The following is a 144179-nucleotide window of genomic DNA, read 5'->3' on the forward strand; positions in this document are numbered from 1 at the left end:
TTAAACCTGGTTTAAGCGCACATGCTGCAGTTATTCATCAATCAGGGTTCAATTACTTAAACTCTGCATGATGTTGAGGTTATAATTTGGTAATAACATTTCGTTGGATGGGTTCTTATATATTTTTATATATAGGTGGTGTCAAAATGCCATAAACATTATTGTATTATAATGTAAACCGATCAGATGCAGCTCCCTGCACTTTTGACATACTTTTGTTTTTGTGGTATATATGTTTTGCTCTTAGACATACATTATTATATTGATTTGTACTGTGTGACAATAATTGAATTTTATTTTAGTTATGGTGCTTTGTTCGTGAAGTAAAATATTCATTTATTATACCTCAGTAATCATTTTCTTATAAAATTAGTACACAATATATTCACTATTTTTCAAATTGCAAACATTGAATTATTTGATCTTTAATATTTCCCAACTTTTTGCCCTCTATGAAACTATTTGACCGCAAGCGTCATAATATTTTGCGGGATAAAAAACTGCAGTTACGGGATAGGAGGATATCGATAATACCGCGCGAGGTAAGACGTCGCGTTGTACCTATTGTACCTAGGGTTGATGTCATTGCGGGACGTAGTCTTAACATTCGGACTATATGTGAAGTAACGTTAAACAGCATGGTCGTGTTTCATGTTTTTTTTTTTTTGTTGATATTACGATAGCTGATTTCGCCCCGATATTTATTGCCTGTTGCAACTTTTGGTATAATAAAACAGATATTCGTAGAATAGTAAGTTTAGTATCCCCTCGGATACAACTATTGACCTCGGCTCCGCCTCAGTGCAATAACTGCATCTCGAGGTACTATAAACTTACTATATAACTCATAGCCAGTCTATAAGTATAAATTATTTCATTTTAAAGTGAAAGATATATTTGTACATAGAAACGTTAAGAGATATATTACGAAAGATGAAATATAAATAGATAGTATTTTTTAATTATTAAAGAATTTTGTATTTGATCAATGGGAAATTTTAGAAACGTAAGTAACAAATTATTTCATTACCAGCGCTTTGACTATTGAGCTGAAGACATCCATAGGGACTATAACATATATTATCAGTTTGTTTTTGATCTATGAGTTTGACTGTCCCTCTGGTATCTTTCGTCCCTCTTTTATCCCTTTCATATCTTTTAAGTGAGTGACTTTACTTTACTGCTGGGAGTTTGAATTTCTTAGAGTTTAAAGTGAGGGATGTATGTGTACGTAGAAACATTGGGAGATATATTACAAAAGAAGACATATTAATATTTGTGAAAATAGCCTTGTCCTGTAAGAAAAAAAATAGCTTTTAACAACTTCAACTTGATTTTATTGACATCTGTAACTGAGAATTGAGAGTAAATGACACTTCGGAGCGATCAATAGCAAATTCTTTTCAAAGAAATGCCAAAAGTTTTGAAGAGATTGCAAAATCTTACCAAAAACACATATAATGACATGTGAAAGTTGAAAAAAATATTTCAAAAGATAATTTGAAGAAAGTATACCCTGTCATATAACCATATGTCATTCGGTTGTACGTTTTGTTCAGGGGAAATAAAACGATTTTGATGCTTTCTGTAGTGTATTAACTTACCTCAATATCTACTAAACCTAGACATGTAAAAATATAATAGAGAAACAAGTTTTTGAAAGAAAACAAAAGCAGAAACATCACGGCAGACAAACAATTGCAAAAAAAGGTAATGGGTATAGAAAATACGTCAAAACAGGAAACTTAATATATAAATAAATTAGAAATAGTTCAATATAGAAAAAAACGTCAAAATCAGGAATGATTAAACTAGTAAAACAGATAAACATTAGAGAAATGAATTGCAAAATACATTCAAAACAAAACACAAGAAAAATACATGATAGTGACAAAACCAAAACGAAGGGAACAAATTTAATACTACGGCTATAAACTGAAACATACATTGTACAAAGAAAATATGACAATGTTAAATTGAACACAGAATCCATTACACAAACGGTAAATATATCTCAAAACGAAAGACTACTCATATTTTAAAAGCTGCATTAAACAAACAGGTGTTCACATGAAAATGTCGGGACTTTTAATTATACACGATATGTTCTTGTTCGCGACAACCAATGGTTGCAATAACATGATTGACAATATAGGTTTGCTTTCCTTTCTTTAGCTCGCCCAATGCGATGAATCGTTTCAACTTTACCCTACGATTACACTATTCTCTGTACAATTTTTGTTTTGGATACCACTGTTACAAATCCCAAATGAATACAAAAAAACTTCCAGTTATCATCTCGGATGTTACCCGTCACATACTTTTCAGACGGATTAAAATTTGAAAAACTAAATAACTCTATAAATTACTCATGCTAAATAACACAACTTTGTAACGCACCTGTCCTACCTACATAACAATTTATAGTTATTCTCGCATATAAGGCTCTACACAGCATAGGTTTTAAGGGGTAATCACATTACATAAACTGACTGCTATATTTCGGAATTAGGTATTGACTTTTCAGTTAGAAAACCAACATATACTCCAACGACACTTCCAAAGAGGAAATCGAAAACAAGCATAGAAAATATCAACCAAAGATAAAGATCTGGATCATTCCTTACTCATGTTATTGTAATGGATACCAGAATTACATATAGAATAATGGCATTTTTTTAAACTGACTTTATCAGCAAAAATATCATTAATCTTTTATCGGCAATTTGTCTTAAATGTTGTTTTTTTTTCTGGTTGAGAATATGAAGTAAAATGAAAAATTCTTTGGTTGTATAAATGACGTCGCGTGCATTGTATTGATAACTGGACGCGGATGGACTTGAGCACGTGACGTTGCTGCACTGATACATCCTGCCATTGCCTTATATTTTCGAGTATCAAGTCCTGTCCTTGATCTTTGATATATAAGGCAGTAAGTTTAAAGGAAAAATATGAAAAATGAACAAATTGCCGATAAATAAGTGTTCCACATATCCTCTTTCGAAATTTTTATCGCTTAAATTTATAATTCAAAAATCACATTAAACAGGAAACAGAACCTTCAGCCATCGTTGAAGATCGCAATAATCTTTTTTTAAACAACACATCACAAATTTTGAAAGGGCAGATTAGGATAATTATTGTAATTGTCATTTTTTAAAGTTATACGTTTAAATTTCCCCGTAATTTAATTCGAGGCGGAGTAAGCAGTCATTCATTTCATATTAAACGATAATTTTGTTTAACACGGAATTAGGCGGTAAATTTTCTCTGTGATAGTAAGTATTTTGTTTGTAGTTTCGTATGAATTCATTTACTGAAAGTACTTTTTCAGAACGCCGTTGTAGTAGATCTGTTGAAGCACTTATTGGTTTCTAAGGTACTCATTTTTAAAATATCGACACACAATTAATTAGTTTAATGATGAACATTGTCTGTTTATTGTTGTTAAGTATACCTACACGATTTATCAATGAACTACATTCACAGACAAGACATAAGAATATAGTTAATATACTGTCTTTTTTCAGATGTGTCTACTTAATTTACAAATGAGAAATACCTTACAAAAGTTAGGAGAAAACTAAAAGAAAAAATAATTCCGATATAATTGTTTATTTTTTTTCTTTTTTATGGGTAATGTCCATTTGAACATTTCCTACAGTGTGTAGCTTTTCTAAGATTTCGATAAAGTATATATGTTGTAAAGTTTTGATGGTTAAGACTGTGTTCTGTGTGTAACTAGTTAATTTTAAAGTCCGGTAATTTGTAAATGCTTACAAACTTTTAACTACATTCTTTTATAGATACAACTGTTATGATTGAAAGTTGAACTTTACCTTTCATTAATTTCAAGCTATAGCAATTATTTTTCCTCATTCTGATTATGAACAAGGGGTTTTTATACATTTAAGGTATTCTGATAAATTGTTTTAGTTTTGAAAATAAATCATGATTTGTTATTTAAAATCAGCCTTTGAATTAGTTTACAGAAATCGCAAGGACTCTAAGATCTGTCATTAGTTTAATAGTCTTTTTGTTATTTTTGTGTTGTAAGTATTGTTTATGTTTGAACATTAAAAATGTCTATACCAAGTCAGGAATATGACAGTTTTTATCCATTATTTTGATGTGTATGAGCTTTTGATTTTGCCATTTGTCTAGGGACTTTTCGTTTAGAATATTTCATTGAAGTTCGTTTTTTTTTTGTTGTTATTTTACTTTTTAGGACATTAAAACGATATTGATGCTTTCTGAAGTTTTCAGTTTTACCTTAACAACTTTTAAACAACGGTGACATACACAATCTAAATCCAAAAGGAGGTGTGTATCATAGGAATATCAACAACACAAACGAATGTCAAAGAAAAATGAATAAGAAAGAAATATGAAAAACAAGGACAGCTCGAAAAATAATAAATCAAAAGTATAAATTGGAGAAAGAAACAAAAGAATTGAAATGACTTCACAAATACACGACTTATTCAAAACAGAAAAAATAAAAAAAAATATCTAAAAGTATAACTTAAATTATAAAAAAGATTAATGAAGAAGACAAATTAACCAGAGGAGACGATCAATAAAAGAGTATATGAAAATGTAAACATGGCATCCAATGATACCATTAAGAACAGTTTAAACAAAAAAGAAAAGATAGTTGAATAGTTGATACAGAACTCACAATAACCAAAGTTAACATGAATAAATATTTTTAGTTGATTTTTGTTTGGGTATTTTTTAGAACATTTGTTGTTCATGTAATTTAATTGTTGCCAGAACAGAAAGGACCGTGTAAATGTAAGTTATATCACATTCTCACAATAATCATCCCCAATTGCTATCATTGGCCGGAAACTAGTATTTAAATTATCACGACAGACACACTTGAAAGGTAATTTCAGATGATTAGTGTAATTTTTCTATTTGAACCTAAAACGTGTTAAATTTCCCACTAAATAGTATTTAAAGTGTATTAAGATAAAGTATGTTTCAAGATAAACGACTAATATATTTGACCTGGAAATCCTAGAAAAGTTTTCACCTTTTTGTGTACATTGCGGTATGCAATAAAACATATATTTACATATTGAAAGCGTTTTAGTTTACTTTAAAATATCAAAAGGTATTTTAGGACTCATAACTCAAATCATTACCACATATTGATAAATATATTCTATGACAGCATGCAAAACAATCTTTTATTTTAATAGATTGGTGTTACATAATGTTAAAACGTTAACTCTTTCTCTCATACACTGATATTTAAACCATTGTCATACTAGCAAAACATGGCTTAGACGATATGTCATTTCTTAATGACAGAATAAAGAAACATAGTATGTCCTATTCAACAATAATTTTATACAAGTTTAACTTTCTTAAGGGGTGTAGAATGCTACGCAATATCACAAATAACGTTAACATGTAGCGATGTATCAATATGAATTTGACTCAACATTATATAGCAAAGTGAACCAGTAATGTCATACTTATTTCTTAAATAAGTTTGGTATTAGGTCACATCTTGATTACCCATACTGTCACTCAGAATTTATTGTCTTTTCGTTTCCAGGACATGTTCCAAGTTTATATCTCACTATAGGTAATAGATTCTGTCCAAATCATGAGGCAACCAAAGATGTAATAATTCTAAGATGGCATGAATATCTTATGAAACAAATAGCTTGAGAATGGAAACTGAGTATATTACAAAACAACAACAACCCGACTAAAACGCGCCAAACAGCACAAGGCCATCAATGAGTCTTCAACACTGAAAATATTACGCACCCAGAGGTGTGCTTCAGCTGGTCCCATACCAATACTGTCAAATAGATCAGAAAATAGATGTTTGGTTGCCTCATATAAGTTTTATTATATACATGTACGTTCAATCAAAACGATAAAAGAAATGAATCTCTCCTTCGAAATCTAATGTACCTTATATTTTCTGATTATCTAAATGACAAAGTATGATGCGTTTATAGTATTTTTTACTGATTATATCTGTTTGTTTTGCTCACACATTGTTTTTTTTTATCATGAAATTCTATGTGACTGTCATAGAGCAAAGGTTAAGCTAACTTTGAAACAAAGGTTTGATCCAACATTTTCTACACTATGTCAAGGATATGACAGTTTTCTATTCGTTAATTGTGTTTGAACTTTTGAATTTGCCTCAAGGAATTTTCGTAATGAATTTTCCTAGGGGTTCGGTATTTTTGTTATATAACTTCATACCGATTAAAAGAAGTTGAAAAAAGATGGGGATGGTTAAAGAGACTCCAAAATAATAACATGACCAAAGAGACATTAAACTCATAAGTGAAAAATAAACTGACCATGTCATTGAAAAACACGAAAAAGGACTGAGAGACTAACAAAAGTATACAAAATACAATATAGAAAACGTTTAAACTAAGCAACCAAAATCCAACTTAAACGTAGCGGTAATATCAAGTGATCGGAAGGTAAGCAGATCCTGCTCCCACAAGCGCCACGCTTCGTTTTCTAATGTAAGTACATTTGCAATGATAAAATAACAAATATTTTACAATTTAAAACAATGCAATCGGATTAATAAAAGCATTTTCATTGAAATACATTTCTTTTGTAGAAAACACAAGTAATGATGGCTGGTTTGGTGTGTAATGTGTTCATGCTGAGTTGTACAGTTATCATGGTAACCCATGGTAAGATTAGTTTGCAAGAATAATGGGGAAATGAAAACTGGTAGCAGAGCATGACAGATGCTGCGCCAATGCGACGTTTAAAACATACAACAAGCAACTAAAGTAATAGTTATTCGATTATGTTTGCTACTTTGAATATATTTTTTACTTGATGGACTATACTTTTGTTGTTTATTTGCATAGAATTTATATTATGGATCTGTGTAGGTTTTTTTTCGTGTTATTAGTTTTTTTTTTAATAAAACACAGGAATAAACAATTTATTGCAATGATAAATTTAGAAAGCACTTTCTTGTAAACCTACAAACTCTGTAAGCCAATTACTGTAATAACATTTTGTGAACTAGTAATTTCGGGCATAAAACTTACTTTCACAATGTATTTGTAGTTGAGTAAATGAGATTTTTAAATAAAAAAAATCCAGATAACTTGAAAAAATCATCCTGAAAAAAACTACCAGTAAAACTGTGAATGCAGATTGGGAATGTGTCAAAGGGACAACAATCTGACCAAAGAGCAGAACACAGCCGAGGTCGACCAATGGGTCTACAACACAGCAAGTGTATAGACATACTATCGACTAATACTTCCTCTTTAGAACTAAGTTACAACTGTTTTGACCCGAAAATGTCACTGCTGTAAATCATGTAGGACGAAGTCTTGATATGTGTTTAATGCTGTTAATTGATCTTTAAAATCAAACACGCCTTGTTGTTAGGATTAATGCAATAATGTTGTTATATTGACTAATAAATACGTGCTTGTATATGTAGGTCAATCAATTAAAAAATACGCGGAGTTACAAATGGCAAAAGCATGTATTGGACAAGACGGATTATTATTTTGCTCCATAACTGGTGACCCGTTGCCTGATTTCGAATGGTTTAAGGATGGAGTCAAAATAGAACATGTTGGTCGCTTTTATATCGGACAAAGTCCTTTTGGACCATCCAGGTAATACTAACCGAACCACTTGAGTTAGTTTTCAAGAGACGGAAGATATCAAATGGACAATGCAAAATCATAAACGAAAAGAAAGACCGACAAATCCCCGACAATCTGACGAACAACTGAAACGTCTTCAAAACACTACAAACAATTAAAACTGAGCAACAATACCCTTACTTAAACCAGCAGTTATTACAGGTGCTTAGAAAGAGAAAGATACTATTTTGTTATGCAAATATAATTTATGACGTCTATTTTGTTTTCATTATGATTTGGTGTGCCGAAAACAAACATAAATTAGTAAGTGTTACACACATATGTTGTTAAATTATTAAACAGGGAATAGAAATCAACAGAACTATTATAATTTTATTTTATTTATACAACATTTGTCACTGATTTCATATCATGGATGGATACCTTATGTCCATTGTTTTTTTCTATTTCCGGTATATGCGTCATTTTAGGATGAAAAATCATATAATTGAACTGTGATTAACAAAATATTTCGTTGTTATGTATCCCTCATTAAATTTCAAAACTGCACAACGATACTACGATCAACTTTAAGTGTGAATATATAGGGTATCAGATATATTTACACGTAGATATTAAAAAAAAAGAATCTAGTGACTAAACATGCATAACATAATTTAAATAGGAAATGTAGCAACTTTTTAATTTGCTTTAGTCTATGTATTCTACTTGATGTGCTGTCTTTATCATTTGAAGGGTGATAATATCAAATTTGAAAAATTCTGACAGTGGAGTGTACCAATGTAAGGCTTCTAATTCGGCGGGGACAGAATCAACTAGTGGTATGCTCAGTTTCGCAACAGGTAATATTTTCTTAATGAAACGATTTTTATCCTGAAGCATTTTAAAAGTTTCGATATACTATCAAACTCAGACAGAAAACGATTGAAAATATTTCAATTTTATTATGATTTTATAGAATATACATGAGAAGAAATATTAAATACAACAATGAAATAAAAGACTTTCAAATTATAATTACATACTATGAAATTGTGTTATTCGATAAACAAGATTCACAAGATTAATTACAAACAAACAATAGAATCTGTGTTTCTGTATATATCTCCACCTGCCATTTATAAATTCACATTGGGGAATGGACATATTTAAATATTTTAATGAACAAAAGTTTCACGGTCATATAACAAATTTGTTAACTGATACGATATACGAACATTTATTCAAATAGAAAAATCTTGAAAAACAATTTTTCTCAAAACAATAATTATTTATCAGAATGTTAGCCCAATTGAAATCACTGCATATACTGTAACTTTTCTTTTACAGCACATTTTAAACGTATACCCCTAACCCCTGTTTCAGTTTGTAAATAATTTGAAAACAATACTTTGATTATTGCCAGCTTAACCTATGTGCATGCTTTCTGACATGTAATGTCTAGAACCTGTTTGAAACTGTTCTGAAAGCAAACTGAAAAAAATGTAAAGTTTAGTAGTAAATAATTCACACATTTAAGATTATATAAAGTATCCAATTCTGCATCTGTCTCCAGTCCACATCTTACTGCATGCTTGTTTATCAATTTATCTATTTATCAATAAAAGTTTACAGTTCTGGATCAAATGGTCAGTTTAGAAATCTTGTCACAAAAAATCATCTCTTATCATATGTCTAACATAATTAAGCTAATATATGAACTAGAAGTGGTTAACAGAGCAATATTCGCAAAAGTTGTATGTGTAAGGGTGTCTGATATATGAATTCAGTAAAAGTTTTATAGAACTGACAGCTTACATCTTTTTTTGTATAACATCCAAGCACTGTTAATGTTTTATATACAAGAAAAAGTAAAATCGCATAAATACTGAACACCGAGGAAAATTCAAAACGGAAAGTCCTAATCAAATGGCAAAATCAAAAGCTCAAACATTTCAAACGAACGGGCAAAAACTGTCATATTTCTGACTTGGTACAGACATTTTCTTAAGTAGAACATGGTGGATTTAAGACCTTTTAAATAATAAAATCAAAGCATTTACAATTTAAATTACCTGTTTTATGACCCAGGTGGTAGGCCATTTTCTCTGCTTTATGCCACTTAGGCTTCAAATTTTGGTAAATAATTCTGCTGTTTCTGTAAAAATGGAATATTTAGAACATATATTTGGAAAGAACACACTATATTTAGTTTTATTGAGGTATTTTTTTGTATTTCTCGCTTGTATTGATTATGCAGCGGTCACAAGAAAGCACATTCAGGTGTTACGGCTTACTTTTCGTTTGTCAACAGGACAAAAACACCCCAACAACAATATTTATCAAGGGTCTATGAGTTTCAGTGATTCAAAAGAGTAAATATGAGCACTTCTAAACAATTCAAATTACAAATATCCATACATTATGAATTTACTTTGCATCAAGGGCTTAAAGTAAACTATATAGATATAAGAAGATGTGGTATGAGTGCCAATGAGACAACCCTCCATCCAAGTCAAAATTTATAAAAGTAAACCATTATAGGTCAAAGTACGGTCTTCAACACGGAGCCTATGCCTACTGTAAACTGTAAATTTATGCTGCGTCATCATGGTTAAGGCCCAGGATTTTCTCAATCTTCGTGAAATATTTATAAAACTTGATATTAGAGTTAATTTCATTAAAATCTCTGAGATAAATCAGATTTCGATGAAATTCTACATATAATTCACCCAATATAGTTTCCAATTTCTGTTAATATAGACATTGCAATTTCCCATAGGAACTCATCTACGGATAAAACTGTGCCACTTTTACTATGAGGTTTCGTGAAAAATTATATCTTTAAATTGAAAGTTGATATGCACTACTTTTTTATTCTAAGGTAAAAAAAATAGGACTGTGCGGCATATTTTCAACATTTATATGACCCGAACTTCTAAGAGTTTAATCTTATACTTAAATCTGTACTATCCCTCCCCTCACTTTTGGTGACCCTCATAATTCAAAATTCACAGCAACTATGTGTATATATACTGGTAACATTCCCCAGTTATTTCTCTATGAGATGAACCATAGAGATCTTATCTGTGAACCAGAACGTAAAAAAAAACAACCTATCTATGAATTATATATATATCCCCAAAAGAGGCGTGGCTTGTCAAACAGCTGTATTTACAAATTTACAAACCTATATCTGTTTCTTAATTAGCAAAAGTCATGATCACCTAGGATTCCTGAAAATTCATGTTATTTGTAAATTATTTGTAAATCTACTATTGTGTACTTTCCCTCATCGAGACAAAAGTCCATAGTTAACAAAGGTACCAGGCTCATTATTTAATACGCCAGACGCGCGTTTCGTCTACATAAGACTCATCCATGTGATTCCCTCATTTTTTTTATTCACTTGGTTCGTATTTAAAAAGTAGATTTTCGGGATTGGAACTTAAGCTAGTGCAACTTCTTTAATTCATGAATTTTCTTTTCATTTCTGCAGATTGCTAATCTAGTGAAGTTGAAGAAAATAGATTTTCTTATGTGAATAAAGACAATACAAGTATTTTCAAAACTGCATATATTACTTGTTTATCTTGGATATTTCACAGATACACATAACAATCGAAATAAATCGAAAAAGCATTCAAAATGCGCAATTCAGGAGAAAAACAGAAACCATTACATTAAATAAAACTAACATATGTGTACGTGAAAAGACTATACTGTAGGATTTGTCCGTTGTTTCACTGGACAAATCTTATGTTTTCGTACATTTTACATATCAAGATTTAAGTCAGCAGCAGTTTCTTATTAAACATACTAAAAAGTAAAATAAATCTCTGAAGAAAGTTCAAAATTGATAGTCCTTTATCAAATGGCAAAACCAAAAGCTCAAACACACCGAACGAATGTAAAACAACAGAAATATTCATGACTTGATCGCAAAATAAAAGACAAATATTCTACACACCTTTCGATTTTATTCTCGGTTTTTATATATACTACACACATTTTGAGTTTATTCTCGGTTTTTGGAAACCGTAAATATATTATTAATAATTGACGTGCTTTATATGAAAAGGCTGTGAATGTGTCAAATAAAGATTTATGTGGTCAATCAGGCAAGACAACCATTATTAATTGTTTAGTACATTGTGACTTTGATGGTGAGTTGTCTCATTGTCACTCATACCACATATTCTTATTTATAAGACAAGGGCTATATACGTTATATATATATATACAGTGACTAAAATAGCAACAATCAACATTTAATTGATCTAAGCGTTGATAAGTTTGAAAATCTACTGATGCAGTTACTAAAGCCAATAATAGAAATACCTAACTTAAACACACTAATGAGTGATATGATTTTATATGTTAACGCAATATTTTGCTCAACAAATTCGCTCCATATAGATGTATTAAATGGAACAGATCAAAAACATAATTTAGAATTGGTGAGATCACATTAAGGAAACGATCATTAGCATTTTATGTTTCATACACTGGTAATAATGATTTTAGCTTAGAATTACTGTCCGAGTTCACTACGATTAATAACTAAATTATTATGAATATGATGAACGACATTTTAAATTTCTAATTACAGATGATAAGTTTAAACATGACATGTTAAATGTCATTTTCGGTAACAGCTTATAGAGTATTTTAAATTTGCTATGACATTATAATTTCGAGATACATGATCATTTATTTGACTGCATTAATCATTGTTCATAGATCGGATTAATCTGATAATCTTTGTATAGTCGACTTTATTTGTAGTATGCTTCGAGATGAATTGAATAAATAAAAAAATTGTAATTGTACGACAACTGTACGACAAAATGCTGATAACTTTTGAACGAAACCAAACGTCTTAAAAAAAACATAACAAAATATCAATTGAAAATACCCTTCGTACAATACTAGCCGATAACTACAGACATTTGCAAATATGGAATATGTAGCAATTAACCAATACGTAAAAAATCGAAATAATTTTAATTGATTTTATTGTATTTTTCATCAAATTGGTATCGACATTAGTACGACATGTGCAAAATGTTGAGAAGAATCTACTTACCCTTCATGCCACAGGAGAGGGTTCTTGATGTTCATCCTTTTGGTTTTCTGTGCTGAATTTTGTGCATAGCAATTTGTCTATTGTTCGTTTATAGTTTTATTTTACCACAACTTATTAGTTTGCGTGTCACTTTTGGCACATATTGTCGTTGCTTTGTAGTTTCGTAATGTATGTATATATTAAAGTATGCACTTTTTGATTCATGGAGTCTTTTGCTGCTTATACTACCGATTATAGAAAGCAAAGGTGTTTCGCAGCTATATACCAAGAGAAGAGTGTTTAATCTGATAACAAGTATTAACAAAGGGAGATGTATTTAGTTAAATAAAAAGACAAACAGCACTAATACATGGAAAAATTTCCAAACGACATAAAAGTCACGTTAACTATTTGTCCAAAATTACAAACATTGAAAATTTGGTAGCAAAATTATTAAACTTAAAAGATTTCCCGGTCTTTGGAATGCTTTCTGATTAGTAGTTAGTCGATCATGTCTTAGTTCCATACTTTAATAGCTTGACTAAATGATTGGTCTGACAATAACTTCAAACAATAACTAAGTCCAAAGCGCTTTTCTGGATTTTCTGTCATCGGGAACGACCATATCCAAAACATTTAAGGCCAAAGATGTATAACTCCCTTAAAACGCCAAAAACTATTTGACCAAAAGGACCTTACACAATAACAAAATCCTTCTAACGTCAAATTTTTCTGATGGAGTTGCAACCTTTTTTTAACTTTAAATTAGTTATCAACGATTTTTTTAATTACGGCTTACACAATATAGTATCAAGCTGATTCAATTATTTTGATTTCGGTCAATTAACAAGAGCACAACAATCCCTTATTTGTATCTTGTTTTTCGGTAAGTCCTTCTTTAGCTCACCTGGCACTCATCACTTGGCGTCCGTCGTCCGTCGTCCGTCGTTAACTTTTACAAAAATGTTCTCTTCTGAAACTACTGATCCCAAGCTAACCAAACTTGGCCACAATCATTATTGGGGAATCTAGTTTAAAAAATGTGTTCGATGACCCGGCCTACTAACCAAGATGGCTGCCATGGCTAAAAAAAAAAAATAGGTTTAAAATGCAGTTTTTGGCTTATATCTCTGAATTTCAACCAAAGCATTTAGAGCAAATCTGACATGGGGTAAATTTGTTCATCAGGTCAAGATCTATCTGCCGTAAAATTGTCAGACAAATCAGACTACATTTTTTTGGTGTACCTATTGTTAAGTTGCTGCCCCTGAATTAGTAATTTTAAGTAGTTTTTTGTTATTATCTTGAATATTATTATAGATTAAGATAAACTGTAAACAGCAATAATGTTCAGCAAAGTAAGATCTACAAATAAGTCAACATGACCAAAATTGTCAATTGACCCCTTAAGGAGTTGTTGCCCTTTAAAGTAATTTTTTAACAATTTTTGTAATCTTTAAAAAAAATCTTCTCCTCTGAAACTACTGGGCCAAATTTAACCAAACTTGGCCAAAATCATCATTAGGATATATAGTTTCAAAAATGTGTCCGATAAGCCCGCTTGCTAACGAAGATGGCAGCCATGGCTAAAAATAGAACATAGGGGTAAAATGCAGTTTTTGGCTTATATCTATGAAACTAAAGCATTTAGAGCAAATCTGACAATAGGTTAAAACGTTTAGTAGGTTAAGATCTATCTGCCCTGAAATTGTCAGACGAATCAGACAACCCGTTGATGGGTTGCATTCCCTGAATTGGTAATTTTAAGGAAATTTTGAAGTTTTTGGTTATTATCTTGAATATTATTATAGATAGAGATAAACTGTAAAGAGCAATAATGTTCAGCAAAGTAAGATCTACAAATTAGGCAACATCACAAACATTGTCAATTAACCCCTTAAGGAGTTGTTGCACTTTAAAGTAAATTTTTAACAATTTTTCGTAAATTTTACAAAAATCTTCTCCTCTGAAACTGATGAGACAAATTTAACCAAACTTATCCACAATCATCAATAGGGTATATAGATAAAAAAAATTGTGTCCAATGACCCCGCCTGCCAACCAAGATGGCCGCCATGGCTTAAATAGAACGTAGGGGTAAAATGCAGTGTTTGGCTTATATCTCTAAAACTAAAGCAAAAGTATAACAGTTGCATTATTTCATGCATCAATTGTAAACAAAAATATCAGGTGTGCGACACAGGCTCCTTGGAGCCTCTAGTTTCCTTCCCATTCATAAGCAACGCTTTAACTGAAAATTTGAACCCAAGGGGTAATTAGAATACGTACTTGAATGCATACGGAGAAATATAACCAGAATGGAAAATAAAACAATAGCAACCTCAATCTAAAGTCAATTTTGACTTGAAGAGTTGCTTCTCTATTCTAAATATTTTCTAATTGATAAATGGACAATTTAAGAACAAAAGAAACGTATGTAAGAAATCATTTTCTGACTATCGGGACGTTGAAACCACCGGAGACAGTCCATCTGCAATGGTTTCGATCAAGTGCAACTAAAATGAAAATAACGCCGTTTAATGTTTTTTGTTTTTTGTTTTTTGTTTTATTTTGTGTTGTAAAAACTTTCTCATAAACATTAACCCATGTACATTTACACGTAGGAGATGTGGTATAATAGCCAATGACACAATTAATCATAAATGGATGTTTTCTATTTATATGTAATTAAGGAGATTACTTATCTTGTTTTGACCTTTTTGACAGATTTTCGGATTCTTTTAGTTTTATCAATGTAGTACCAATACAAATTCTGGTTTATGACTAATAATGTGAATGTTAAAACATTTAAATTACAAAAACCTATTCTGATACAATATACACTAATGAAATTTGTTTACTTTCTTTCTACTACTAATATTTAACGTTTTAGTATTGTCTAAGTATTGTGTCATCGATTAAACTTATTTGTTCAGTGTATATATATATATATATATATATATATATATATATAGGAAGATGTGGTATGAGTGCCAACGAGACAACTCTCCATCCAAGTCACAATTTGTAAAAGTAGACCATTATAGGTCAAAGTACGGTCTTCAATAGAGAGCCTTTGCTCACACCAAACAGCAAGCTATAAAGGACCCAAAAATTACTAGTACTAGTGTAAAACCATTCAAACAGGTAAACCAACGGTATAATCTATATATAAAAACAAAAACAAAAAAACAACGAAAAACACGTATGAACCACATCAACAAACGACAACCACTGAACATGTATATGTTTACTTGTTTTGGTTTAAATGTCTTTTTGGTCAAGTTTAGCCATTTCAATTGATATTTAATAGTTTGTTTTTTGTGTTGTAATGTTACAATACTGTTTGAGGCTACGATGAAGGCTGGCGCCTGTTAAAAAGTTTGATTTGCCATTTTATATACCTGTCATAAGCCTGTTGTTCAGTTGTTATCGTTTGTTGATGTGGTTCATATGTGTTTCTCGTTTCTCGTTTTTTGTATAGATAAGTTGGTTTCTCTGTTTGAATTGTTTTACACTAGTCATTGCTGTGCTCTTTATAGGTTGGTATTTGATGTGAGCCAAGGCATCGTATTGAAAGCCGTACTTTGACCTATTTTTGTAAACTTTTCCACATTGTGACTTGAATGGAGAGTTGTCTCATTGGCACTCATACCACATCTTCTTATTTATACTAGTTCCATTGAAACTTTTGAAGCAGATACCGGCAGTTTTGGTTGAATTGATTGTAAGTGTGTTTTTGTTGTGTATAGTTATTTATACAACCAATAGTAAGAATAATTGTCTAATAAAGGGGATGTTATGGCATTTTGTAGCAAACACTCACGCCAATGTTACCTTTTAACAGAAAATTAAATAACTGAACAAGCTTTCAGCACATGAAGTTAACGTGATATTGTGTGGCCGTTATAATTTGTTTTTAAGTATATAAGACTATTTTCCTCACCATAAAACAGTAATCATATTATATAACCTCAAGTTGAAATTAAATCAAGGATTTGCCAAAAGGAGATAAGTCCTCACTGTTGAATGGATTTGTTTATTGACCACATCATAAATTATCACTCAGTTAATAACATGTATTACTATTAAACGTTATTTTTTTTCAAATAAAGAAGTACAGATACACGTGATGTTAATTTAAATTCTGGTAAAGTAAAGATAAACGAGACAGATGTCGAAAACAAGGAACATGTTTTATTTTATCTTATAGATTTATTGTTTTTAAGATTTTGCCTACCCTTTCATTATAAATACATTGTTGACTGCAAGGAAATTTGACGTCTGGTTTTGTCAATTGTCTCTTATATAAATGAGGATTTGTGGTATGACCGCCAACCAGAGACTGAACACGTGGATGTAAGCAAATTTGGCTCACAGTATGGCCTTCTCGAATGAGTTAGATGCGATTAAGGCCCAAACATAAAAATAAAGAAGAACAATACAAATCATGATTCAAGGTTTGATTTTTTACTTCGAAAAAGAAATAAAAAAATATGGTCAACAACACTTAATACAATTATTGAAGTACCAGGTCTTAGCGTAGGACAGGCTCATTTAAAATGTAGCGGGTTTGCATATGTTAGGAAGCACGCAACCTCCTCCCTAACCTGGGATAGTGGCAAAACAGAAACAAAAACCAGTCTTTACACATCATACCAGTAAAGAGATCAAAAACACAACTATTAACTGGGAACTGTTTAAATGGATTTAGGCCTATGTATCCCCATCATCTCCTAGAAATCACTTTAAAAGATGAAAACAATCAGGAAACACATTTTTATAGGATATTACCATGGAAAAATCAATATAATATACATAGTTTACACATTATTTTTGGATATTCCAATTATGTCATCATATGGTTATATTCAAGTTAATGAATTCAGAAAAAACTCAGATTTAGAAGAAACTGCAATGGCATGTACTAGACATCACTCATATTTGTTTTGTGGAGACCCATTGCCTTATATATCACAATGGAGTCAAATCAGAAAGTACCGGGCGTCTCGTCCTTTTTCTAAAAACGTTCATCGGAAGATACCAAGACTTTCTTGAGAAATATTTCGTATAAAATTCACAAATAATACACGATGGTCTTGAAGTATAGATTCTAGGTAATGACGTTGTTTATCATCTCAATAACGTGTAATAGTATTTTTTTATTTGTCTTTGTAAGTTATTACTTTTACTGTTTAGTCTATATTTTGTATTCATTTGACGTGCCTATTATGTCTGTTTTGTTTTGTTCACACATCGTTGTCAATATAACGAAATTATATGCGACTGTCATACACGTGAGAGGTTTAGCTAGCTATACAATCAGGTTTAATTCACCATTTTCTACATTAGAAAATGTCTGTACCAAGAGAGGAATATGACAGTTGTTATCCATCCGTTTGATGTGTTTTAGCTTTTGATTCTGTTATTTTGACAACGATGTGTGAACAAAACAAAACAGACATAATATTTGTTGAAATCGGAGGTAGCCTTTTTCAACAAATTGTCAGGGTTCCTATGGCAACTAACTCTGCACCTCTCCTTGCCAACTTTCTAATTTTCATATGAGTCGGAGTTCCTTCAGACACTTGTCAAAAAAAAAAGGAAAATCCAAGAAGCCAGATCATTTAATTTCACATTTAGAAAAATTGATGATGTTATTTCCATTAACAATCCGAGCATTTCTGATTGAGTTTCATTAATATATCGTCCAGAACTAGAAATTAAAGAAAAAAACATACACGGATTCTTCCGCCTAATTTTTAGATTTATACCTCTAATTTGACATTAGCGGCCATCTCAGTACCAGAATCTATGACAAACGAGACGATTTTAAATTCGAATAATCAATTTCCTCCACCTTAGCACCAATATACGAACTTCACCTGCATATGGGTTATACATATCCTAACTTGTACGTTATTCAAGAGCTTGCAGCTGCTACTCAGACTTTATAAAACTTCAGTGCCAGTGTCTGAGCAGAAAGTTGATGAACCAGGGTTATGTCAAAGAACGTCTCATCCTTCTTCCAACAAAAGTTCATCGGAAGAATCCAAGACCTACTCCTAAAATATTCCGTATCAACTTCACAAATATTGCATGATTGGCCGAAAGTATTAAAGATAGGTACCGAAATTGTTTATCATCTTAATTACGCGTTATAGTGTTCTTTTGTTTGTCTTTGTATATTATTAACCTTTACTGTTTAGTCAATTTTTTGGTAATATCCTTTTGGTGTGGCTCGGTATTTACAAATCCCGCCATTGTGAATATATTGTGCTATGGTCATTTTTTTGTATTCTTGTCATTCATTTTTGCTTATGTGCTTTTTCTATAATCCAATGTTTTATAAAGTTATATGATCATTTCTGGACTTTGCAGTCCGAGCGGTAAAACCCTTTCTAAACTGCTGCTTTCGTTTGCCCATCTTGGGTGTATAAATATGCAGCTACATCCAGTCGAAATGGGGACGTTAAAATCCGATGGCTCGTGTATAGTAAATGTCACGCTCTTTGCTCTTTGCATGCAGAAACGTTCTTATGTGGCCTGTGCTAAGGCAAAATGTCAAAAATGTCATTAATTTCCTATGGCGTTCAAATATTCCGCCCTTCATCCTGGTCAACATTCTAGGCCAGATCGTCTTATAATGATATTAATTGTTTATTTGATCCCGTCCTGAAAATGCCTGAAATATTAACCACCGAACGTTAACCATTCGACATTTAATTAATCAGTATCGACCTGATATAATAGCCTGAATTCAATTTAGGGAGATGTACCGGAACAGTTGCATACTTTTATAGAACAACTCTGTATGAACCAGGGAACAGACACCACAGACATGTGTAACTGAATATAATTAAATCGTCAAAATATTTCATTGTTCAGTTACCAAATAAAAATGTAACACTAAAAAATTCAGTTCATCATGCAGAATGAAGTTAGCTAAAGATTGCACATATTCAACATATTCAAAATTATCATAAAATAAGATTATCAGTTCAGCTAGTATACTTATTAATTGTAACAAAATTATTACATTCATTTCTAAAAATAATTGACTGCATTGTTTTCAATATTTAATGATGTGTATTCATTTTATTTTGATTATTGTTAATTTTGAATGCACGCCACCATAAAGATGCCAAGATACAGTAGCATACAACCAGGCTTGATCATTTAGATTTAACTGCCGGGTGATAGTCACTGCACCAGTAAAGTAGAAATTACCGCTATGTTCGCCAATGTATGTATTTGAAATATAATGTCCATTTAGGCTGATGTATTATTGCGCGACACTGTTTTGGGAAATCACAGAAGCTGATATTGTGTACAGTCCTTCCTGTTCTTATGTGAACTTTCCCGTAGTCTTATATGCCGACAGGTTGGTGATACCTACACTGTACTTTACATCATCGAATTTCATTATTGTATTACTTAATGTTCTAGCTGACGATGGATAAGCGGTCATAGCAACTGAAAACAATTACCAAAAATGAAAACAAGTCAATGCATTTTGAAATTTACAAAGTAGACAGTTTTTTTAGTCTTCTTAAATATATATTACTAGAGCACACCCGCGAAATCGCGGGCGTTTAGAGCGTGGTAGAAAGTATGTAAACTGTTGTAGGATGAATTTTTGTAAAAGATTTTATGACTGGAGAATTTCAGGAAAGGTATCAAAAGTCATAGGTACTTGGGGACAGGACAATTTTGTTTTAGTCCTTCCCTTTTTTTCTAAAGTCCGTTATTTTTTTTTTTTTCTGTTAATTTCAATTATTTTCGCGTTTTTCTGTATACTATGAACTTACATATACTATAACTAACGTGTATTTGCTATTTACTATCAATTCCAAGTTTATTATTAGTATCCACGGCGGTCACTTATATATTATATCAGAGACATATATACTAAATGTGTATTATATGTCTCTGATTATATAGACTCTATTTACTATCAATTCCAAGTTTAATACTATCCACGGCAGTCACTCTCTATATAATATATCATATCGTGGATAATAAACTTGGAATTGATAGTAAATAGCAAATACACTTTATTTATAGTATATGTAAATGTATGATCTATTATACAGAAAAATGAAAAAATAATTGTCCTGCACGGAAGTCTTGTCTATGACTTAAAAGTCCGTCCGATGACGGAAACAATATCCGGACGCCTTTATTTTCGTTTTCCTCCCAAAATAACCCAAACTGAATAATTATAAGCGAGGATGACAAATGCGACTATGCATGGTACCTATAGGACACAGAGGCATGATGATTAATTTATAGTGGAAGGAAGAGAAACGACACACAAAATGAGGTCTTCTCATTTAATAGTATAGATATGATTTTATTGTCCATACAGTGTGGCGTAAAATGAACAAAACAATAAGCATTTTGCAGAGTTCTTTACTTCCCTTTCCAATTGCTCGTATTGTGCTTCCATGAAAAATGAAATCGTTGTATTTTTATCTCTCGTTTCATTATAACGGAAAGATTTATTTAAAGAAAGGATTGAATTTTTATATGTATGTATTTAATAAAACGTTACTATAGAATAAGATCAAATCATTTTTTTTCCTTTAAACATTTAAATACAAAGTGCTAAAGTTCTGTATCAAAATTCGTTTTTTCTGTAAAATTCTAGAGCGATCAAAATATCCACAATTTCAGAATACTCCAATGTAAGATACCTTAAAAAGCTTGAATAAATCGAAACGGAAAGTGGAAGCTATCAATGATGTGGTTGCACAACATATTTAACTAGATGTTGGGAATTATTCTGTCAATTAATCAATATTAACCACATTCAACGTATTTGAAATAACAGTATTACTTAAAACATATTTTCTTATCGTGTTCCTTTGGTATTAAATGGATTAAGGACATTAGATGAATAACATAAGGATTCATTTGTTCTCACCTTTCTTTGCATTCTTTTTTATCTGTTTCTGCGTCACGGACAATGTCAAATTCTCCTGTTTCTCCATTGCTTCTAACTTATTGATAGTACTAGCTGTTGTCGAATTGTGATTCTGTTCAAGTCTCATACGTTTTTTACCAGTATGCTTTTTTAAATTCCTTATCTGGTTGCTTGTGTTCGTGTTTAATTCGCCTAATAATTGTTTCGAATCTATTGTCATGTTATAAAGGGCTAGAAAATCCTGACTTCGTGTACGTTCGTTTACAGAAAAGGAATGTGTTTAGCAGAAACTGTTTGAACAGCTTGTTGCAAAGTCTGAATTTCCTGTAACGGTTTTATGTTCCCAAGCTGTTTAAGGATAATAACATCGTTGCTCGTTTCACAGGTTTTGTTTTGTACTGTCAGAGTTGGCTATTTATCAAAGTGTAACCATTATTCAATGTTTGAATGTCTGTATACTTGCGTTCTAAATTCACATATTTGCGTTGAAGATCCAAAAACTTTTGTTCTAATGATTCATATGCGTGGCTAGGAACGCTTTCCTTTGTAAATTTTACGGACGCCTTCACGAGTTGGTTGACCGTTATGGAATAACCGTTTCACTTATGATATCGGATATGTTCCTTATATCGTAACTACAATACCCTTCCCTTTTCACGAATGTGACCTACCGAATTAGACTATTTACCGGATTTGAAATAACATAAGCAACACGACGGGTGCCACATGTGGAGCAGGATCTGCTTACCCTTCCGGAGAACCTGAGATCACCCCCAGTTTTTGGTGGGGGTCGTGTTGCTTAGTCTTTAGTTTTCTATGTTGTGTCATCTGTACTATTATTTGTCTGTTTGTCTTTTTATTTTTGGCCATGGCATTGTCAGTTTGTTTTCGATCTATGAGTTTCTGGTATCTTTCGTCCCTCTTTTGATTTTCACAGTTGATTAATTTCTGCTCGATAAATATCGAACTTATTTTTGCAGTTGTGAGGTTAGTACAGCAAACGACTTGTCGACGTAGCGACGTAACTGTTGCCATTTCAGATGTATCGCTTTTGTCACGTCAAAAAATTCTAAGCTGATAATATACTGATTCGAAGTTCCTAATTGACCACTGGTACTTTGTGACTTATCTAAGAGGAGTCCATGAACAGAGAGGAACACAAAAAAAACAGAGGAAAGAAATTAATCATCATACTGGTTTTGACAAAAAATGAAGTGAAATAAGAAATATCGTTTATTGCTTGAATGAAAAAGTCTATTTATCGAAACTGATCTTGTTTGCATTATTATCAATAATTATCATTATGATGATACATTAGGTAACTAGATTAAATGAACATTTGAATGATATAAATACAAACAAAATATTCAAAATTTAGGTGATATTTCATTATTTGTTGAGTTCAAAGCTCGAGCCCTGCCAGATTGTGTTACCTGTTAGAAATTGTAAAGGTTCAATTTAAAATAAGTTTAAATATAATATAGACATGTAAAGATCACCGAGCCTGGATCATCTTATACATTCTATATGATAGATAAAAGTACTCAGACTAATATATACAAGTAAAGGCTAGTCAAATCCAATTTAGCATACATTAACAACTCGAGTAATATTGTACAACTTCTAAATATTTGTTTAGATGTTAATAGCATATATCTGTTTTACATGTTTTAATCACTGTTTATATTATTTATCAACGACCTACATGTACTACAATGATACGCAGATTAGAAAAAAAACATAAATTGACCTGATAGATACTGCGAAGATAGTCTATAGATTTGTCTACCTTTCCGGATACTATACTAGTTATTAATTGCAATAATTGCATTATCATATTAAGTTATTATTATTGAGAGCACACACAAATCATAGCAAGTTGCTTTTTTTTTTAATAAAAGAAAATAACAGTTTATTGGGAATCAATTGTAATAGTTGGTATGCAGTTATAAAAGCTTTTGCATATTATCCTCCTCCTACGGACATTATTTGGCCCTGTGCCTTCAGTCATTGATTTGGAATATTTTGCATTTTTTTCTGGTTAAAGTATTATATTCTAATATCAGATTAGTTTCTTACTACCAAATTACACACAGGCGAGACATATCTCTGTGTCGATTGTTTGTTACTGTCAGTTACATTTCTGTGTGTATCTATGAGTGAAATTTAATATTTTTTTTACAGAAATGTCGTTTTCATTAATTATCTGTTTGCATTCTGACCTTAGGCTATGATGCCAATACATAATAATATCTCGTGATAAACGTTAAAATCTAAAATTAAGTTTTATTGTGACAACGCACATAACACGTAGTACTAAATGATTAAACTAAACATTACACCATGAAAGTATTGTATTGTGAACATTCCAAACAGCGTATATGGACCGTCTCAAAGACATATACATGTATATAACTGCGTGATCATTATACTTGACATTTTAATAAATAAACATTCACATCAAAATGCCTACACTTCCACATAAAATCGTACTGAAATGATACTGAGAAAATCAGGAGTGAAACATTATGGAAAAAAAATATTACCGTTACAGTACTGCAAAAAATCAGTACTGTAACAATACTTACAACTCCATACTATTACAGTACTGAAAAAAATCCGTACTGTTACAGTGCTGAAAACGTCAGCAGTATTGTTACAGTACTGCAAAAATCAGTTCTGTAACAGTACTGAAAAACTCCGTACTGTTACAGTAATGAAAAAATCATTACTGTTAGAGTAATGCAAGAATCAGTACTGTTACAATACTAAACAAATGTGTACTGAATATAAAAAAATAAGTCACTGTACAAATATAAGTACAAAATTCATCAGTTCTGAATTAAACGAAAGTACAACATTACAATTTTATCATGTAGCCGTTCAGTACTGATTTACAAGAGGGTAGAAAAGTACAATTAAAGTGTGATATAATTCTTCGTAGTGTCGTATGTTCTATCAAAAAGCAAATACGGTTGTTGGAATATATTAATGATTTTTTCTGCAATCCAATTTTTCGTTTTTTCACATTTCTATCTACGATTGAAGCTGTGGCCTGTCCGAACCAAAGACTTAAACAAGTACCTGTTTCTGAATAACCCATAGTAGATACAAAATTCACCAATAAATAGGCGTTAACCCTCTAACATCGTGCAAAAGATATATTTTGATAAATATATTTTTCTTATGTGATCCTCAAAAGTAGCCATCTTTATCAAAAATGTCCAAAACCTTATATTTACGAAATATGAGGAGTAATGTAAGTACATTTACTTAAAATGTAACTTTTAAGTAGTCAATTTTGTATAACCATTTGTCTTTGAAAAGTGTATAAGGTACTATATAGATAACACATACATGACATAGCTGAGAGGGTGATAGAGCAGATTGTTACCCCGAGAAAACATTGTCAACTGAGGCGAAGCATGGAAGTATTATATTGAAAATTGTCAACATGATACTTCCATGGTTTGGTCGAATCTAAAACTCTATTGGATAGATTTTTCTTTGGCAATCATCCAATATCTCTTTATTTTATCTCGAAGATAAATGATAGGAGTTTATAACATTGGCTCCATTTTAAGTTTTATTATTTCATAGGTGAGATTGATCACTAGAACCTGTGTGAGTATTATCCAAAAGCAACCTGTGCGACATGGACTCCAGAACCTGCAAATGAAACAAAACTCGATCAAATGAATGCTGTTTAGTAAGTATTGATCTAAACTAAAAATGGAAAAAAAATGAAAAGCAATAATAGCAGTACCAATAAAACTGACACAGTAAGAACCAAATATCTACATATCATTTAAAATAAGGCATACTCACTTTAACATTTACATTCAGGATGACAATTACAATATAATTGCATTCTTTTAGTATACTTAGGATAGAATATGTTCTGTAACCCCAACCACACTTATTTTTTTTAAACGATGAAATACGTATTTTTATATTTTTTTAAAAGGAGAAGGGACATTTTTCCTATATTTGTTCCATCCATTGGCAGAGGGTCACATTTTAAAAGCTATCAAATCTTACTACAGCGACTGTATTATAATTTTTTATACTTTATAGGCTTAATATACTGTTCTCAAACTTCCCATATTTCCATAACATGAAATGTTATTAAGCGTTCGATAGAAGTACAAGGAAAAAAAGGAATCCTCATTATTTATATCTAATCTTTTATATCGGCAAGTCGCCAATTATTTTTCAAAATAATGCGTTATCACCTATAGGAAATAATAACATTAGAAGTTTATAGCTGTTATATTAGGCCTCGTTTTATAATGAAGCCACAAAAGTACAATATTTCATGAACAATGTATGCACGAGGCGGATTTCTTGACTAAACTTCATGAGGCACGATCAAGACCAAATATTCAAAAGGCAATATATATATATAAATCTCTACATACGTGAAGAGCAATTTAATCAAATTGGTACGAGCTCAACTTTTCCCGAAAAAGTTACGACTGATTTTTTTTTTTATTATTGTTAAACTGGGCCTCATTGGTGAATGTAAACACATCAAAGCCAACAAACACAACATGTGTTGTCATGTTATGTTTAAGAAATAACCAAAAACGCAGAGTCTGTCTCAAATCATTAACCTCGTCAGTCGTTGTCTTATGTTATATCTTAATAGTTAAATTTTGGATGAAAAACGTCTTCTGATTTGCTGTCTATCAGCTCATAGACAGAATTTTGTCATGTGACCGTGAGGTCATCGACGTTTTTTTCATCATTTACTCCTTAACAATTGAATTTAAAATTAAATTAAAAGGAATGACTGTACAAAAAAAATGTTCTGTCTATTCGGAAATAACCTAAATAATGTGGTACACCGGGTTATTCAGTGTGCACCACATTTTGATGTTATTTCTTCATAGACAGAATTTTTGTTACAGTCATTCCTTCAATGTTCGTTTTGTTATTTTGAGAATTTGGTGTTGATGGGAGATCTTTGATTGTTCCTGAATAATCTATTGCCAGTTTTAGGAGCTTGACATATTATAAAAGCATGTGTCTATTGCTAAAAACTAATTTTCCCTCCAGGTGACTTTACATTTGGTTTTTTGTGTCTGTTGATTGTTGAATAATTTTCATTGCATCTTGGTTTTTTCATATCAAACACTATTAATCTGGCGGAATTAAAACAAAAGTTGATACTAGTTTTAAAAACGTTTTACCTGTTCCTCTGATATGAAATGTTGGGGTTGCACCATTATGGTCTAGAGTAAAATTTTCAGTATGAATAATTGTATTTTGATGGAGCAATGTCACCTCGTAATCTCCTAAGAATCCTTTAGAATGTATAGTCGAAGCAACTGGGTGGACTTCATTGGTACGCCAGGTTTTATGGAAAAGTTCTTGGTACTTTCTTCCTGCGGCATTTGGCTGTAAAACAAGATGCACAAGATGAGTTTACGTGTCACTTTTAGTGAATTTGCTTATAGTTTTGCTGGACATATTTAATAGTGTGCACTAGATATTTCTGCAATTGGTCGCATAATAATGAGGGTATGGATAAGGTTTACAGATTAGAGAATAATGGACAACAAGTGCAGAATAAAGTGCTACAAAATAAAGAACAGTGAAAATTGGGGGGGGGGGGGGGGGGGGGGGGGGGATAAAGAATAGAGAATAATGGAGTACTAAAATATACCAAATAGAGAATAATGGACAAAACAAATAAAGAATAGGGAAAACTAATCTAAAAAATTAAAGAATACAAAAATGAGGGATCTCCACTAGACCATCCACATAGCTAGGAAGTCAACTTAATATATATTTCTTTGTAAAACCTGCTTTTCAGGTGATTTCGTTTTTATCTACTGTATCCTTTTTTCAATCTAAATTTGCGAAACTCGGCAGTACTTTTTTAATAACACGGTATAATACAGTTTATGGTATAATACCATTATATATTTTTGCTGATAATCTTACTGAACTAGTTGATACTAATGAGGTTCAGATACATTATGTAAATAAATTTATAATGCCAATCTATAGTTTAAAAACTTTTAAATAATAGCTATTAGAATTTGAATTTTAAAAATAGAATGTACTCACCACAACATTGTTTGACGTCAAGGCTGCAGCATGATCATGTATTGACGAGTCTTGAAAACCCCAAAATACAATTCCATGAACTGATGAATGACTGAAGTATAAAGTCATGATGTCTTCTAAGACGGCAGCCTTTTTGTTTTCGTCTGCCTCATGAATTGTCAGTTCGGTGATCCAGAGTGGTAAGTCAGCTTCCGCTACCTTATCTACTCGGTACTATGACAAATAAATAACAATTTGTGATGTAAATAGCTTTGGGCTTTGCTCATTGTTGAAGGCCGTACGGTTACCTATAGTTGTTAATTTCTATGTCATTTTGGTCTCTTTTGGAGAATTGTCTCATTGGAAATCATACCACATCTTCTTTTTTTATATTTATAACTCGAAGAACGTCACCTCAACACAGTGTAGATATAGAAAAGGTTTCAGTAGGCATGAAATGATATAATTGAATTTTCGCGTGTGATCGATCAACAACGACTTGTGTACAATATGTAGACACTTTGCCATTTTGGAAGATCTAAAATGGCCCTTTTTATGCATTTCGGTTTATTTCGTTTTTGTCTCGTTGGCTTATACTCGTCATCTACTTATATTGACATCTAATAAATAGTTTATAAGCTAAAATGAAAAAAGTACATTAATGAAAACGGATTCACCAGATAGATACACATGAACCATGATTTTACATTTCATAAAACATTAAATACATAGATTATAAAATTGAAAATGGAAATGGGGAATGTGTCAAAGAGACAACCACCCGACCAAAGGGCACCAATGGGTCTTCAACACAGCGAGAAAATCCCGCACCCGGTGGGGGGCTTCAACTGGTCCCTTAACAAAAATGTGTACTAGTTGATTGACTTCTTTCTCGTCAAATTAATTTTAAAAAAAAAACCGTTGTGATTTTAAAGTCCAAAATGTACAAACACAAGACCAAATGAAGTTGTATTCGTCGTCTTCCATGCGTCAAATGAATTATTAAAGTATTTTTCTCCGTTATTTTTCACTAATTTTCAACTTTAAGCTAATGATTTTATTTAATGATATACAATGTAAATATGATATTAATTCAGAACATTTGTTATTTCATAATTTTCCGTATTCATTATGAAAAGAAATTTTATTTTTGACCATACCTTCACCACGTCAATACTACTTGGAACTGAATGGAAGTGACTCTGTACACCAAGTCCATAAATAGGTACACCGGAAGTCTTAAAAAGTTTACCCTGGTTTCTATATGCCTGGATTAAAGAATTGGCCATATGTTTGCGTAATACATAAACGTATTTACATGAAAGAGCACAAGACAAAATACGTCAGCATTTCAGAACAATGTACGTCACTTATGAAAATGATATCAAATATTATAGAACAGTAGCTTACAGGTCTTAAATCTCGTACAGTCATTTAGGTAAAATATAAGATAAAAAGCAAAACTTGTAGGAATTGCATAAACCCTAAGCAAATCAAGCCTGTTCGTATCGACAAAATTAATAAGTATGTGTGTTGCTAAATTTTTAAAGTACTGACTTTGAATTTAAAATTCTTTTTGTGAATTTTTAATAACCAAATACGTATTTCGTGTCATAAATCGTCCAACGCACTTTACACATTAATACGCATTAATACCATTTAGAATTTATACAACAGGTTAAAGATATTTTATCATCTCTGTTATTGATAAAAAACCTAAGATAAAACCCCAATCCCCCTCCCCATATCTCTCGGATTTTTAGGGGATTTCGTATTGCTAGATCTTTATTTCCTTTAGAGTGTTTTGTGTACGGTTATTTGTCGTTTCGTAGTTATCTTTTCCATCTGTGTGAAATCTGTTTGTATGCGACTTATGCTTTTTGATTTCCATTTTTTTTTCTTCATTTTTTATCACTATGTTTTAAATGGATTTCTCGCTTTAATGTTCAATGACATTTCATCTCATTGTTCTACAACATGCATTTTGTATTGATATCACTGATCGCTACTTCTTATTCGTCATGATAAACATGGCGCTTGCTAAAAAGAGAAATAAACTGCTTACCCTTCCGAGGGACATGCATTCCAAAATTTTTATGGGTTGGATTCATGTTATTACAATGTGGATTTATGTTATTACAATGCAATAACAAAATTTCAATGTAGTTTTTTTTTTGTAGACTGTTTGTCTGTTTCTCGTTTTTGTTATGTCATGGTATTGTCTCTGTTTATTCGACGTAATTCCCTTTTCATAGATGTATATCCCCATCCCATTTCGGAGATATATACGTACTGTTGTTGCAGAGGAATCCATTACGATGTTAAATTCGTTCAAAAACAGTTTCATGTTTTTATCTTTTAATCGCATCCATTCAAACATATTCATTGTAATATTAGGATTAGACCTGCGTTGTTCATAGAAATCACCATGTAAATTCTCATTGTTTACGTCCCAGTGTTCAACTCTAAAAAGGAAATGTACCTATACTAAATGGAATACTAATACAATTTATAAAAAAAAAACTATATTTGCATGATATATCAATGATATTTTTGCATTGTGAAGGTCGTACGATGACTCATAATTGCTAACATCTACCATATATAGTCTCTGGTGGATAGGTCTTTTATTGGCAACCATACCACATCTCCTTAATATATAGTATGAGTATAAGCAATTATATATATATATAGCAAAGTTTCCCTTTTTTCTTGACTGAAGTTTTTCGCAGATTTTAAAGATTGTAAAAGTGTTAGTTAAACGATAATATGCTGAAACGCATCAAAATTCACATTCAAACAGATTTAAACCGACTCATCTTATTTCATGTTAGTATTATAATATGATTTTTATTGGTGTTTATGCGATCGAACGCTATACAGTGTGTTTTACTTTAAAACACTTGGTGCCGGGCTTTATTGAAACCTATGGACTTACAAACCTATCTCATATCCATCCCGTCTCTGCATCGTTTGTAAGGTTTGTTATCAATAATGAAAAATTGAATTATTGGTGAAGATGAAAGGAGAAAAAAAACATAAATTTTAAATGCGCAAACATTGTTTATCATAAATTGCTTTAAATATTCAACTTTTTTATGAAACTCCTGAACCAAAAAAACCCATATGTTTTGGAATATCAAGAATAGAAAAGAGACTGGAAACGGGGAATGTGTAAAATAGACAGCAACCCGTCCAAAGAACAGTCAATTTTGAGGGATTGTGTTTATGGGGCTATTAAAAATATATAACATAATAGATTGTGGTTGAGACGATATATATGTTGCACCAAAATTTAGATATGTGTATTGATAGCGTATTCAACGTGTTACAAGATAATAGTTTTGGATATAAAACTCTCATATCTGCAACTTATGAAATTGTTAAAATCATATCAGATACGTACTTCCCTGTTGTATGTAGCATCATTCCGTGAATTCTAGCATGCATGGCATTGTTCAGATCTGATGAAGTCATATTCAAAATCCATTTTGGACAATTGTGTTTTACTCCCCAGAACATATTATGACCTCTGACCTTCATTCTGAAAATTTCATACGTTATTTACTTTGAGATAAAACATGCATTAACGATGCAAATGTACATTCAATATAGTATTGTGTAGAAATTACTTGAAAAAAAGATAATTTCACCATACATACGAGATGTTGTCTAAGATGCATCCTCCATTTACCAGATTATCGCCTCGGTATTCTCGAAGTGAGTACGAAGGGAAATGGGTTCCATTCCTGTCCGCTTCAAATCAAAATCTTGAAAATCTATATTTGCATTTACTGCCTCTTCGCTAAGCACGCGGTATTTAGAAGTAAGAGCGAAAACTTATGAAGGGCCGTTCGGGTCATAATTCATTTTGTTACACGTACGCTAGATGTACGCGTAACAGGTCGTTCGCGTACCCTACAGGTACACGTAACACTTTGTTCACGTACCCTAGAGGTACACGTAACGCTTTGTTCACGTACCCTAGAGTTACGCGTAAATATTTGTACACGTACTCCGGAGGTACGCGTAACTGTTTGTTCGTGCAGCTAACCGCAACAGAAAACCTGTCATTCCTTTACCTAAATAATGGATTATCCGTGTCAACATATTTCTATTATCCCCAACCTCAAACCTCTTGCAACTGAAGGAATAAATGTTTTGTGTAAGGAAAAGTATAAGTATTCACCATAAAAAAAATCCCAATGAAATGAATACAGATATCTAAAATTTTAACGGAAAGAAATTAATAATATCCATTAAGGATGTGTATTGGATAAGGGAGATAACTCTGTAAAAACTGCTTGAAATTTGGCAGCAACCAACAACAAAACAAATTATACTGTTTTCAATGTACACAATCTGTTGCCAACATTAATGTTTAATATGAATAAATAAATAATTTTAACCGAGTATAAAACTTTAAATCAAGTAATTGAAATGTTCTAAAAATGTCTGATTTAATTGATCAATTAGTATTCTCACGCAGACGAGTTCATTTCATGTGCATAGGGTATAAAGGTTATTCCGCATACGTATACAAATAATTACGTGTACCTCTAGGGTACTTGTACAAATAGTTATGCGTAACTCTAGGATACGTGAACAAAGTGTTACGTGTAACTCTAGGGTACGTGAACAAAATATTACGTGTACCTCTAGGGTACGTGAACAAAGTGGCACGTGTACTTGTAGGGTACGTGAACGACCTGTTACGCGTACCTCTAGCGTACGTGTAACAAAATGAATTATGACCCAAACGGCCCTTCATAAAAACTAGTCGGCTCGATGTCAGAATGATGTGTCCGAGTATGGTGACATGTCATCCTACGTACAGCACTTTGAAAAACTGGTTCAGTATGTTGGTCTAGTACAAAGCTGAGATTGTATTCAAATCATAGTTTCGTGTGTTTGTCCTGAATATGCATTTAATTTGTCACTCGACGTTAAACAGCCGTCAAACAATCCATCTTCTTTCTAACAGAAATATTTACTAGTATGTCATTCCGTTTATCCCATGGTTTGAATAGATCAAACGGAATTACATGATCATGTTCTGTTTCTTATAATCCATACAAATGCATTTTTATTTTAATTAATTTTAACATTAATTTAATTCTAAAACTACGATTATCATTTGACGGTTTAGACTGTCACGTTTACGAGTTTATAGTCTAATCGCTCGCCAAACCTTCGATCTCATGAATGTCATATGAAGGTTTTTTCCGGAAACACGTGTCTTTGGAACGGACATTAATATTATACTTTTGATCAACCACCAGTTGTGTTTATAATTAAGACGTGCACTATATATATTAATCTGCAAAATTTCGTACATCTACATCTGCATGTGACGCAAGATCTGTTTACCCTTCCGGAGCACCTGTGACCCCCCTCCCCTGGCCTGGTTTTTGGCGGGGTTCATGTTGCTCAATCTTTTGTTAGTCTTTTTCTGTTTTTTGCCATGGCATTGTCAGTTTATTTTCGACTTATGATTTTAAATGTCCCTTTGGTATCGGTTGCTTTTCTTTTGCAAATCACTGGAAATATTGCAATTAATAAATACTTTTCAAATTCTTGTGGTTTGAGATAAAAACGTTCCGGATTTGGATATATTTGTGGTCCTTTTTGGAGGGATCTGCTCAGTCGTCAACTTTAGTATTAGTTTTTCAACTTTCAAAGCATGTATGCTTCGATCATCACTGAACGGAAATTAATTGTCGGAATTCGTATCTGCTGCGGTATGTGTACCGGTTTATAATATTATATTAGTGTTGACTCATTTTGTAAATGTATTATATCTATATATTTTTCCATTTAGCCTACCCTTTAGAACGGAGAAGGTTTACTGCTGGAATTCCTCTATTCCAGATTGGATGACCCTGTAATATATGTTATTTAAAATTCAAATATAACATGTATAAGGTACACAATCTATTACAAGACCTATTAATTAAATCGTTTTTGCATTAACACATCCCAACTAGTACCGGGAATGTTTTAACCTACATGAAATAAATTGTCCTTCCATTAAAGAAAATGATTGAAAAAACACCACAGCAAGACAAAATTGTTGACAAAAATCCATAACCTTTCGTTTAATAGTTACACCTATCTTTCTTATTTGAGTACAGAAAACCTGTGCAAAAAACGTTTTATATCATGGCTGGACCTTAATAAAATTTAATGCATTTTAAGTTTTAGAAGATTAACTTTTATTTACCTAGTTCCAGCTATTAAAACTTTCTTAGATGTCTGTTCTCAGAGTAGATTTTGTGGTGTAAACATGGTCATATTTGTCAATTCTTACTGATGAATCTGAACAATATCATAACCAACAAAATATAAAAGTAAAAAATAACACTACGCAAATAACTAAAAAGGCACTAAAAGAACAATAATTTTTTGAGCTGCTAAATTAAACAGAAAGATGTTGCCTTTTTAGAATAAAATAAAATTGTTTCGATCATTTAACCATGATTTGGTTGTATTGGGTCAGCGCCGTAGTTTCATAATAATTCGACATAGTAATTAATGCATTTAAGAAAAGAGGTAAAATGGTCTGTTGGTAATTTAAACCAACTAGCAATAATAAAACATAAAAATTGAACCATTCCAACTTTTGTGTGTGTACCCCTCCTATTAAGATAAAGGGAAATTAAAGCATTCTTGGCCAAAATAAAAACAGAAAAAACCACCATTCCTTATATAAACGGCCAAGGGGTTACACAAATTATGACCCAAAGGTAGCAAATGTTTACCTGTGTGAATTCCATTAGCCTCCATTTAAGATTGTTAGCAATAGTAGCCCATTCAAAGTTGTTATATACGAAATCATGATACGCCTTTTGGTTCTGGTCCATCATTATATCTGCACGGACAGCCGTACCAAAGGCAAAGCTACTCTTTACTTGTTTGATCTAAGAAATGTACATGAAACACTATTATATAAATAGCATATAGCTGGAGGATGATAGAGCAGATTGTTTCCACGAGAACACATTGTCAACTGAGGTGAAGCCGAGGTTGATAATGCTTTTTCGAGGCGAACCAATCTGCTCTATCACCCTCTCTGCTATGTGCTATTTAATTTATTATACTGAATGTTTTAACTATAACGTCACACACACAACAACGCAACAGTTATCGGAAAAAAAAACATCAGAAGTGAAGCAAGACAATTTTTCTTTCGTTTTGGTAGTCTATTAAAAAATTCTTCTGATGTCAAAATGTAGACCTTGGGCATTGTCTTTAATTCATTTGTGTGAATTCAATTCACTGTCCTTTAAATTATCGATATTTGATCGGTCTCCACGAGAGGGTGACATTCAAAAAAATGTCTCCCGCTGAGCCATTAGATAGAGTATATTATCACCCTCATATTATCCAATCAAAATCTGGCATTTTGACGTGAAGTTTATAAATAAAATAATATATTAAAACAATTAGTTTTAAGATTCAGTGTTTCCCTTCTATATTATTTGCCCTTCCATTTTTTTCGCTTCTAACAGTTCTTGTGTATTATTATCCAGATAATAACTTTAATCCAAACAGTTTTAAATCTGATTAAAAACGTGATGAGTTTGAGGTTAAAGTATCAAATACTAAGTTATTGTCCAGTTACAAAATGATGTTATAGATAGCTGTTATATCAGCATAGAGACTAACCCGAATAATTCAATCACTCCTCGTGCTCGACTCTCCCACTCGCGAGTGCCTGAATTCTTTATACTATAAAAAAGCGTCGCGAATGTAGAATTTTGATTAATGGATGATAACAACCTTTTGCAGCTATACAAAATAGATGGATTACAAATACTAAAGATAAAATATAATAAACGAGTCAACAATGACAGTGCAAGGTAGTTACACATTTCATCGAATGCAAATTTGTTACATTTCATAATTCATTAAACCATTGTGGTGACGTCAGCCTATTCATTTATCGTGGATTCTTTTTCTAGAATCAACGCTTCCTAAATCTGCCGCTGAAATTGACTCACCAAATTATATTCAATTGTTTCCTTTGTGTGCCTAATTTCATTAAGTTTGAATTGGCTAATTTACTGATTTCTGTTCACTAATGGAATTAATTTAAAAACTTACCTTTAATTTTTATATGCCTTCACTGGGAGTCGAACCCTTCCTTGAAATCTGTTATGTGTGACTGACATCAACACATCGACGAAACCTCTCGGCTACCAATGGGTTACACTATAGAGCTATTTTATATATTTAAATGAACATCTGATATACATCGGTTCATCGGACACACAGGGCTTGTTCCTTTATATAGACACAATAGGCAGTCGTATAGTATGAGTTGGTAGCCGCGAGGTTAGCATGGTTAAAATCAATTAAAGATAGGGATTTGTCGGTTAGGTTCGAATCCCTGTATTCTCTCTGTTGTTCCAATTCTTATTTTATTCTGTTTTTTTTTTCTAATTTTGCATGTTATAGTGGATATTTTTGTAATAATAGCGAGTTATTGGTTTTTTTTTTTTTTTATTATTATTGGCTATTTCACGTGTTTGAAACAAAAATGATTACATTATATTTGTCAATTTTTGTTTTATAAATATAGTATGATTTCATCTGTTTTACTACATAATTTTACAAAGGTTTGTTCGCAAATTCCTATGCGAGAAAATCGTGATGTGCCTAGAGTGCTAGAAAAATTTCGATAACATACTTATTATATATACTTTATATATGCTTTTTGGTCGGGTTGTTGTCTCTTTGACACGTTCCCCATTTCCATTTTCAATTTTATAAGAAATAATTTCGAATATGTCTTATTTTGTATAAACAGATAATATTCATATGCCTGGTAATATAAAGATTTTTAAAGGTAGAAGTGTTATATTTGTATTTTGTTAACCAATTAATTGTGATCTGAGATTTATCATTGCATCGTTGGACACGATGACATGGTTATTTAAACTCACTTACAATACCTTCTAATTAAGAAAAGGCTTTAATTTTGAAAAGAAATTAACACAATAGTTTAAGTTATAGATACAATGGATAAGCGTAGATTCATGAAAAACAAACCATTCGCCCTCCGGGCTCATGGTTTCTTTTTCAAGAATCCACGCTTATCCATTGTATCTATATAACATAATTTACAGTATATATAGTGTTTGTGTTGAAAAAAGTTGAATTATGCTCAAGTTATTCGAGTATTCAAGTATATTTTTCACATAGAATATAGTAAATGTAATAATTTGTCAATCGTCCTGGAGTTCTATACTTACTTCAATTTTAAAATTACTAGTATCAGCATTGTCATGATTCTCAATCCTAAAATGGATAAACTTCGATGTGTAAAGATTTAGTTTTCTTTTGTAGTGTACAAAAAAATACATAGAAAAGCATTACATATCCTTTATTACCTTTGGACTGATTATGAATTTTGCAGAAGTTATATCTGAATTGTGAAAGAAATCAATAATGAAAAAATCTGATTTTTTTGTTTGTTTTGCTTCTCTAAAAAAGGATAGGATGAAATCAAAAAGAATCTTATTTTTAAATGAGACGAATAAAGTTATAACAAACTGACAAAGAGAAAAAAAAATATCTACAAACTTCCATTTTTCTAATATCCATTATTAAAAAGCTCTAAAACGAGCCTTGATATATTTTATGCATGAACAATCTTATTTCACATTTATGAGGGTCTGGATAGGGGGTCCTTTATATCTGTATTGTTTCATTTTTTGGGGCGTTTTTCTTTATCTTTGAAAATAACGCTTATTCCGTGAAATTCTATTTTTTCTATTAGGTTTATTTGTATCTACATGATTTCTTTATTCTGTAGATGGTTCATTCTGGAATCAGTATGTTATTACCTAATTCTTGCATTTGTCACAGATATTCTTTATTCTTTTGAATCCCGTTATTTTCTATTCTGTATTTTTTTTGCTGATTTTACGCTATTCATTAATTATTCTCTATTCTGTTAACCCCATCTAGACCTTCATTCATAGCCTGTTTCGGTTGGCTGTATCACCGACTTTTGGTAACCCATTTGTTTCCCTCTCAGTTTATGCGCCTTTGAAATTGACCCTGCTTAACCGAATACTTTTCTTTGTAGGAGTTATCTCCCCGAACACTGTTTTCCTTTTGAGTGCATCTCCTCCGTAACCGTTAAAGAAAGCGACAAATTTATTTTACCAAATTGCTCTTTATTTCCTCAGGATGTTTTGTCCAATTTTGACCGAAGCGATACGTAAACTCCATATGAGAGTTATTTCCCCTTCTGTATTTGACATAAGGGATATATAAATGTATAGCATGAATGGTAAGTGATAGAGACCTAAGGTATATTGATTTAAGTTCCTTGGTTCATTTAAATGAAATTGAGGCCAAGGTCAAAGGTCAAGGTCATATTATAAATTTTGACTTTTCCTTGTTATTTGATCTCCTCTGTCACTTTAAAAGATATATATAAAAGAACTAGTGCAAAGTGTTTGCCTAATTGTGATTCAGATATGATACATTTGGTCTGAAACAATCCAATAATATCTTATAGGAGTTATTGTCCCTGAAATGATTCAATTTAAGGTTAATTGATTATTACTCCAACTTTGTACATGATAGAGCCATAGGGTCTTTTGCAAACTGTTTGTTGACATATGACCTTGAAAAAAGTCAACCGGAAGTGACCTTGAGTGAACCGGAAGTAGTATTTTTTGCACTTATTCCATGGAAAAGTACCCAGAAACCATATATTTTTTGAATGATCATACATTTACCTATCATTTGAGACCGGAGGTGACATTTTATAAACCGGAAGTAGCATATTATCTTCCTTATTACAGGCATAAGTATATACAAACTATATATTTTTGGAATCAGTGTGAATAAAGCTATCATATGAGACCGGAAGTGACATTTTCTAAACCGGAAGTTGGCAATTATCTCCCTTATTTCAGGTAAAAGTATATGGAAACCACATATTTATTGAATCAGAATGAAGAAACCTATACTTTGACGCTATTAATAGCTTTGATTAAACCAGAAGTAGCTTCCTATCAATCATTTAGGAAATTGATGTGGAAAAACCTTCAATTGTTCTTTGAACAATTGTTTTTTTAATTCTACTCATTATTCTTAATTTGTAATGATTGTGAGTTTAGGCGGCTGTACTAGGTGATATGACTATAAAACTTAGCAATGAGTTTGTTATAGACTGTTTCGTCAATGTATTTAAGTATCAATTTGAAACTGATCTAGTATCAAATCAATAATGTTACTTGTAACGTGGATCATTTTTGTCACAGGCATTCTACTAGTTGTTGATTCGTTAACCTAAAATGAGTTTTATCTCCTTTCTTTGTTAGTTCCAAATCTAAATAATGAACGTACTTAATGTTGAGAGGAGCTTTCCTTAATTTTTCAATCCTTGCTTGTGCCTCAGATTTCCAGTTTGAATTTGGTGTTATTTCTTGTAATGTTGCATCGTCCAGTAAGTAGTTGACCTTAGCTTCGCTTATTTCAATATATATGGTTATACTGTTGACACCTATGAATTTCAAAAAATGTTTCATTATGCTTATCATATCTATATCGAAGGATTTATCAAAATAATTTGAAAGAAACACCATAAAAAAGTTTTCTTGATGCAATTTTCAATCGAAGGTCTACGAATAAGTAATTAAAATAAACGTTTCTATGATAATTATAAAACAATGCATGGTCTTGTGACAATTTTAGGCCACACAGATAACATAGAAAACAACCCTAAATTAATTGCTTGTACAAATTAGGGATGAAATTACAAACAATAGAATCAGTATGCGCTAAGACATTACTTTTAGCATGTTATTATTTTTTTTCTAATAAAACAGATAAACAAACCGTCACTTGTTTACCGCAATAAAAAGAAAAATCGGCAAGTAAATCATTTGGGTAAATTTGGTTTCAAATGAAAGCTTACGGACTTGGAATCACCGTAGAACCCCTGTTATAAGTATATCTTGATTAATAAACAAATATATTAAATTATTATAGGAGGGCATATTTGCACTTTGCTCAGATCAGAACTGCCTGATTTTGTACTATTTAACTTCCAGGAACCAGTGCGCTCTAAAAGTTATTTTTCAGCACATCTCAGGATAGGTTTTATCAGTCACTTTATATTTGATTGAAAAAAAAAAACGCTATAAATTGCAGGATTTAACATTGAAAGCAATGGGGATATGAATTAGTGTTTTTATAACTAATGGCATTTGAGAATAGTGAGAGTAAATTTCTCTTGATTTTATATGATACATGGACCTTTTTCTAAAAATCCCTTTATCTTTTCTACAATTTAAAGTATCAGAAATGTGTATGTTCACTATAAGTTTGTAACGGCTTTTTTGTTTTCCCCCAAATATGAACAAATAATAAATGGCTTTAGAAGACACAAAACTGCAGTGTGACAGATTTTGGCCAAAGTTAGGTATAAGAAATGTGTATACGAAAATAATCTTGTCTCAAACAAATTTATGGAATATATATGAACACTTTCGAAATTCTGTCTATGAAACTGTATCCTATAAGGTCTTACAAATGTGAACTCCAGTAGGCCGAAAACATTCTGATTTTGCCCTTGTGAGATAAACTAATACAATTTGTAGAAGATGAGAATTTGGATTTGCCGTACCTTTTTATAAGTTGCTCAGTTTTGATTTTTCATTTATTCGTTTTCGTTTCTTTCGAATATATTTACCATTCGGAACATGAAAATCACCACCTATTTCTTGATAACCAAAACTGACTTGCTGCATCGGTGAGTAACTTATTCTGACATAGTGAACATGATCTACAATAGAACATATTATAAGAGGTGTACATCATATTATTGTAAGAACGATAACTCTTTTTATTTTTTTTAAAGTTCGAAAATTTAAAAGTCCAACCTGACTTATCGTTTTCACTTCATTCAATACAGTTGCCAGTATAAGCATGATCCGAAATGCATCCGAGCAAAAGTTGAACTTTGTTGATCTCTTTTTTTAATAACGGCGTCACTATAATATGTACTGTAGTTTTGGCAGCACTCTTTAAACTTTAATTATTTTTTTTATAAATAAGCATCGATGTAAAGACTTTTCAAAGTGTATGAATCACAATTCACATTTTTGAATCTTTGAACATATAGAAAGCCAATGAATAAAAATAAATAAAATAACGAAACATTTTAGGGTCAGGGTTAGGGTTAGGGTTAGGGTTAGGGTTATACCACATTCATTATAGGAACTGACTGTTCGCCAATAATAAAATGTTCTTACAGTTGAAAAAATTGGTAGGCTTTACACAATAAGTTAACAGCTCTTACAAACCCTTGGTTAGTTCGTTACATTTGCTATTCCATTTTTTTGAACTAGATCATGATTTTGGATTTTGGAGAAAGCATACGCATAAGAAGACAAAATATTTAATTTGTATGAAAATTTGCATGTGAACTTTCTTAAATTCTTATATTATAATGATGATTAATTGATATTTAACTCCAGTGGCTGATATTACATGAATATTAGTGCAAAACATAATAATGTAAAATGAAAATCAACTGCTTTGTACTAGACCGAATTTGCCACTGGCCGTTAAACAACCAACAATCAATCAATCAATTGTACAAGACCTACACGCTGAGCAAGATGTTTAACATGCTAGCTCAGATGGTTGTAATCGGTTGGATATGTCATCCTATCCAGACACATTTGTTTGCCTCCCAACTACCAGTCTTTGTTAAAACGTGTTTATGTCGCGTGATTAGCGGATAATCCAAAAATACAAATGTTTAATAAGTTCGACACAGCAGGGGATCGAACCTAGGAACTCTTTCATTCAATGGTAGCAAGCTAACACGAGATCACCTCAAATCAAATCTTACTTACTGTTTACTGAATATTTGAACTTAACACTGATATGATGGTACATATATCCTGGGACCAGGTTGAGGAGTTTTAAGTGTACATTGAAGAAGTAATTATGATTCGGTTGTACGTGCACCGTCTGTTCAACTCCGGCCCATCCTGCTCGCCTGAAATATTCAGTATGCCACAGTTTTTGTATTCACACACATATAAACGGTACAACACTTAATATTTAGTAGTAACGATCTTATAAATATTGCAAGAAATTAAACAAAAATGTTTTTGTTCTTATAATTCTAATACTGGTTTGCATTTCGTTCACTTGGACACACATGTATTTTGTCATATTCAGTTGGATTGTTTGTATCTTTTAAGCTTGAAATTGACTGTTTGTGGACCTTGAAATACTATTTATTCCAGTACCTATCGGCCTTGTCAACTAAACAGAGATGAATGGACTTAATTAGACTGATGTTTTAAAGTGTTATCTTGCCATTCCTCTGCAATTAAGGTTGGCGGTATATGGACGATGTTGACATCATTCTATCTTAATAGGTCAATAGGTCTTCAACGCAGCGTGAAAATCCCTCACCTGGAAGCGAGCTTCAGCTGGCCTCTAAACAATAATAAATACTAGTATGCTTATTCCTGAAATCTTAAAAAAATAATGTTTACCTACATTTCATAAATAAAAATAATGATAACATGAAATGCAATACATATCGTATCATTTATGTAAATATATCAACCGAATATAATTTTCGTGCTATACAATTTTATATAAGTTTTTCAAGAGGTTGCCTACATAGATGTACTGAATAAATATCTAAGTTGACCCTTATATAACAAACCCAAATGCTGACATGTAAATGTTGATCAGTTTGTACACATGCACTTGTCTCTGTAAATTTCGTTTACCTATATACTTAATAAGTAAAGGTATGTAGGTGAAACAACAGTTGCAGAGTTATAAAGTACATATGCGTTTTATTTATAAAGGCTGCCGATAAAAACTTGTAAAAATTTATAAAGCAATTCATCAAAACTAAGGGTTGGATTGAGCAAATAAAAGAGATATTAAAGTTGTTTAATTGAAATAAAAATAAAAATACCTGTGAGAAATCATTATACTTTGCTTTCCATTCAAACTATCGTGCGATATACTAGCAGTGCAGCCATTACAATGCCATGGGGCAATTGATGAACCTTCCATATTTGCATTTTGCACAATTTCTGCATGAGTAACAGTGCACGCAATCGCTAGAATCAACACAGTGAACATTGTGTATATACTAGGCGATTGATTTCAATAGCCTACGAATTGTGATCCACAATAAATAGATAAGTAAGTTGTGTGAATGTGATGTACATTAAATGTGTGTTTGCTGTTATGGAATGCTTATCTGGGTTGAGAATATATGGACATCTACTAGGTACTTAATTAATTTCATATAGTAAATACGTTCTTGTTTGAACTGTCTTATAATTTTGTCAGAGAGATTGCGGTCAGATCTTTATTTAAAAGTTCTGGTAAAAAGTCTATTCTAAATAACGCTCTTTCAACATTTTTCTTGGAGCATATAATTGTTCCATTACTATTTGCTTTGCGTTAATTTAAAGATTAGTGTTGCATTTTATTTAGATGATTACATAACACTTAATACAATCATAAGTGAAATAATGTTGAACAATAAGTATATACTTTAAATTTCTTTGAATGGTTGATTATATATATTGTTTTCCTGTCTTCAAGTGGCTTATATTGTATGTACATTCAATCTGAACATAATTATTGGTCCATTTATATAATTATGAGAATTATCATAAATTCATACTATTAGACCGTTGGTTTTCGTGTTTGAATGGTTTTATACTAGTCATTGTTGGGGCCCTTTATAGCTTGGATGTGAGCCAAGGCTCCGTGTTGAAGGCCGTACTTTGACCTATAATGGTTTACTTTTACAAATTGTGACTTGGATGGAGAGTTGTCTCATACCACATCTTCTTATATCTATCTAGTGATTGATTGATATGCTAACGTAGCCTTTCATTCGCAAACTTGAAATTTAGTCCTTGGGAATTTTCTTCGTTTATGAGTGTCGACCGAGCGCTACCACATGTATAAACTCCTTCTAAATTGTCTTAGTTTATTATTACTACAATAGATCATAAAAGACAATATCCTTGAAAATAAAATTGTAAATAAATCTACAACATTCTGTTAATTAATATGCAAATTAAATTGACTTAAATAACCGAACTGAATTGGAAATCCCGATTCCTTGGTTCTCAGTTCGTAATTTTGGAAAACAACACAAATGATAATGACCTTTTTACGCACTTTTTATAAAATTATCATCTGGCCATAGACAAGAAAAGGTCAACAAAGGAAATCTAAAATCATATAGTGTGGTAAGGTTGCTCTGAAACAATACATCAACCGACCAACAAAACAAAGTATTTAGCACAACTTTGCCTGGTGTAGTTGTCAAAAAAAAAATCTAAATCTTGACGAGTTAATACATGTAGTTGTTAATTATAATGAGACAGTAACTATTATTTGGACGTTCTGAACGTTAAAAACTTTGTACACAAAAGAAAAACCACCAAATACAAATATACTATGAATTGCAAGTATATGCGTACAATGTATTAGTAGTGTCAACTGATTAGATAAGTGATCAATATCTTGAACTAGTTGCAATCTTTTGCATTGTTCTCTACTAACCTAATTTTTCAATATCCAGACAATCAGGAGGATTTATTTGTGGTCAGGTTAGTGTAAAACTAATAGTTTTTTTGTTTTTGTTTTGTTTTGTTTTGTTTTGTTTTTGTTTTAGTTTTTTTTTTTTTGCCTATATTACAACTACAACATTTAAGGTTTATATTAACCATGTTAACTATTTGACAAAAAAACATAATGACGATTTTAATCTATGATCACGATTTTTGATTTCGAATTTCAAAATTTACTGTTTGGAGGTTCTATATTATCCTCCGTAAGTTATCTACATTGTTTGTTTCATAACAATAAGATATGTTTATCGTTTTACCAACTAGTTGTGTTGACCTATTAAAATTTTGAGACCAATCCTTATTCGTTGAACTCGCCGTTATATTGTCCAATCTTGAGTACGCCATAAAATTGCATTAACAGTTTGAGTTGTTTTGTACATTTTCAATATATAGAAGTCGTGCGGTATGTAGAGTGATACAATTTTCTACACCCAGTAGCTTAGTGGTCAATTGCAGTGAAGTGATGGTTTGATATAAAAACAAAATGCATCAGGTTATTTGATTTTCTCTGTCATTGAAAATACTTAAGGAGACTTTTTGAATGTCGATGTTCGCTATTCAAAATGAAACATAAAGGATATGTTTTATCAATTCATGATATAATATCGCTACATATGCATAACTAACCCAAAGCAAATAACCACCAGTTTAATTACTGTTCTTCCGCTTAAAGACACTGTTAGTGAGGCCTTCAACATTGAACAAAACTGCCCTCTCACTGCAAGTTGAAGACAGCCCATAATACAGGTTTAAACAAAAGTCTTTCTTTTCTGTCAATATACATCTGCATCGGTCTGTTCTTAAACCAATAGAAGAACTAATCCTACAAGTACAAGTGTTCCTATACACTATGATTACAAATATTACAAGCCTATATCATAAACATGTCTGCTTCTATTGCAACAATCACGATGTTGACTTTTAAAATGTACTAAATGTACTTATATAAGTGTAATTAAATGTCATTCTGAATAGCAAGACCTGTGTATACGAAATATTTAAACCATTGTGGTGACGTCAGCCTATTCATTTACCGTGGATTCTTTTTCTAGAATCAACGCTTCCTAAATCTGCCGCTGAAATTGACTCACCAAATTATATTCGATTGTTTCCTTTGTGTGCCTAATTTCATTAAGTTTGAATTGGCTAATTTACTGATTTCTGTTCACTAATGGAATTAATTTAAAAACTTACCTTTAATTTTTGTAATTTTTATATGCCTTCACTGGGAATCGAACCCTTCCTTGAAATCTGTTATGTGTGACTGACATCAACACATCGACGAAACCTCTCGGCTACCAATGGGTTACACTATAAGTGTCTATTTTATATATTTAAATGAACATCTGATATATATCGGTTCATCGGACACACAGGGCTTGTACCTTTATATAGACACAATAGGCAGTCGTATAGTATGAGTTGGTAGCGGCGAGGTTAGCATGGTTAAAATCAATGAGTTAAAAATAGGGATTTGTCGGTTTAGGTTCGAATCCCTGTATTCTCTCTGTTGTTCCAATTCTTTTTTTTTCTAATTTTGCATGTTATAGTGGATACATGTATTTTTGTAATAAAAGCGAGTTTTACCGTTGTTTTTTTTATAATTATTGGCTATTTCACATGTTTGAAACAAAAATGATTACATTCTATTTGTCAATTTTTGTTTTATAAATATAGTATGATTTCATCTGTTTTACTACATAATTTTACAAAGGTTTGTTCGCAAATTTATATGCGAGAAAATCGTGATGTGCCTGGAGTGCTAGAAAAATTTCGATAACATACTTATTATATATACTTTATATATGCTTTTTGGTCGGGTTGTTGTCTCTTTGTCACGTTCCCCATTTCCATTTTCAATTTTATTAGAAATAATTTCGAATATGTCTTATTTTGTATAAACAGATAATATTCATATGCCTGGTAATATAAAGATCTTTAAAGGTAGAAGTGTTATATTTGTATTTTGTTAACCAATTAATTGTGATCTGAGAATTATCAATGCATCGTTGGACACGATAACATGGCTATTTAAACTCACTTACAATACCTTCTAATTAAGAAAAGGCTTTAATTTTGAAAAGAAATTAACACAATAGTTTAAGTTATAGATACAATGGATAAGCGTAGATTCATGAAAAACAAACCATTCGCCCTCCGGGCTCATGGTTTCTTTTTCAAGAATCCACGCTTATCCATTGTATCTATATAACATAATTACCCACTGACACCAAACTGACTATACAATTGTTTAATTTCAAAATAAACGACCAATTAAATATTTTCAATTTAATTCTTTGTAGAAAGTCCATTGCTATTTTAATCAGTCCATTAGCATTTATGAATTAGATAATTCATTGTATTAAAAATGAACTCCTAGTATCACGACCTTTGTTGCTTAAATCTACGTCAATTTATCTTAAGTGAATACATGCAGTTGTCTTATTGGAAACGATACCACATCCGCTTATTCTATTTTCCTAAATATACTTTACAATTATAAACTAGATTTTTGTTTTTTCATCGAGCGTGTTTCCCTTTAATATTTTTTTTTAAATGTTAAACTGAATCTAACATTATTCGAAACAGAATCAAATGTTTAATGGGATATATTTTTTCGCCCGTACTGAAAAATATTTCTTTTAAACTTCTATGAGTATGCTTTATATAAAATAAAAGTGGTATAAATGCCAGTTAGGTAACTCTTCACAATGGCTTACTGCGATTCGTCCAACTCGGGTTGACTAGAGTTATAAAATCAGTGTTAATGCTCAAAATGGTGGCTATAAATATAGCAGCAGTTGATAATTTTCTTTTTATGGACGTCGATAATAAACAATTTTTATTTTCAAATTTGTAACTTTATTATATTAAAAAACTTCTATCATTTAGTCATTTCCAGTTCTTACCAGGTCATTTTATTCATTTTAAAACTCCTATTGTAAGTAAAGAGAGTGGATTGTCGTAATATATTCACATCTTAATCTTCGCAACTCATAATCACGAAAATATCTTTTTTTTCCTACTCTTTAAACATCACCGAAGGTATTTACACACGAAAATTATTTATTTAATGCCAAAAAAAAAAAAAAACAACAAAAAACTAAATTTCAATAACAGCCCCTTTCTCCGGTTGTATTTTGTAAAATTTTGGTTATTTATATCATACTCTTCTTTGCTGTTCTTGTTTGTCGCCATTTTGTAAGTCTAGCAAACCTGCCTCAACCGAGGGTTGATGTCGAGTTAACTCGGGTAGGTTCAAAAGGTCAAACTCGGGGGGGGGGGGGGGAGGGGTTTCGATTGTCAGTCGAGTAGACTCGACAGACTCTACTAACCCGAGTTGGATGAATCGAAGTAGGCCCATATGACTCAGAAATTAGCAACCATAGGTCACCGTACGGCCTTCAACAATGAGTGAAACCCATATCTAATAGTAAGATACACCGACATGACAAATGTAAAACAATATCAACGATAATACTTACGGCCGGATTTATGTAAAACACAATAATAAAAAAAAATGTAATAAGATATACAGAAGCAAACGATAACCACTGAATCCTAGTCAATTAAGATTGTAGTCGAGCGCACCTGGCACGTTCGGGGAATTCTACTCACTAGCTCAGTGTTGACAGGCTAGTGGTTTAGTAGTTGGACTACCGAGGCCCCGAGGTTAGACATAAAGATGAAGGACAACAGATAGTACATATGATTTCTGCTAATATAATGTAGACACAAAAAGTAGCGTGTGCTGTACTTTATAACTTTTACAATATTGATGGTTAGAGACGTTTAACACATATGTTATGATATTACATAGAAATGTTTATATAATACCATACAGGTTGTAATTTATTCCATGTCATATTACAGCCACTGATTCCTTTTTTAAAACACACCATCACTGATGTCGACTTTAATATTCAATGTGCTCCTGTTGTGTTGTACTGCGTTTTTGGCAACTGCAGGTAATTAAAATAGCATAAGGAAAAAAAATAAATGCAGAGTTGGACTTGAAAAAGGTATTTTTAATGGCAACTTTGCAATACATGAAATTGAAAATCCTTTCTAATTTTACTGGAGTTGTAACACTTGCAATTTCTAATTTATAGAACTGAGGTAAAAAAAAAATCCCAATTCATCCATATTTAAGTGTTACAAATTAGTTTACTGCTATTATTTTTTTCCATAACAATTCATTTACAGAAAACAGTTTTGACTACCATTTAAATATTGAACAAACCTTTATTTGTTCGAATTATAGTCATTTCGTACTCTAACCATTTAATACCCCCATTTCGTACCCTGGCCATAAACCATTTCGTACCCTGACCATTTCGTACATTGACAATTTCGTTGATTGGAATATTGTGTTTCGTTTGCATATATATATATAGTTAAATGCTAATTTTGTTTTACGTTCTGTCTATTTTGGTTGACATAACTCTTATACTGACAAATTAAATTCCTTATTTTATTTATATCTAGGACAATCAATCAAGAAAAATGCAGAGATGGAAAATGCAGCTGTGTGCGTTGGTCATACTGCGTATTTCCTTTGCGACATTAATGGAGACCCATTGCCTGATTATGAGTGGTTTCACGATGGTATGACACTAAACAATACTACGCGTTTTAATATGAGACGAAATTCCAAGTATTCCAGGTAAATATTTACAAATCCGAAAAATCTGTGCCTCCATAGATATATATAACTTTTCGAGATTCAATTTACGGACAAGCCAAGGTAAGATGACCTTATTCTTAAAATCACCAAAACATTTAGGCCGGCCATTTTCATATAAACTCTGTTTAGTATGACGTCAATTTTCATTGAACTAAAATTGAGAATGGAAATTTGGAATATGTCAAAGAGACAACAACCCGACCAAAGAGCAGACAACAGCCGAAGGCCACCAATGGGTCTTCAATGTAGCGAGAAAATCCCGCACCCGGAGGTGGTCCTCAGATGGCCCCTAAATAAAATTGTGTGCTAGTTCAGTGAAAATGGACGTCACACTAAACTCCAAAACATATAAATAAACTAAAATTAAAAAAAATACTAGACTAACAAAGGCCAGAGGCTCCTGACTTAGGACAGGCGCAAAAATGCGGCGGGGTTAAACATGTTTTGTGAGATCTCAACCCTCTCCCTATACCTCTAGCCAATGTAGAATAAAAAATAGTACACATTTTTATTTAGGGGTCAGCTGAAACCCGCCTCCGGGTGCGGGATTTCCTCGCTTTGTTGAAGACCCATTGGTGGTCTTCGGCTGTTTTCTGCACTTTGGTCGGGTTGTTGTCTCTTTGACATACTCCCCATTTCCATTCTCAATTTTATCTGTTACAGTATTTGTATTGGGTCACATCAGATAGTGCTTACAGAACACCGAAAAGAGCACACTGCAAACAACAGCAATTTAAATCTAGAGATCATCAATTAGAATTAAAAATACATATTCAATATAAAACAAGAAAGTACGATTGTCAATGAGACAAGATCGTTGTGGAACCATTCAGTGCCGTTCTTTATTCAAACTAGATCGAAAGGTATTTTTCCTCATATTATTTTGTTTTGTCTTAAAAGGTAAATGAAATTCATAAATCATAATGTTAATACTTTTTGTCTGTATTGGTTCAGCTGTGTAGCATGTGCAGTCTTTATAATAGGTTGAGGATCATTAATACGAAAACGACAGATAGTGGAGAGTACACATGTAAGGCTTTCAATGCAGCTGCAGTTCTAACAACTTCTGGTCGACTTCGTGTCACAACAGGTATTTGTTTTGTATTTACAAGAATTGTTGCAAAAAACTGCTTTTGAACATTGTTAAAATTGTACTGAGTGAAGAATATGTATACGCACGATTTGAATAGTTTATATTGAAGGTTATTTATATGTATAAGTGTTATGTAAAACAGTCAAGATAAAAACATGCAGATTAATTTCGAAATGATGAAAACGTCGAATACATGTAAATTAAGCGTTTACATATGGAATCTTAAATACCTCTAGCGCAACATGATTTCAATAGATGTGTTAGAAAAGTCGATACTACTGTTGGCGCTCGTCTTGGATGGAAGATGAATACAATATGATGTGGGGACCATCTCAAAAAGTACAAATACTCCATCATTTTTGTTATTTGTATGGGCGTGTTTGATACCGCTGAGAATAATCTTAAGCAAGTACGCAGGAGAAGATCAAATATAATTTTAAGAACCAAAAAAGGGTTTAATAAAAACACGTTTAGATCAATTGATATCAAGCTTGTGAATAATTTATCTTGTTTTAACGTTTTGTAAACAAATGATAAAAGGGTGTAGTCGTGTAACTCCCGTACCATAAAGGGACACATGAAAAAAATAATTAATCCGTGATCTCGGATTGGTAATCCGTGATCATATCGGATTGACAATCCGTGATCTTAGATTGCTAATCTGTGATCTCGATGAAATACAGTGGAATGTTCGTATCTTTGTAGAATCTATATTATTATTACAGATAAATGATTGATTTTAATCTTTCTTTAGATTGCTGATGCTATGAAGGTGAAGAAAGTGAAGTTTTGCTAACTTAATAAAGATAAAGAGATTGTTACTATGTACACGTGTACTACTTAGAAGACCAAATTATAAACCAAATAGCCTGGAATCTTTGATGAGTTTTTTTTATTAATAACTTTTATATCAATGTTGTGGTGTAGAATAAAGAATTGCCATTTATTACAAATAAAAAACAGTCACAGGAACTCAAAAATCGCAAATACTTTGAATGAATATAAAATAAACTTGACAACTGTTGTGCGTCTGATAAGTTTTTTTTTTTTTTGTGTTTGCTTTCATCGGGGACGCTCAACACTAACCATTTGAAAGAAAGGAATTCTTTACTACGCTACAAGGTTGGAAGCTATATGATCAAAATGGACATTAACATAACATCCATATTCATGCTATGTCAACTTTGCCTGATTTATAGTTGGATCCTTATTTTCTTAATAATGTTTTGGTATGGTAACAGTAAGGGGATGGGATGTTAGATAAGTTCATGTTATAATTTGTTCAAGCTGACAATATCAAGAGTCCTCCAGCAGCGGCATCGAACTACTGCTAATAAATAAAGAAACACTTTATATATTGTGTGCGTTCGGAAGTTACATTCATAAGGAACGATCAAACCTAAACAGTTGAACGCCAGGGACGCGTAAACCCATGAAGTAACAAAACAGCACGAAATGTGAATGCAAAACCAGGAAGGCCGTTTAATGCATACGAAAACAACTAGAATTAACTTCACTCTCAATTTACTGTTTTCCTACCAAAGGTCTGTGGTTCTCTCCGGGCACTCCGGCTTCCTCCACCAATAAAGACTGACCGCCACGAAATAGCACAAGAGTGTTGAAAGTGGCGTTAAACACCGACAAATCAATCAATTAATTTAAAGAATGACAAGTTTTTCAGGATATGCAAACTCTATTTTCTATGATTACATGTACAAACTAATAATCAGTATTAATTATACAAAAACATTGGACAAATATCTCATAAATTTTAATAGCAATATTCGGTAAGGATGAGTAAATTAACTTTGTGATTTTGATAAGAGTAAGAGTAAGGGCTACTTTCGCCTCGATGAAAACTAAAAATAAAGTGCGGAAAGGGAATGATAGCATTATTACAAAATATATAAATTTACACAAAAACAAACACTAGGCAACCAATCCTAGTACAGACAAATTAACACATTTAGATGAAGTGCAAAATATATAAGGATCATCATTTTAATAAAATGATAGAATAACAAATGCAAAAGTAAGTATACATCTTTGGAAAATTCTTGTTGTGAAATCAATCAAAGTTTAAGTGCAACATGTTTGTGTTTTTATCAAGTGCGTATGTGAATATTGTATCCTGGATTATCAAAATTGTAAATCCCAACTTTTCCCTAGAAATATAGACCCTCAATGTTTATAAATAATCGACTGTTGACAGGAATCTATCTGTATAACGCTTAACAAAAGCTCTTTATATATGTGAATATAATACTTCCAATTGGACTTTCTGTTGGTGAATTCGATAAAAGACTAAATACTTAGTACATATTGGATGGTACATTTTGTAATTTGCACAGTATCAAAACTGACAAAATAAACTAAAAGAAAGAAACCTTACGTAGAAAAACTAACAGTACTTACTTTACTTCGTATACGAGTTATAATATCTAATTTGAAGTAACAATATCATAATCGTGAAGAGGTAGGTCTTGTTTCACAATTTCCAAATGTTTGTTTCAAACTTTAAACCTTTTCCCTACATGTGACCTACCGAATCAGACTTATCACCGGGTTTGTACTTACATGAGCAACACAACGGGTGTCACATGTGGAGCAGAATCTGCTCACACTTCCGGAGCACCTGAGATCACGCTCAGTTTTTATTGGGATTGGTGTTGCTCAGTCTTTAATTTGCTATGTTGTGCTTTGTGTACTGTTGTCTGTTTGTCTTTTTCTTTTTTAGCCATGGCATTGTCAGTTTTTTTTTTCGACTGATGAGTTTACAATGCCCTTTTGGAATCTTTCACCTCTCTTTTAAATGATTCATAAAATTGCAACTTCATTTGACCACTTTTAAACTCATAATGTAGTCATATACTAGTAATCAAATCGTAAATATGAAAAGATAACATTGACCTGAACTTTATATAGAACTTTACAAATAAAGTTATGTTTTTATATATAAAATCAAGAATTAATAAAGAAGGCCGACAATAAAGAATTCGATCAAAACTAATCTGCCAGAGGTAAAGCCATGGTAACCGTATCTATCTGGTAAACCGTTTCATTTTCATTTGGTGTGGTAAGATGGATTATTATACAAAATAACTATATTTTTCAAAATTGTTTCAAATTGTATATAGTTAAAGACTAAATTAAATTTTGAAGTTCGTGTAATTATTAAAATATTAATCATAGAATATGATTATCATAGCATTTTGAGAAGTGCCGTTTACTTTTGAATTTGATTATATGAATGGAAAAACAAAACTTCTCTACATGTAAGACGTTGTAGCAATCCCCTTTTCTTGACTGTAAAACAACTGTGTTGAAGAGAGTGTGCAAAAAAAGTCGACCATGTTAAAATAAACAACAAAATCAACATACAGTGGTATAATTGTGAATGGCGAATAACCGAATAGACATTGTCAAAATCATCGAAGCTGAGACCTTACATCTATGTCTAGGATAACAGGTAATCTTTGTTTAGGGGCTCTCTCAATGTTTCAAAAGATCACAAGTAGCTACATTAACCTTATCTCATGATGGTTTATCTTATATATTTATCTATAAAGCTACACATGTAAATAAAACATGTATTTAGGAGAAATTTCAACGTCTCCACAAGTTAACAGTTCAGTATCTAAAACAAAAGTTGTTGGTAAGCCAAGAAAGATTGTTGAGTAATATGTTTCTACATTTAGTGTATTTTGGGCAAACGAAAAAGACATGATGGACATCCTCAATATAAGACCCACACTAACAGGAAGGATCCAGTATAACTTTACCTTTGAAAAGTTCATAGTTTAGAAATGAAGCGGAACATTGCAACTGAGTTAAAATAATATTCAGTTTCCTCGGACCGCACCGAAAGTACGTACGTTGCAACTCTACTCTGGACACTATCATTTTTCAATTCTTTCAAATTAGCTTAAATTTAGATAAAAAGTCGATGTTGCGAAATTTTAAATCAAGCTTATTTCATTCTCGTATTGTGGACGGAACAAAACATTCAGTAGTAATGGAAAGTCTACAAAATTGAACAATGATATTTTGACCGTTTTGCAACGAATAGTTGGTTGGGGGAAATAACACAGGTTCTCAGCTCAAGTGCGTGTGTTTTTTTTTTTATTCATATTATAGAACATCTGTAAATTTCTTTTTCTTCGTCTTTTATATAAAGATTCCCAGCCAACCTCAGAATACAGCATATCCGTTTTAGTAAGAATTGATAGACCTGTTACAATTCTTACGAGTTTTTCTAAATTATTTCGAGACAATCGATCTTTGAGTTTACGCAGAACATTAAGGTGTTTATTTAAGAAATGAATGCTTCTTTTTGTAATTTTATTTGGGTGTAAAAGTGTTGACCGAAGCACATTTTGTATGAAGCGCGGAAGCGCTTCATTCTAAAAATGTGTGCACGATCAACACTTTTACAACCCTATCAAATTACTAAAAGAAGCATTCATTTCTTACAATTACATTTTTATTGTAAGACCATGATCAAGTTTTTTCTTTTATTTTCCTGTGCACTTTTTTGTGGAAGCACATGTCAATACGAAAGTTACATTTCATTTTGATATGAAAGTTAATTTTTGAATGACGCGCGATTTTTGTTAGCCAATCAAACTAACGGATTCTCTTGAAACATACATGTGATGTAATTACTTACACTTGTAATTATACTTTGAATGAGATAGTTCCATTTTGCGTAACTACTAAAGGTAACTCCTAGGTGCTAATGGAATGTACTTATAGGGATATGGTTATCATTTAAGGACAAGTTGAGAACTGGTATCTCAATATTTTATACTATCGTATTTTTTGTTTTATCAGAATAAAATGACACTCGCCATTTAATAGTTGACCAATCATCCGGCTCTTTCATGTCATGATCGATCACAGATTTAATCTGTTCTCTATCGTTACCAGAATAAATGAATGAAGAGTCATTTGCAAAAAGCGTACTCAGCGATGTGAGCTTATCAACAATATCATTGATATATAAAACCAAAACAGATCCCTGTGATACATCTGCTGACTCATTACAAAAGGAAGAGGACGAATTAAGCGGTATTACTCTTTGTTTTCTATCATGCAGATAATCTGTTATAAGGTTCCATCAATACCATAGGCTTTCAGTTTGTAAATTAGACCTCTATGCCAAATTTTGTCAAACGCTTTAGAAAAGTCACAGAATACAAAACAATGTATTTCTTTTGTTTTCCAAAGAGTTTAGGATGCAGTTGTATATTTCTAAAAATTTATTGACAGTTGATGTTTTTAGGAAGAAATCCGGATTGATATTCAAAAAAAATTAATTTGTTAGCGTATTGATGGTTGTATAAGTGTTTAAAACAACTCTTTCCATTACTTTCCCATCACAACTAATACGAAAAATTGATTACTAATTTGAAGGCATGGGTGAATTTTCTTTTTTGAGAATAGGCATTAAATTAGCTATCTTCAAGCTAGTTTGGATATTTTCCTTCTCGTAAAGAGATATTGCAAATAGTATTGAGCGGAACTGCTACCTTTTCGTGACACAACTTTAGCACTGTGTTGCTTATAGTATGTACTAATTTGATGGAGATAAGAATACACATATGCCCGGTATAATGCATTTCACTTAATTGAATAATTCAATTCAAACAATATTAAACAGTATACGTACCCTTCAGCCATGGCAAAATATTAATTTCTACTCTGTTCAAGCTTTTCGCAGTCAAGAATGAAATACTGGTAAAAAATAATGTTGGTTTAAGTTTTTCAACATGTACTAATTTAATATATTTGGCCATAGTCAAAAGTATTATAAAATTATGTAAACAAAACAAAACATATATATCAAACATGCTTGTAGAGGAAAATGTCTTAGGGTTTCATTGTTAATTGTCCAAATAAATGACATTTAGTGACTACTCACAAAAGAGGAAACATCAAGAAATATTAAAAAATATATGGGATTTCGGAAATGAACATATTTGTTATTCCTTGTTCTTGTTCGTTACTGAAATGACATTTAAAAAACGATTCTATAAATAAGTCGTACTTATTATTAATCGCTCACGAAGATCGCGATGATTATTTTTTAAACAGCACATCACAAATTTTGAAAATCAGATTAAGATGATTAGTGTAACTGTTATTTACTATAGCCTATATATATATAAACGTTTAAATTTTCATGTCATTACATTCGGGGCGAAGTAAGCATTCTTTATTTAGAATATACGATAATTTTGATTCAAACGGAATTAGGAGGTAAACTTACCAAAGTAAGTACTTTTTTGGTAGTTTAGTTTAATTTCGTATGAATTAATTTACTGAAAGTACTTTTTTCAGAAACGCAGTTGTAAAACGATCTGTTAAAGCACTTATTGGTTGTCGTGGGTACTCATTTTTAAAGTATCGACACAAAATATATTAGTTTAATAATGAGCATTATAAAAATAAGTAGATGAGGTATGATTGCCAATGAGACAACTATCCACAAAAGTTCAAATAAAGTGGATGTAAGCAATTATAGGCAACCGTACGGCCTTCAACAACGAGAAAAACCCATACCGTATAGTCGGCTATGAAAGGCCTGGTTTTCTGTTGTTAAGTATACCGACAAGATTTATTAACTAAATGAACAAAGTTCCCAGACAAGGCATTAGTATGACGTTAATATATTGTCTTTTTTGAGATTTTTCTACTTACGTTCCACAAGGGAAATATCTTACAAAAGTTAGGAGACAAATAAAAGAAAAATTAATACCGCTATAATTGTAAATTTTCTCTTTTTATGGGTAATGTCCATTTGACCATTTCGTAGAGTGTGAAGCTTTCCTACTCTTTCGATAAATCTAAACCTGTTGTAAAGTTTAAAATTTTTAAGAACGTATTCTGTATGTAACTAGCAAATTATAAAGTCAGGGAATTCATTAATACTTATAAACCCTTTACTAGATACGTTCATAGATACAACTGTTTTATTTGAAAGTTGAACTTTACCTGTAGGAGTCACATCCTCGGTTCTTAATAGTAGGATACGATCAGTGTAAATATCGGTATTTTACATACATTTACTATCATCAATATAAAACTGTATTTGAGTCTTTGCTTATTGTCTCCATAGGTACTAATTTTATTTTGATTGATTCCAGCTCATTGATTGCTAAATATGCACTGATTTCAAGTCATGAACGATTATGGTCCCTCATTCTGTCTACACTTTATTTGATCATGAGCAAGGTCATGCTTTTGTACGTTTGTTAATGGAGTCTTTGCACATTTTATGTGTTATGAGTTTATTAATTAATTATTAAACATTTGACTTTTTTACACTTTACACAAGAATTCCCAATTCCAAACTAAAAGACAAATTGAAAGATTTGGTCCTGCTTTGTTTCATAAAAAAAGAACGGCCAACGTAGATACAAGTATCTTGTCTTAGGGAAGGACAAATCGTACTTTGTAAAAAATCACTCTGATTCAAACAAAAAATTTTCTGAAACTGACATTATCAAGATGTTTAATTTCTTGATTGACAACATATTTGTTACGTTTGGAGGACGTGTTTTTGAACAAACAATCGGTATTTCCATGGGAACCAACTGTGGTCCTCTTCTGACCGACTTGTTCCTTTATTCAATGATGATGTCTTCATACAGGAACTTCTTAGGAAGAAAGAAAAGAAGTTAGCAGTATCCTTTAACTTTACGTTTTGTTACATAGATGATGTTCTCTCACTAAATAATTCAAAATTTAGTGACTATGTTGAACGCATCTATCCCATCGAACTTGAAATAAAGGATACAACAGATACAGTTAAGTTTGCCTCATATCTTGACTAGAAATTGAAAATGAGGGTCGTTTGAAAACAAAACTTTACGACAAAAGAGATGATTTCAGCTTCACAATTGTGAACGTTCCATTTTTATGTAGCAACATGCCAGCAGCGCCTACATACGGAGTATATTATATCTCCCAGTTGATACTATATTCCACGGCTTGTATTTCCTATCGTGATTTCTTTGATAGAGAGTTGCTGCTGATAAGGAAGCTATTAAACCAAGGGTTTCAAGTGGTGAAGTTGAAATCATCACTTCGTAAATGTTACGGACGCCATCACGAGTAGGGTGACCGTTATGGAATATCTGTTTCGCAGAATATAGCGGATATGTTCCAATTGTCGCAACTACAATCCTGTCTCCTTTTCTAGTCTAGTCAATATAGTGAACAACCTGCAACTAATTGCAACACAAAGTTTTTCTCTGAAAAACAAGTCTGTTACTATCTATGAACAACATACTAAAATAATACAAAAATATATTTTGCGGAAAGTGGTGTAATTAATCAAAATTTTTTGTAGTAAAAGTAAGGTTATATTAGTTGCTTCCCCTTATTTGCTACAGTTGAAAAAAATTAATTTATTCAAAAAATTATCAGTATTTTTTAAAACAGTTGAAATAATACAATACAATACATAATTATCTCAATTTAAAAGAATAATATTACATATGCATCACTTTCTTGTCTCAAAATTTGTATATTTGAATAAAGATATAGACCACGATTGTGTTCTGCTATTTTACAATCCATGAATCTAATTCTCCACCATAGTGTTGGTATGTAACCTATAAATGGGAAACTTTACTGAATTAGATTAACCAACTTAGTCACAATCCTACTCGGTATTTGAAAGAATTCTGTCCGTGTGTTAAAGGCACTGACAGTTAATTTTTTGTTGGGGAGAGGTTCTCGAAACACATGTTTTGTCCTTTATAAAAAAAAATGTTATTGCAAGTCTTAATTTTTGAAATTCAAAGTCTTTAATGTATTTTTTTCCCACAACTCTATAAAGAAAACAATATTTTTATTTTCATTTTCCTTCTAGAACAAACATGTTAAGATTTAGAATCCAACAATGTTTTTCGTAAAAAAATAAGAATGATGAGTGTTAAATGATTGTATGTTAAATATTTGTTCACAAATGAAAATTTCAAGCTCCTCGAAGCAAATAGCTACTCATGTAATAAGCGACGATCTCAGTACTCGCTCACCATATAAATAAAGCTTTGGCTGTAACACTGAATCCACTTTTCACTTTGGTTGCTAATCGGGTGTGTCCTGATTTATATTTAAGTCGGTGCCAACAGTATTTATTCATCAACTGTAATTAGCTTTTAGAACGCAGTGTCTTTTTGTTAATTGGTTTTATTTCATATCGGTTAAGAATTAGCTTCTCTTATTGGATAACAAGGAGCCACATGACATTCTTTTTTCTTTAGTAAAAAATTCCATCGGTCTTTAACAGAAAAAAAACTGAGTTTTACAATTTGTTCTTATGTTGTATGCTATTTCAAAACTGTTCCTGATTATGAAAGGGTTGAGTGCTCGCAAACATGGTTAACGCTGAACACTATTAATATGATTATCACAAGAAAGTGGCCCTTTATTATTTGGTGGTTATTGATTGCTGTCTGTCGTATTTGTTTTTCCATTTATTGTCTTAACAGTTTTATATTTTAACGATGAGCTATTATATTTGTTAACATCCACACCCACATCATTGTTATCTCTTGTGGAAAGTTTTCTAATTTGCAATCATACAACATCTTCTTATGTTTTTAAAGTGGGGAGATTTTACAATAAATTATGGTTTCACTGGCAAGCGATCAAACATACTTAAGAAATCACTGATAGAGTTTAGTGGACCTTAAAAGCTAAACATTTATATTCTTTAGGCATGAGGTGTTTTTTTTTTAAATATTTTTGTAGTTTCGTTCAAATGAGTTGAATACAGGTCAGCACATTCCGAAAGCAGAAAACGGCGTCTTTAACATTGATATTTCTATAATAGAGTATAATCATGAATAAAGAGAGATTTGAGGTTTTTAAAGTCAATGAGAAAGCAACCCAAACGACTAACAAAAAATAACACACATAATTTCAAATTAGACATGACTATCTAAACGCTAACTCTGGCCATAAGTCGTCCACTTATTTACAGTTCTTAGGCTAAAGCTGATTACCTTTTATTAAATTAATTCAATGAGATATCTTAAAGAAGGAACTTTGTAATGCTTTTCTTTATATATATATATATATATGTTTGGCCATAATATTTTCATACAGCAGACAACCCATGTTAGTTCTTTTTCATTATCATTTGGTTGATGTTTCAGACCACCACGTACAGGTTTTACCTTACTGGTTACACACATAAGGTGCTGTTACTATTAATACTTCCTCCAGGAAGTGATCCCATCAATTCATTCAACAGTGCTTATCTCATTTTCAACATCCAAAATTGGACCACTTTGGTACAATTACTATTTAAATTCAAGCTCTTGAGGTAAACTTATAATCGTATTGACAAAGCTGCTCTTGAAATTGCCTTAAACAATATCAGATCTACATTTAATTTTCGAACTATGAGTTTGACTGTCCCTCTGGTATCTTTTGCCCCATTTTTAATGCTAATTCAGTGAACAAGTATATGTTCCTAAATTTAAAAAGCTTATATATCTGAAATTAAACGTGGATATTGATAGAGCTTGCTAAAAAAAATGAGCAACACATTAAGAGAAATCTTCAATCACATCGTCTGTGTTTAACTGTGACTTTATGCAATTCAAATATTGTAAAAGTAGCTAATGAAAAAATACACAAAAAGGACTACAGTCAATGACGATGCAAGGACACTAGAAAAATGAAGTTTCCAGCAATTAACATGACAAAATCAAAGTCACTGAGTAACCAAACTGATTTACAGTTATTTTTGAACACAATCATTTTTTGTTCGTTTATTATACCTACAGAACACGTATAATTGCTATAAACACATAACAGAAACACAAGATAAAAATTTCAAACTTCCACAAAATGCACTTCTTTAAAACTGAGTTTTACTGTGTGTTTATTTATTCTACATTGTCTAGAGAAACTAGGGGAGCCGAGGGTTGAGTTCTCACACAATATGTTTTACCCCAGCCATTATTGCACTTATACCAAGTCAGGAACCTCAAGATTTAACCTTTGTTTGTCTTGTGTGTTTTGTTTTTGTTGTTGATAATTTTGGTTCATTTGTATGTATTGGAGTTCAGGAGTCGATTTCACAAAAAAAACTTAAGTATACTGAATTGTCCATGACTTACGATCAATCTTAGTCGTAAGTTTTTTTGTGAAACCGACTCAAGGCCTTTAAGGTGGTGTCCATTTTGCTGAACTAGTGTACAAAATAATTAAGGGGTCAGCTGAAGCCTACCTCCGTGTGCCGGATTAACTTGCTATGTTAAAGACCCATTAAAGTGGCCTTGTTTTCTCTTTGACACATTCCCTGTTTACGTTTTCAAAATTCAAACTGGAAATAACCAAGATTTTAATTTTTTTTATTTTTTTTTGCCCCTCACTTAGGGGCATTATGTTTTTCGGTCCGTGCGTCCGTTCGTTCGTCCGTCTGTCCCGCTTCAGATTCAGGTTTTTGGTCAAGGTAGTTTTTAATGAAGTTGAAGTCCAATCAACTTGAAACTTAGAACACATGTTCCCTATGATATGGTCTTTCCAATTTTAATGCCAAATTAGAGTTTTGACCCAAACGGTCCACTGAACATAGAAAATGATAGTGCGGGTGGGGTATCCATGTACTATGGACACATTCTTGTTTTGTAATTAGTTCGTAAAACAAAATATTTCACACAACAAATTGATTATTATTGATATTGATAATAAGAGGAATACATATGCATATAAACATAAGATAATATAGTCTGTCTATAAAGATCCTATGTTAAAAGTTTTAACCATGAATAACCGAGCTTTTTATTTCTATTTGTCACAATTGACACAAGAATTACAATTTTTTTAAATACTAATAACTATAGGACTTCTTAAGATAAACATCAGATATCATTTTCTATTTAGATCCCAATTGGAAAGTTTTAACCATCAATAACCGAGATTTTTTCATTTCCAGTTTTCGGGTTTTCTGTCTTAAAACATATATTCAACCAAAATTACCCAAATATTAATATTGATAACTGAAGGACTTCACAAAATAAACATAAAATAGTATGTTCTTTTTTCTATACAGATCAAATTTTAAAAATATTAACCATTAACAACGGAGATTTTCTACGTTTCCAGTTTTCAACGTTTTTCTCTAAAAATCACTCATTTCACCTCAAAATTACTTCATTATGAATAATAATAACTAGAGGACTACACAATAGTCTATTAAGATAAGGTTTCCTGTCTTCAACAAGCTTTAGGTCTAAAAGTGTAACCATAGATAACAATTTTTCTTCTTTTCCAGTTTTCAGCATTTTTTCTCTAAAAACCACGTATTTCACACCAAAATAACCTTTTCCGCAAATTATATCAATGTAAAGTTTTAGTATGTTGTTAGTACAAGTCTATATTATAATTTGCACTAAAAAAACCTTGTGTTGCAATTAGTTGGAGGTTGAGTGATTTTAGAGCTAAATTGACTAGGCTATTCCCCGATTGTGCGACGTGACCTACCGAATTAGACTTGTTACCGGGTTCGTACTAACATGAGCAACACGACGGGTGCCACATGTGAAGCAGGATCTGCTCACTCTTCCGGAGCACCTGAGATCACCCCTAGTTTTTGGTGGGTTTCGTGTTGCTCAGTCTTTAGTTTTCTATGTTGTGTTTTGTGTACTGTTGTTTGTCTGTTTGTCTTTTTCTTTTTTAGCCATGGCGTTGTCAGTTTTTATTCTACTTATGAGTTTGAATGTCCCTTTGGTAATTTTTGCTACTCTTTTGGCTTCGAAAATCCTAGTTTGTTATTTGAAATCGGTCTTTGAATAAGCTTACAGTTCTCGAAAACAATCTAAGATCTGTACTAAGTGTATAAGTTTTTTCGTTTTTCATTTTGTGTTGTAAGTATGGTTTATGGAACCTAAAACTCTTTTGAACAACGGCGATAACGACAACTCAAACAGAAAGGAGGTTTCAACTGTATAACAGAAAAATCTAAAACGGAAACGAATGTCAAAGACAAAAGAAGTATCATAAATAAAAAGACAGGTCGAAACAGAATAAATCAAATGAATGAAAGGGAGAAAGAAACCAAGAAACTGAAAGTACTAAATAACTCAATAAAGACATAAACGACTAATTCAAAATAGAAAATGAAAACAAGAATTTTTAAAGAATAACTAAAAATATAGACAAGACAAATAAATCGTAAAACCAACTTATAAGGATATATTACGGAAAAGGTTAATCGAGAATATTTGTTGTTCATGCAATTTAATTGTTGTAAGAACAGATCTGACCTTGTAAATGTAATTTTTAACAACTTGTCACAATAATTATCCCTAATTGCTATCTTGGGCCGGACAACTATTATATAATCACGGCAAACACATTTGAAAGGTAATTTCGGATGATTAGTGTTACTGTCATTTTCTATTGCTAACATAAAACGTGGTTTTTAAAAAAAAAAAAAAAAAAAAAATAAAACGTGGTAAATTTCCCACCAATTTGTATTTGAAGTGTATAAAGATAAATTATGTTTCAAGTTAAACGATCAATATATTTGACCTAAAATTCGTAGGATGGTTTCCACTTTTTGCGTACATTGTGATATGATATAAAGCGTCTTGGTTTACTTTAAAACATCGAAAGTTATTTCAGTAAAGATAACTCAAATCATTCCCACATATTGCTTAATATATTCTATAACAGCAGGCAAAACATCCTTTTGTTTTTATAATATGGAGCTACATAATGTTAAAACATTAACTCCTTCACGCATACACTGATATTTAAATCATTTGCCATACTGGCAATACATGGCTGAAAAGATATGTCATTTCTTAATGACAAAACAAGGAAACGAAACATAGTATTTCCTATTAGACAATAATTTTATACAAGTGTAACTTTTCTAAAAAAAAGTGTAGGGTGCTTCGCAATATCATAAATTACGTCAATATGTAGCAATGTATCAATATGAATTTGACTCGACATTATACAGCAAGGTAAAACAGTAAAGTCAAAATTATTTATAGATCGGGTATTGGGTCAGATCTTGAATACCCATACTGTCACTTTTCCGTATTTAATATCTTCTCCTGTCCGGGACTTGTTCCAATTTATATCTCATTCTAGCTAATAGAAACTTTCCCAAATCATAAGGCAATCAATGAGAACCGAAATTTGTTACGTAATAATTTCAAGATGGCGTGAATATCGTATGAAACTAATAGCTTCGCACTGTGCTGTTAAGCAAAAATTGAGAATAGAAACCGGGAATGTGTCAAAGAGACAACAACCCGAATAAAAGAGCGCAGAACAGCCCAGGACACCAATGAATCTTCAACTCAGCGAGAATATCCCGCACCCGGAGGCGGGCTTCAGCTGGTCCCTAAACAATAATGAAAACAAGTTCATAAAATGGATGTTTCGTTGCCTCATATAATGTCACTCATATACGTTTATCTTTTCCAATGATATGAATTAATAACAGGTGTTACATATGAAAGAGGACATAGTCTGTTTTTAAGGAGTTTCACTAAAAAAATTTGAAAGTGAATTATTAAAAATTTTGGTTTTCATTACTGAGAAAACAAATATTTTTGTTTGGACTTTGTACAATATACACATCCTATAAATAACCGGACATATAGTTACGTATAAAATAAAATACCAAATATCATTGACTTCATGGTTTAGTCGTGAACAATAAAATGAACATTTTGCATTTCTGTCATATGGTATAAAATCACACGTTGAATAGTGTATAATAGATATAAGAAGATGTGGTATGTGTGCCAATGAGACAACTATCCATCCAAGTCACAATTTGTAAAAGTAAACAATTATAGGTCAAAGTACGACCTTCAACACGGAGCCTTGGCTCACACCGAACAGCACGCTATAAGACTCGTTCTTATGTATAAACAAACAGAAACAATCAAATATTTTAACAATGTTTCGATTTTAAGCTTCTTCGGATATGCAAAATGCACGAGGTACTGATTGGAAAAGATCAATAAAATCAAATGTATATGTAGCGGATCGAATGAAGTTGAAAAGGAAGATATTTCAATTTTATTTGAATTGTCTTAATATATGTCATCATAATACTTATCGGCGATCAGATATAAATTACAAGAAGTATTATGCTTCTTAATTGAATGAATGAATATTGATTTGCAAGAGCATACATGAATGCTATGGCAATACATAATATATACACACAGTGACAAAAGACTGATAACAGAGAACAATACACAAATAATAATATAACTAACAAAGAATATCAGATCTTGCTTTCCATGCATTCTTCAAATAGTTACAGAGCTTAATTGTAAGCGATCATGAAGAAGCTTTAAACAAATAAGATAATTTTAAAGTTTTTTGCCATGAACAATAATAACGTGGCAAAAAAAAAAATTCTCAGATTGTTCTATATGCCGAACATACCAATACAAAATGAAATTCGTTCTGAACACATTGCATGCTGCAACATACACATAGATGCAGTTCTCTTGGTATATCAGAGAAACGACCAACTTCAACAATTAGTTTCAATGTACCACTTCGTAGTTTTGATCTGCTTACCCTTCCGGAGCACCTGAGATCACCCCCAGTTTTTGGTGGGGTTCGTGTTGCTTAGTCTTTATTTTTCTATGTTGTGTCATCTGTACTATTATTTGTCTGATTGTCTTTTTATTTTTTGGCCATGACGTTGTCAGTTTGTTTTCGATCTATGAGTTTGACTGTCCCTCTGGTATCTTTCGTCCCCCTTTTTGAAAGAATGTGAACATTATTAATGTAGCTTAAATAATTCTCCAGACAAAAATCACAATCATATATATCTGCTGACCATTTTCGCAGATATTGGTCTTTAATGAGTGTCTTTATAACATCATATATAAAAGCTGGTTTATGTATAACAATATTTAACCAATATGTTAGGATTAATTGTTTTCTTAAAACATGCATAGGTAAATGACCAAGCTCGCCGCAAAGAAATCCAATAGGAGCACGTTTACCTACTTTTAAAACAAACTTATAAATAATCTCTATGTCGTTGGCGAGATGAAAACCCCATATTTTTGAAGAAAAGTTCAGTGCCGATCCAAGCATACTGTCGTAAAGAAGACACTGTTTATGTGTAGTAATGTAGATATTATTCAAACAGTTTAAGAGTGACGAGAGAGCTCTTGCTCCTTGTTGAGACAGTCGTTTTTTGTGTGTGTAAGAATTTTCCGTTAAAGTGTTGCAACATTCAAAGGTAAACGTTGGAATTTACGATTTGAAGTTCTTGGTTATTATATATGAAACGATTGTTTACAGGGTGCCATATATTTCTGAACACAACTACTTAAGTTTATCAGCGTTATCTTCTATGTTCCATTTTCTACAATATGTGGATAAATTGTCTAGTAACTGTTGAAGAAGTTCGGGAAATTTGGCAAACAAGACAGTATCGTCCGCAAAAATATCAAATAGATTAAAAGTCCATTCAGGTTTACTATATCTTCATTATTTGATAACAAAGAGGAATAATAAAGAAGATAAAGCCCGCCTTGTTTTATTCCCAACAAATTGTCAAAGGCATCAGATAGAAGTCCACCAAATCTTATTCTGAGACGCACAAACGCAAACATAGATTTTATAATGGCCACACATTTACTGCTGACTCCATTTCGAAGTAATTTATATATCAAAATTCTCCTGCTTAATTTCGAACGCTTTTTGAAAGTCAACGAAAGCGCAGTATAATTTCTTCTTTGGCTCAACTGTGATAGACGGTAAAAGTAGTTCCTCACCCAATTAAATATTCATACATCAGCAAGGATATGTACGAGACCTGTATCAAATATAATGTATGCATGTAAACGTAGTCACCAATGACAGACACATTGACACATAGACACATAGACACATCAACACTTAGACACATAGACATATCGACACATTGATACATTGACACATCGACACATCGACACATAGACACATCAACACATAGACACATTTTCGGCTCACACCGAACAGCCAGCTATAAGACTCGTTCTTATGTGTAAACAAACAGAAACAATCCAATACTTTAACAATGTTTCGATTTTAAGCTTCTTCGGATATGCAAAATGCATGAGGTACTGATTGGAAAGATCAATAAAATCAAATGTATCTGTAGCGGATCGAATGAAGTTGAAAAGGAAGATGTGTCAATTTTATTTGAATTATCTTGATATATGTCATCATAATACTTATCGGCGATCAGATATAAATTACAAGAAGTATTATGCTTCTTAATTAAATGAATGAATATTGATTTGCAAGAGCATACAGGAATGCTATGGCAATACATAATATATACACACAGTGACAAAAGACTGATAACAGAGAACAATACACAAATAATAATATAACTAACCAAGAATATCAGATCTTGCTTTCCATGCATTCTTCAAATAGTTACAGAGCTTAATTGTAAGCGATCGTGAAGAAGCTTTAAACAAATAAGATAATTTTTAAAGTTTTTTGCCATGAACAATGATAACGTGGCAAAAAAAAAAATTCTCAGATTGTTCTATATGCCGAACATACCAATACAAAATGAAATTCGTTCTCAACACATTGCATGCATGCTGCAAAATACACATAGACGCAGTTCTCTTGGTATATCAGAGATTCTCTCGGTATATCAGAGAAACGACCAACTTCAACATTTAGTTTCAATGTATCACTTCGTAGTTTTGAAAGAATGTGAACATTATTAATGTAGCTTAAATAATTCTCCAGACAAATACCACAATCATATATATCTGCTGACCATTTTCGCAGATATTGGTCTTTAATGAGTGTCTTTATAACATCATATATAAAAGCTGGTTTATGTATAACAATATTTTACCAATATTTTAGGATTAATTGTTTTCTTAAAACATGCATAGGTAAATGACCAAGCTCGCCACAAGGAAATCCAATAGGGGCACGTTTACCTACTTTTAAAACAAACTTATAAATAATCTCTATGTCGTTGGCGAGATGAAAACCCCATATTTTTGAAGAATAGTTCAGTGCCGATCCAAGCATACTGTCGTAAAGAAGACACTGTTTATGTGTAGTAATGTAGATATTATTCAAACAGTTTAAGAGTGACGAGAGAGCTCTTGCTCCTTGTTGAGACAGTCGTTTTTTGTGTGTGTAAGAATTTTCCGTTAAAGTGTTGCAACATTCCAAGGTACATTCCAAGGTAAACGTTGGAATTTACGATTTGAAGTTCTTGGTTATTATATATGAAACGATTGTTTACAGGGTGCCATATATTTCTGAACACAACTACTTAAGTTTATCAGCGTTAACTTCTATGTTCCATTTTCTACAATATTTGGATAGATTGTCAAGTAACTGTTGAAGAAGTTTGGGAAATTTGGCAAACAAGACAGTATCGTCTGCAAAAAGTATCCAATAGATTAAAAGTCTATTCAGGTTCACTATATCTTCATTATTTGATAAAAAAGAGGAATAATAAAGAAGATAAATCCCGCCTTGTTTTATTCCCAACAAATTGTCAAAGGCATCAGATAGAAGTCCACCAAATCTTACTCTGAGACGCACAGACGCATACATAGATTTTATAATGGCCACACATTTACTGCTGACTCCATTTCGAAGTAATTTATATATCAAAATTCTCCTGCTTAATTTCGAACGCTTTTTGAAAGTCAACGAAAGCGCAGTATAGTTTCTTCTTTGGCTCAACTGTGATAGGCGGTAGAAGTAGTTCCTCACCCAATTACATATTCATACATCAGCAAGGATATGTACGATACCTGTATCAAATATAATGTATGCCTGTAAACGTAGTCACCAATGACAGACACATTGACACATAGACACATCGTCACATAGACACATCGACACATAGACACATAGACACATCGACACATCAACACATAGACACATCGACACATCGACACATTGACAGTAATTACTTGTATAACACACAATATTTCAGAAAGTTTGAGAACTAGTACACATTTATTTTTTCTGCATAGATGATTTATGGTTAAGATTTGTTAACCATGACTATTCTTGCATTATTCAGTGTGCAACATTTAAGTTTTCTCCTTAAGGTTAGTATCTCAGTTACAATTATAGTAATTGATCAATTATAGTTGGTTTTGAGAATTGTACTGGTTTAGTTAGAAATTGTCATGACGAATGTATACAACTTTTATAGCATGAATTTACTGGAACCAAAATGTAATCCTTGGAAAGAATGTAAAGTGGATATTATTGGAATGTGTCAAGGTACAGTTTTTTAAAGCACATTGATGGTATTATATTACATGTGTAATAAAATGTTTTCTGCTGTCTTTTATTTGTTGCAGTTTCCCATATATATATATATATATACATACAGTCTATATTGCTCTTTGACACAGCCTATGTTGCTAGATTGCTCTTTGACACAGCCTAGGGCGTTAGATTGCCGTTTGAAACAGCCTACGGCGCTAGATTGCAATTTGACACAACCTACGGTGCTATATTTCTCTTTGAAACAGCCTACGGCACTAGAGTGCTCTTTGACACAGCCTCCGGCGCTAGATTGCCAGTTGACACAGCTTACGGCGTAAGATTGCCTTTTGATCCTAACCCTAATCCTAAACCTACGTACCCTAACCCAAACCCTCATCCTTTACCCTAATCATAACCATAAACCCTAACATTAACCCTAAATGTGACCCCAAACCCCAACCCTAGCCTAGGACGCTAGTTTATTGTTGGACACAACGAACGGCGTTAGATTTCTATTTGACACAACCTACTCCAGTAGATTCCTATTTTAAACAGCCTTACGGCTGTAAATTTCTCTATTACACTTACCATGTTACCAGAGGACCCTAGATGCCAAAGTGACTCAGCACAAGGCGTTATATTGTTCTTTGTCAAAGCCTAGTTATGGCGACAGATTGACCATAAACCAGTGTCAGTGTGTCGATGTGTCCATATGTCGATGTGTCCATATGTCGATGTGTCAATGTGTCAATATGTCGATGTTTCGATGTGTCGACATGTCCAGATTAGCCATAAAATATAATGCCGATTCAATGATTAATAATCCGCTGATGAGAACTATTCCTTCCGTTTCCTCCAGTTGACGAATATGTACAAGTATACCATGTAGAACAAAAATAGCATCAATAGTTAAATGTCCGGGACGAAAACCAATGGATGAGACACTCACTAAAACGATGGGTCGATAGTTATTTGGGTCGGTCAAATTTCCACTCTTAATAACAGCATTAACAATACCAACTGCCCAGGTATCAGAAAAAGTTCCACTTTCAAAGGTATAGTTGAGTAGTTTCTTTAAAATTGGAGCAAACAATGTTGGACTTGCATCAAACATTTCGCTGATAATTTTGTCATTTCCCGTACTTCTGCCTTATTTTGATTTTGTTATCGATTTCACAATTTCATCTTCAGTAATTTCAGAGTCTAAAATATCTATGCCTATATTTTCAAAATGTTCATTATTTATCAAGTTCAATACTTCAATACAAAGATCGGGTGGATCTTCGCCAAGAATTCTTTCGAAATATTTAAAATCACATCATTTGTAAGTGTGCATCGTGTTCTACTCGTAGGCCTTATAGTCGACCAAAATGTTCGTGGGTCAGTTTTTGCACTGTCACAAAGTTCAATGCCATTTCGCCTTTATGGTTTACTTTGGCTTGACGTTTCGTCCTGTTAAATCGGTTTCAAGCCTCGACATACGATACATCGGTTGGATGTCGAAAAAAGAAGTTTCTGAAAACTCTGATTTACAATTATCACCAAACCAATAATTGTGTGATCAGAATGAAAAGCGCGGGAAATATTAATCCTCATTTTGATTTGTAACTAAAAATGTCTGTAAAAACCACAACTGTGACGGATTTCTGCGAAGACAGAAAACTTAAATTGAAGAATTTTGATTTTGAATTGAGTACTTGATTGATTCTCGGTGCTCCGGAGGGGTCAGCAGATTCTGCTCCACTAGGTACACCCGTCGTGTTGCTCATGTAAGTACATTCTCAATGATAAGATGTATACAATATTAGGTCAATGTCAGAAAAATATAAACTTTTTTGTATGAGGCTGAGAAATTGGGATGGGCGAGGTTGTACCGAGCCCTTCACCAGTTTTGTACCGAATACAAAAAAGTTTTTGTTTTTCTGACATTGACCTATAATATTGTTTTTATACTGAACTTGAATTAATACATTGAGAGCTATTTTAATTGTAACACAAATTTCAAACATATTTTCATCCCTAAATGAACCCCTGATTGTGGAAACTGACATTGCACAAAATATAGCTTTGTTACTATATTTAGGAAATAAACACAACTATTTGCAGTATAAAACAACTATATTACAAATCAAAATATTGTAATCAGAATAATGATAATATTTTCATTAAAATCAATTTCCTTTGTAGAAAACACTAGTAATGATGGTTGGTTTGATGTGTAATGTGTTTATGTTATGTTGTATAGTTATTATGGCAACCCATGGTAAGATTACTAGATTGCAAGAATAATGGGGAAAATAAAAACTGATAGTAAAGCATGACAGATGCTGCGTGAACGTGACATTTAAAATAAAACAAGAAATAACTAACAAAATAGTGATTTCAATTTTGTTTACTACTTTGAATAATTTTGAACTAGGTTGAGTGTCATTTCGTTATTTATCTTCATAAGGTTTATATCATTTGTCGGTGTATAATGTTTCTTATATTAATTTTTGTATATAAAACACACGAATACACACGTGTTTGTAAACCTGCAATATATTTTAGCACATTACTGAAATTATGAAGATAAAACTAATTTTCACATTTTGTTGGTAGTTGTACCGAATGCGTTTTTTTTTTACTGAAAGTATCCTCTACCAGTGTATAGACATACTATCGGCAAACACTTTCTCTTTAAAATTAAGTTATAACAATATTGTCCTCGGTAGTGTAACTGCTGTTTATCATGCAAGACGAACTGTTGATATGTGTTTAATGGAGTCAAATGTTCTTTTTAAAACCAACCATGCCTTGTTGTTAACATAATCCATTTATTATTTTACTTTGGCCTTGAGCATCACTGAAGAGACATTAATTGTCGAAATACAAATATAGTGCAGTAAAATTGGTACCGTTTACTTAATTGTCTTAACAATTATTTCACTATATGATTAATTGTATATTTAGGTCAATCAATTCAAAAACACAAGGAGCTAGAAATTGCAAAAGCATGTATTGGACAAGACGGATTATTATTTTGCGATATAAGTGGTGACCCATTGCCTGATTATGAATGGTTTAAAAATGGCGTCAAAATAGAACATGGCGGTCGTTTTAATATCAGACGAAGTCGTTTTGGATCATCCAGGTAAATATTAACAAACCAAAAGAGAGACCAACAAAACCATGACAAACAAACGAAAAACGAAAAATATTACAACCGAGCAACACAATCTTTATTTACAGCTAATTTCCTAATGCTTGTAGAGTAAAACTTTGACTGGCTTGCTTGCTTTGTTTTTATAAAAGTTAGCTCAAGCATTGTAATTAAGATTGACATCTGCAAACAATATAGACAATATAGACAGGCTTATTAAACAAGTATATATTATATTTAAATTTGATTGAAAGTTATCCCAATTACAATTGTCAATATACAAACAAAGCAAGCAAGCTAACCAAAGTCTTACCCTGCATGCATTAGGAAATTAGCTGTAAACTAGCGATGATTTCAGATGCTCAGGAAAAGACAGATACTATTTTATGTATAACGTTTATTTTGTTTTTACCATTATTTAATGTGCTGAAAGCAAACGATTAGTGCGCAATAACATGTTTCATGAATATTGTTCTATAGGGAATAGTATTCACCAGAAGTAGTTTAAGATATTTTTGAATATACAACTTTTGCAACTGATTCATCAGCCTTTTATGAGAAATTTTACGATGAAATATTTAGTTTCAAGCTGTTCAGATATCAACAAAATATTTCATCGTTAGATTTCCCTCACACAATTACAAAATTGCACATCGATACTACAACCAACATTAAATTTGAATATATAGGATATCAAATATGATAATACGTTAATATGCAAAAAAGATTTAAGTGACTGGTATTTACTAAACATGTATACATTAATTTTAAGGTGGAAATGTAGCATTTTTTTTGCTTTGCTTTAGTAATTCTATTTTGTTTTATGTACTGTCTTTATGATTTAAAAGGGTAATGATTAGAAATTTGCAAGATTGTGATAGTGGAGTCTACGAATGTAAGGCTTCGAATTCGGCAGGGACAGAATCAACTAGTGGCAGGCTCAGTTTCGCATCAGGTAATATTTTTTTCAATAAAGCGGTTTGTTTGCTAAACTGAACTACTTTTCAACATTGTTATTAAATCTTTTAATTTCGAAATACTATAAAACTCATACGCCAAACGTCTAAATTAAAGTATAACAATTTGACTTTACATTTCATAGAATATACCCGAGAAAATAATAATTCAAGTGAAAAATGAAAACAAAACATTTTCAAATTATAATCACATTGTATGAAAGTGTGTTATTTGACACAGAAGATTGTTAAGGCTAATGCAAGTACAAAGTACAATCCCGGTTATAAGTCTAACACGGCAGGTTACAAATATAGGAGTTCCTGAAATATCTCCGCCTTTTATTTATTAATGCACATATATAATTGGAAAGAGAGGCGAAAGATCCAAACGGATATTCAAACTCATAAATCAAGATCAAACTGCCAATCAATGACATGTCGCAAAACTAAAGTAGTTCACATTTGAGGAAAAGCGGCCAAGATTGTCTTTACGACAATTGGAACAAATCCGGCATCATCTATGTCATCCCTTCGTAAATTTTATGGACGCCATCACGAGTTGGTTGACCGTTATGGAATAACCGTTTCACAGATGATATCGGATATGTTCCTTATGTCGTAACTACAATACCCTTCCCTTTTCACGAATGTGACTTACCGAATTAGACTATTTACCGGATTTGTAATAACATAAGCAACTCGACAGGTGCCACATGTGGAGCAGGTCTGCTTACCCTTCTGGAGCACCTGAGATCACCCCCAGTTTTTGGTGGGGTTCGTGTTGCTTAGTCTTTAGTTTTCTATGTTGTGTCATCTGTACTATTATTTGTCTGTTTGTCTTTTTATTTTTGGCCATGACGTTGTCAGTTTGTTTTCGATCTATGAGTTTGACTGTCCCTCTGGTATCTTTCGTCCCTCTTCTATGAAACAGCTATTTCACATTTGGCCAACCAATTCGTGATTGCGTCAGTTAAATGTTCGAAGGGATTATTTCAACTTCACCACTTGGAACTCGTGGTTCAAAAGCTTCCTTGTAATCGATATATTTTAATGTTTTCAATGAACACAAGTTTAACGAATTGGTTGACCGATACGATGTATTGTTTTTTAACTAACAAGAATCATGTTCACCTAGGATTCAGAAATAGTCGTCTAATTTACCCACAGTGTCCTATTCCGTCCTGAAATTTGGTCCATGTGATTCCCTTCGTATTTTCACATGACTTGTATTTTAAAAATAGATTTTCGAGATTTGAACTTTAGTTACAATTTATATTGTATATACGGATGTTGTTTTCATATCTGCAGATTGCTGATCTGGTGACGTTGAAGAAAAACAGATTGATAAAGAAAATAAAGTATTGTTAAAACTGCATATACAATTCGTTTATCATTGGCAATTTTACGGTTACATATAAACATCGAAATATATTGAAAACGCATTCAAAAGGCGAAATCAAGGAGAAAACACAGAAACTATTCAAACAAATAAAATTATCATACATGTACGTGAAAAGACTATACTATACGCTTAGTCCATCGTTTCACTTGATAAACCTTGTGTTACCGTACATGTCACAAACTAGGAAGTCAATCAGCGGCAGTTTCTAATTATACACATATTTAAGGGATTTTGTCATTTTGAGAAAAAGAAATGTATGTATCAATCGCAGTTAAACTACCTTTTCTTATTATATGATATTGACATTTGTCTGGAGATGTTTCCAATAAATTATTGTGAAAAAAATTATGTCAAAATGCCATATATATATCATAATGTTCACTTATTATATGCGTCTCCCAGCATTTTTAACAAATCTTTACCTGTGTGGTATATATATTGAGTTATAAGACATACTGTTAACTGGTTTAACGTATGGAAATAATTGATTTTTGTTCATGTTTTTTTTTCTTGAGGTAAGATCTTAATTTTGTGTATTGAATAAATTCCTAATCCATTTATTGACAAATGTTACATTGAGGCGTTTGTGGTATTTTGCATTGACTTACCAACATAATGTAAGCCTCAAGACGAACATTCTAGAATCATTATGAAAATAAAATAAAAAACCTTTTTTTAGGTTAAATTGAATAATACATTGTATTATTCTGTGGATGGCTCCCTCAAGGGTGACAGTGGATTAGAATTATGATCATTTAGGAAAGTCGCCTTGACCTGTAAGAATACAGACTACTTTTCCCAGTTCAATTTCATGGCATCTTAATCTGTAAATCTGAATTTAAATTAACCAACACTTATAATGAGAGATAGCAGATATATTCGTGAAATTTGAAAAGATTTGAGGAGATTGCAAAATCTCACCAACAACGCATAATACATAGTTTACACTGAAAAAAAACAAAGACAAAAATTTAATTTAAAAGAAGTTAAACTCTGTCATATAACTATACATCATTCTGTTGATAGTATTGTTGTTCATTTGCAACATTACGAAAGTTGATGCTTACTAATGTGTCTAGACGTACCTTAAAATCTATATAAAAATAAACAGAAAAAGGTAATACAAAGAAAGCAAAACAGAAACGTAACGGAAGACAAATAAACGCAGAAAACGCTATGGGTATAGAAAATACACCTTAACGTAGCAATTTAAATGTATACATTATAATGAAATAATTCAACACAAAAAACGGCAAAACTATATATACATATAATATATATAAAAACCATCAGAAGTAAAAAAAAGATAGACAGGAGAGAAATAAATTGCAAATGACATTCAAAAAGAAATCACAAGAGAGATAAATGATGGAGACAAAACCAAACAGAAGGAAAAAATTAAATACTTCTGCTCCAAACTGAAATAAACGAGTGGAATACGACAACTGTTAAATTGAACAATGAAGCCATAAGACAAACGGTAAAGATATCTCAAACACACAGTTGTAAACGTTAAAATTCCGAGTTTTTTCGCGAGATGTGCATGCTCGCGCATAAACTTGGAAACTTAATATAAAATCAAGCAACACGTGCATGAACAACCAGTCTGTTCTATGCTCCTTATGAATGTCAACTAAAGATGAAGATCCGGATCTTCCCTTAATGCAATGGATAACAAAATTACATAAGAGCCCTTATATTCCGGGAACTGCAAATTATTTCACGAACCTCTATTTAAACTATCAACATCAACTTTATGAGCAATAAAAGACGGACTTCAGAGTTACCGTGAAATTACTTACTCCATGGGATGTGTAAATCAGATGAAGATACTAATTTCAAAAATTCCAAATAATTGTTTGAGTACATGGAATTTAATAACTATTTTTTGCAAGAGAAGAAAAACATTTCAACCAACTACATTAATATTACTCATTCTAATCTGTAAGGGGCCCTCGGTGGCTGAGTGGTCTAAGTAGTCCAGCTACTGTATGTATCACTAGCCTGTCAACTATGATGTTGTGAGCTCGAATCCCGACATGGCAGGTGCTTTCGACTCAATCCTAATTAGTTATCAGTTTTCCTGTCGAAGGTCAGTTGTTCTCTTCCGTCATTCCCTTAGTTCAGTATACAAATGAGGAGGTGTGTAATAATTGCCAGTGAGTAAACCACCAACCCAAGTCCAAATGATGTGGATGTAATCTGTTATAGGTCACCGTTGTGTCTTCAGTTATGAGAAAAACCCGTTAAAAGGCCTTAACATGACAATTACAATATACTTTATAATCAAACACAAGTATATTTTCCATAAAATTTTATTGAAAATTACATAACTGGTCGTTATAAAAGTTATCATTCCTTAATTCAAACCTGCAAGAAATGAAAGACTAAAATTAAATGAACATTTTTAACATATCAACGATTGGTTGCTTTTTGATTAACCTAAAAAATTAGATAGTATAGTACATTTGTAACATGATAACAAAAAAATAACCTGGATAGGAGAATGAAAAAAAGGAGAATTAGAACATTAATTGAGATAAATCAAATTAAGTGAATAAGCTTTGACTGAATATTATGTAATAAATAAAATAAAAAGAATCAAGTGATTGAAAGGGATATACACTAATCAAAGATCTTAAACAGTGATTTTATTCTTTTTTATGCGTTTCTTTTACGCATTTATTTGATACCGAATAATAATAATCCGTGTAAATTACAAGCTTTAAAAGAGAAATGTCTGTTAAAAGTGGTATACGTATGTTATGAAGGTTTTTTTTTTAAAAGCACACATGATTGAAATTAAGTCAAGATGAGACATGTAACCTTTACCCTTCTCGGATTTACAACAAATTCTAAAACATTACTACAGACTGCAGATCCAATGTTATCGTTTCCAAATCAATTTCAATTTTTTTCGCTGAAACATATATGTGTCATATTATAAATAGATTAGAAGCAAACCTTGGTCTATTGTTGTTGTTATGCTTTAAGATAAAACATTCAAATCTCTTCTTGTTTTAACCATTTTACATTCTAAAGGTATGGTCCAATTTTGCGCTCCGGCGGAAATGTATGTTATGTTGTTGTTATATGTTATATAGCCATTTGAAATCTGTAAAAAATGAGAAAAGCATACTTTATGACTATGAATTTGTTTGAATGGCTGGAAAATAGACAGACATCAACCCTACTACTCAAAACGGCTAAAATATCTAAAGGCCACACTAGCTATTATCTTAATTTATTTTTAAATTTGATATCCCAAATAATGGCCAAACGCATATAAATAAATTTCATTTTTTTTTAACTCTAGATTTAACTTATCTAATTCAATTCTGCAGGCTGTGATTTTTAAAGCTAAAATAGACTTATGCACAATATTAAACCGATAACAGCTTTATCGAGGAAAAGTCTCTAATACAATACATCTACGTTGCCCTGTATATCAGGCTAAAGCACGTTAAAAGCCAAAACATTTAAGACCACAAAAATACAGGTATCCTCTGGTAAGGCTTGGTATATTTATATAAAGTATCCAACCTAAAATATTCAATAAGAATGTAATAATAAAGTCAAAACTTTACTGAAATAATCACTTTCCGTTAAGAGGTACATGTACATTCGGAGACTTAAAATCCATACCAGCGTGGCACCGCCCTAAGGGTAGTATATAAACTTATCATAATATCATTGCGCGATGCAAATACTTCCATCATAGTCATTATGTCTATCAAGCTACAGTTTTGGAATGCCGATCATTCGAAAAGGACCTAAGGGTTGATCGATTTTAACCTTTATATTTGTTGTATATTTGTAATGGTCATTCATATAACACATTGTTTATTTTAAAATGGATTCAAGTGTTCAAATCATACGCATATAATGTATAAAGATGATTGTCAACAGAATTGAACTTCAGATATATTAACCTAAGATAAAATTGTGAGTGAACTACAAAATAAAACCCAAGCCCTATAAACTTTGAGAAGATTATGTTAAGTATATTAATTCAAATATAAACCTTTAAAACATGTTTACCCGGGATTATATTCCTTATAACAAATCCTCAGGAACTGTGTAACGGTACATCAATCTCTAGCTCTATAAAATAAGGAGATGTGGAATGCTTGCCAATGAGAAAACTATCCACACCGTATAGTCGGCAATAAAAGGACCCGACGTGAAAAATATGAAACAATTCAATTGCAAAAACTAACGGCCTATTTATAACAAACTAACTTATGAAACACAAATATGACAGCCACAAACTAACTAGCTAGTCGTTTAGGATACTGTCAATTCATTTATTTTTGTGGATATCAATTTTCGTGAATTCATTTAAAATTCGTATGTACTGATTTTCGTGGATTGAGGAACAATTGTATTTTCATGGATATTTGACTTCTTGGTTTTATTAAAGTCTGCTTACAAGCCTATGTACAATTTGCTCTTTGTTGAACGTTTAAATTTGTGGTTTATTTATATTCATGAAAGCCACGAGAATTGGTATGAATAAAAATGAATCCACGATAACTTATACTTATAAGGCATATACACAGACAAACAGAGGGAAAAACACAGACAGACGGACAGACAGACAGACAGAAAGAAAGACATAAGCTTAAATTAAACATTGCGTTGTCAGTTTGTTTTCGATTTATGAGTTTGAATGTCCCTCTGGTATCTTTTGACCCTTTTTTAAAAACATCGTAAAACAAATGGTTTTATAATATGCGTTTTGTATGTGTTTAGTATGATATAATTACTGAATTTATTACCCTTAAAAATGCACGTGTTGTTGTGCTAAGCATACCCTCACTCGTTATCTAAAATATTGGAAAAACGGATGTACGTGTCCAGCAGACACTACAAGCATTCATAAATTACAACTCATGCATTACAGCGAAGCTGTTGACTAAATATGAATTTAAGGCATTCTGTTTAGTAGAACCTGATAATAGTGGGAAGGAAAAATGTGTTGAACAAACGGACGGACGGATGAATAAGATAGAGCGGGGGTATAATAACACGTTTCATTTGTAAAAGGCTAATTGGTATAGCTCAATAATTATATGAATCATCATCATTAACATTGTTAAAAGATAATTATAATAATCAAAATGTGTAAAATGTTTACCTTTTTTGTTGACCCACATTCTGTGTATTGCTGTCCAAACAAAAGTAAATCTCCGATGATCTGACCGTAACAATCGGTTCTGTTTGATAGAACAATGTCTGAATAGTTTAATTGTTGGTGTACCATTTGTAGTAACGTTATATTTATAGCTGCGCCCCATCTGTTTGGCTCACAGTTAACGGTCACTGCATCTCGTAAAGAAAATGCTGAAAAATAGTCAAGGTAAAGAGTGTCTTAATATATGAGTTCAGGATCTGTTACATAATACATATAAGACTAATTTTTGTTTTATTTATTTATATTTTTTCTTTTTCTTTTGATTTAAAATGAGCTTGAATTGATATTGTTGACGCATTCTATAAAATTGCAACTCTCAAATAATCTTTTCACGAAACAATCGACATAGATATACATTGTGTATTAACAAATCGATTTTTTTCTGAATCAATAATTGAATCTCATTTGTGTAAAAATCCCGATTAAACATATACAGTGGTATTGTAATCTTTTATTAAAGATTTGTAAATTCGAACACACAAAACTCACTTTTATGTAGATTCTATTACTAGAAATTATTTTATTTCCGAAGGTACACAATGTTCTAGATTTTATGTGTTGAGAAATCAAATATTTGCGTGGTCATATGATTTATGGTTTTGACATATTTGGATGTAATAAAGTTTGTTCTTAGTTTTTACATAGTAAATATTTATTTTTAATGTTTTCTCCAAGTTATTACTCATCTACTCACGTAACCAATGCAGTTTGAATCCTCTAGCATTTCCCTGTCCATTAGTTTTAAACCTTATCCAAAATTCGTCAGAAACAGCAGCAGCTATATACGATGATGTCGAATAGTATCCGAGTTCTGTTCCAAATGGCTGTCTTCGTAACTACAAAAACTTCTCTGTTAAAATGGTTTGATGTCTTATATTCATGTTTTTATTTCGAGGCTTTCTTCAATTAAATGTGTTTTGTCATTGTTTTGTACAAACTTAGGGAAAAGATACAAATGAATTTCATCATTATTATTTCCATAATTCGAATTTCCATTAATAGGTTCTAAAGATTCAATCAAGGTTCAGGACTTAATCTTTGTGTTTTAACTTACATTGCATTTTTCGTGAATCAGTAAGATATGCATGTACAATTTTGTATGATACCTCAAGAAAGTCACCGTTGTCAGCCATCTGCAATACATCTGTAACCAATGAATAAAGTCCAGGTGGAGGCTTTATAATATAAAGACAATCTGTATTGGCATTATATGGTCCGGGATAGTTAGCTGATGTTATACTTCCTGTAGACATTCTGTATTCTTTGATACAATCTGGAATCGCAAACAGTATTACTGAGTATTGAGAATACCCAAACATTATCAAAAAAAGCAACAACAATAAAATGTAGATACGATGATTTTATTTCATGGCCACACTCTTGAACTGTTAGTTTCACGTCTGAAATGATTAATGATATCTGTTTGATCCGTTTTTGATCGGTTAATTAAGTGTTTATTTAAAATGTTTGACAAAAATGGCAATGTGCTATTTTAGATAAGTAAATAAAAGTACATTTAGATATTTATCAAAATTTTTTTTAAAATAAAAGACGAACAAATGTAAGTATTAGAGAGTTATTTGGATAAAGGGAATAATTTATTGCAGACTGTGAATCAGGTGTTACTTACCTCACTTAACCATTTTTTCCCCTTATTTTGATTATACGTAAAGTATTTGACTAAAAGGGTTTAACAATCTTGTATGTAATTTTTGTTTAACATCAACATATTATTTTTCTTTTATCTTTCCTTTATTTAGGAGGGACGTTTTATTTTAATAATTTGGAATGGTACTTGAATAATTATATTGTATTTTTTATTAGAAATCATTGTTTGTTTTCATTGCTGTTTTTTTTTATTATGTTGGATCTGATAAGAAATAAAACAAAAATAAGTCTATACTTGTTCATACTGCCATCTTTTATGTAATGGAAAGAATTCGGTTTTTTCTTCTTCCAATGTTGATGCTTAAGTTCTAGACATTGCTTCTTTTTTTTTAAATCACAATAGTTAATCAGGGAAATTAAAACACTAATGCTACTTCCTTTTGCGGCTGAATATCGAAAACAAATCTTTTGGTAGGATTCGTGTTGCAAAATCTTTTTTTCTGTAAGTGTTTTGTAGAGTTGTTTGGCTTGGGTAATTTTTCCCCTAGGTATTTTCTGTTTCTAGTTAACTGCCCTGTTGGTGTCTCCTCTCTCTACCTTGATCCTTAAACGACGACTTGTGATGAAAGATGCCTCATAGCAACATTTAAGTGTATTTAGCTGTCATGCGTGGGAAGGCTTAGTTTATCATGCAATATTTGGTATCAATTCTGACCTTCAGAATGGTCAAAAACGTATATAGGTGTCAGGAGATGTACTCTTATATCTAAAGAGATTATAACTGATCTGCACTTCTAACAGGAATTCAAATGTGGTTATTTACATGAAATAAATGTAAATGAGGTACCGCGACAGTGAAACTTTCTTTATCAAAGCATGTTTTTCTTACCAAAACACTTCAGATGAGCATAACGGTGATTACAGTTAGCTGTTTTTGTATATGTGCATTGTGATATATGTTCCTCCCATCCATTGCAGTGTATCTGGTCAATACCAAAAGGAACAGAGTGAAATTCCATAGTAGGCAGATGGTAAAAATACGGTAAGGTGTCGCTAAATCAAAAGATACTAATGTATTTAATTATGTTATTTTCTCCGTTGATATATTTCGACAAATATCAAATATTCAAAGTTAAATTAGGTATGTAAAGTAAAGTAAAATGTCTGTCTCAACAAATATAAAGAATTAAATGACATAAATTTGCCGCCTTTGGCAGTCATATTTCTTGAATATATCTGTTTCGTTGATAACAACGTCAGATAAATTTTCCATCTCACTGCTTTTTTTATACACACGTTAATAAAAATCCATTCATTCAATCATTACGATGTAATAGTTGTTTATTTCATTTCAACAGTAAACTAATCCATCCCCTTAATTTCCTTTAAATAAAAATAAACTGGACCATCAGTTTCAGTGTTTATGGATTCTCTAGATAAGGGGGTTGTGTTGGTCTTTTTATGATTTATAGATGAAGTTAAATCGAAGCCTCGTATTTTGAGAGTGTAATGCTTGTGCCTTGTTAAATCACCTTTTATTCAGCTCTCTGGTGGTTCGACTTGTTTACAAAATATGACACAAATTCCGAACTCCCAAGTCAATAAGAATAAGCTGAAGTCAATAAAGCTGACAAATTAAAACGTTATAATTAAGCAACCAACGGGACGGTAGGAAAATGTAACGGCTGTCTCGTAATTTATACAGAGTCGCTGCACATTTTTGTGCTGTATTATACATATAAACGCTTACTGGTATCCCATCATTGAACATAAAACCTTGGCCTCGGCAAATCCAAAGTTTTTATCACAAAGACTACCCCATGCTCCACCATCAAGGATATCAACACGACCTTCACCAACGGTTTTTCCTCCACTCAGTTTGAGTTCAACTCCACCTTAAACAAATAGTTTTAATGTTAATTAGACAAGTGCAAAACCTATTGAAAAAGATTTCCAAAAATGTGCTTGATATCTGTAACTGATATAGCAACCAAAACAGAAAATAAAACAAAAAACATTTGTTTATATACGACAATTATACCCATTTGTTGATATTCAGCCTAACTTGCATCTTATCATCAATTATGTAAAAGTTTTAGTAAAGAAAAGAATTTTGAAATTATTTCATTCCATCACCAAATTCATTAACATGCTAAATATTGTAGGTATGGTGAATAAAATAGCAATATTCACAGTCTAAATGTCGACAATTACTATTGTTTTTGCCATTTCGTTTGATTTTGACTTTTTAATAATCCCTTTGGTATCTTTTACCTCTCTATTAACAGTTTGAATTTAAATATCAAATTAATAATCTTACGATACGAATGAACTTTACTTATTATCTCAGAATAGTTGATTAATGTTTCAAATAAATTTTGAATTTGTGTGAACAATTTTGTATAAGAAGAATAAGTTAGACAGGTAAAATACAATTGGAATTGCTTCTTTTTGAATAGGTGGAATTCATTAAGAATTTAACTGCAAACAAGAATATAAATAATATGTCTAAATCTTTTTGATTATAGTATAACGGAATTTCATTTAACTATACAGAAAAGTACAGAAATACATTAGATAATTATTTATAGTACCTGTGCAATCTATGCCGACAACGCTGTCAGTGCAAGATGTTTTGTCAAAGTCGCCTTTACACTGTCCAATATCTGTTTCATTTCCATTACATCGAAGACTTCCAATCAAAACTGCAGAAGAGTTCCGGGGTAACGAAAACGAACGTCCACTTATATTTCTTAAAAAGAGATTAGAGATTTATGATTAAAATTCAAATCAATTAATCAGAACAAATACTACTGATATAGATATACAATTATGTTATTTCATTATATGATAGGTAGGCACATATTTTTGCACGTAATCATCCGATTTAAGACTTATTATGTTTACGTCCATACATATTTGAATAAAACACAAAATATAAACTTTCACATTTTTTTCAAATAACACTGCTTAATAACACTTTTAATTTAAAGTAAAGTATCACGAAGGAAATCTTAACACTTCTAGATTTCATAAACATTTTTTTATTACTTTTGTCACTTTATGGTATTGAAAAAGCCTTAAATCAAAATTTAATTGTAAGCGTTACGTCGCTCACTGAGAAATTTTTAATTATATTAGAATGGTTTAAACACTGTATTGGTCAAATTACTCACCTAAATCCAAGCATCCGACATACAACAGCGGTATTTTTAGAATTCCAAAATGAATCACATATAGTTCCCCATTTGTTGTTAACATTTAGTTTAAGTTTTCCAATACCGTTTGTGGTACCATCAACAATTTTAATATTGTTTCGTCCTAGATATAAATAAGAAAATTATAATCAGGAAATAAACTATTCAATATAAGGACATCACTGAATTCTTTATTTAACATGTTACCAATTTGAAATGGGAGAAACATGTTGCTTACAATCTCACTTACAAAACAATGCATTGAGTATGTAGGTAAAGGTATTATCTTTGGTTAGCTTGTTTGTTAGCTGAACCATGAAGTCATTATAAGGTTAACTATACTACCCTCATTACGGAGTAGTCTAGTCCTACAGACTGATAGATTGGTTATCTTTCGGACTAGTCTATTATTCAAGGAGGGTAGTATACCTAACCTAACAATGACTTCATGGTTCAGATAGCAAGCAAGCGAAACAAAGATAATACCTTTACTTACACACTCAATGCATTTTGCTGTAATGTTGATATGGATTCATGATAAAGTTTTCATGATTTGTAATACTACTTGGGCTGAGTTAGATTCCTTTTTAATCATTACTTTTAAAGTACAAAGCATAGGATTTTAAATACAAATACGTAAATTATGTTACTACCATTCAAATTATATATCATAAATTGTACATGATGTAAGTTATCCCATTTAGCAAGTATAACATGTTTATCTGAAACATAATATTTGTTGTAAAAACTGCAGATTTCACCTGGTTGGTTTCACTCTCATCTACTTTTGCATAGTTCGTGTAGAGATAAACAGATATCAACAATAATTTCAATATTTAGAGCCGAATTGACTTTTCATTGGTATGGCTAGAGTTAAACTTGTGAAGTTGGATTGGTGTAATGTTGGTAGCTTAAATATTGCAAAAAGCTAAGAACATTATGTTTTTTTTTTCTTATTTTCTTAATATACACGAGTATTTATATACCTATAGATGTAGGTGCGCATTTAACTCCTATGTCGTGTGAATGTGGACATTCGTCTCTTCCCCATGGCTTTTGTAAATTACAAAATAAAATATTTTCTTCTTCTCCGGTGCACTGTGGTTCCAATTTAAAAGATGTTCCATTACCAGGTCCAAACCAGGAGTCCTTATATAAAGTTGCTGAATTACTCCTGTCGATAAGATAAGTTTGAAATTAACAATCCTTATACATGTATTTAGCTTTTTTTATATATCATATGAATAAAAGAGAGCGGTTAATGTGTTTTTGTCTTCATGTTTTAGTGTAAGAGTTTTTTTTACACTAGAATTATTTTACGATACAATTCTTACTAGTTTTTTTTAATTTTTCTCTTACTTCATTCGTGTTCTTTACGTTTTTCTGGTTTATGTTCGGCTTTATTTTTGGTCCTTTTTCGTTCTAGTAAGTCTTGAACCACTTTTTTAGGTTTTAGTTTAAGTAGTTGAAATGTCTATATATATATACGTGTATACAACACAGAGATAATATTCAAAAACTACATTAATACATTACAATATTGTATTCACTTATAAACTACCAACACGTTTAACAATGTTCACACTCTATAACTTACCAATAGCCTAAACTTTTACAAAGCACCGTAGCAGCTTCTGTGTTTACGTTCTGATCACATATACTTCCTTGCTCCCCAAAGCTGTTAGTCAAGAACGTGCCTTCCGTTAAACTTTCCCCAGTCAATGAAGATGTTGATTTAACTTTTGGAATACAAATAAATGGTTCTTTAATTTCATATTTTTCAAAGCTGCGAAAATTAACCAACTCATTTTATTTATTTTTTGGGAGAGGATGTAAACTTTCAGGGTATATATCTTAGTCTTAGTACAATCATTTCCTTATGTACCACCAACACGTTTGACAATGTTCACACTATATTCAGAAAATTTTTAATAGGTACCAAATTTCACCCTTATCTGAAACAATAGTGTAACATCACAACATAAAAGACACACTATAAAATATCAATTGAAATGGCTCAACTCAATCAAAAGACATATTTATACAAGTGAACATACACTGAATGAATAAATTTGATCTATGACACAATGTAAATACAAAATCAATAAACTAAGGGGTGAATAAAAAAAGACAACAGTGGTATATCGCTGTGAGATGTTAAACAATTTCAGAAAAACAACAATAACCTTGAACAAAATGCCGCCAAATAGACTAATGTACTGTACACAGGTAAATGAAAATAATTGTGTTGTAAGGTATACAATTTAAATGAAGAACGGAAATAGCTTTTACGCAATAAATAATTTTGTTCTTCATAGTACGAGAACAGAAGTGAAAATTTATAGTAATACCAAACACTTCTCAAAACTAGTATATATTAAAAATAGAGAGACGAGATATAATCGGGTTAATTGTGGAGATCGTGTTCTTTAAACTTTAAATCGATATCAATGTTGAGTTTTGTAAACTTTTAATGGTCTTTTGTTTTTTCGTTTTTAGGTTGTTGTTTTCTTTGATATAGCTTTGTCAGATCATTTTTGACTTTGGCAATCCTTTGGAAATCTTCCGTCTCTTCTTCAAAGTCTGCATTTGTCTGATTTCAACGAAAAGTTCAATAACGGTTGATTCTTAAAATCAGCAAATTGATGTTTACGATGCAATTTCCTGATACTAATATAAAGACTTATATTTCCTAAATAAAATGTTTGAATTCAAATGTATACTTACTCATACACGATATGCCGACATCTTTTGTGTGGTCACACTGTGGAGGTCCTCCCTGTATCATATGACAATGTAGCAAATCTATTTCTGTACCGTCACAACTAACATTTGAAAACGTTGCCAATCCTTTGCCATTACCAAAATAACTGTCATGGAAAACTTTTCCCACAATATGACTGCGAGAAAAGAAAACAGAAGTCATATATAATCGGAAACATTAAACGCTAAAATGTTTAAATATCAAAAATGTCAATATACATAGCTGGTATTTCTTATAGAGGAAACATAACATGTGACAATTAAACATCTTTCAATCTAATCTTTGCCTCTCTTTCACCATGTTGTAAAAAAATAGCATAAATGAGATGTTCGAAGAGCATTACTTGATTTACTTTCATCATGAACACTCAAAGACAAATGTAGGAAGGGACCATAACATAATAGCCATATCAATACATGGTCAACGTTTCCGTAAAGAATGGGTTATATTAAATCTAAGCTCTGTACAAATAAACAAATGCTTACAGACTGATAGGATAAGGTGACAACAGCTTACAGACATAAGTAGCGTCTGTATCATTGAACTTATCATCACATATAGTGGACCATGTTCCGTTTGCCTGGATTTCTATCCGGCCTTCCATTATATGAGCTCCACCAGTAAGCCGGATATTTTTAGATCCTTTTAAAAATAACAATCATTAACAAGTCAAAAAATGTCATTACCAAACAATTTCACTAATCGCCTTTGATATTTTCAGTGATGTATAATTTTAGTGAACTCGACTCAGTAGTCTTTAGCGTATTTTTTTTAAGTAAGTTAAAAGAAAGAAAAAATTTGAAGAAGAATCTGCTTACCATTCCAGAACTCCTGAGATCACCCCCAGTTTTGGTGGAGTTCGTGTTGCTTAGGTTTTATTTTCTATGTTGTGTTTTGTGTACTATTGTTTGTCTGTTTGTCCTTCTGGTGTCTTTCGCCCCCCGTTTTGAAGAAGTAACAAAAATTAACTTCAACTAAACAGTTATCAAACATAAAGGTCTCTAGCCGTCACCATGAAGATGTTATATTGTTTTTATTTTGGTCAATATTTCAAGAACTGGAAGGTAAAATCGCACACATGAATGTCAATACATTTTTTAATAGTTGTCTTCCATACCCCAGGACATATAAACCAATACGCACTGCATGTGACACCAGCCTCTTCATAGTTGGTACAGCTATGTTTACTCCATGCCTGTGTTCTACAGATATTTATATCTAATTCGTTACCATAACAAGATAGGTTGTCCAAAAGGATGCTTTTATCACTTGTTCCGAAGAAGGATGCATTTTTTGGTTCTGCAGTAAACGTCCTGAAAAGAAATTCATTTAACTGAAAGCTCAATTATAATTATGTTTGTTTCCAGAGTGCACATTGCTACGTGCTAGAGAGGCCATTGTTTTAAAATAACCAAGTGCTCTGTGAACAAATATCATATAAATATTTATGTTCTTATCTGTTTGAGCCTGAATGCAAACAATTAAAAAAATTCACAAGACATGACAAAAGTAGATTTTCTCAATTTGCCATTGTGAACCGTCGTTGTGGGCAATCTTTGGACTTTAATTAATATTTTATGTTATGGGACAATATATTAAATCATACCCTTGTTGAAATCCAATCATATTACAAATCACAGCTGCCTCTTTGTCTCCAAAGTTAGTGTCGCATATGGTGCCCCACTGTCCATTGTGTTGAACTTCAACACGCCCTTCCCACGGACCACCACCATTCACAAGGCGTACTGGTGTAGACACTAGAAATCAAAAGGCTAAAAAATCATACTATTCTCATTGTTATATGAAGTCTTAAATATTTTTTTGGTTAAACGGAATACACCTGTTCCGTGCTAAATCATAAGCCAGCATTGTTCATGACTCGTCTTTACGATCATGATATGCCATACAAAATTGGGTTTTGTATCAAATATAGGTTGGGTCATGACAGAAGAATCAAATCATACTAGACATAATATATATTTTTTTTATGTTTATGATTGAGGCCCATGATATTACAAAGTAAATGATACATGGACAAAAGTAGTCTTTAAGGAAAGATACAGTTAAATCTGTCAAGGAAATACGAGCACAGCATGATGCTGATGAGTCTTTCAAAGGCCGAAAAATACATGGCAGATTGTTTTAATAAAACAACACGGACATTCGAAATGTAAGCATGGTGATTAACATTACAATTATTTAGAGAGATATCAGATTTTGTGTATCTTCCCAATTTATTAATTTGAATGCATCCATTGATAGGACCATGATAAAAAGTACTGAATAAATTCCAAGCTTAATTTTGATAGTACAAATCATTTGAGAAACGAAATAATTACCACATGATATACCAACTGTATTGTTACAAGTGTGAGTTTTCCAGTTTGGAAGACATCCAGAAATATCATGTTCTGTTCCCGTACATGACAATTTTTCCAACCACACTGGTCCTGTAGACTTTCCAAACTTATTATCCAGGTAAACGTCTTTGCTATGAAATTGTAACGCAAAAAAAAGCAAATCTATAAATCATTTATTTTTTCAAACTATTTGATTTATTTGAAACTAATCTTCAATTGAATTCATCACCTATATATTCCTATAAAAGAAAACAAACATCCACAATTCGTGTGTATGTGGGTGTGATCCATGAATATAAAGGTTTGTCGTGCCTTAATCTATGGTTTCTGTGTGATATGCATTTACTGTTGTTTTTAAAATAAACGCTTTTTTGCGACCATTGATTTGTCTGATATTCTTTAGATATTTCTTTACACACATACATCCTTTTAATTGTTTTTCCCATTGGTTTTCTTATAATATTGATTTACATGTATATTGATTATCATATCACTTATTATTTTCATTAAAAAAAAGTAAAAATAAATAAGATAATACCTGTCCGTGAATCCAAGCATTTTGCAAATGACATCAGCATCGTTTTTCTGAAAACCTTTGCCACAAATTGATCCCCATTGTCCGTTATGAAGTACATCTACGCGTCCTTCAAATCCCATTTTACCATTAACAAGTCTAATCGGAGTTGTTGCTATAGATACAATTATGGAAAATGTATTTAAAGCAGAACTACGGAGATTTTCTTTCCAAATCTCTAATATTTCTTTAAACCCTGTCCTTTCCGGTTGGAGATAATTTCTAATCTTTTCATTAATACAAGGAACACTTTCTTGTTTCTTTACATCCAATATTTTATTTACAAACACTGTTTTCAAATGTTATTTCATAAATGTGAATCCAAATCGGGAGAAAAAAGATCGTATCGGAAAATTTGAAGCGTATTTAATTGAGGCCATTCGGAAAATATAGAAAAAACGTGTATTTTTTCAAATATTTTCATATCCATTTAAGGTTGAATGTAAACAAAAGATGCCGGTAACTGGTTTATGATGAGGATAATAATGTGTTATCATTTGAGTTTCTCTATTGCCAATATTGTTACTAAATAATTTACTTACAACATCGTATACCCTGATAGGTCCTGTTGCCGCATTTAGATTCGATTTCATTCACGTTACAAAGTCCAATGTCTAATTCAGACCCTGTACAGCGAGTTTTTACCGGATTCGTATTCAGTAACGTTGTCTGGAATGACGTACTTTTGAGTAATATTGGATCTGTACTGAAACTAAGATGAAATGGGACAAATGTCTTATAAGTCTTCAATAATCATACGGAAGAATTGTTCTAGTTTCAAATAGTTTTGGTTGATTTATATGTTTCGGAGTTAAATGCGGCGTCTATTTCCCTGAACTAGTATACATATTAGTTTTGGGCAAGCTGAAGCCAATCTCTGGGTGCGTGATTTTCTCGTAGCATTAAAGAACCATTGGCTTGGCTTACGGATGTTTTCTGCTATTTATTTGGGTTGTTGTCTCATTTACAAACTCCCTGGTTCCGTTCGCAATACTACTATATTTATGATATCCGCTTTTTTCACTTTCAAATGACTTCCATGTCATAGTTAATCGTTCAACATTGTTCAAGTAAAAGCAGTATAAGAAGGAAATAAAATGAAATCCCTTATTCCGGACTTTGACAAAATTTAAATGAAAAATAACATAGAAAAATAACAAAAATGCTAAACAATTGACACCTTCTTTCATATCCTAAATTAGAGCCCTTGCGAGGAGATCTAAATAATTAACATTTAGAACGGTAAGTAGTTATGTTTAATTACCATCGATTGGAATGGTGTCTTTATGTGAACTGAAAATTTGCCATGGTACCTACAAGTACCGACTATGTATGGCTGGTGCTGCTATCATAATGACAAAGTATGACTTTGATACCAAACAACTTATTATGTTCGTTGTCAAAAAGTTTTAAAAAAGTTATTTGGACTCTATGACTCGATTATGTCTCTTCATGTTTTTCGTCCTATATAATGTTATGCATGTGTAAAAGGCTTTCAACCTGTGATACATATCGGAATTTTGTACAATGTTTTAAACAAACAAGCGTATCTTCTAATGTTGCATCTGTACTAATCTCTTGAAAGCAAACTGTTAATGATCAAAGAGGGGCGAAAGGTACCAGAGGGATATTCAAACTCGTAGATCATACGGATAATATGGGTTAATATGTCATTAGTGAAACACTGTCTTAGCACGATTGAAAATTGGAAGTAAATCTTATTGTTCAAATGTTTGCAAAAATGGTAAAAAGGTCGGGAGGTCGATAACATTCATTTAAGTACATTCTTCCTAAAACCAACATACCTCATGTCAAACCCTAAACTTTGACAGATGACCCTTGCAGTATCCATACTGAGGTCGTTTGCACAGACAGGATGCCATTTGTTACCATTGTATATTTCAACCAATCCTTCATTTCCAACTTTACCACCTCGGAGTCGCACTTGGGTATCTAGACCTAACAAATATTTTCTAAATAATTTTAGTTGCGTTAAATTAGAAGTGTATAATGAATAAAATGTCATGTTTCTAACACATTTATTTTAAATCACTATAATTGAAAAAAAAACATTATTCATAAAGCAACACTGACAAAAGTGTTATCAATACATCTGCATAGACATATTGTTTAAAGTAAAATTGTTCAGTGTGTACACAGAATGATAACAGTGAACAAACAAAAGTATTTAAGAAAACCGTTAAAACAAATTGTATTCAAAAAGTTGTAAATGGTTTGTTTTCTATCAAATAGTGAAATTGACAAGTTTTGTTGGGAATAATTTTAGTTTAAAAGTAAAAATTTGATAACTAAGCTTTCATAGGGGGGTATATTTTCTAATAATAGAAATAAAATAATAATAAACTGACCACAGAATACAGCTGCATTTTGTTGTTTGCAATTTTTTACTCCAAATCCATCTGATTTACAAAGTGCCACATCCTCCTCATTACCCAGACATTGTAGTTTATCTAACCAAACCAGACCTGTACTGTTGCTAAATGTTGAATTTGCTATTCGAATGTTCCTAACAAATTAAGATCAAATAAAAGTTTTAATGACATCTTTGAAAAATACGAATTATTTTCAACCTTCAAACCGATGTTGTTGTTATTGAAGCTTACACTTTAAAAATCCATAGAAATACTTTTACCATGCAATGCTACAAATGACACCAATTGATTACTACCTATTTTGATACTAAAACAACGTTTTTGTTTATTTAACAGAGTAGTAATTACTGTAAAGATAAAAAGTGAAATGATACAAAAAACGAACTCCATAGCAAATTCAAATCTGAAAATCCTTAATCAAATGGCAAAATCAAATGCTCAAACACATTAAACGAATGGAAAACAACTTTCATATTCCTGACTTGGTACATACAATACCTTAGGCAGAAAATGATAGATTAAACCTGGTTTTGTAGCTAGATCTCACTTGTATGACAGTCACATAAAATTCCAATCTTTTGAGACTAAATTGGAGGTAAATGAGACTACTTAAAAGTTGATGACAGAGAGGCTCCAGACGCACATGTGTGATAATGAATTATCTAGCTTACACATAACTATACTAAATAGGATAGAATTTTAAATTTTTTCTTAACGTAGATATTGCTACTTATTCTGTACACACTCTTGTTTATATCCTAGCATTTTGCAGATGACAGCGGCATCTTTGTCATCAAATTCATTGCTACATATTTCGCCCCATTTGCCCGAATGATATACTTCCACTGTGCCTTCGAATGGGCCTCTTCCTCCATACAGCTTGACCTTGGTAGCTTTAACATGCCAAATATATAAGTAATTTTTAAAAGACAAGTCGACAAAATTTAAAAACAAAACAAAACAGGAACACAAAACATATACATGCAATATAAAAACGATTCTTTATTTAAAAAACTTGAAGAGTCCAGATTTAGATTCTAGAGTCACTAGTGTGTCTTCTGTAAGTGATAAACTCATCATAGATACCAGGATTGAAATTTTATATGTGCGCCAGACGCGCGTTTCGTATACAAAAGACTCATCAGTGATGCTCGAATCAAAAAATGTTAAAAAAGCCAAATAAAGTACGAAGATGAAGGGCAAATGAAAGACGCATTTGACGTTCACACTTCTATGCCTGATACCGATAATGATCTGTTGAACTAGCACAGTACAAACCACGGATTTTATGATACATAATGTCATGATGAAGAAGAGACAAAAAATCTTACCACAGTCGATTCCGATATCGTTAGCGTGGTTGCAATGAGAATTTTCCCAATTTGAATAGCTACAGTCTTCTATATCCATTTCTTGACCAAGACAGTTTATATTTTCAAAATATATTTTGCCTTTGCCTGGCGATATCACTGGTGTTTTCAATAAAGAAGCATCCCTGTAAATACCACATTGAAAAATAATGAATGATCATAGATAACTTAAACAAAGGAAGAAGTGTTATTCCAAATCGTGGTAAGTGCTGCATGTAATTTCAAAAATGTGGCGTATTAAAACGATATGTGTAAAATCAAGTTGTAATAATTAATTGATTGCTGTTTGGTTTTTTATGGCTCATAACTTGCTGCAATAATACAATTATGAATATACAATTCAGGGTGTTCACATATTATTCATATTGCAGGTACTTGATAATAATGTTTTCAGATATGAAAGATTTTTCAAATAAAAAACATGGGTGAAGATGTAGGTCATCTGTTATTTGTTTATGAAAGTGGGCCTAACAGTTACTGCTAGTCTATAAATCACTAAAGGTATTATAACTCAATGTTTGTAATCCCTACCTAAAAATAATGTTTCACTATACTTTTTAATTAAACATCATAACATTTATAGTTAGTTCAGTTTATTTGAATCCAATTCTAATGTGAAAAGACACTTTTAATCATAATCTCTAAACCAAAAACAAATGTCGATAGGATTGCACAAAGTCACGTGCAATGTCAAATGATAGCTGTCATACCATCGGTTTCTAAGTATATGGTGTCTATAAACTTGTTAAACAAACAAGAAGTAGTTTCAGCTGCCTGTTTAGAAATTAAAAAAAATATTTGTTTTTATTTCTCATATGTAAATTGCCGTCTGCCAAACACAACACTCTAAATAGCCCAATCCATACTTTACGAGCGTTCTTATTTCAATAACACGGATTTCATTATCAGAAGTGTGTTTAAAAGAGGAAAACAACTCTTACAGGGTTCGTCTGTAGAACGGTTGAAATCGAAACTATCTTCAAGTTTAAGTGGTCATCTTCTGTAATATTTTATTTGATGCGATTTGGTAATACAAAAAACTCACGAAAGGTAAGTTTTGCAGTCTCATATTAAACAGTCAATAAACATAGTTTGATATATTAATGAAACCGATTGCTTCTAATGAGGAATAGTGACTTTTTAATTTAAAAATTGCTTTTGCCTTCAGGCACTTTTTCAGGAGGTACTTCCAATGTCGATACTCGCTGAGTGTTGTCTATTACATTTTCAAACAAAATTTACTCCCGTTTTGTCATGAGTACTTCTGGCTCCGTTTTTTTTAATATCACACAATACAAAAGATCAGACACAATAGACTAGTTTTACCCTGGCGTTTTAAAGTATTCATCCTCTGAGGACAATAACTGGCATTGTTATGGTATACATGTTTCGTCTGTGAACCTCAATATTACTGTTGTAGATCATATATCCGACATTAAAGGTAATAATAAGTATATTTTGATATGATAGTCATAGACATTATTGTTCCCTAGTACTCGACTTATATATATATAAATGTAAGAATACAGGTTAATGCATTTACAAACATGTCCTCCAAAAAACCATGCTGTTCCCAATACAAATGCAATAGATATAAATATAAACCAACATACTGAGCTTATGGAAAATATTTTCTGTCGTCCTAATAATTCAACTTTATATAGTTTGCCATAATTTGTTACGTACGAGTTGTTGTAGCCCAACATCCGGCATATAACAGTAGCATGAGCTGCGTTGAACGACGTGTCACATATAGTACCCCATTCACCGTTGTGAAATATTTCAATTCGTCCGTTTGATGGTTTTGTTCCATCAACTAGTTTAACCATAGTATCTAAAATAAAAATTGTTAAGTTCATTTGCCTTTAAAAAAAGGCCAGTGAACGCGAAAACGTGGGAATAATTCCATTAGATACTAGTTAAAACTTTAATTTGTTGCATACAGGTGCTGCTGAAATATATATTATTACTAGATAAATATCAAGTTAAAAAAAAAGATAACATATCTATCGATTTTGTCCTTAAGTTTTTTTTTACTTGATCGTTCTCGATATATTAAAAGTTAATTTTTAAAACAGATCTAACTGTGTAACAACTAAATGTTGTAGTTCCAATAGCTTTAATTTCCGAGCTTCGAATCATTGAGTAAAACAAAATGTATATATTATAGGGTCAGAACACTTTTACTCGTGAAAATTGATATTCAATGTATCTCAAATGTACGATGTTTTGAGTGTAAAATAATATGCTGATCTTGTCAATACTTTTAGAAGAAGTGCAATTACCACGTTATAGTATATAACCATGCTTTGTAGATTCATTGTTAATAATTCATTATTTACAAATAACCAAATTACAAAATTACCACAAAGGCAGAGACGGACGAATAGGAGGCTGGTCTTCCTCCTGAATTAACCAACGTTTTAACATATTGAATTACAAATAAAGAATGACAAAGGAATGAATTACAATTGAAATCAGTTCAGTTATACCATGTTTACCATGTATACTGGTAATCTTGCTACTAACATTTTACCCGACGGCTATTACTACAGTATTCCCGGCGGCTATTTACGCTTTTACTTTTAATACAGTTCAAATTGACACACGAGGCAATAATTATAACTGTTAAACGATTTTTTTGATTTTTTTTGGGGGTAAAAAATCGCGAAAAAAAAAACCCGCGAACTTGTTTAAAATACACAATTCGCGAAAATAAGTACCCGCGAAACAAAAGTACAAGTACAGTATTCCTGGCGATCTGGTGTTGATCGCTGGTTAGGATGCAATATTAAAAAAATATTGCAAACTCATTTTACTATGAATATAGTTGATGCCGAATTCTAATGTTATACAGATAACAAGGAACTAACCACAAATAACAGACACATCATGAGAATGTCCACACTGTGACACACCCCATCCTCTTGATCCACATTTCCCAATATCGTCCTCTGTACCATTACATGCAAGTTCATCCAACCATACTCTATGGGTACCTTCTCCAAAGTATGCACCACCAATGAAATAAGGATTGCTGTTTAAAAGGGGTTGTACCAAATTTAGAAAAAATGAAGACGTATGTATATGACATAAAATGTTTACGCTCCAATATAAAGACGTGAAAAAGTATTTAGTGTCCTTTTCGGGGACTCATCTATACATAAGACATATCATATCGCGTTGTTGTCACATGAACTTATAAATTGAAGTATTATGCAAAACTTTAAAGAGAATGTGTTTGTGTGTTTATTGTATCACATCCACTAAATTAAGCATTTACAGTATTGCAGATATCACCAACGCCTCCTGGAAAACAATTGCATGATTTGTACAGCAATTTTTATCAGTATAAGCTTTGATTGGTTTTAATGTACAGATATTTGATAATTTTAAGATTATTTTGTTAACAAAACATGAACAGAATTTTACAAAACAGTGCACGTGTGCATTTAAAATTAATGCACTATAAGACTTTTTCTGCACAAAAAACTTTCAGCAGAGGTTTTTCATGAGATCCTTAGTGTTCTATTTTTTTTCTTTTGGTCTTTTTTATTTTTACCCTGGACTTTATTTTCGACTTATGAGTTTGAATGTTCCTTCGGTGTAGTTCGGCTCAATTTTACCTTGTATTATATCCTAGTATCTGACATACAGTTGCAGCGTCTGTGGCGTCAAAGTAATTGTCACAAACTGTTCCCCAGGCATTGTTATGAAAAACTTCTAACCGACCTTCAGACGGTCGAACACTGTTTACTAGTCGAATTCTTGTTCCGCCTGCATCAAGAGAAGTAAAAAGAATATTATAAGTATCTAACTGGATTGATACGCTTATAATTAAAACTTAATTTCAGATTTGAATGTTCACGTATTTAAGGTGTATACAACGCGGGAAGGTTGATGGTAATCTAGAAAATTGATAAACTACTAAAATTGTTAGTCTTTGAGAAATATATGAGAAAACTTATAATTATATATTGGGTCTTGTAAACTTATATATGTCACATTCTGTAATATACTTCTGATTTTGCCATTTCATTAGGGACTTTCCTTTTTGAATTTTCCTCAGAGTTCAGTATTTTTGTGATTTTACTTTTTTCTTTTACAAATGCAAAAATTGAAATAGAGAAAATGATGCTGAACAATAATAAATGCAAAAAAAAAGCGTTGGTCGTGCGCACATATTTGTAACGAAACGCTTTCACGCTCCATACAAAATGTGTGTCGGTCATCGATCTTACTTCCAAAAAAATTATAAAAAGAAGCATTTAATTCCTAATTGAAAAACCATACCGCAAATAATTCCAACAGCATGGTTTTGTTTACACATGATATGTCCCCAACCAGTAAAATTACAGTCCGCAATGTGATTCTCTAGGCCAGTACAATTTATTCCCGATATTTTTACTTCTGAAGTTCCAATTCCAAAGTACGCGGAAGACAAAACTGTCACGTTCCTAGCAGAAAAAAATATCATTAAAAGCATAGTAATATTGTCAATCTAACAACTATTTATTATTCGTGCAACTTGGAGGGTGCAACATGTGGAGCCGGATCTTCCTACCCTACCGGAGCACCTGAGATCACCCCTAGTTTTTGGTCTTTATTTCTTAATTTTGTACTTTGTGTACTATTGTTTGTCTCTTTGTCTTTTTCTTTTCAGCCATGGTCAGTTTATTTTCGATTTTTAAGTTTAAATGTCCCTCTGGTATCCTTCGCCCTTTTTCTATGATAATCTTCAATGGTATGATTCTTTTAAAACTGTTTTCTGACAAGTAGACGACTGAGTACTTGTTTGGAAGTAATACAATTCAAATGAAGTGAAAAATTGAGGACATTTTTTCTAGTCAGAAGGTTAAACAGATTTTATTTATTCAAAAAGATGAACCGTTGCTCACACACGGAATCACGCTACTTCATTATATAAGTATAAGAAAATGTGGTATACGAGCCAATGAGACAACTCTTCCAAGTCACAATCTGCAAAAGTAAACCATTATAGGTCAAAGTACGGTCTTCAACATGGAGCCTTGGCTCACACCGAACAGCAAGCTATAAAGGGCCCCACAAAATGACTAGTGTAAAACCATTCAAACGGGAAAACCAACGGTCTAATCTATCTAAAAAACGAGAAACGAGAAACATTTATAAACCACATCAACAAACGACAAACACTGAACATCAGGTTCCTGACTTAGGACAGGTGCTAACAAATGCAGGTGGTTTAATAGGTACTAACCTTCACTCTTACCTGAAACAATAGTGTAATATCACAACATAGAAAGACATAGAAAGACACACTATAAAATATCAATTGAAATGGCTTAACTCAATCAAAAGTCATATGAAATCAAACAAGTGAATATACACTGAACGAATAAATTTGATCTATGACACAATATAAATAAAAAATCAATAAAATAAGGGGTGAGATAATAAACAATTTCAGAAAGTCGCTATATACATGATATAACGATGTAAACCTTGAACAAAATGCTGCCAAATAGAATACATGTAATGTACACAGGTAAATGAAAATAATTTTGTAGAGTAACGGAGAACGGAAAATTTTTTTACAAAATAAATAATTTTGTTGTTCATAGTATGAGTGTAAGAGTGAAAATTTATAGTCATACCAAACGATTATCAAAGTTGGTATAATTGAATTACAAATAGAGAGACAAGAAATTAAATTTAAATAAGTAAACATTAAATGACAAAAAAGTATTACAAATTGTATCAACAGGTCAAATTAAAACGATATCGATTTGAGAGTACTCGCAGTTACTGAAAGCTAGTTTAAAGCCAAAAACAATTAATAATAAAAAATTATGCATCAGAGACTAAAATCAACTAAAAAACATCCAAGGGATTTAGTATTTCAACGTCATGGTCAGTCAAACAAGACATGACTTGTGCAATGCCAAAAATAAAAGTATCGACAGGCAGCAGGATAGTTAAGAGTTAAGTTCTATATAAAAAATGAACGTTCAACAAAATTTTCAAATAAGCAAAAAAGAACAGATAGATAAGACATTATGAAACAATTTTTTTGTACAAACAAGGCATACTCGTGAATTGAAGCCACAAAATATATGATATTATATTATATATTATCATTGGAAAAACAAGATAAAACATAAAGTTTATGTATCTTTGTCTAGCACATTGTATTATGTTAATTGTAAATCTAAAGGACAAGGTACGATAAGCTATTGCAACTGGCCCCCTATTTTCGTTGAAATTAGAATTAATAGAATCCAAGAAGCATGATTATTTCTAAAAATTATAGCGTCTCATCTTACAGAAAATCAATGTAACTTTCTTTGTCAGTGTGTGAAAATTATTACATACCTCTCTCTTTCTCTTGAAAAACGTAAATTTTACGAAAATCAAGAGTGTTTGCGTCTGTTTGAGCAATTTTAAAATATGAGCGGACGCGAGTACCACAAAGATGTTTCAATGTGTTGTTTGTTGGAAGCAAATAATTTACTATTTTCAATATATTCGTGGTACTCGTGTCCGCTCATGTTAAAAATTCAATAATTCTACACCAAAAACTCATTGTTTTACGAATAAGTCGGTAATATGTGAACCAAGGACCGAAACGAACAAACTCCTAGAAAACAAATGAATCGTAATTTCCTGTCGATATGCACATCTACATAGTATGTCCTTATTATCTACAAAGTTTCATGAAATTCTGTTGTGTGGTTTCAGAGGATTTGCGATGACAAACTGTTGCAGTAGTACATTAAAGCAAATAAGTTCAAAGGGGCGCAACTCCTAGAAAAAAAATTGAATCGTAATTTCCTGTCGATATGCACATCTACATAGTATGTCCTTATTATCTACAAAGTTTCACGAAATTATGTTGTGTGGTTTCAGAGAAGTTGCGATGACAAACTGTTGCAGAAGTACATTGAAGCAAATAAGTTCAAAAGAGCGTAACTCCTAGAAAAAAAATTGAATCATAATTTCCTGTCGATATGCACATCTACATAGTATGTCCTTATTATCTACAAAGTTTCATGAAATTCTGTTGTGTGGTTTCAGAGAAGTTGCGATGACAAACTGTTGCAGTAGTACATTGAAGCAAATAAGTTCAAAGGAGCGTAACTCCTAGAAAAAAAATTGAACCGTTATTTCCTGTCGATTTCCACATCTACATAGTATGTCCTTATTATCTAAAAAGGTTTCATGAAATTCTGTTGTGTGGTATCAGAGGAGTTGCGATGACAAACTGTTGCAGTAGTACATTGAAGCAAATAAGTTCAAAGGGGCTTAACTCCTAGAAAAAATATTGAACCGTAATTTCCTGTCGATATACACATCTACATAGTATGTCCTTATTATCTAAAAAGGTTTCATGAAATTCTGTTGTGTGGTATCAGAGGAGTTGCGATGACAAACTGTTGCAGTAGTACATTGAAGCAAACAAGTTCAAAGGGGCGCAACTCCTAGAAAAAAAATTGAATCATAATTTCCTGTCGATATGCACATCTACATAGTATGTCCTTATTATCTACAAAGTTTCATGAAATTCTGTTGTGTGGTTTCAGAGGAGTTGCGATGACAAACTGTTGCAGTAGTACATTGAAGTAAATAAGTTTAAAGGGGCGTAACTCCAAGAAAAAAAATTGAACCGTTATTTCCTGTCGATTTGCACATCTACATAGTATGTCCTTATTATCTAAAAAGGTTTCATGAAATTCTGTTGTGTGGTATCAGAGGAGTTGCGATGACAAACTGTTGCAGTAGTACATTAAAGTAAATAAGTTCAAAGGGGCGTAACTCCTTGAAAAAAAATTGAATCACAATTTCCTGTCGATATGCACAACTACATTGTATGCCCTTATTATCTAAAAAGTTTTCATGAAATTCTGTTGTGTGGTTTGAGAGGAGTTGCGATGACAGGAAACAGGACTGACGGACTGACGGACTGACGGACGGACGGACCGGTCAAAAACATTATACCCTCTGCAACCCGTTGCGTAGGGTATAATAACGAGAAAGAAAGGGGTGTATACATGTTATAAGGCTGTTGCTAGCAGAAAATTATCTTAGGTTGTTGTACAATATGATAAAATAAAACATAAAATTCGCAGGTTTAAAGCCACTCTCATCGTTTGAAATCCTTGGCTGTTAAGCAACTAACACGTTATTTGTTTTCAAGCTGTCACTGCAACTTATAAAGTTATATGTATTAAAAAAGAGGGACGAAAGATACCAGAGGGACAGTCAAACTCATAGATCGAAAACAAACTGACAACGCCATGGCCAAAAATAAAAAGACAAACAGATAAATAATAGTACAGATGACACAAGATAGAAAACTTAAGACTAAGCAACACGAACCCCACCATAAACTGGGGGTGATCACAGGTGCTCCGGAAGGGTAAGCAGATCCTGCTCCACATGTGGCACCCGTCGTATTGCTTATGTTATTACAAATCCGGTAAATAGTCTAATTCGGTAAGTCACATTCGTGAAAAGGGAAGGGTATTGTAGTTACGACATAAGGAACATAGCCGATATCATCTGTGAAACGGTTATTCCATAACGGTCAACCAACTCGTGATGGCGTCCGTAAAATTTACGAAGGGATGATTTCAACTTCACCATTTGGAACTCTTGGCTTAATAGCTTCCTTGTGAGCAGCAATCCTCTATCAAGGAAATCATGATAGGAAACACAAGCCCGGGAATATCGTATCAATTGGGAGATATATACTCCCTATACAGGCGCTGCTGGAATGTTGCTACATAGAAATGGAAAGTTCACAATTGGGAAGCTGAAATCATCTCTTTTGTTGTAAAGTTTTGTTTTCAACCGAACCTCATTGTCAATTTCTAGATGTAAGTCAAGATATGAGGCAGACTTAACTGTATCTGTAGTATCTTTTATCTCTAGTTCGATGGGATAGATTCGTTCAACATAGTCACCAAAGTTTGTATTATTTAGTGAGAGAACATCATCTATATAGCGGAACGTAGAGTTAAAGGATATTGCTAACTCCTTATCTTTCTTCCTAAGAAGTTCTTGTATGAAGTCAGCCTCATAATAATAAAGAAACAAGTCGGCAAGAAGAGGGGCACAATTGGTTCCCATTGGAATTCCGACAGTCTGTTGAAAAACACGTCCTCCAAACGTAACAAATATGTTGTCAATCAAGAAATCAAGCATCTTGATAATGTCAGTTTCAGAGAATTTTTTGTTTGAATAAGAGTGATTCTTTACAAAGTAGGATTTATCCCTCCCCAAGACAAGATACTTGTAACTACGTTCGCCATTCTTTTTAATGAAACAAAGTAATACCAACTCTTTCAATTTGTCTTTTAGTTTGGAATGCGGAATACTTGTGTAAAGTGTAGAAAAGTCAAATGTTTGAATACTATTGCAAGACGGGAGAATCTTAGATTGTATGTACTCTAAAAGATCTTTGGAATTTTTTAATATCCACATCTGATTCACGCCACCTCTAGAATAGGTAGTTTCACAAAAACTTTGGAGCCCGGCTTTGATTGCTGATAAAATAGATGTTAATAATTTAGAAAGAGGTTTTGTGGAGCACTTGGAAGACCCAGCAATATACCGCTGTTTGTAAGGACACTTATGTAGTTTAGGTATCCAATACAGTGATGGAAGATCAATGTGTTATGGTTAAAAATCCAACATAATCTTTATCAAAAGAACAGGTGAGCATGATCTCCCTTTTTGAATACCTGATATCACACCTGGTTTAGGATGGGGTTTCGTGTTGCTCAGTCTGTTGTTTTCTATGTTATGTTTTATGGACTGTTCTTTGTCTTTTGGTAGTTTTTCATTTTTTTGTCACACCAGTGTCAATTCTTTTTCAACTTATGAGATTGGATATTCTTTATGTATCTTCTGCCTCTCTTTTATAAGAAAATACATACTTAAATATATCTGAATTGCGATGGTTGTTAAGCAAAATATTATATCATGGATAAGTTCCTGTGTTACCATTGAATCCTCAAATGAAGAATATTGAAATTGCACATCTGCACTAGGTACTGATTAATATCCTTTAAGTCCACGTTTCAAGCTTAAAGATTACTCTCAGTGATAGTGATACTAAAACACCATTTGAAATGTACTTCAACTGTTAATTTAAAACTAACATTTTGTTGCTATAGAAAACTCAGGTTGAAATGACGGGTTATACAGATATAAAATCAAATTGTTCTTAAATACAAACTTGATTACTAAATATATCAATATAGGACTTAATCTGAGTTATATGAAAATATTTGAATGTTTTCGTTCTTTTGATGGATAACATTGGATAAATAAAAAAGTCCTTTTGTTTGGTTACTAGGCAACATTGTGGTTGTTAGGTAGCCTATAGGAACTCCTGTAAATGGAAGATCCAACAATAATATATATTGAAGTGTTTGGCACATTACTTACCATTTTAATGGATTTGAAAGTCTTTTCCAAGGGCAAATGCATTAAAGTTAAATATAATAGTTAATTTTATGAAACTCGTTGCTAGGCAATCAAATGTTCACATAAACACAAAATGTTTAACATTTTTTTAAGTCACTATGCAAAAACTAATGATGGATCAAATATAAAGTCATTCAAAGAGGGGGCCAAAAATGCCACTTATCATATCCTTATTTTTTTTGGTAACAAACATAATCTTACTGATTAACAAAAATGTATGTCCTAGACGCCATTTGTTTGTGTAGTATAGTTATGTCCGATTTGATAATATCTTAATTTCGGAAATCAATAATTAATATAATTTTTATTTACTCAGTATCTAGTCCAAGCATTCTGCACACAACTTGACCATCCTCGGTATTGAACGTGTCATCACAAAGTGATCCCCATTCATTATTATGAAATATTTCTACTCGTCCTTCATTGTAGGCGGATCCATTCACTAACCTCACACCAATACCTAGATGAAAATATGTACAAGTAAAACTTATCGTGATGTAGAGTGATTAATATGTCAGTTAATTAATCCGTTTCTGTTGACGATGCTATAATAAATTGTAACGTCGTTCGGGTCTTTAGTTTCGTGAATGAAAAATATAACAAAACCATGATGACAATGATAATGATAAAAAATAAATGACACAATATCTTGGATATATAACCCCGTCTTATATTTTGATTTGATATTGCCTTGCATGTAATATGAAAGGTCTGTATAAAATTGATGTTGTTAAGACCAAAAATTACTTCGACCATGAATATGTCTTCCGGAGCACCCAAGATCACCCCCAGTTTTTGGTGGGGTTCGTGTTGCTTAGACTTTATTTTTCGTTGTTGTGCTTTGTGTTCTATTGTTTGTCTGTTTGTCTTTTTCTTTTTTAGCAATGGCGTTGTCAGTTTATTTTCGATTTATAAGTTTGAATCTCCCTCTGGTATCTTTCGCACCTCTAACCGTTTTCATGATTAACGTACAATGTAATAAGCAAGCCATGCTAATAAAGTAGAGCGTACTTGGTGAAGGTTTTTTTCGAAGAAAGAATCATGGTATATGTACTATCTGACTTGAGCAAATAAGAATAATGTGTTATTATTGTAGTCGATTGTCGTGTTATCTCCATTATAATAGAATTCGTAATTTCTTAGGTTTTATGACTTTTCTTTTTACTTTATTTAACAAGCAAAAGCAAAATTGTTACACATCAAATCAAAACTATGGACTATGTACTAAATAAAGCAGTACCGTATTAAGCTATTCACCAAGAAACATACATTTAATGAGAAAACACCTATGGTACTATTTCTGTCAGATCTCCAGTAATACAACTGTAAAATACGAGTAATTTACCACATGAAATTCCAATATCCTGTGAATGATTACAAGTATTACGCCCATATTTGTCAAATTCACATTCAGCCAAATCCTCTTCTGTTCCCCAGCATTCTACATTGTTCATCCATACTGGTCCATTACCAGGTAAAAACCGTGAATCTTTGTAAACCTTTGGGTATCTGAATTATGAATTTCAAAAGGTTAACATTTTTCTTATCGCCTTTATCTCGTTTTCAATATATATTGCATACACTTGCGTTCGTGTAAATTTGCAGGAGCATCGAAATGTGATGAAATGATACGGCTATATTGAGTAATTACTTACTCAAGATACCAATTTTCACGATTTCAATTGTCGAGTCAATCGTGTGATTAAAAAACAGCATGACTGTTGTTCCTCAATACGCATAGAAAATAATTTTTCAACCATTGGCATATGTTTCTATTACTATTTACTTACAGACTAAGTGAAATAATGCTAAGATGATCAGTTCTAACCGAACACAAAACAGTTTTATCAAATTTATAATCAGCAATTAGTCTAAATTAGTTTCGCATATATCTTCTTTGTTATATTTTTTTAATTAGTAACCAGCGTTGCCTCGGATCATTACATATACTAGGTCGCTTTTGTGTCATTTTTCTGTATAAATCATAATCACTTGCCCAGTAGCTGGAACGTTGTTAGAAGCATATTATATTTTCGCATTTTAAATAGTTATTATCATCATATATGTACCTAGTTTTTATCATAATCGAAGACGTGTAATTAAGGAACGACTGATATGAAAATAAATTACAAAATTGAGAAATAGCTTGATTTAATAAATAAAGGCAACATTAGTATACTGCTGTTCAGGTCCTAAATTGATTAAGCGAAAACAAATATAGGTCCCTAACCAAAAACGAGGGAAAAAATTAACTATCAGAGGAAAACAACGGAACAAGCGAAACTGCAACATAAACAAACGCCAACATAGATAGAAACGGTCTACTTGATAACAACTGCCATATTCCTGACTTGGTACAAGACATTTTAAGAAGAAATGGAGGGTAAAAACTGGTTTAATGTCTAGCAAAACCTCCCGCTTATTTTGCGGGATGCTGCAGTGTTATAAAACATCACATTGGCTTAGATATATTAAGGAACATACCCAAAATATCGTCAGAACAATTTAAATGAAAAACGTCAAAAAGCTAATGTTGATTTTCCTAAGGGAACCCAACATTTTATACAGATATTTAGGATTCATTAAGCATTAAGGATGAAGTAATTCTTTATGGTGTTTAAGATGGGATTGGCAGCCATATTTACAGACTCCCAACAGTATATCATAATAAGTCCGACTTTTGTAGAACAAGTAGTATATAGATAAATATTATACTTACAATGGGTCGAAACCAAGCATATGACAAATAACACTTGCGTCTGCTTTCTCAAAGTTGTCACTGCAAATTGTTCCCCATTGATTGTTATGTAATACTTCTACTCGTCCTTCTGAAGGATTGGCCCCATTCTGTAGCCGAATTTGGGTCCCTTTTTATTAAATGATTTACTGAATTAATGATTATGTACCCCTGGTTGCATTCACAGTTAACCAGTGTAGATTGTACAAAGCATTACATTATATTTGGATTTAATTTATACATATAACTAACACAAAAAAACATTTAACAAGGGGAAGTCAGATGAACTCCTAGCTAAGATAAACGAATGTTTCACGACAACATGGACAATCCTACTAAAAAGTAAAATAAAAAAAAAAATATCCAACTTATAACGAATATCAAATAAAAAATCCAATATCTACAAATTCAATGCAAGATGTTTGATATATACTAAAAAGTGTTTGTATTAAATAGCTTATAGACCCTCAAGAACGTTTCTTTGACAAGGTGGTCACAATGACATTTATTGTTATCATGGCTTTATATCAAGCTAAAGTGGGATCAATGTTATTCATTGTCCTTTCGATAATTAATATATACTCGTGATGCACTTGAGTTTAAAATCTTTGATATTGCGTATTTGAATTGGATTGAATTTGAATTATTTATCATTTAGAATTTATTCACTCCTCAAAATAAGCCACAACTTAATGTCAATATTTTTTAAATGTTTCTTGTGACAAAAAAAAATCATCTTGCAATAAAATTGTTTTTCTCTTTTGTATTATCAAATGTTGCAAATGTTTGATTACCATACATTGACTAGTATCTATTCAATAGTAGCACTTACTGCATCTTACTCCAGCATCACCCAGACAAGAAACGTCTTCCCATTTATCTATGCATTGAGAAATATCAGACTCATCGTTTGAGCAGTTCACATTGTATCGAGTTGAATTAACATTAGACACACCAAAACACGACGAACATATTTCTGGATATCTAAAACATTCACAACGAGATGTTACATTATAGAAATATCATGTGAAAAAGGCAAAGCAATCATGTGAAAAAAAGTGAAAAGAAACTTTAGAATAAATTTAACACATACGAAAAACCTAGACTCTGAATATCTGAATCGCTTACTTAGATATATAGTTTATGCAAATAAAAACAATTTAGGTTTTTTTATCGGAACCGAAATAATCACATATAGTTACTTTTAAAAAACTTTTCTGCATGATTTGTTTTCCTTTTTTCAAATGTTCTTAAAACGGCACTCTGCCGATAATTTTTAATGTAATATCTTATCTATACTGGCAAAAAAAATGAAAACAACAGATTATAAATTTCAATGCAACCTTCTAACATTTGACATAACAGCAGCAATTGTAACAGACATTGACAGCAATAATTCTGTGAACTAGATTGTCTCAAGGAAATTCCATTAACTTCCAAAATAAATAAGTCTTATTTTATTATATCTTTAATATTCAAATTTGTATGAATTAATATGCTACAATTTCCTAAAAAGAGTACATTTATTCGCCTATACTTAAATAAAGAAATACATACTCAGATATGATAATACAACTTGATCATTGCTAAATATCTAGTACGACTGTGACTTACGGATTATTGTATCCTAACATAGAACACACCATTCTAGCATCCTGTACAGTAAATGTATGATAACACACTGATCCCCATGTACCATTGTGTTGTATTTCTATTCTTCCCTCGTTTGGATATTTTCCGCCCACAAGTTGTATATTTGTTGCTACAATAACATGAATAAGTATAACCAATGCATTAAGTAGCTTACATATCTAAATGTCAAAAGTATTCTTCGGCTTTACGATTTTTGTTTAAGCGGATAAGGTATATTATTAATATTTGTGTGTATATATAGACATTACTGTTTAAGTCTAGAATGAGTGTAATGTGCCATTTAACATAAAAACTTGATTTTGTGTTTTTTTTCTCATAGAATAATTGGAATCATTTTTGAATAGAATAAACCTTGATCTCGGGTAAAGCTTTAAATGTTATATTCAGGAGTTTAAGAAAACGTTTAGAATAATATCAAAGATTTTCACTTATTAAAGTAACATACCAGTATAGAATTATTTCAAATGGCTCCTTTACATAAAAATGAGGAGATAACGTATAATTGGCAGTGATACAACTATCTAATTGAGTTGAAATGAAGTGGAAGTAGCAATTATAGGCCATCCCCTTGTCAAACAGTACATATCCGTCAAGAAATTGAAAAAATATCAATAGTGAACGAATAATTTTCCCTTACATACTACATGTACTAGTAAATTTTAGTAAAGAGCTTTCCGTTTGAAACTGAAAAGCCAAAGCCATGTCCTAAATGACAGCAGTTTAATTACAAATTTCTTGATTATTCTAATCAAATATATACAGGTTGTTGTGAATGTATCTATCAAAATGCAATTTAGAAGGATCTTTACTCCGTTCGGCTATTTATAACAATAGTGGAAGAAGTCTAGTATTACATGAGCACACTTAAAACATGTAACTGATTACACGTTGAATACTCTTTTATAGAAATTTCCTCTATTAAATCCCTTCTCGATGAAACTAAATGTGTATGTACGACGATCCATATGTAAAGTGATAATAAAACTTACAGCATGAGATAGCTACTGTGTTATTTGGTGAACATGTTGTGTTCTGTGAGATACTAATGCTACAGTCTGCTATATACTGTTCAGACCCTGAACACTGAATATCATCAACAGCAATATGGTCCTGTCCTTCATCGATTGAATTCATGGTAATTATATCTGGTGCGCTGTAATTATATTTATTACACACTAATAAACAGGTGTAATAAATTTGAAAACTAATTAAAAATAACAGGATTTAACATAGTACGCTATTTTATAAACATTCCAGACATTTGAAACACTGTTATTTCACATCAGCCCGTAGTTCATAATCCTTTGGTTTTCACTGACAAACAAATAAGTCCTCATTTTTAGCAACGAGATTTTAGAAATGTTGTGTCACTTGTATTAATGGACATTTAAACATGCATATTTAATATGTAATAAACGTAATTATTACTGGAATAGTCAATCTTTGGCCCCTGATATAATAGACATTTCCCAGTATTGACTTTAGTCGATAAATACAGGTTTCAGGACAAATATAATCAATGTTCAGCTTGAAATAAATGAAAATAATTTTTAATAAAGTGTTGCATTTTAGTCGCTTTAACGAATTTTTCTTAATCAGGAATGCTCAAACGTAGTAATTTAAACGTCATGTTTTCCAATCGTAGTCACCAATTATGAACCACTATCTCTAGGCTTTTTGATATCGATTTGTAATATAAATTATAATTGAATCTGAACTTTAGAAACATAACATGTAAGTTGTACTGCATGTACTGGGTATGATCAGACTTTTCGATCATCTAATCTTAAGTTATGATTTATTTTAAGGGGATAGTGTTACATTCATGATATTGAAATGCCTCGCACTTGAACATTTTTATAAGGATAAAATTATTGATACTTTTTGTTTTATAATTCGTGAAAATAACCGCTTATTTTTAACATCAGATCTGCTTGTATAATGTGCCAAAAAGCAATATGTTAACCAGAAAGTAAATTACGCATTCTGGTATCCAAGAGAACGACAGATCACCATTGCAGCTTTCTTGGTAAAACTATGATCACATACACGTTCCCAAACTCCACTAACTAATAACTCAACTGCTCCTTCACTTGGTTTCCTACCTCCATATAAACGGACTGGTATATCTAGTTTAGACAAAGAAACGCACCAATTTTGTTTCAGAATGTAAATGTATAATTTCTTCACTGAGAGAAGATTTCATATTATCCACACACTATTTGTTCTAAAAAACAACATGAAATAACGACAGCTTTGGTGAACCATAAAACTCTATTAGAATAATCATTCACGAATAGTAAAATGTTACAAGTTGATGGTATACATCTATATAATTCATAGAAAAATAACTGTGGTTTTATACTTATATATATGTTTTTATTCATATTTTCTACGACAATATGAAGCCCCAATTTTACATTTATATATTTATCTTTATTATGAGTGCTGTTATTAAGAGTTCATTTGAACTTACGGTAATAGGGAAGCAAAATGAAGTTTGATATGTGACGCCAATGTTTTGTCTGTTACGACTCGAATCAATGGTAAACTGTAAATTTCTTGTTATGTTTAATATACTCCTAGTTATTATCTTATGTATTTAAAATACATACTGCATTTCACACCAACAGTGTGGTTATTCGTACAAGTACTTGGATTCCAGCCCTGGTAGCTACACATTGATATATCAGACTCCGTACCACTACAGTGGAGGTCATCTTTTATAATAGGTTTTGAACTGTATCCATACTTCGCCACGCCTGCATTTCTGCAAATCGAGAAGATTATTCAAAGGCATACAAAAAAATGAGCTTAATTCCTTTTCGATAACAATATTACAAAAAAACTTTCTAAGTAAAAGACGCATATACAACAAGTTTTTCTTTTATATTTTGCTTTTTTTCCTTTTTTATGTCATTCTTTCAAGTCGTCATGTAGTCATGCTCTACCGTTAGGGGAAACAACGAAACGTTTTCCACTAATGTTATAATTAAATATCAAATTTTCTTTTAGTGTTTATCTCATACATTATATACTCATGGTGTGAATGTTGAAACATTAGCTTCTAGATATGGATGTCTGTTATATTATATACATATGGAATAATTAAAATTACAATTGAGCTGTGTTTTCTTATCATTATTCGTCTTTTACAATAACACATCACTGTTAATCACGAAGAATATATAAAAAAGAAGATGTGGTATGATTGACAATGAGACAACTCTCCACAAGAGACCAAATGAAATTAACAACAATAGGTCACCGTACGGCCTTTAACAATGAGCAAAGCCCATACCGCAAAGTCAGCTATAAAAGGCCCCAAAATGATTCATTTAAATACGAAACTAACATACCTTTTCTCAAATCCAAGCATTCTGCAAACTACGTTTGCCTCAGATTTGTCAAATGTATCATAACACATTGTACCCCACAGGCCATTGTAACGAACCTCTAACTGTCCGTTAGCAAAACTGGTACCACCAACTAAACGAATACGTGTTTCTGTAATAGTAACCATGAATACATATAATTTTTTGTAATGTCATTATCATTTCTTATGTTCTATATGTCAATGTATGCATAATTTGGAATTAATTAGGCCAAATGAATTAGGATTTGCCTTCGACGCTCTATTTAAAAAAAAAACTAAATGAACTACAACTCCAAGAGAAAGAAAACAAAACCATAATAAACAGCTGCACCTTGAACCCTTGGTTCGCAGAAAATAATTGGATATTAAAAAGAATTTTAACTAGAAACAATTAAAACTGTTGAACATACATGATGATACCATATCATTGGACGTATTAATACTATGTACAATATGACTGTTTAAGGTCCGATATTGTTGAATAGCACCATACAATTTAAAAATTCAAAAGCGAGTTTACATTTATTCAGTATCCTCGGGCACGCACAGTCAGCCGATAGAGGTACCGACCCAGTGGTAGTAATAACACTGACAAATCGTAAGAAAATAAAAAAAAGAAATGACTGAAAGTTAAAACTTTTAGAACACTATGCAAATTAAAAAAAAAATTTCAACAACTAATAAGGACATAAGATTTTTATATTATTCATTAATTTGTAGCAAGCCTTTCATCCTAATGAGCGAATAAATTGTAATATACACATTATGATGTTTTTAACTGAAGTATCTGCATAAATGAAAACAAGACGGTTTTCATTCGTTTTAAACAACCGATAAATAAGTCTAAAGGTAAATTTTATTACATCCATATAGATGATAAGTGAAAATAACTTGATTATCTTATGTTTACTAAGTAATATGTTATTTTCTAAAGAACTAAATGATGTTCAAACGATATCTTACAGCCACATTTAAATGATATTTGTTTTATATATGTATAATATATTGGGAGGAAAAGTAAAATAACAAAAAGCACAAAAAACAAAACAAAGTTACCTTAATAAAAACCGTAAATAGTATTTAGAGTAAGTAGCAAATAATACTTTAGGAATTTAAATGTACTATCACAGCACTGTAGAAAGTAGGAATTAACATGTACTAATTTTCATAGGAATAACAGGCTTCCGAGCAAAATATTTGTATGACCATTGTCTATAGTGATTATTGACATCAAAAACGAATTAACTCAATCTTTAACAATTGTTTCACCAATTTTACGGGGGAAAAAAACGTTATTAAAAACTAAGGAATAGTTCTTGTTAATATCTCACCACATGAAACTCCTATTATTGATTGATCTGAACATGTGCGAATATTCCAGTTATGTGAACAACTCAAAACATCCTTCTCAGACCCACCGCAGCGAACACCGTACATTACATATTGTCTGATCGGATTCTTTTGCAACTTGTAGATATCTGCATATCTTAAATAAAGGTTTGAATAAAAGTACAATTCATAAATAAGCCAAGTCCGATACACGATATTGACAGATCAAAGCTGCTTTAATGTAGCTACATGTATACGCTAAGTCAACCCTATTTCTTGCTGATCTTTTGAGCAACATATGAGATGCATGCTGACCCCTAACAGTTCATAAACAGTAGAGTTATTCGTCCTTGCTAATGACAGTTTACAACTATGGTTTCATGATACACATAGGACAGTTCCTTCAAAATGATGGGGTATATAGGAGCTTATAACAAACACATTTATTTAATCTAGCAAGTGCCCGAATTCATGTTCAAACACAATAAAATAAAGACTGCAGAAGACGTTTTAGAAACTCGTTAATCACTTTTCAATACGTCAAACAAGACAAAAATAACAATTGTGTACGCTACTCGGACCGTTATTAATTATTAACATTTTTCCTTGTATGTTACCCGTTGCATCATAGTTGATTAACACTTATTCTTTAAATACGATATTTGAATTGTACACGAAACAGTAATGATATTTGAAGATACCAGTATTTTGCAAAAGTTGTGCAAGATGGTACGGTAATTTTTTTTATTTTATAAACAACATTTTTGTTCAAATTTTAATTTTTGACCTGATATTGTCTGCATTTAACATGTTTATCTTTATTAGCATTACGGTGTCAATTGCAGAGGTAACATTTGCACGATATTGTAAGAATCAAAAACATTTCATTATGTTGTGTTGTTATTGCTAAGACTTATTAGAAACAAGGATTAGTTCATTTCTTCATGTACATTTGTTTGTAAGGAAATTTTGTCGGGCTAATCATACTATAGAACAATTTGTATCTTTTTTTAAAACTCATTATTCATGTTATTATCAAACAATTACATACTCTTCAGTATTTCCTAATGATCGGCAGACTACCTTCGCCAAATTGATGTCAGGATTGCTATCACAAATTGGTCCCCATTGGTTGTTTTTGAATACTTCTACAGCTCCGTCGTATGGGGTGCTGCCATTTACCAGTTTGATATTTGAACTATGTGCTTGACCTATAAAACAGTTCAATGCATTATCAAACAGTATACATAACAAAAATACCGAACTCAATGGATCCAATACGGAACGTCCACTATTTAGATGCCAAACTCAAAAGCTCAAACACATCAAACGAATGGAAAACAACTGTCATATTCCTGTTTTAATACAGGTATTTCCTTATGAAGAAAATGGAGGATTACACCTGGTTTTATAGCTACCTAAACCTTTCAATTGTAGACAATCAATTCAAAGCGAGTTCTAAACCTTTCGATTGTAAGACAGTCGAGTCAAAGCGGGACCTAAACCTTTCAATTATAAGACAGCTGAGTCCAAGCGAGTACCTAGGATGAACTGCCTTAGAACTAGAGAAAAGCTAGTTATATGTTTGATTAATCCATGTAACAACGGGTTATGTGGATGTATTTCAGTATTTTATGAACTTTACTTCATATGATGAAGACATAATCTTTCAATCAGTTTAATTGAGGTCTGGAGCTGGCATGTCAGTAACTGCTAGTAGTCCTTTGTTAATTTATGTATCATTGCCATTTTGATTAGTTTCTTTTGTTACCTATTCTGACATCGGACTAGGACTTCTTTTAAACTTAGTTTTACTGTGCGTATTGCTATGTGTTTCTTTATTCTACATTGGCTAGAGGTATAGGAGGAGGGTTGAGATCTAACAAAACATGTTTAACCCCGCCGCATTTTTGCGCCTGTCCTAAGTCAGGAGCCTCTGGCCTTTGTTCGTCCTTTATATTTTTTTAATTTTAGATCATTTATATGTTTTGGAGTTTAGTATGACGTCCATTTTCACTGAACTAGTACACAATTTTATTTAGGGGCCAGCTGAACCACGCCTCTGTGTGCGGGATATTCTTGCTGCTTTGAAGACCCATTGGTGGCCTTTCGGTTGTTGTCTGCTCTTTTGTCGGGTTGTTGTCTCTTTGACATATTCCCATATTTCCATTCTCAATTTTATTATTTACAAGCATGTTAAATTCTTAAATCATTTAACTTTAAAATCATCAATCATAAACTCTAATACATTTAAGTTTGTTACATCAATATAGGTGTCGTGAACAATGGAATAACTGATGACGCGAAAACGCAAGTGATTCTTGTGATAATATAGACAAAAACGATAGTTTGCTTATGCCGGCAATCATACTAATAAAAAGTAATGATCTCAACCACAAATTATTAAAACGAATTATCTGTAAAAAAGGAAAATTACTCTGTATAGATGAAATGCATAAGAAGCGCTTTTCCGGTTCTACCTTCACCAGAGAATATATGAACATCAGCAATGTATGAGTACTGTACCACTTACTCAACTTTTCTGTATATAAATAAGAATGATTTTTGTTATACTACTCATTTATTAAAATGGGTTTTATAACTCTTTTAGCAACGCCGTAGATCAAATGCTTAAATAAGTCCAAGCTGTGATTGGCTTATGGTTTAGCTACACTGTTTTTTACCAAAAGTGAGCAAACGTTATTTGAATAATGGATGTATATATACACCTCGCCAAAAGTAAAGCAACACCTAAATGTTTTTGCTTCTATTTTTTGTTTCAAAATCAAATTTGATACTGCTTTGTTTCCATATATTTCGTTTATATATTGTTTATTCACAAGTAAGAATTCATGTATAGATTTTATTCCTAGGTATCTTAAAAAAAAGGTTTTCTAAATCTACTTACAAGTTTTTTCCATGCAAGTTTCGTGCAATAAAATGTAAGGTATTTCACGTGCTGTTTTGTCAGTGTATTCGATAAATATTTTGTTCTGGAAGATGCCCAGACGTAAGTTAACGATTGCACAGAAATGGCAAATCATTGGTATGCCCACTACTGGTTATTAAAGCGCCAAGGAGAAAGTCGGACCGTTAAAGAGCGCGAACATTGTAGTAGGCCACGTACAACATCTGCTAGAGATGAGAGGGCTCTTTCACAGTCATCTCGTCGACATCCATTCACTACTGCTCGCCGCTTACGCGAAAACTGGGGAATACATGGTCGTGTGAGTCTACAAACTGTTAACTGTTGAATGAATTGTGCCCATTTGCGTGGCCGTAGGCCAGTCAAAAGACAATTGCTGACTCGTTGACATCGTCAAGCCCGACATCAGTGGTCACATGGTCACCGCAATTGGACTTTGAGACAGTGGCGTCGAGTCCATTGGTCTGACTAGAGTAGATTCCTCCTACATCATATTGATGGGTGCATGCGTGTATGGCGTCCTTGGAATACAGCATACAGGGAACAGCACATACTTGGAACTACAGCGTTTGGTGGTGGGTTTTTGACAGTTTGGGAATGCTTTTCATTCGACTGCAAAATGAACCTTTATATCTGGATGGGACTAAAACGGGTCAAAAATATCGCGATAACATCATCCGAGATATCGTTGTGCTACGTTTTGAAAATCACAAACTTGCAACTAGACCAATATTCATGGACGATAATGCTAGGCCACACAGAGCACGCATTGTTTCTGATTATTTACGTCAGGAGGCAATTGACACTATTCCTTGGCCTGCAATGTCACCGGATATGAATCCAATTGAGCATGTCTGAGATGAGATTGGTTGAAAAATCAACAACATGGTTCCAACTTGTCAGAATTTACTCGAATTACGTCAGCCTTGATTGAAGAATGACAAAAAATTCCTGTTAGAACATTACGACGCTTAGTTCAAAGCATGAGACAATGTGTGGATGAACTTTTCCGGAAGCGTGGAGGATACACTCGCTACTGACCTAAATTGTATTTGAATGTATTCAAAAATTGTCACTCTCAAGTTTTGAAAAGAATTTTGTGTAAAATGCAGAGCAAATTTGTCAAAAACTTCAGTATAAGTTAAAACTTTATCTTGTCTTGTTTTTTGCCAGTTAACAACCATTTGCCCAAAGTTTAATAGTCAAAAATTCAATCATGAAAACAGTCTAAACTTTCACTTGGCAATTTACATTCTGTATGTTATCTAATAAAAACACAAATTCAGTTCATTGCATCGATATTTTGACTAGTTATGAATTCAGTAAAAAACAATTCTAAAAAATTATCAGGTGTTGCTTAACTTGTGGCGAGGTGTATATATAGCAGTATGTAAACTGCTTTATCCTGCAATTAACTTACTATTGCACAAACAAGGTGTAGACATGTTTTTGTTATATTTGAAGCATACTAATATAATAAAGTCTTTCGGTATCCTGTATTTTCTATTTTGATCGAACGTGACGTCGATAAAATATATTGTAATGACGCAATACTTCATCCAATGTCCTCTTTGTGGTCCGCCATAAAGTCATGTTAATTTAATTTAAACAAATCGACGACAAGTAACTGATTGGTGCACGCGCCAAATGTTTGGACCTGGAACTACTTTTTTTAAAGATAGAGTATAAAAAGGTAGAATGAGTCTGAAGGTCATGGATGCCACTGTAATGACCTTTCAGAAAACATTTGGGCGAGGCAAATGTAGGTTTATAGTAATGGAACAAAATGACATTTTTCAATAAATGCTCCACTACCTAAATTTGACCTTCATCTTTTTATTTTAGTCCTAAGCATTGCTTGCTTTTTTTAAGAACAAACGTGAAGTCAAGTTTACATCTTCATTACAATGAACATGTCAAAACAGTTACTTTGAATAAATGTTTGATCACCTTTGTTTATTATCTTATTATGTGACCGATGTTTTTTTTTCCTGTGATTCATGTGTTCATTTCATTTCTACATAAATTGTGAAATGTAGGAATGAAAGTTTAATTAACGATTGGATGCTGTCAAACTCATCTGGATTCGCCTTCACATCAAGTCATATGATAGCAGATTAAATATTATCCGAAAAATAAATTTTGTCTATACGCCATTTTGGATTTTGTTTTTGACATAGTTGTTTGTTTCTATATAGTGATTAAGATTATATCACAATGTTGATTGCTGTACCCAAATCTTTCATTTGCACCTAATATGTGTTTTTATGTTCCTCACACACTGATGTTTATATAATTTTACGCGCCTGCCATACAAGTGAGATGTTTATGTAGCTATCAAACAAGGTTAAATCAACCATTTTCTATCTTAGGTAATTTCTGTACCAAGTCCGGTATAAGGGAGTTTTCGTTTTGAATTTTCCTTGGAGTTTTAAATTTTTGTATTATTTCTTTTTGACATAAAACTTAACAAATTCGATGAAACATGAGAAGAAAAACAAAACAACTAATTTATAGGGTTGTATGTTGTTCAACTCCCAAAGATACCAATCTCATCCAACGTAACATGATTGTAGGCAACATAGTATTTGATAAATAAACTTGACCACCATGTGTAATACTTTAAACTTAACCAAAGGTATCAACCACGTGGTTTGGATCATGTAAGTTATTATTTGACGCACTTACATGAACCAAGTCCCATAGATTCATCTGTTCCTGCAAACTTACTTTAAACATGAACTCAGAGGACATTTCAATTCTCCCCATCTACTCTGTAAAGGTGTATTTATGATTATTGCTGCTTGCGGTACAATAAGTGTTTCATGTAAGAAGAAGTATGTTTATTTCATTTCACATTGAGAATTTCAATTGTTTTCAAGAGTCTGGATTCCTGGGGTGAAGTAGCCGTTCAACTTCCTGTTTACAAGATATATTGATTCAATATCAAGAAAAAAGAGAAAGCCATTCATAATAATAAAGTAATTAATAAAGTCACAAATACTGATTTGTTCTTCAAGTCAGGAAAATTTGATTAGATAGGTAAATATGGTTATTATTGCGTAATACAAATATCATATGTCTAATGAGAGTAGATATCTTCACGAAATTAAAGAAAATCCCAATTTTTACGAAATAAAGTAATAAAACAATTTGATTGATATAGAAAATAACAGTATGCCCTTTTTTCAAATAGCCCTTCTTACTAACGATATTTTCTTATGTAGAGTTAAACAGTGAATAGGTGATTGACAAGTGACGACAATAAAATTTATCTTCAAGATACACTTAGCTTGATAATACGTTTATAGTTTACACATACATTTTATGTAGAAATTGAAATAATAAGGCGACCGTATTTTCCTATTTGAAACTTGTTTAATGAATATTTTTATCTAAACATTAAACACACATTTCAAACGAGCTCTTGTTAAAACGCTAAAAATACAAAAAACGTCTACAAAAAGGGGCGAAAGATACAAGAGGGACATTGAAACTCATAAATCGAAAATAAACTGACAACGACATGGCTAAAAAAGAAAAAGACAAACAGACAAACAATGGTACACAATACACAACGTTGAAGAATAAAGACTAAGTAACACGAACCCCACCAAAACCAGGGGGTGATCTCATGTTCTCCGAAAGGGTTAGCAGATCCTGCTCCACATGTGGCACCCATGGTCTTTCTCATGTTAGGAAAAACCCATTAATAAGTCTAATTCGGTAGGTCACATTCGTGAAAAGAAAAAAAGGATTGTAGTTTCGACATAAGGAACATATCCCATATTATCTGTGAAACGGATACTCCATAAAAGAGGGGCGAAAGATACCAGAGGGATATTCAAACTCATAGATCGAAAATAAACTGACAACGCCATTGCTAAAAAAGAAATAAACAAACAGACAAATAGAAAACTAACGACTAAGCAACACGAACCCCACCAAAAACTGGGGGTGATCTCAGGTGATCCGGAAGGGTAAGCAGATCCTGCTCCACATGCGGCACCCGTCGTGTTGCTCATGTTATTACAAACCAGGTAAATAGTCTTATTCGGTAGGTCACATTAGTGAAAATGGAACGGGATTGTAGTTACGACATAAGGAACATATCCGATATCATCTGGGAAACGGATATTCCATAACGCTCAACCAACTCGTGATGGCGTCCGTAAAATTCACGAAGGGATGATTTCAACTTCACCATTTGGAATTCTTGGTTTTATAGCATTCTTGTGAGCAGGAACCCTCTTCCAGGGAAATCTTGATAGAAATACAAGCCCGGGAATATTTTATCAATTGGAAGATATATACTCCGTATGCAGGGTTTGCTGGAATGTTGCTACATAGAAATGGAAAGTTCACAATTGGGAAGCTGAAATCATCTCTTTTGTCGTAAAGTTTTGTTTTCAACCGACCCTCATTGTCAATTTCTAGATATAAGTCAAGATATGTCGCAGACTTGACTGGATCTGTTGTATCCTTTATCTCTAGTTCAATAGAGGGGCCTCGGTGGCCGAGTGGCTTAAGTAGTTACTACTGTAATCACTAGCCAGTCAACACTGAGGTTGTGAGTTCGAACCGCGTTCGTGCGGGTGCACTCTACTCTAATCTTAATTGACTAGGATTGTCAGTTTTCCTATCGAAGGTCGGTGGTTTTCTCAAGGCACTCCGGCTTTCTCCACCAATAAAAACTGGCCGTCACGAAATAGCCCAAAAGCGGTGCTTAAAAGTGGCGTTAAAAGCACAATAAATCAAAAATCAAATCTAGTTCGATGGGATAGATGCGTTCAACATAGTCACCAAATTTTTAATTATTTAGTGAGAGAACATCATCTATATAGCGGAAAGTAAAGTAAAAGGATACTGCTAACTTCTTTTGTTTATTCTTAAGAAGTTCCTGTAGAAAGTCAGCCTCATAATAATAAAGAAACAAGTCGGCAAGAAGAAGGGCACAGTTATTTCTCATGGGAATGCCGATAGTTTGTTGAAAAACACGTCCTCCAAATGCGTTGTCAATCAAGAAATCAAACATCTTGATAATGTCAGTTTCAGAGAATTTTTTGTGTGAATCAGAGTGATTTTTTACAAAGTAGAACTTATCCCTCTCTAAAACAAGATACTTGTATCTACGTTTGCCATTCTTTTTTATGAAACAAAGCATTACCAACTCTTCACCATTTTCACTGAACTAGTACACATTTTTAACTAGGGGCCAGCTGAGGACCACCTCCGGGTGCAGGATTTTCTCGCTGCGTTGAAGACCCATTGGTGGCCTTCGGCTGTTATCTGCTCTTTAGTCAGCTTGTCGTCTCTTTAACATATTCCACATTTCCATTCTCAATTTCATCTTTCAAATTGTCTTTTAGTTTGGAATGGGGAATACTTGTGAAAAGTGTAGAAAAGTCAAATGTTGTAATACTATTGCAAGATGAAATAGTCTTAGATTGTATGTGCTCTAAAAGGTCTTTGACATTTTTTAATATCCACATCTGATTCACGCCACCTCTAGAATAGGCAGTTTCACATTAACTTTGAAGCCCGGCTTTGATAGCTTATACAATTGATGTTAATAATTTAGAAAGAGGTTTCGTGGAGCACTTGGAAGAACCAGCAATATACCGTTGTTTGTAGGGACACTTGTGTAGTTTAGGTCTCCAATACAGTGATGGAAGATCCAGTTTTCACCTTTGGTTGAAATTCCAAAGTGTTATAGAACAGATCTATGATTATCCCGGATTTCCTCTTTTTAATGTGTTGTGGGTATATGTTGAGTTTCCAAATAAATTGTCAATACCTAATTCATTTATCAAGCAGTTTATGTAATGTGATTTACACATAAAAACGAGGTTGTTTGTTGCTTTGTCTGCGGGGACAACAACATATTTGTCATTGAGGTAGGACAAGTGTCTTGCAACATTTTGGTCTTTAAAGATTGACGTTTCATGGGTATTGATAGACCCATTCAGTTTCTTAATTCTGATTTGTATCAACGACCTCACAGCCTTAACTCATTCGGAAATAGTATTTACGTCTTCTTTCTCACGTTTAACCCATTGCCTGGCATAATCCTCGACTGGATCCATCAGTATTTTGAAGTTTTGTTTCCAATTGATGGATTCAGGCTCACGATATTTCGGACATTTGGATAACACATTTCGCCCAAGTTGATGGCATCGAGACCTTTGTTGCCAAAGGAAGTTTAAGAAAGGATTTTTTTCTTTTTCATCTTTTCCAATTCGAACTGGTTTAAAAAGTCTGTGACTTGCAATATCCGAAATAATAGCTGTAAGTTTGTATTGGTTTGAATAAGGGTTTGTAACAGTGGTTTCCAAACATAAATTGAACAGCAAATGAAGTTTTGAAAGGGGTAATGCATAAAGCTTCTTGCGAATATGATGAATACCTAACAGGTTTTGTATAAATGGCAGCACGTCATTAATAGAGATATCATGAAGAGTTGGTGATGTATAATAACGATGGCCATGACTGCGTCTACGTCGAGGAGTGGAGTTGAAAATATTTATCACATTAACCAAGCTACAGGAAGGACTAGATAGAGTTATTTTATTGCCAAATGGCAATTTGTGTAATTCATTGGTTATTAATAGGACTTTTATTATCGTATTTTTAAACTTTCCCTTCATTTTCGCCAAAAGACAGGGAGAATAATCTTTTGTTTTTTTCTTGTGCAAATTGTTTATACATGTGTATTTGTTATTTAGTTTTAATATGCATTTTAATTTAATTTAAATTCTTGCTGTTCGGTGTATTTCGATTATATACCGGTATTTTATAACAATCGTTGTCAACAGTAAACATACTATTAGTAGTATCTGATCTGTAAATCATGTACACCGTTGAAACTTATATCATATGATGGGCCGACCAATAACAAAGAAATACACATAATTTAAATTAAGTGCGTCAATATTAATTGCAGTATAAAAACAGTATATGTAAACTATTAGAAAATAAAATGTATGTGCGCGACCTCTAAAAACAGGGAGAAAAGAAAAGTTTGATATTATTTCACAGGGTTATTATTTTTTGAAATCATTGATATTTAAATATTTTTACTTACCACACTTCAAAATAGCTTGATAGCTGGAGTACCCATAACTCGCACCTCTACAGTAGGTGGGAGAACCGTATCTTAACGAACATTGTGATGGTGACATGGCATTGCTTGGACAACTTCTTATGTCTACAAGATATCCACCTCTGTATGTTCCGTACTTGGTCCCGCCGGTGACAACAGGATTCCTTATCAAAACAAAGCATAAATGATTGATAATTTGTCAGGTATTATAGGAATTAATAAAATAATTTGAAAAAAGAAAAAAACATATTTTGGAAAAACAGTTGAAAGTGTATACCCTAATGAAATAGCACCTCGTTTGTAAACCTTGTTTGTCATCCCTACAATTCAGGAGAATTCGTTCACTTAAGGCGAGGTATTTACATTTGCCAGTTCCCTTACTAAGCAACGATTACTTTACTTCTCTACTCGTATTTTATCTATAATAAGAAATATTGGTTTATAAGCTGTAGTTGTTGGATATCATTTGAATATAAACATACACAGCAAGCACCAAATTGTACTAAATTGTATGATATTTTGTAAATGCATTATTACATGTATCTGCCTATAAAAGAAATATAAGACTTGATCGCAAAAATTTAACATATATTAGAAAATAGGTCGTATCTATAATAACTAATGCTTTAAAGAATACACATGAAGAAATACATGAACTCTAAAAACTGAGTCACCGTTTGCGTCGACAGATTTATGGGCCGTTAGTTTAAATAAAATAAAAGAAAACCGGTCTTATATTTAATTAATGTTTTACAAAATTCAAATGAAAGCAATGGGTTCGCGCTGCCGTTTTTTAACGACATAATCAAATGAAATATCACAATATCTGTAAATAAACCTACATTATCTGAGATCTTAATATATTGTGAAAAAAGCCGTTTTCAAATTGTTTCAATGAATAAAAAAACAAGTGATTACCACAATAAATATTCTTTGATGTGTTGATGGGGTTTCTAAATCAAAATCCCTAGAATTTTTGATAATTTGTTAAAATGTAGGTAATATTAAGGTTTTTTCAAAAGGGTCACCGGTTTTTTTTTCACTGTACTGATTGTGCAACATTTGTAGATTATGAATGGAACACCCAATTTTGTGGGATAAAAGGAAAACTACACCATAGAATTTTAACATAAAACACGAGAAGATAGCTTATATGATATGCTTTCAGATAAGAAAAAGAAAAAATGGTGTCAACGGACTCATTTTATGCTTCATTTTAAAATATGTAGATTCATAACACATTCTAGTATAAAAATTAGTGTATCTGAGTTATCTCCCATCATGTGGCAAAGTTTAACACAAAAAAAAATTAAACCCAACATTCTGCTTTTGTAAAATAGCCGTAAAATATGATAAAACTTAATTTTCTATATTAACATGAAAAGTCTTACACATGAATTACATACTTCTCTCGACATTTGAACAATTTAATAAAAAACTTAACTGAGTTTTATCTGCAATTTCAAAATCCAAGATTGAGGAAGACACTACAGCTACCTTAAAGTTTGCCTTTAGATATTTTGTAGGTCCTTTTTTGTTTATAGCTCTTCAACGTTTTCGGTCCTTATACATCCTTGGCTTTCAAATATTTGGCTTTAATTGAGCGTTTGAATGTAAAGCCAGAAAATCGCTTCTAACGCATGAATTTCTAACGTGTTTTTTCATTTTTTAAAAAAAGAGAAAACCCAACATTCTGCTTTTGTAAAATTTCTACATAAGAAAATGTCTGTGATAAATCAGGAATATTGCAGGTGTTATTCATTCGTTTGATGAGTTTGAGCTTTCGATTTTGTCATTTGCATGGGGGCTTTCCGTTTTGAATGTTCCTCGTAATTCGGTATATTTTTTATCTAACTTTTTGCAATTCATTGAGGCAGACTATTCCGATTCAACCTGAAGTGATACGTATTTCATATCCGTGCACGTAAAACCCCGACATTACTTGAATATACACAACAAGATACTGTTATGTATTGCATGAACAAATTAGAAGTACACAACTTTAGTCCACAACACGGCCTTCAACAATGAGCTCATCCATACCGAAAAAAAGCCTTAAAACAATTCAAACGTGAAAACTAATAGCCATGAAAACTGTTGACGCATCCGGTGCCGCATTTTTTGGAATCATGCAATTTCTTCTTTTTTTTTTTTTACCTTGATTTGTTTGCTTTAGATTGATTTGTGAGATTTGAACATCGGCAGCTAGTTGCCTCAAATCCTGCACTTTTTTCAATTTTATAAAACTGATGTTTATACGAAACGTTTTTAGAAAATTCAGATGGGCTTTTTGATACTGAATTGTAGTCAAAGAAATAATATTTTACACAGCATCACATCGTTTAAAACTAGAATCATAATTTATGAACCACTTAACAGTTATAGAAACTAATAGACAACTTACGTGTCATCCAGTCCTAAAAGTCTACACATAACTTTTGCTTGTGATGTTGAAAAGTAATATTTGCAAACAGTACGAAACGTTCCACTGTACATGATTTCCAGTCGACCTTCATTAGTTGTACCACCAACAAGACGCACTTCTGGTTTACCTACATCTTTAATTCATATTGTCAAATATAGAAATAAAAAGATATTTCCTTTTGTTTTGACAGAATAGTAATTTCACAAAACAACATTTTGCAGACATTAAGTAATCGAACTATTTTTTAACTAATTTACCCTTTGTTTATGGTTAATTGGGGGGGGGGGGGGGATTCTTTATTTTAATGACTGTCGAAAATCAAACTTTTAATTGCCTTTTATAAGCTTAGAAACCTATTAATATTCGAACTCAAATCATGGTATTCATTATAGTACATGATTATCAAATAGCTTAATATGTACTATTCAAATCATATAGTTTTATTGAATCACAACTGCCGTTCAGCATTTATCAGTAATATTGCATTTTGTAAACGATTGATTGATTGAATGGATGGTGTTTATCGCCAATTTTACAACTATTGTGCTATTTCGTGGCAATCAGTTTTAGTGGTGCACGGAGAGACCCGCCAACCTTCGGTAGGAAAACTGACAATCCTACTAAAATACTATTGCAGTCGAGTGCACCCGCCCAGTACGGAATTCGAACTCATAACCTCAGTGTTGAATGGCTAGTGATACAGTAGTTCGACTCATCATGTTAATAAAAACTAACAAACACAGTTCCTACCATTCATCACCCTGTTATTTTTTCTATCATTTAAATCGACTCTTAAAAAAAGCAAAAAATTATACTTCGTCACTCAGCTTAAATGTCTAAATCGGAAACCGTCAATTGCTTATAAGCAAAGTCGTTTCCTATCTAGTATAAAAACCAATCAAAAGATCATTTGATTATGGAACACTTAACAACATTCAAAGTGTGTAAGTGAGTAAACCAACTATCATCAATTTCTCGTGATAAATTATGAATGTTTGCTGCGTATAGATAACAACGATCATGTCATCTAAATATGCAAACGCCAAATGAATATAAACGTGCAAGTGTATGATTTGTTTATACAATAGTGTAAATATATTAACATGTTTTAAGCTATTATAATGACAAAATTACGATGTAAGTTCTATTAAAATTGTCAAGGAAAAAAAATCACTATGTACACTACCACATGATATTCCAACATCTTGGTTATGTTGGCATGTTGTCTGTCCCCATCCTGAGAAGGAACACGTACTAATATCTGTTTCTCTCCCTGAACATCCAAGACGATCCATCAATACTGGTCCTGTAGTTTCCCCAAAATGCCCGTTACGAAAGACCTTTGGTTGGCTGAAAAATAATTTTGTTTTTTTTCAAAAAACGAAAAACTAAATATATGAACATCTTTTAAGCATGACAGAAAAAAATAAACTTTGTAGTTGATAATTTTTAGTTATTTGGTCTCTAGTAGATAGTTTTTTTATTTGAAATCATACCACATATCTTAGTTTTTATTGGGACATAATGAGGTTAAATATTTTTTTATGACCACAATCCGAGCTTGACTAAGCTAGACATATGGTCACTTGTGTTTTTGTCCGACTAGAAGAAAATACTTGCCAAAGAGAGTATCCGTTTGAAAGTGAGGAATGCTACGCCCGGGCATAATATTACAAATTTGCAGGGTCCGTAAGCGGCTTTTGGAGGCAAATGTTCTGTCAATATCCAATATAACTTCATTTTCCAGTGGCATTATAAATGTCATTTATCACGGTCGACGCCTTATACAGGACCTTCATATTGTATTTATTGTGTATTTATTCCTTTTCTGAACATGCATTTGATATTTGCTACTGCTCTTGCAAACAACAAGATGCCAAACAATCAATATATTCATTTATGCATGTATACATATGATTGGTATATATTTTCTTCCTGAAAGAGGAAAAGACCGCCTACATCACATACATCAAACACAGCCAATTCACACGTTTTGATTTAGTTTTTAATTAGTTCTGACATATGTGTTATTTTGATTACCTATTGTGGAATCCAAGCATTGAACAAACTACTTTGGCGTCGTTAGTATCGAATCTGTTACTACAAATTGATCCCCATTGGCCATTATGTAGGATATTTATAGTTCCTTTTTTCGATGAACTCCCACCAGATAGGTATACCTTTGAATCTAAAAGAATCTCTATGTAATAATTTATCTATCAATTTATTAATCAATGACACACTTTCTTTTTTGGATAACTTTTTGCAAATTTTGCAGATTATGTCATATAACTTTCAAGAAATAATTGTTACATTTGCAGTATGTGCATATATCTATTTACATATAAGATTAAGTAAGGTTTTAAGATTCTAGTGTAGTTATGTGTATGTACATAGAATAGCAACAATAAACGTTCGTATAAGGGACCTTTTTGATAATGCAAGTAACCGAAATCATGAAACCTTCGTTATGTTATCATAAATCCGGGAAGGTACGGTTTTAAGACATTAAATAAAGGCAACATTAGTATACAGTTGTCCACAAGTCATATATCGATTGAGAGAAAACCAATCCGGGTTACTAACTAAAATCGAGAGAAACACATCAACTATAAGAGAAAACAACGAAACAACAGAAACACTGGAGTGCAACAAAACACAAACGACAATGCAACATACATAGAAACGAACTATTAGATAACAACTGCCATATTCCTTATAATTACTTGGTACATGACATTTTAAGAAAAAATGGTGGGTTGAACCTGGTTTTCTGGCTAGCCAAACCTCGCACTTTATGGCAATGTTAAATATACTGCTGAAATGATAGCATAACATGACGGAAATACAGTACAAATAAATGCAAGAACACTTAGGACAGAGAAATACATAAATAAATAATATAATAGTACATCTCGACATGTTAACCACAGAATAACAACCATGTCTGTTCTATGGTCGGGTTGTTGTCTCTTTGACACATTCCCCATTTCCATTCTCAATTTTATGCTAACAAAATGTTCAAAATGATAAAATATCAACGGGTATCTTTTACAAACTATTATATCTGATTTCGTACCACAGTTAACATTTACAGTACCGCTACAATTTCCTATCGACTGTCTGTCATACTGGCAGTCACGAACATCCGTTTCAACACCAAGACACCTCATATTGTACATAGCTGGATATGAGCTGTTTTTATTTAAGCTTTTGCTATGATAATTATTTACCCTGCAAATAAGAAATTGAGATCTGTAGGTTTAAACTGATTTGAAGAGTCTTCGTGAGATGATGTATTACATAGAAACTATTGATCTATGAATTTTATTATGCATATATGTATCAGGAAGTTGAATATTCAACTATGTTATTAAATTGTCCGGATCATGCTGTGTAGCTGTGTTGGTTTTAAATTGACTTGTTTTCGTACTTCCAACTAATTTTTGACCTGAGTGTCAAAAATTCTTTGGTAATACTTGATAAATTGCATGCTTATATTGGTGATTTCGAATCTGTTCAAAGTTTTGATTTTTCTACCTTATAACCCACGTTGTCTCATAATCTTATTGAGAAAAAATTCACATACCTGATTAAATGGGCATTTAAAAAGTCGGCAGGGGAATATATATATGTTTAAACTCTTTTAGGTCATTTTTTAGTAACAACAATCAAAAGAACTATGTCAATTGGACCTGCTTTGATACTATAACTGCCCCTGAATTTTTACTAGATAACATTTTTGTTCGCTATGGAGATTCCGTATATCGTCAGGTTATCGGAATTCCCATGGGGACTAAGTGTGCACCACTTATTGCGGACCTGTTTCTGTATTGTTATGAGTTACAATTTATGACTAAAATCAGCAAAGACCCATCGAAACAACATCTGATTCAAAAATTTATTAACTCTTTTAGATATTTAGATGATATATTGGCTCTCAATAATGACGACTTCAGTATGTACACTAAAGAGATTTATCGTGCCGAACTGACTTTAAATAAAGCTAATACTAACAATGAACACTGCCCTTCCCTGGATCTTAATATCTTTATCTTTAACGGGAAGCTTAATACCCAAATTTATGATAAAAGAGATGATTTTTCATTTCCTATTGTTAATTATTCATTTTTAGATGGTGACGTTCCCTTGTCGCCATCTTATGGTGTTTATATATCTCAACGTGTTCGATTCGCTCGTATATGTAACAACGTATTTGATTTCAACGAAAGAAATCTCTGTATTACTGAAAAATTATTACACCAGGGTTTTCGATATCACAAACTAGTCAAAACATTTACTAAATTTTATCATCAGTACAAGGACATCATTCGTAAATATAAATCAACATGCAGACATCTTATACGTTCAGGTATTTCACATCCAATATTTTATGGTAATATTCTGTTTATGTAGTTCATACGTGTTTCTCGTTTCTCGTTTTTATATAAATTAGACCGTTGGTTTTTCCGTTTGAATGGTTTTACACTAGTAATTTTTTAGGGCCCTTTATAGCTTGCTGTTCGGTGTGAGCCAATGCTCCGTGTTGAAGGCCGTTCCTTGACCTATAATGGTTTACTTTTATAAATTGTAACTTGAATGGAGAGTTGTCTCATTGGCACTCATACCACATCTTCCTATATCTGTTTACAAAGCACAAAAATGTCAGCATTCACCTAAAAACCTAACCAAACCTTTAAACAGACTTATTCAGAAAGGATATAGTTACGATACTGTTGTCAAGTCATTAAGGATTGCATATTTTGGTATTAATATTGATTCACTCATAGGGTCTTTGCATCGGAAATAAACACATTTATTCTAAAACCAGTTCTTGGCATGATAAGGGTTATGTTCTTCTCATATATTTTATGATGTTATGATACTTAACCCCTAACGGGAAGGATTGTACTTGATTTTCATATGATGAAGACATAACCTTTCAATCAGCTGGAGCTGGCATGTCAGTAACTGCTAGTTTTCCTTTGTTCATTTATGTATCATTGTCATTTTGCTTTTGTTACCTATTCTGACATCTGACTCGGACTTCTTTGAAACTGAGTTTTACTGTGCGTATTGCTATATGTTTCTTTATTCTACATTGGCTAGAGGTATAGGGAGAGGGTTGAGATCTCACAAAACATGTTTAACCCCGCCGCATTTTTGCGCCTGTCCCAAGTCAGGAGCCTCTGGCCTTTGTTAGTCTAGTATGTTTTTTAATTTTAGTTCATTTATATGTTTTGGAGTTTAGTGTGACGTCCATTTTCACTGAACTAGCACACAATTTTAGTAAGGGGCCAGCAGAGGACCACCTCCGGGTGCGGGATTTTCTCGCTGCATTGAAGACCCATTGGTGGCCTTCGGCTGTTGTCTGCTCTTTGGTCGGGTCGTTGTATCTTTGACATATTCCCCATTTCCATTCTTAATTTTATTTATTGTAATTTTTGGTGGAAGAGGGGGCTTGTAAACACATATGAAGCATTGATTTAATCTGGCAACATTTGTTCATTAGAAATATAATTCCCTTTTCTTCTCTGTCGGTAATTCATTTAAGATTAAACCAACAACATTAAAGTTTATTGTCTATTTGATGTTTATTTGAAAATTGAAAATACATCCTTTTTTCCTCGACTTGTATGTGTATACCCACATGTTATGACATAAATCATATACCATAAGTGCCAATATGCTATATATGTATTGTTTATGTTGGTGTCTGTTTGATATATGGAATAGTTTCCATCGCTTTAGTTTATTGATGTTTACCTCATATCAAATTGTATTCATACTTTACTTTTACTATTGCTATTTCCCTAGCCAACCTATTCTCTCCTCCATTGCCAAAATCATACACAACATATCGACAGTTAAGTTTTTTAACATTATCATTGAATTACTTTGAAGTAGCATACCAACATTCGAAATAACTTTATTTTTACTATTCACTAAAAGATACATCGCCTATCCCGTGGCTTAGAAGCTGTCCAATGTTTAGCAAGAAAAACATCTGTGTTGTTTAAACGCAGATAAACCACACAGACATTCAATTGTTTGATAAGAACGACAAACTGCAAGATTGCAGCATTAAGAGATTCTCGTAAATGATTTTTTTTTCATTTCTTGAATACCTATTATTGTCATATTCGTGTCGCTCTCAATATATCAAAAGTGCAAGGAAATAACTCTGTCACTATAAAAAAGTAATGCATTAATCTTCAAGATCGACTTTTTGAAAATGTCTTGATAATGGCAGAGATTAGTGTAAGACAAAACCGGACACAATAATTGGAAAGCAAAACGCAAAATCCTCTAGACAACAATTATGGACATTTGTTTTTTAAACTTGTCGACATATGTATGGGATGTCAAAAATCCCTTCATGTTTGATTGTGGTAAAAACAATTGACTTTGCCAATAAAGTGATATAGTGGATAACATGCAATATATTTCGCCAGTAGATACATTTCATATATGTAATACACATTTACCCAGTATGATAGCCAAGCATTCTACAAACTACGCCAGCTTCCTCCTTCCCAAATCCGTCGCTGCATATAGGTCGCCATACACCGTTGTGGTTTACTTCAACACTGCCAGATTGTGATTGTGACGACATCGATAGTCGCACATCCAGATCTTTAAAATGTTTGAAATAAATTTATAATAGTGGAAGAAATGACCTGTTAAAAATTGATTTTCAGTTAAAGTAGAGCATATGTCAAATGAGACATGACCCAAAATATCAAAAAAAAAAAAAACATTACAAAGTTAACTTACTTTATTCAAAAATAGAGAAGTACCTACTAAATTAAAAACGAAACAGCTCTAAATTGGATTGTTAGTGGTAAAAAACTGTAAGAATATTTTCCCTATCAGAGACCAGACAAAATTTGGATTGTAACACAACAGTTGGTTTTTAATTCTATTAGAAATCGTTACTCACGGCATGTTATAGCCACTGCTTCAGTGTAATCGCAGTTAGATATTCCCCAGCCTCTAAAATGACAGGCAGCTATATCTGTTTCATCACCTCTACACTCAAGGTCATCCATTAGTATAGGTATATTTCTTGATCCAAATGGACTCTTTTTGTAAACTATAGGATAACTGTTATAACAAAAACAAAAATAATGAGGCTTTGAATCTATCTATCTCCAGTAAGACTTAAGACTCTTGTTAAAAATACTCTTCGGAAAATCCTACCTATAAAAATGTATAATGATATTGCTTCAAGAGAGCAGCGAGGTGAAATTTTAAAATTGTGATGTGATGCCCTTTGTACGATGTACGGGTTCAATTTGTCTTCAGGACGTCTACGTACGATACTAACATTAATGTGTAATTTAATGCTGACTATTTGATTGCCAAAGGTACAAAATGTAAGTTGTTGAATTCAGGGTGTTAATTCAATGACTGACAGACGTCCAATAAGGCAACAGAAGTGTCAGTTTACACTGATGTTGTAATTGACCTACGTTCGCTAAAGTAAGCACGATGTTAACTTATACAGTTTCATACAAAATCGTACTTCGTTGATAGCTAGGTGTTATTAATAATGGTCATTTGATTGCTCTACCTACGATAAGGAAAGCAAATTATTAGTCTCTACTGGTCAGCAGTTGCACATCGTATGCTGTATACAGCAATGTTTTATTTTGTACGTGTGTTGTGATTGCTATTCGTAACATACAGTAATGTGTTCCTGTATACGCCTAGACAGCAATGGGTACTTTATATTGGTCTTGTTATTGTCAAACGTACAATGTAGACAACAAGCTGTTCTTTTATACTGATTATGTGATTGCCCGACATACTATTTAGACAGCAAAGTGTTCTCTTATACTAGTCATATGATTACCCAACGTATGAAACAGACTAATGTGTTCTATTCTACTGGTCATGTTATTGTCCTACTCCTACTTTTAATTTGGTTATGTTATTTCCCGACGTACAAAGTAGTTATACATATACTGCAATGTGTTAGTTTGTACCGGTTATTGCATTGTCCGACGTACGAAGTAGACAGCTAGGTGTTCTATTATTATTATTGTCATGTGATTGACCATCGTACGACGTAGAAAGTAAGTGTTCTTTAAACTGGTAATACATATGTAATTGCCCAACGTACGATGTAGAATTCAAGGGTTGATTTTACTTTTTGCTTGCGATTAAGACAGTGATTTGTTATTTAAGAATGGCCTTGTGATTATAATACGTACGATGTGGATAATCCAAGTGTTCTACAAACGACCTGTGCATCACTGATGTCAAACATGTCATCACAAATAGATCCCCATGTACCATTGTGATATACTTCTACTCTGCCCTCAGACGGAGATTTTCCATTTGACAATCTTATTTGGGTTGCTATGCAAGATAAAATAAATGTGTCTAAAGAAAATAAGAATAGTATCTCCATTTCATTGTTACATATCTTTACAATTATTAGCAAGACCCCACTTATTAATATGATGAAGGTGTTAGGGTACATTAACACACGAGAGAAAAATATATTACCCAAGACGGTAGTATGTTTTTTTATTATACTGAATGCCTTATGATTCAAGTGTGCACTATGTTATAATAAGGACAATTGTAAAAAAAAAGTCATGAATTATGATAGTTTACTAATTAGTGTAATGCTTTTAATTGTGCGTTACGTAACGTTATACTTTAGTGTTCCGTTTGTAAAGTCACATCCTTCGTTATTTTGTTCAGCTTACTTATATAGTAAGTATATGAGTGGGTGGGACTTATGAAAGGTTAGTGAAAACAAACACATGCCGCTTGTACAATGAAATAAATGGATGATATCATAACTTTGCATAAAGTATAATAATTACAATTAATACTCTGACTTTTAGACTAAAATAATATAGAGAAGAGTTGAAAGAAATAGAAAGAGTAAAAGACAGGCAGCTACATGTATCAATTGTTGGCGAAAGTTGGTTTGCATTTTACATGTCTTTTGTTTTCTATTGCTGTCGAGGTGATATCTCGTAAATCTCATTACCCTTTCGTTTATATTGTATTTGAGATTTCACACTTTTGTTTAGCTTTTTACTTATGATAAACAGTTTATCATAACTACTCATTAAATCTATAAAAAAAGACAATTTGATGAAATTGGGTGTCTTTGTAATGTGTGACTTTAACAACTACTTCATCACTATATCGATTTATATTAGGTAAAATATATTGCCCATCTAAGTGACAGACGAGTAATCTATCAAATAAAGAGAGCAAAGTACGAAAGAGACAGTTGAAAAGCATCCAAACAGGCGGAGAAGAATGAATTATTGACTTATAATGATATACAAAAGGCTTTCAAATCAATCACGAGATATATGAATAATGTGTAATGTGCTTATGACTGGTGGACATCGTAGTATTTTCCACTGGGTAAATCAGATAAAGCTTGGAAAGAGTCAATATAAAACAAGGAGATGATTATAGATTGAATGAATTTTTCAAACACTCATGAAATGTAATTAATTGGGGCCTCAGATATCTGTGTGCAATGATATCGACATGTTGCAATTGTACTTAAAAAGCAAAATTATAGGAGTTTTTATTTCATTTCGTATCCCCTAAAATTCAACCTCATTAGTGAAAATTTATCAGCGTCGAAATGATTCATCTTACAAATCCCAGTTTAAGATAGGATATAGGAGAGACACAAAATGCAATCATGACCGTCTAACTCAAATAAATTGTTCAAATATATCCAATTGTTCTAAGAAATCTTAATAATAGCTATACCTACCACATGATATTCCGACATCTTTATCATGTTTACATCCAGTGTGTCCCCAGTCGTTAAAGCTACATCTAGTGATGTCTATCTCATTTCCACGACATGACACATTACCCATCCAGATATCACCTAGTCCTTGTCCAAACTTGGATACTGGATAAAATTCTGGAATTCTTTTGTTACAAAGGATAAAACATTTCTTTACTCCTCTATCATTTAAACAGTCACTAAGAGGTTTCCGTCTTTATGATTTCACTTTCATTTTATGATGTGGTACAAATCGGGTAAAATTTTAGAATAGACATAATTAACATTGAGAATTAATACGCGAAATGTCTTATGCAAGATTAGAACAATACTTGAAACTCTACAAAGTTGAACGTTTAAATGTTAAGTGGACTAAATTGAAATAGAACGTGTGGAAATTTTACGCTTTTGTTTTCATATATGATATTCTCCGAGAAAAAAAACATATTAATGCTTCTTATATATACATGTATATCTTTTTTTTTTCTTGTTTTAGGGAATAAAAAATAAACAAGATTTCTCATTTGTATAATGTCTTATAGTGTTTTTGCTGCAAAAACATATCTTATACTAAATTTTCTTCACACAACATTTAGATACTGTGGATTCATTTATTTTCGAGGGTACCAATTTTTTTGAATTCAGGAAAACTGGTGTTTAAATTCGTGGATTCCTTGTACCCACGAAATCCACGAAAATTGGTACCCAACGAATATTAATGAATCCACAGTATGAGCAAATAAGTCCTTCACTACAAATTTTGCACACACAGTAGTAAACACGATAACAATAACTACAATTACATTTGTACATGGAACGGCTTTAATGCCGAGATTCAGCAACCTTCTACAGAAGTTCTCATTAATACAAATCGCCGTTTCAGGAACATTGTATGGATGATATTAGTGAAGCAGGAACTGTATTCATTTCAGATGTGCCATCTGTTTGCAGGGTTCGTACTTCTCAATCAACTATAAGTGAATTGTTTTCTGGATTGTTGAGTGTGCAAAGGTGCATTCGGCGTGTCATTTGGGATGGATTAACGTTACATTCTTCGACTTATGGCTGTTTAGTCTGCATATTTGCAGTTTTAAATTTGTTGAAATAAGACTAAGTGCTTAGGTCAAATAATGTCAGCTATTTTATGCTTACAAATGTGATCTATTGCAATACACAATCATTGTCACATATATACTTACATATCTTTGTATCCCAACATTTTACATATAACCATTGCATTTTGTACTGTAAAGTTGTCACTACATACAGTTCCCCAATATCCATCATGGTTTATTTCTACTCTTCCTTCAGACACAGTTGTACCATTCGATAGCCGTACCATTATATCTAAGATTTAAAAAACTATTATGATGTATCAATGATGGCAAAACTTTCGAAGAAGTATTTCATCGAACCTTTTTGTTAGATTTTGCTGTCGACACCATTTAGGTAGTTCCATATGGTATGACAGATAGTTAATATATGGAAATCTCAAAAACTCAGGCCAAAATTTGTTGATACATGCTCTCAAAATGAGAACAGTACGCGTTTATGCTTTAACTATTTTGACATATTGGGCTTATAGTACATATGCAGGCTATATTTTCGAATGATTAAAAAATCTACATCAATATGCTAAAAGGATTTGTTTTCTTTGAATGAGAATTATAAATCAATGTTATACTTTAAATTCTTTCGTTTACATATAATTACCACAGTTTATCCCAACGTCATCACCATGTTGGCATTTTGTCATACCCCAGCCTCCATTGATACATAGAGATATATCAGATTCATGCCCAAAGCAATCAATGTTGTCCAACAAAATGCTTCCATTTCCCTTTCCAAAATAAGCTGATTTATATATAAGTGGATGTCTGCAATGTATTGAAAACTTTGATTTCATAGGTTCAATGATTTTTTTTTCTTTTCTTGCATAATGTTAAATGTATTTTACGAGTTTCTTTAGGTTGTAACAATCCAGTTCGATACTCATTATTTGCAATTTAACACATGATTAATTTTGACTCATGTTTTGTTTTGATTATATTGGTACGGTGAGCTCTAATGGTTTTATCTGGTGGATATCTTTTTTTTTTGGATTTCCTACCACATGTACCAGGCCTTATATTTATATCAAGAAGTATAAAATAAATAATTGAAATATTTTAGAGAATTTGATGCGACTGTCATACAAGTGAGAGGTTTTGCTAGCTATAAAACCAGGTTCAATCCACCATTTTCTACATAAGAAAATGTTTGTACCAAGTCAGGAATATGACAGTTGTTATCCATTCGTTTGATATGGATTTAGCTTTTGGTTTTGCCATTTGATTAGGGACTTTCCTTTTTGAATTTCCTCGGAGTTCAGTATTTTTTGTGATTTAAATTTTTTAAGCCAAAAGGTTCTGAACTAAATAGTCAATGTCGTCTTAAGTCAGTTTTGTCAGAGAAGTTTGCATCCTTATAGTTTAAGTACATGTACTAAATCACAAAATATATACGACGAGAATTTTAGTCCAAATGAAGGATTTAATTAATTCCATAAACGGTACCAATTTTTTTCTGCACCAGATGCGCATTTCGACATTCAATGTTTCTTCAGTGATGCTCGAGGATAAAACATTCGAAAATCCAAAGAAGATGAAGAGCTATAAATAAAAAGGACAACAAAGTGTAGCCAAAGTTGGCACGTAATCAGAGCTTTTCATGACATAAGCTAATTCCAATAAAACTCCAAGGAACGTAAGTAATATAATATATATTTAATATGTCTTCTATCATTTTAAAAACGTTATTTTGTACTTTCTATACAGCTTACAGATTTTCCTTTCCGAGCATTCGACAAACTACACGTGCATCTTTTTCATCAAACTGGCGTCCGCATACAGTACCCCATGCGCCGTTATGAAATAATTCTATTCTACCTTCGTACCGACTTCGTCCCCCTTCTAAATGTATTGGAGCTGCAAATACAGATAATAACTTTAATAGTGTCTGTAGTGTAGTTTTGAAAATCAAATACTAGTATATAGTATGTTTTTGATATGAAAAATTAAAATAACAATTAATAGTATGTTTTTGATATGAAAAATTAGAATAACAATTAATAGTAAATGCTTTATGCAACTTTTCAGTATTTAGCAATTTACTCTTTTGATATCGGGTTGTGCATCCATCGTTTTATCTGCAAAATTATTAAGCTTATTGTTTTGTTTGATAAACATGATAAATGTCGCGTATTTTAAAACTTTCCAAACATATTAAAACATGCTCAAAACGACGACGACTGCATATTCATTTGAAAGAAAATAACAACAGGTTTGCTTTAAAATGGTAGGGGTATTCAAAAGTTATGTTTGAAAAATAGAAACAATCGTTTAATGGTACCAGATGTACACATGCTGTTTTTTATCTGGAATGTTGGACAGTAAATTGCCATCGACAACTGAGTATGGCCAACACACTATTTTCCTAATAGTATTGGCTCCGTTTGTCTGTAGGCCATTTTACATCTCTAAAGCAAAATTATTTATTCTAACTTTAACTTTAACTTACTGTGTTGATGTGTTTCTTTTATGACAAGTAAAAGTATAAACTGTAAATAAATGAATCTCATTAATTTATAACTAAAAAACATTACTACAGTAATGTAAAAATTTTACAAATTTATTATTTAAATGTAATCTAATATATATCCTCAGATTTAGCAGACAAAATATCATAAATACATATTCAAGAGAGGCGAAGGATACCAAAGGTATATTTGAACTCATAAGCCGAAAACAAACTGAACACGTCAGGGCAAAAAACATTAAAACGACACACAAAAAGCATCATAGAAAAAATAGACTGAGCAACACATTACCCCAACACGGTGTTTATTGCAGGTGATTCGGAAGAATAAGCAATTCCTGCTCTATACAATGTATGTGACATTCGAAATTTTTATTTAAGACGTTCACCGCGGTCATGTGGCAGATATTGAAGGGATCATACTTGTCTATTTACGAGTCATTTTAATTTGAAAATTTAATGAAATAAGTTATTGTCAATCAAATTTATCAGAAAATATGAATTGATGTAAAAGGAATGCAACATGACTGTTACTATACCTGAACTATAGCAATTTGTATGACGTTGTGTGATTTCATTTTACTGTCAAGTGGAAGGTCATTATATAACAATTGGCTTATCTGACCTGGAACAAGACGTCTGGGAGATAGTTCCTTACTATACTTTTCTAAATTTAACTTGCCAGAAACCTTATCATTCATGTGTTATAGATATGAATATAAATTAAAGTCGATACTTAACAATGAATCAATTTAAGATATTATTTTGTCAATATGAGGATGTGTCATGAACTTTAATGATCTCGCTATCCATTAAATATCAAGCTAAGTAGATGGTAGGATTACTGATGAGTTTTACTGTGCGTATGGCCGTGTGTTTATTTATTTTACATTGGCTAGAGGTTTAGGGGGTGGTCATGATGGTTGAGATCTCACAAAACATGTTTAACCACGCCGCATTTTTGCGCCTGTCCAAAGTCCTCTGGCCCTTGTTTATCTTGTATGGTTTTTGTTTTAAATTTTAGTTCATTTATATGTTTTTTGTGTTTAGTGTGACATCCATTTTCACTAAACTAGTACACATATTTGTGTAGAGGACAGCTGAAACCCGCCTCCCGGTGCAAAATTCCCATGCAGTGTTGAAGACCCATATCTGGCCTTCAGCTGTTATCTGCTCTTTTGTCGGGTTGTTGTCTCTTTGACACATTTCCAATTTCCATACGCAATACGCTCCTATCTTTGTTGTCTGTATTTTCTTTGTATAGTCATATGATAATTTCCAATGAACGACATAGGAAGGATTTAACATTTTATTTCTCTATCGAACGATCAAAAAGAGGCGCATTTGTGGCCTTCAATATTTTCTATATTATTATACAGATTCCGAATTTAACTCTACAAAAAATATTGTTTACATTTAATAGAGTAGTCAATACCTTTTTTTAAAGGCAAGAGAAACAATAAATAGTTGATCCTTGCGTTGTTATGTGTTTGGAAGCTATTACAATCATATTTGCTATTAGAAAAGACAATTATAAATGGCTTGTTATAAAGCGTAACGTTTTCCTGTTTCGTGTATTCAATTCTAAAGGCTTCTAAAAGTGTTTGTTGTTTTTTCCCAATTAAAATATGTAACAAATTTTGACTATTATAGTCTATTATACTTTCTAATCTTTCCTAATATCTTAATTCAAGATTATGGAAAGATGGACGGCCAAATATAAGTACTTTGGTACTGTCATGATTTCAAATACATAAATTTAAAATTTCTAGTTGAAGAAAAGTGTAAAGAATATTAACTTCGAACTCAATAAGGTTAGTTGCTTATAGATCCGTTTGGCCATTTTGTATAAGAATTTTATGGTAATTTAGCCTCCAATGAATATTCTTATTGACACAAAGCTGACTGAAAACGTTTAAGGTTTCAGCCGTCCTGATTACGGTGGTAAAGAGATTAAGACAATAAAAAGCTTGCCTAGTAATTATTTTAAATGATGACAAATAAAATGTATAGTCTTTCAACAAAATAATTAGCAATTTTACAATCGTCAAATAGCAAAGCATTTAACACTTAGTGTTGATCATTATTGCTCTGCAGTGCGCACGTATTAATATACATGCTTGAATGTAAGTAACTTTGCTACTATTCAACATTGGCTGGTTTCTTTATATGTTTCGTGATAGTCTAAATGGTAGTATTTTGTCTATATATGACAGTGGCACTGTCGGACTATTTATGACAGTAAACTAAATTCATTTAAGAAATATGCTGATATTACCCAGCGGCTGTATTCTGCAATGCACAATTGTAGCGGAATATCCTAATGTGAACGAACTCCCCCCAAACTGTCGCTTGAGATCTTATTTAGTTCGCATTGAGGTGGGGTGTTGTGTTCCTTGTTGAAAGGCTTCTTGTATATTTTGAATACAAGCGTCTTGAATCGATGCATCATATTGTTTTTTTCTAAGAATACTACAGAAGAGTTAGTTTGTATTCTTTTGGGAACAACAGATCGATCAAAGGTCGCTAACACTATGTTAAATATCATTTTTGTGAAATTATCTGCCTACCCTGCAAGAATTCTTGTTGTTACTTAAAGGTTTTGGCTGAATTCGTTTTCAATTCAATTCACATAGGTAGTGTTACTTTTTTAACATTACTTTTCAATATCACATTGTCACGAAATGAGGGACATCAAAGGAAGTTCAATGATAGTAGGAGCAACAGTAATGATTTTAGGGGGAGGGGTATGTGAAAGAGTTGTTGGGAGAATTTTTTGCATCCAGAAAGGTTGGAACTATATTTCATCGGAGGAAAACGCCCCCATTCTGATAGGACGTTTCTCATGTATCTACTAATTTAATTTTTTCTACAAAACCAAAAAAATTTTTCTTGTAGGGAAGGGTTATACTTCCAATTTGAAGATTACCAAGAGATCAAAATTGTAAGTCATGAGTTGATTATATATACAAAACTTTAAAAGTTTAACCTACATCGTAGTCTGCAAAGTGTTTGTCTCAAAATTTGTATTGTTTCTATATTTGACAGTGAATATGTCGGGCTTTTTATAATATTATCATTAAGATTCATTTGCGAGATATAATTTTATATTTCATGATATAGTTCCTCATCTGTAGTTGTCAATGCATAATTATGGCGACTTCTAGCAATGAGTTCAGATCAAACGTTGCTGGGAATCGTCTTCAACTTTCAAAAAGAGTGTTTGTTCAATGTTTAAGGTACGTATGATTGTGAATTTGAGATGAATGACTGCGATAAACAAGGCCGTTTGATTATTTTGGTGTATTGATGTACGCGTTCAGATTTTTCTCATAAATTGATATACAATATCCTTCAATTTAAAATGTATAACTATAGCGAGAGTTTTCTTATTCGGGTTTGTGTTAATCGTTTGGGTATTAAAAAAAGGTTTCAAAAATTCTTTTTAACGAAATGTAAATCCAAAGGTTTAATTTGTTCTTTGTAATAAAGTTTGCATTATACATTAAATCACTTTGTAAATCATACAAGTTCATATCTTTTTTAGAGCTTTGAATAGCTTTCTTTTTATTGAAAGACCTCAAAATGTCGGATCAAAGAGTATTTGATTCAGTTTGTTAAATAAATGGGTGTCATAAAGAACAATTATATGAATATTTGTACTTCAAAGAACAGTATATGTCTATATCTAATATGTTTCTTTATAAAATATCTTGTAATCTTGTCTCACTGGATAGATGAATTATTATCTAATCTTAATAAACATGATTTAGTAAACTCTTAAATTTGATGAAAAGTTTGCCAACGGATGTGTTTCTTGTCAAACGTTAAAGGTAAATCTTAAGAATGGTCTCACACATCTTCGACAAATAAGCCAGAACTGTTAGTTTAATGCAAATTTTTTACATATGTTTTTATTGTTTGAGATAAAATTTAATAAATTTTCGGTTTATTCTCTCATTGGTTTTTAATTTTTGAAGATAACAATTTTGATACAAAATAAAGAAATATCTCCATTACACGTCAGTTTGTCAGCTAGCCTAAGTCTCAGACAATGTATCTTAAAGTATTTTTTCTGAGTATTTTGCTAATGTCTGTTCTTGAAGCGTTTCTTTTAGAAACAAATAATTCACACATTGGAGATAAAGTTTCAACAAATCGTCAATTCGTGACAGTTTCTGAGTTTTACGATGCAAAACAGGTTTTACAACACGAAGATAATGAAATACGTCAAAAGGTTATTCAAATACAGAGTGATATGAATCAAGCATTTAAATTATTAACCTCCCAGTTACAAACCGAACTGTCCTTCCTAAAACAAAGGTTAACTGTATGTGAACAGAAGAATGATTCCGAAAACGTGACTTTTGAGGTAGATCGAAAATATCGGGAAATTGATAACAAATATAGTAATTTGCAATTGAGTTTTGAAAACTTAAAACG

At 32.1% G+C, this 144179-nt stretch overlaps 3 protein-coding genes and 1 long non-coding RNA gene across 4 annotated transcripts; 2 read left to right on the forward strand and 2 right to left on the reverse strand.

The window, feature by feature from the left end:
* Nucleotides 1-25187: 25187 nt before the first annotated feature.
* On the reverse strand, nucleotides 25188-42792 carry LOC127711299 (uncharacterized). The gene is made up of 13 exons (XM_052217290.1): nucleotides 42651-42792; nucleotides 41560-41705; nucleotides 40389-40481; nucleotides 39041-39197; nucleotides 36928-36973; nucleotides 34432-34590; nucleotides 33497-33552; nucleotides 31077-31214; nucleotides 29964-30135; nucleotides 28831-28938; nucleotides 27692-27904; nucleotides 26809-27016; nucleotides 25188-25282 (listed from the first exon to the last, which is right to left on the reverse strand). The coding sequence occupies exons 1-13, from the start codon at nucleotides 42749-42751 to the stop codon at nucleotides 25245-25247; spliced, it is 1635 nt and encodes a 544-aa protein (XP_052073250.1). The 5' UTR covers nucleotides 42752-42792; the 3' UTR covers nucleotides 25188-25244.
* A 6048-nt stretch (nucleotides 42793-48840) lies between these two features.
* Nucleotides 48841-50982, forward strand: LOC127712693 (immunoglobulin domain-containing protein oig-1-like). The gene is made up of 3 exons (XM_052219291.1): nucleotides 48841-49000; nucleotides 50005-50111; nucleotides 50869-50982. Exons 1-3 carry the CDS (start codon nucleotides 48849-48851, stop codon nucleotides 50874-50876), a joined length of 267 nt encoding a protein of 88 aa, XP_052075251.1. The 5' UTR covers nucleotides 48841-48848; the 3' UTR covers nucleotides 50877-50982.
* A 5299-nt stretch (nucleotides 50983-56281) lies between these two features.
* On the forward strand, nucleotides 56282-74865 carry LOC127710735 (uncharacterized). Its single transcript, XR_007986308.1, has 5 exons — nucleotides 56282-56389; nucleotides 71580-71655; nucleotides 72345-72525; nucleotides 73383-73489; nucleotides 74799-74865. It is a non-coding gene; the product is annotated as an uncharacterized LOC127710735 (long non-coding RNA).
* Nucleotides 74866-77191: 2326 nt separating this feature from the next.
* Nucleotides 77192-98685, reverse strand: LOC127712940 (deleted in malignant brain tumors 1 protein-like). Its single transcript, XM_052219528.1, has 20 exons — nucleotides 98649-98685; nucleotides 97982-98132; nucleotides 97229-97392; nucleotides 90557-90707; nucleotides 89998-90149; nucleotides 89265-89415; nucleotides 88802-88971; nucleotides 88144-88300; nucleotides 87622-87794; nucleotides 86492-86633; nucleotides 85881-86068; nucleotides 84874-85018; nucleotides 84292-84449; nucleotides 83448-83592; nucleotides 82587-82750; nucleotides 81196-81362; nucleotides 80784-80925; nucleotides 80033-80238; nucleotides 77857-78007; nucleotides 77192-77262 (listed from the first exon to the last, which is right to left on the reverse strand). The coding sequence occupies exons 1-19, from the start codon at nucleotides 98683-98685 to the stop codon at nucleotides 77882-77884; spliced, it is 2889 nt and encodes a 962-aa protein (XP_052075488.1). The 3' UTR covers nucleotides 77192-77262; nucleotides 77857-77881.
* Between the last annotated feature and the right edge of the window lie 45494 nt (nucleotides 98686-144179).

This window comes from Mytilus californianus, unplaced genomic scaffold, assembly GCF_021869535.1.
Source record: "Mytilus californianus isolate M0D057914Y unplaced genomic scaffold, xbMytCali1.0.p SCAF_8, whole genome shotgun sequence".
Taxonomy (NCBI): domain Eukaryota; kingdom Metazoa; phylum Mollusca; class Bivalvia; order Mytilida; family Mytilidae; genus Mytilus; species Mytilus californianus.

Coding starts and splice junctions, on each gene's coding strand:
- LOC127712693 (XM_052219291.1), top strand. CDS start 48,849: ATGGAAAATGCAGCTGTGTGCGTTGGTCATACTGCGTATTTCCTTTGC. Junction 49,001..50,004: donor CGAAATTCCAAGTATTCCAG/GTAAATATTTAC, acceptor TCTTTATAATAG/GTTGAGGATCATTAATACGA.
- LOC127711299 (XM_052217290.1), bottom strand. CDS start 42,751: ATGGAAGGTTCATCAATTGCCCCATGGCATTGTAATGGCTGCACTGCT. Junction 41,706..42,650: donor AGTATAATGATTTCTCACAG/GTATTTTTATTT, acceptor TGAATATTTCAG/GCGAGCAGGATGGGCCGGAG. Junction 33,553..34,431: donor GGCTAATGGAATTCACACAG/GTAAACATTTGC, acceptor CATATATTACAG/GGTCATCCAATCTGGAATAG.
- LOC127712940 (XM_052219528.1), bottom strand. CDS start 98,685: ATGTGTAAACAAAACCATGCTGTTGGAATTATTTGCG. Junction 84,450..84,873: donor TGTCGGATGCTTGGATTTAG/GTGAGTAATTTG, acceptor TCTCTTTTTAAG/AAATATAAGTGGACGTTCGT. Junction 80,239..80,783: donor ATTCAAACTGCATTGGTTAC/GTGAGTAGATGA, acceptor ACTATTTTTCAG/CATTTTCTTTACGAGATGCA.